General features: G+C 44.8%; 13 protein-coding genes; 7 read left to right on the plus strand and 6 right to left on the minus strand.

Moving 5' to 3' along the window:
• Positions 1–16675: 16675 nt before the first annotated feature.
• Positions 16676–18106, minus strand: GSTUM_00005216001 (uncharacterized protein; the record flags this gene model as incomplete). The annotated part of the gene is made up of 2 exons (XM_002837228.1): positions 16676–16825; positions 18083–18106. 2 exons carry the CDS (start codon positions 18104–18106, stop codon positions 16676–16678), a joined length of 174 nt encoding a protein of 57 aa, XP_002837274.1.
• Positions 18107–44354: 26248 nt separating this feature from the next.
• GSTUM_00005219001 (uncharacterized protein) lies at positions 44355–48362 on the plus strand (the record flags this gene model as incomplete). XM_002837229.2 has 6 exons in its annotated part: positions 44355–44369; positions 47034–47124; positions 47208–47287; positions 47398–47515; positions 47578–47700; positions 47775–48362. The coding sequence occupies 6 exons, from the start codon at positions 44355–44357 to the stop codon at positions 47966–47968; spliced, it is 621 nt and encodes a 206-aa protein (XP_002837275.1). The 3' UTR covers positions 47969–48362.
• Positions 48363–49841: 1479 nt separating this feature from the next.
• On the plus strand, positions 49842–52152 carry GSTUM_00005220001 (uncharacterized protein; the record flags this gene model as incomplete). XM_002837230.2 has 5 exons in its annotated part: positions 49842–49913; positions 49992–50033; positions 50104–50410; positions 50477–51481; positions 51543–52152. 5 exons carry the CDS (start codon positions 49842–49844, stop codon positions 52052–52054), a joined length of 1938 nt encoding a protein of 645 aa, XP_002837276.1. The 3' UTR covers positions 52055–52152.
• A 101-nt stretch (positions 52153–52253) lies between these two features.
• On the minus strand, positions 52254–53930 carry GSTUM_00005221001 (uncharacterized protein). XM_002837231.2 has 4 exons: positions 53594–53930; positions 53401–53482; positions 52817–53339; positions 52254–52759 (listed from the first exon to the last, which is right to left on the minus strand). The coding sequence occupies exons 1-4, from the start codon at positions 53760–53762 to the stop codon at positions 52610–52612; spliced, it is 924 nt and encodes a 307-aa protein (XP_002837277.1). The 5' UTR covers positions 53763–53930; the 3' UTR covers positions 52254–52609.
• A 234-nt stretch (positions 53931–54164) lies between these two features.
• GSTUM_00005222001 (uncharacterized protein) lies at positions 54165–55782 on the plus strand. XM_002837232.2 has 5 exons: positions 54165–54298; positions 54349–54472; positions 54566–55128; positions 55185–55305; positions 55366–55782. The coding sequence occupies exons 1-5, from the start codon at positions 54266–54268 to the stop codon at positions 55398–55400; spliced, it is 876 nt and encodes a 291-aa protein (XP_002837278.1). The 5' UTR covers positions 54165–54265; the 3' UTR covers positions 55401–55782.
• A 3282-nt stretch (positions 55783–59064) lies between these two features.
• On the minus strand, positions 59065–61129 carry GSTUM_00005223001 (uncharacterized protein; the record flags this gene model as incomplete). The annotated part of the gene is made up of 8 exons (XM_002837233.1): positions 59065–59274; positions 59330–59575; positions 59624–59944; positions 60000–60313; positions 60371–60606; positions 60651–60679; positions 60730–60782; positions 60847–61129. 8 exons carry the CDS (start codon positions 61127–61129, stop codon positions 59065–59067), a joined length of 1692 nt encoding a protein of 563 aa, XP_002837279.1.
• Positions 61130–74130: 13001 nt separating this feature from the next.
• Positions 74131–77440, plus strand: GSTUM_00005224001 (uncharacterized protein; the record flags this gene model as incomplete). Its single annotated transcript, XM_002837234.1, has 7 exons — positions 74131–74667; positions 74723–75753; positions 75806–76034; positions 76085–76144; positions 76200–76511; positions 76575–76797; positions 76860–77440. 7 exons carry the CDS (start codon positions 74131–74133, stop codon positions 77438–77440), a joined length of 2973 nt encoding a protein of 990 aa, XP_002837280.1.
• Positions 77441–78474: 1034 nt separating this feature from the next.
• Positions 78475–84046, minus strand: GSTUM_00005225001 (uncharacterized protein; the record flags this gene model as incomplete). XM_002837235.2 has 15 exons in its annotated part: positions 78475–79460; positions 79517–79581; positions 79651–80086; positions 80142–80497; positions 80663–80923; positions 81005–81020; positions 81147–81268; positions 81332–81382; positions 81443–81589; positions 81643–81886; positions 81944–82036; positions 82090–82886; positions 82937–83456; positions 83509–83927; positions 83984–84046. The coding sequence occupies 15 exons, from the start codon at positions 84044–84046 to the stop codon at positions 79067–79069; spliced, it is 3984 nt and encodes a 1327-aa protein (XP_002837281.1). The 3' UTR covers positions 78475–79066.
• Positions 84047–86308: 2262 nt separating this feature from the next.
• Positions 86309–87588, minus strand: GSTUM_00005226001 (uncharacterized protein; the record flags this gene model as incomplete). XM_002837236.2 has 8 exons in its annotated part: positions 86309–86612; positions 86682–86819; positions 86884–86904; positions 86979–87024; positions 87096–87176; positions 87316–87400; positions 87478–87515; positions 87567–87588. 8 exons carry the CDS (start codon positions 87586–87588, stop codon positions 86561–86563), a joined length of 483 nt encoding a protein of 160 aa, XP_002837282.1. The 3' UTR covers positions 86309–86560.
• A 193-nt stretch (positions 87589–87781) lies between these two features.
• GSTUM_00005227001 (uncharacterized protein) lies at positions 87782–89619 on the plus strand (the record flags this gene model as incomplete). Its single annotated transcript, XM_002837237.1, has 5 exons — positions 87782–88039; positions 88113–88184; positions 88249–88529; positions 88588–89288; positions 89342–89619. The coding sequence occupies 5 exons, from the start codon at positions 87782–87784 to the stop codon at positions 89617–89619; spliced, it is 1590 nt and encodes a 529-aa protein (XP_002837283.1).
• A 268-nt stretch (positions 89620–89887) lies between these two features.
• Positions 89888–91562, plus strand: GSTUM_00005228001 (60S ribosomal protein L2; the record flags this gene model as incomplete). XM_002837238.2 has 7 exons in its annotated part: positions 89888–90096; positions 90164–90204; positions 90270–90292; positions 90360–90511; positions 90577–90970; positions 91016–91061; positions 91123–91562. The coding sequence occupies 7 exons, from the start codon at positions 89888–89890 to the stop codon at positions 91176–91178; spliced, it is 921 nt and encodes a 306-aa protein (XP_002837284.1). The 3' UTR covers positions 91179–91562.
• An 18605-nt stretch (positions 91563–110167) lies between these two features.
• Positions 110168–112359, minus strand: GSTUM_00005229001 (uncharacterized protein). XM_002837239.2 has 2 exons: positions 110705–112359; positions 110168–110621 (listed from the first exon to the last, which is right to left on the minus strand). The coding sequence occupies exons 1-2, from the start codon at positions 112315–112317 to the stop codon at positions 110507–110509; spliced, it is 1728 nt and encodes a 575-aa protein (XP_002837285.1). The 5' UTR covers positions 112318–112359; the 3' UTR covers positions 110168–110506.
• A 4835-nt stretch (positions 112360–117194) lies between these two features.
• On the plus strand, positions 117195–118631 carry GSTUM_00005230001 (uncharacterized protein; the record flags this gene model as incomplete). The annotated part of the gene is made up of 4 exons (XM_002837240.1): positions 117195–117661; positions 117749–118481; positions 118521–118557; positions 118603–118631. The coding sequence occupies 4 exons, from the start codon at positions 117195–117197 to the stop codon at positions 118629–118631; spliced, it is 1266 nt and encodes a 421-aa protein (XP_002837286.1).
• Between the last annotated feature and the right edge of the window lie 25548 nt (positions 118632–144179).

Consider the following 144179-nt stretch of genomic DNA (forward strand, 5'->3'; position numbering starts at 1 on the left):
GGGTTCATATGGTATCACTTGTCCAATATTCCTTATTGCAATTACACAGATGATCAAAAAGTCAGGAGATTATAGCTTTCTTATCGCAGAAATATTATCAAGCTTCTGCACTCCACTTCACAAATGCACAAGTGTAGCAAACAAGGATTCACAAAGATAATGATTCAATAATATCTACACTTTCTCTTCCTAACAACGAGAAAAAGACCACAAACCGCATGTACATAACCAATATCAATCTACCACAAAATAGACCCTAGATCACACCCCAACTTTTACTGCATGGTACTTCACCTTCTCTCCGCTCCTCTCCCTCTTCTTCTAAGACCAACCAGCCCTACCACAAGACAAAGGTATTAAAGTCTATCATAAGCTATAGTCCATGATATAATTCCTCAAGTTGAAATATAACAACGAACTGTATGAACAAACATAAATGCAAATACAACTTGAAAATGACAATGCAATGCTCACGATGAATGGATAAAAGCAAAAAAGACAAAAAAAAAAATAATCCCTATGAAAATGTAAATAGTAAAAGACATAAGAGGAGTTAGCTGACTTAATTCCCTAGGTGCAAGTCAATGTTTTCTAGGTTGAATGCTAGTATGTCCCACTCCATCTTTACTCCCATTTGGAATTCTCTATGGTGACTGAGCCATTAGCCTGCAACTAGCATGGATCAGGAGCAACCTTCTCAGTAGACGTAAATCAAATCTGCAGGTAACATACTCTTTCTACTAGGGCGGCTGCCACCCCTATTGCTGTTCTTGCTACTTCTACTAAATGCTGGAGAAACCGGCAACAGATCAACTCGACTGTTACCATTAATATTTGCATCACACAAGGAAGCGGATTATTATGTGACATATGTGGGAGGGAGAATATCAGCTTCACTATGATGCATGTTGGAGGTGTAGAATAGAGCTAAGGTTGAGACGTTGGCAATAATTAACACAAGAATCCAGATTCCTACCATACAGGCTAATATAATTGCTTCCTCTATGAGTATCTTTTTCGACTTTGTTGTAAGGGTGAAGACCACATCAGTGATTAAGTCGGAAGCTGGGGAAGAGGTGTCAGCTAGGAAAATAAATGCTCTGGATCCTGTTAGGGCGATGGAAGTGGCTGTGCCTGTAACCGGTACTGGTACTTGGTTATTGGTTTTGTTTTATGTTTTGTTTTAAGTATCGCTTTGATACTTGGTTTGTTTTAAGTATCGCTTTGATACTTGGTTTGTTTTAAGTATCGTTTGATACTTGGTTTTGTTTTATGTTTTGTTTTAAGTATCGCTTTGATACTTGGTTTGTTTTAAGTATCGTTTGATACTTGGTTTTGTTTTATGTTTTGTTTTAAGTATCGCTTTGATACTTGGTTTGTTTTAAGTATCGTTTGATACTTGGTTTTGTTTTATGTTTTGTTTTAAGTATCGCTTTGATACTTAAAGAGTTTTATCAAAGAGTATCAATTGATACCCTTGATTAGTTTCGTTCATGCTAGACATGAACAGATTTGTGTATTTAAAGACCGCCTGTTTCTATGATAGAAAAGGCAGACTTCGACAGACAGTATTTCAATATACTTGGTTGAACGGTTACTTCTTTGTTCCTCAGTACGCCCTCGAAGCCTCCTTTAGTTATCAGCTCTCGCCTCCTCTCTGGAAGAGCAGGCCACCTGCCAACTATCGTACCTTTTACCGTAAACGTGATTAGCACCTTGCGAACACGTTACATTTTTTTAACCTCAGCAAGTGGTTAAGAACCTGTCCCCGGATTTAGGCCTGATCAACCTATCGATATCCACCTCAGAACTCTAGCGGAGAGAAGCGGCAGAATTTCAGTATATTCGGCTTCATCTCAAACCCAAGATAGAGTCTTTGATGACCAGGAGTGGGAAGCAAATCCCACGGCAAGACCTTACTAGGAAGAAACAACCCCGGCGCTCTGCTAAAGAGCCCGGCGATCCGGCAAACACGGAAGATACACAACCTCCAGGAGACTTCCCTTCTACTCCAGCAAAGAAGCCTTCCTTTGAACTCCCAAACGACCCCGAATCTAGTAGCGATTCAGATATGGCTAGCACAGGAGGAGGGCCTTCTGGAGGAGGGAAATCTCGGGCAAGACCTGAAGAAGAGGAGGTACCCGCAGCATTTGAACCCCCTAAGTTTAAACTTCACCTCCCAGCAAAATTCACAGGCGAAGGGAAAGACCTCAAACCTGAAGCTTTTGAACGATGGGCCACAGAACTCTCACACTTCCTACTCTTACAAGGAAAAGATGTGGAAGACCCTACAACTGGACTTATCATTGGATCATTCTGTGAAGGAAAGGCAACCGACGCATACCACCAATGCTATAAGGACTTCGGCGGGAATGTAAGATTAAGAGGATCTACAGTTCTCGATTACTTGAAAGGACGATTCCAATCCTCTATAACCAATGACCTCCTATACAACAAATTCAACCAGCTCCAGCAAGTTAACGGAACACATGTCAAGCGAATCACCGATGTAGCCACAGACCTAATAATGTATAAGGATCGAATGGAGAGAGGAAGTATCTCCAAATACATCCTGAAGCGACGATTCTACGACACTATGCACCCTACCCTCCGGCGAGAGGTGGAACCACTCGAGGAAGACGGCGATGATATTGCAGTAATAATTGCTAGAGCAGAACGAAAGGACGCCATTCTCCATGAGACCAAGGCCTACAAAACACAGACATCCTCTAATAGTAACAGCCAGCAACGACACAAAGCCTCCAGCAACTCTGAAGACGATACCCCTCGAGTTTTCAAGAAGAAAAAATCCTCCAAAGAATCGAGACGGCAAAAGGGAGAATGCTTTGAATGTGGAAAAACAGGACACATGGCAAAGAACTGTCCTGCGAAGAAAGGAAAAGGAAAGGCTATAAAAAAAGAGGCGTCAGCCAACAATATCGAAAGCGATTACGCTCCATCCAGTGAATATGAAGAGATCCACATTGGGTACATCGATGTGGAATGCAACAGTGTTCGACCTCCAGCTACATTCAAAACACACACTGCTCTAGAAGGCAATATCCTGATCAATGGTAAAAAGGCTCGAGTCCTATTCGACACCGGTGCAATCGGAAGAGATATGATCAGTAATGCCTTTGTCTCTGTCCCTGGACTCTCTACCCGAGACCTTAACCAACCCATACCAGTCAATATGGCAGTAAAAGGATCACGATCCACAAGCCATAAAACCTGTAGTGTGACCATTCGACTTGGTTCTGCAGTCCTACCCCCCCAGGAAATGCTGGTTGGAAATTTAGCCAAATACGATGCCCTAATAGGCATGCCCTTCCTGAATCGTCACAAAGCTATAATCAGGTGTGGGGAATCAACTATCGATTTCCCAGATCAGAAGGTCAGAGTCTCATGCAAGCCAACAAGCGGAGAATACCGAGCTGCAGTCTGTGAAACAACTGCCCTACGACTATTGGATGAGTATTCTGATGTTTTCCCTGACCAAATACCCGAAGAACTACCACCTATGAGAGAAGTGAATCACCACATCCGCCTCCGAGACCCTTCCAATCTCAAGAACCAACCCACCTACTCTATTCCTGACGCATACAAAAGCCCACTTTGTGATTGGATCAACCAACAACAAAGAAGAGGAGTCATCTACCGGGCAGAAGCCCCTGGTGCCGCTCCTATGTTTGTTCAACCCAAAGCAGATGGCAAAAGAATCCGCCCCTTGGTTGATCTCAAACTACGGAATGAAAATACAGTTATGGACAGCTCCGCTATCCCAAACCAAACCCAGATCCTAAATGCAGTTGGACAGGCTAGATTCCGAAGTAAGATAGACCTAAGCGATGCCTACTTCCAAACAAGGTTAGACCCAGAAATCGAACGATACAACAGTTTCAAAACACCCTTCGGAAGTTTCATTAGCCGAGTTATGTTACAAGGTGATATGAATGCGCCCGCCACCTTTATGCGAATTATGGAAAACCTCCTAAGCGAATACCTCCACCATTTTGTTTGGGTCTACATTGATGATATTCTCATTTTCTCGAACACCATAACAGAACACGCCTACCATATAGGTTTGGTTTGTACCAAACTTAGGGAAGCTAAATTTTATGCTAGCAGAAACAAATCAATCCTATTTGCCGATAAACTCGATATCCTAGGACATGTTATAGATAATGAAGGAATACACGCAGCCCCAGGAAAAATAGCCTGTTTAACGGAATGGTCAACACCCCAGAATCAAAAAGAACTCATGCGATTCCTAGGACTAGTCAACTACATTTCCCAGTTCCTCCCACACCACGCCACTGTGACAGCGCCGCTCACAGACCTTACTGGCAACGCAGAATTTGCCTGGACCCACACTCATGACCAAGCCTTTACCAACATCAAGGATTTGATTAAAAACGCCAACATTATTCAACCTATCGACTATAGTAAACCAGAACCGATATGGTTGATTACTGATGCATCGGATGTTGGAGTTGGAGCATGGGTTGGGCAAGGGGCCTCCCATGAAACGGCAAGGCCGGCGGCATTACACAGCAGAAAGTTCACCAACTCACAGATGAACTATGGAACAACAGACAAGGAGGCCCTTGCTGTGATTGATGCTCTCGCCGCTTTCAATCACATCCTGATGGGCAATACCTTCACTATTGTTACCAACCACTAACCGCTCACTAATCTTAAAACAGAAAAGATACCGGGAAGAAGAAGAACAAGATGGATAGGCGAGATCAGCAAATACGATGCAAAAATCATCTATACCCCTGGAAGAACGAACTATTTAGCCGATGCTCTCTCCTGCCTATACGAGAACCAAGACCTTGCAAACCCTCCCCTTTTCACCAAACTGAGATCAAGTTCGGCAACAGATACCAGCGACCGTACTATATGCTTGCTGATGATTCCAATGACACCAGCTTCGATACCGCAGAAGGAGAAGAAGAAAGGATCGATGGAAATGAGCCAACCCAACACCCTCATGTCCTTAATCCTGCTCCAACGCGATACCAAGGCCTTGAAGAACTCGAACAAGCAGCAGCCTACGTGGATGCAATGTCGTATTTACAACCCCCACAGTCAGCCCCGCCATCCTCTCCTCCCATGATCGATTCACGACCACTATATGGTGGACCCTTACGAGTATACAACAATGAAACCATTGTCTCGATCATACCCCCTACTATTCCCGAGCATCGGCGTCAACTCTACGAAACCTTGGAGGAACAGGAAGCCCCTATCGAACCAACAAGAGGATCCCTAATCGAGGATGAACGAGATGTTAGATCAACCACAGAAGAATTAACCTCCTCTTTCCGATGCCAAATGATAGCAGGATACCGCCATGACCCGATTTACTTCAAAGCCATGGATGCCTCCAGGCATGGAGACCTCGCCCCCTACAACATATCCAATGGAATGGTCTTTACCAGCACCCGCTATGGAGAACATTGCCTATACGTACCAAAAGGCCAGATGTTCAACGGAATGACGATTAGAGAATATGTCATATCCGAGATTCACAACAAAGGACACCATAGTGCAGATCGTAACCTCCAATATGCCTCAGAATATGTCTACTGGCCTGAAATGCGAAAGGACTTCCGCGATTTTGTCAGGCAATGCGAACTCTGCCAGGCAAATAAGGAGCGAACACAACTTCCTGAAGGGAAAGCTCAGACCCTCCAACTACCATGTGAAATATTTGAATCCTATGCCATCGATTTCGCAGGACCATTCAACAAGTCCGCCGGATATGACACCATATTGGTAGCTGTGGATCGATTCTCTGGATACACCTGGTTAATACCAATGAAGGTTACCGACTCCTCCAAAGACACCTGGAATAACCTACAACGACACTTATTTACCCCCCACGGGTTCCCCTTATCTATTGTCAGTGATGCTGATCCCCGCTTTACCGCCAGATTCTGGAAGCAAACCCTAACCTCTCTCGGAATAAACCACATTATGGCTGCCCCAGGACACCATGAGACTAATGGCCAAGTAGAACGAAAAATCCGCGAGGTCAAGACCGGGATTAGGAACATGATCAATGAACGACAAACCAACTGGGAACCAGCCCTATTTGAACTAGCCGCATATGTCAATGCCGGATTTTCAGATACCCTGGGAATGTCACCATATAAGGCAGTCTTTGGCCGCCAATACCCTCTCCTACCTACAACTCTATTCAAGAACTCCTCAGTCCCTGCCTCCGATGACCATCTAAACCGCCACCAAGCAATTCGGAACGATGCCTTCCAAGCTGTTAAAGCTGCCCGATTCCGAAGCACCACTACTGCCCAGAAACGACGGCGCAAACATGTTCCCATCTCACCAGGAGACATGATCATGGTACACGGTAACATGTTTATTACCAATGTCGGACGCAGCAAGAAACTACAACCCCGATGGCGAGGACCCTTCAAAGTCATATCCTTCGACGAGCATACAGAGAATTACACTGTCCAGATGGATGGACGCATGTACCGCCGCAATACTGCAGTCTTCCACGCCTCAGCTGTCAAACGATTCCATCCCAATGACGACTCCAAGTTTCCTGGAAGGACCCACTCTCCGCCTGCACCTATCATCATCGAGAAGAAGGATGAATGGGAAGTTGAAGAAATCAGAGACCATCGCCTTTGGCATGGAAATGATCAATTCCTAGTCAAATGGAAAGGATATCCGACGAGCGAAAACAGTTGGGAACCACTGGAAGGACTTGAGCACGCTATGGATATGGTGAATGGATGGTGGAAAGACAACATGCCAAATGAATCCCTCCCCCCAACAATCAATTATATCACCATGTGCTGGACACCTACAATGCCAGAAACTGAGCGATGGCACGCAGAACTCGAAACTAGAGATGGATTTTGGGCACCACACTTTGAGTCAGAGTTCGAAAGTAGCGATGAGGAGAATCAAGCTATGGAGCAGGCTCTCGACAACCTTATCTAGTCACCAATCACCATCCGAATACCATAACGATGTCAAACTATGTGGAGCTCAATGTGAGGCAGTGACAACAGGTTGTTGGACTGTTGTTGAACCGCGATGCTATCCAACTTGAAGACTACTTCGAAATCCTCTGGATTGACTACTGTCCTGATTGTGATCATGCTTGGGTTGACGTACAGCACGAATCTGGTATTCGTGACTACTGTGATTTAGATTTCTTCGAGTCTAAGTATTTCCTTAGAGTTTCCTCTTGTCCTTGGTGTGATACCTATGATGAAGAGTTTTTGGCGGAAACTGAAGCCATGAGTTTCTCGGAATCCGCCTTTGATGATTATTAGGTTTTGTTTGTTTAAACAGTTGTTTTGTTTTGGGGAATGTAACCGGTACTGGTACTTGGTTATTGGTTTTGTTTTATGTTTTGTTTTAAGTATCGCTTTGATACTTGGTTTGTTTTAAGTATCGCTTTGATACTTGGTTTGTTTTAAGTATCGTTTGATACTTGGTTTTGTTTTATGTTTTGTTTTAAGTATCGCTTTGATACTTGGTTTGTTTTAAGTATCGTTTGATACTTGGTTTTGTTTTATGTTTTGTTTTAAGTATCACTTTGATACTTGGTTTGTTTTAAGTATCGTTTGATACTTGGTTTTGTTTTATGTTTTGTTTTAAGTATCGCTTTGATACTTAAAGAGTTTTATCAAAGAGTATCAATTGATACCCTTGATTAGTTTCGTTCATGCTAGACATGAACAGATTTGTGTATTTAAAGACCGCCTGTTTCTACGATAGAAAAGGCAGACTTCGACAGACAGTATTTCAATATACTTGGTTGAACGGTTACTTCTTTGTTCCTCAGTACGCCCTCGAAGCCTCCTTTAGTTATCAGCTCTCGCCTCCTCTCTGGAAGAGCAGGCCACCTGCCAACTATCGTACCTTTTACCGTAAACGTGATTAGCACCTTGCGAACACGTTACAGTGCCCAGGAAAAAGGTATCATTCAAGAGTAGCGCGTATTGACATCCTCCATCAGTGTCTCCCAGCTCTCTGACTATCTGGACAGACAAACCATTGTGGGAAATCTTGCGACCTTCAATATTGCAAAGGCATCTGGCATTTTTGAAGATCCACTGGTCTCTTTGCCTTTCAAACCTTCAACAACATCTACGCCATGTTTATACGTCTTCCCGGCTTCAGAGACTTTATCCCCGATCGCTTTGAACTACTTTTCTAAAAGCACTCTGCGTCTACGCTCCTCTTGCTCCTATTCAAATTCCTCTTCATCTCCATATCTATACTTCCTCTTTCTATTCCCAGTTTCTTCAAATTGGATATCAGTGGCTTCGGAGTAGAACTAAACATCCGGGGTCTTCTTTTTCTGCACCAAGGTTGGATCTTTAAGATCGACTTAGATAAGGACGATGAGTTCATGGGTACAAGGTTGGCAAAAGAGATGCTTGACATTGCTGAAAAGCACATCAATGTGATAATTATTACAAACAGGTGACTAGTAGTGAAGACCGTTCTGATTAATTTCAACTTCTGCTAAAACAGGTTTGCCTTTCAGAGCAGGGTGGACATAGATATCCCTAAGTCTTGGAGGCCAGCAATTCCTAATCTCGACCAGATTGTCATAGGTCACTACATCCTCCATTTCTTTAGGCTCCTGTTCGCCTTTGATAGCATTCATCTTTATGTCTTAGATAGCACCTGAGATATTAGCGATATGACTATTATCCATGGTTCTATACCTTACACTTCATACAAAATAGACATTCCCAGCATTTAGACTGTGTGAAAGTCGCCCTTTCTTTCCATACCCTGTTGTCTTTCATATACTTTTTTACATGTTAAAGGGCTCTGAACAATACCAAATAGTTCTTTGGAAAGCCCAGATGGCATTTGCTTCAAGCTTATGCAGAGAGAAGTTGATTGAATCTTTGGGATCGTTCACTTTGTTCATTTTAGGAAGTACGATGAGAGTTGTAAGACTCCGAAACAGAATAATCGCTTGAGGAATACCAGTGACTATGATAGGTTTGTTGTGATAGGACAAGGCTCGTTCACTATTCTCTCCTTCACTATGGGTGATATCCCGGCTCTTAAATACATAGAAGATAACAGAGTTTCAGGAATGAAAGAGGTAGTAACATGAATACAACTATGACACGTATTACCAGTAAAAGACAGCTGTCCTTCGGGAGTGAGCGACAAGAGTAACTAGAGTGATGCAATTCTGACAGTAAGAGAAAAAATTGCAATAATGACAGATAAGCCTAATATAGAAAAGTACCATGCCACCCTCAATCTCCAACATCCTATCTCATATTTGTACCAAAAGTCTTGGAACATAAGTGTTCATGCTGTGGTCGAGGTAATCCTTTCGTACAAATGTCGGCAAGGTTCTCAGAAGAGGGTATATGAAGGAAGGAAAGACATCCATCTTCCCAGTGTTCACAGGTAAAGTGGTATGCGATGTCGATATGCTTCAATGCCTCCTTTAGCTTCACGTTGTTCGCAAGATCAATGGCTACACGTGTTGGATTCTTGGTTCTCGTCACATGAGTTTTTTCTTTCTTTCCTTCAAACACTTGGTAGTCTCCTTACTTGTTTCATTATTGCGAAGTTAGGAGATCAGGATATCTTCAAGCTATTTGTTTCATTCATTCCTTTGAAACTCTTTACCCCTTACTGGTAGAAATCCTTTTTTCTTTAGCGGGAGAAAATATTTCACTCCCTTGCTTGGGAATGAAAGTTTTCACCCACACGGACTTGATATTGGAGGAAACAGATCCTATTAAGAAGGACCTGGTCATGTAGTTAGAAAAAGCAGCGAACTCTTCTGCTATTGCGAATATCCCAAGAACTTGAATCTCACTCTATCTATCACCTTATACAATTCCTCCATTCTTATCAGTCTCTTATTTTCACAGTGCGATTATTGGTAGGCAGTGCTGCAGGGACTGTATTGCCTAATAGCTCGTGCAGCGCACTTCGTGTCCATATGTATTGCTTGGTTGCATGGACCAAAGCCATATATTCTGCCTCACAGGTAGAATGGGCTCCGGAGTGCTGCTTCCAGCAGCGCCAGGAAATGGTTGCATTTCCTAACTTAAACACATAATCGGAGAAACTCCGTTGAGTATCTACACAGTTTCTATAAGATGCATCTGAGTAGCCATTCAGACAAAGAGTCGAACCAAGGCTGTAGCAAAGCCTCTGGTCCTTGGTCTTCTGCAAACAGCAGAGTACTCGCTTCGCAGCTTTCAGGTAGGTTTCACGAGATTCAGGGTTGAACTGTGAAAGATATGTTATGGTAAATGCCAGGTCTGGCTGGCTACTAGTAACAAGGTACATAAGGGATCCAATCATCTGTTGATAGGTTGCCGGTAGTATGAGGGTATCACCCGGAGTATCTTTACGCAGTGATTGAGTTGGATTGATAGGAGTAGAAACAGGATTACATTTTTGCATGGAAAAGTGAGAAAGGGCTTTCTCAATAAAGGCTTTTTGTGATATCTTGATACCTTCTGGGCCGTAATCTATCTGCATTCCAAGTAGCTAATGTAGTGATCCCATATCTTTTACCTTAAACTCAGATTGGAGTAAGGAAATTGTAACCTCTTTCTGACTGTTGTCCTTGCCTAATATGGCTATATCGTCGACGTAAACCGTGACAAACAAGTTGCCACAACGGTTTATAAGGACACAGGGATCAAAGCCAGACGGACGAAACCCATATGGTTGTAGGAAGGTTAGTACACGATGATACCACTGCCTAGGTGACTGTTTAAGGCCATATATAGCGCGTTTCAGCCTCACTACCTTTCCCTCTTTTCATCGTCCTTGGGGTAGTTGTAAATATACTCCTTCCTCTAAACTGCTATAAAGGAAAGCAGTTTTTATATCTAGCTGTTGTGGCTGCCACTTCTTTGAAGCAGCGATTGCTAGAAGTAGTCTCAAGGAATCACAGCGTGCAACAGGTACAAAGATTTCCTCGTAGTCAATCCCTTGAACTTGGAAGAAGCCTTTTGCCACATATTTGGCCTTAAATTGTTCTAGCTCCCCATTTGCATTTCCTTTTACTTTAAACACCCAGCGGCCATCAACTTTTCGTCAGTTAGGAGGTCTGTCAATAACTTTCCAAACTTGGTTCTCTTTTAGTGATGTGATTTCCTCATCGATAGCGTTTTTCCAATCATTCCAGTATTCAGAAGCCTGTGTCTGAGCATAGGTATCTGGCTCTTGTATCTATAGTATACTGGGATGAGATCGGTCTTCGTGTGTTACAAGGACTTCATCATCTGAGTCGGAGTCAATAGGAGGAAGGCTTCTCTATTGATGAAAACTGTCCGTTGCTGTATCCATCCTGTCTTCAGATCTGACGAAGCTAATTGGTTCATCATGAACTTGTACTACCTGTCCGGTATGTCTTCCAGAGTGCAGAGAACAAACCCAAGCATCTGGGGATGTCGATCTGCGTAGTTCAATATCATCATATACTTGTGCTGAAGGTACTGATACATCCAGCATCGAGACATCTATGACACTCCTAACTGGTCTTAGAACCGGTGAACGATGACTGCTATCAGGTAGGAGCTTCTGAGCAGAATCATTAGATACTATAGTTCCGATATGTTCAGGAGACATTGCAGGTCCTGAATCATTATCTGGAAGTCAGTATGATAATCCAAGGAAGCCATCGCGCTTTCCGTGTGCCTTTTCTTGTTCGAAAGTTTCTAGCACTTTTGGATGGCCTTTGCCATACTATTCATTGGCAGTTTCAGGATGCTGGTCCATCCATACTAACCACATATCATCAGTAGGGAAGCTGTTGCCGTTTGCTCTGTACCTCAGAGAAATGGAAGGTATCGCAGACTGAGTCACAGGAGTTTTGCAAGCAACAGCGAGATCTACACCACCTGAAGCGATGCCTTCAACACTAGAGGCATTGGCTGCGGAGAGAGGTGGGAAGAAAATATCGGCCGAAACTATGGTAGGTTTTTTCCTCAGAATGGAATACTCTATACTGGTGGTTAACAGCAGTATATCCTACAAACAGTCCCTGCTGTGCTTTTGGTAGCAGTTTGGATCCAAGTCCACGTTTGGCTTTTGGGATATGCAAGTAGCATTCACGGCCAAATGGTTGGAGGTGGTCAATTGATGGCTTCTTGTCAAAGAAAGCCTCCAAGAGAGTTCTCATTCCCAATGCGCTATGGAGTTGGTGGTTTTTTAGGTATACAAATCTTCCAACTGCCTCTGCCCACAGTCAGCGGTCTTGTATCTCATTCACCATTACACGGAATCCTTCCCCAACAGTTCTGTTGAGTTGTTCCACTACACCATTGGACTCAGGTAAGTAAAGCGGTGTTAGCTCATGGACAATTCCTTTAGAGGTGAAAAATTTAGTGAGCTTGGCATTCACGTATTCTCCCCCATTGTCGGTTCAAAACCTGCGTATGGTACATGTTGACTGTTTTTCCACTTCAGCAACAAAGTCACCAACGATCTGAGAGACATCAGATTTGTTTTTAAGAAAGCGGACCTAGCAATAGCGAGTCGCATCGCAGGAAAAGGATATGTAATATAGTGAATTGCTGTAAGATGGGACCGGAAAGGGTCCACACTGGTCAGAATGTATAAGTTCAACTTTGTGAGTAGTACGAGGTATCACCTGAGTTGGAACTTTGTGTTTTGATTTGGCAACTATACATGCCTTACAGTGGAAACCCCGTGGGCTTGGAGGCAGAAAGCCTGAGTCTACAAACAGACTATGGGACTGATCAAGTGCAGACAGTGCTAAGTATCCCAGGGCCTCGTACCAGAACTCAAACGTCAGCAGTGCAGACTCTTGTACTTTAGGGATCCGAGGAAGAAATCCATCAAAAATCGCCTCCAATACTGTTTTTCCTTCTTTTATAACAGATATCACGGGTTCTTCTCCAATTATACGATATCCTTTATTTTGCAATTTGTGCCATGAGACCAGGGGTCTTTCAAGTTGTGGGTCAAGAAGGACATCATTAAGATAAAAAGAAGAGACATTCCAATTACACAACAAACAGTGAAACACAACACTTCCTTTTCCTTTAATCCTCATTGTGTCCATAGAGCTGGATTTTACAACTCCAGAACAAATTGTGACATCTTCAAATCGATTTGCATCTGGATACATATGAGATGTCGCACATGTATCAAAGTAGAATGAGAAGCGGCTGACCTTCTTCAAGGTGTCTGAGACAGTATGTGCTTCCTCACGAGCACCATTCCCATCTCCCTTCTTCTAGTTGTAGGATTTCAACCGAAAACAGTTGTTCCATGTATGGCCCTTATAGTGTTCAGGGTGATGCTTACTACACCAGGTACACTTTTCCAGCTTATCTGTTGAGTTTCTTACAGGTTGAGATTTTGGGCTGCGCTTCTGCTTCCAGTAGTCGACTGTTGTAAGAGCTTCTTGGGTTCTTGTTACTCCTTGTACGAGATCCAAGTCTAAGAGTCGTTGCTTCATTGCAGCAAAGGTGAGGTCATTCTTTGTGGCGAGGTTATCAACGATATTCTTTTGATAGCTTACAAGAAAGCCTAAGAGAAAATCGTGTTTTGCCTTATCTTCGGCTAAGAATTTGGCAAACATTTGGCGATATGAGTCCTTGGATGCCTTCGCCAGTTTTCCCAGTCGTAACCATTCAGTTTCAAACTGAGCAATAAAGGCGGATATGGGCTATGTAGGATCAGAGGAGGTTGATAGATAGAAGAGATTGGTTATCTGGGAAATGAGAGCGAAAGCAGTATCGCGGTAATACTTTGTCCTGAGATATTTCCACATCTCATGTGGTTGATCGAATTCAACAAGTTTCTCTAACATCTCTGTAGAAACAACTTGTATATAGATCGCGGATGCCTGATGGCAAAGTGCCATGTAAGCGGTCACTTCATCCTGGTCCGCATCTTCAGATTGCTGCTGTGCTTCAACAACCATTTCATAAGTCTTCATACCTTTCCAAACTAACTGCATGGTCGTTTCCCAAATATTATAGTTTTCCTGGCCAGTCTATTGCTTGATATTATCAAGTTTGATGGTAACAGGTTTGTCTTCCTTGATCTGAGACCAGAAGGTAGAGGATCCAAGGGTAACCATTATGTGTCTCTCAGGATCGTGCTCTGGTAGGGTAGAGAGTTTAGGATATGAATTGTTACTCATGAATAGTGAAAGTGATTGTAAGTGCTGTGAGCTCCGGGGTCATAACCTGTTCATTTTGGGAAGTACGATGAGAGCTGTAAGACTCCGAAACAGAATAATCGCTTGAGGAATACCAGTGACTAGGATAGGTTTGTTGTGATAGGACAAGGCTCGTTCACTATTCTCTCCTTCACTATGAGCGATATCCTGGCTCTTAAATACATAGAAGATAACAAAGTGTTACAAATGAAAGAGGAAGTAACATGAATACAACCATGACACGTATTACCAGTAAAAGACAGCTGTACTTTGGGAGTGAGCAACAAGAGTAACTAGAGTGATGCAATTCTGACAGTAAGAGAAAAAATTGCAATAATGACAGATAAGCCTAATGTAGAAAGGTACCACGCCACCCTCAAGCTCCAACACACTTGGAGCAGATTATTGCCGAAGATATGCACTAACAGGATCTGATATTCCCAGATTCAGGTAGAAATGCTAGTGAATACTAGGAGAACAATAGAATCTCAGGGAGGAGAAGGGAGAACAGTAAAATTGCTAGCAAGGACCAAGAGAATGGTAGGATCAGTGGGAGGTACTGAGAGGACAGTAGATTTACTGGAGGGTTCTGGAGGAACAGTAGAAGTACTGGCAGGTACTGCGGGAGTGGTAGAATCGCTAGAAGGTTCTGAGAGAATGGTAGAACCTCTAGAGAGGACTGGGAGAATGATACGAGCAGTGGGGTGTACTGAGAGCACTGTAGAAGTACTAGCAGGTATTTTCAGAATGGTAGAATTTCTCATGAGGGCTGGGAGAATGGAAGGATCATTGGGGGGTACTTCTAGTGAGTGAACAGTAGAATCACAGAAAGGTAGGTGGAAGAACTATTGAATTAAAAAATTCCTCAATATCCGTATAATCCTTTATGGCGCGGAATAAGTGGAAAGTTGCCGAAAGGTCTCCTAGCAATGGTTTGTTTAACTTGGCATGTTGATTCAGTTGTTCTAACATTTGTGCCAAATTAGTTTGGGTGGTTGATTGTTTGATACTCTCAATAACAGTCTGTTCTTCAGTGATGCTGTTTGCGTCAGTAGTGTCTTCAACTAGGTTCCCCCTTAACTGACTCTCTATAAAGGACAAAATGACAACCATTTTTGTCTCTCCTTCTGTACCCAGCAGCCAAAGACGTGCATCATCCATCAAATTATCCCAGCTTTCCGAAAATCCTGACTCACAAACGATTTCAGGAAATCGCATGGTGTTCAGTTATGCAAAGGCATCAGGCAATTTTGAAGATCCGCCACTTCACTTGCTCCCAAAACCTTCAAACACTGAACAGAGTTAGCTACATTATTCTTAAGTGGAGTTGTTTTAACACATACTAGTACCTGTACTAACGGAAAATAACTGCATCACTTTTAATGATTCGATCCTTCCATTCAGAAAGGAGGAGAAGGTTTGGTTGAAAAAATATTGTAGTGAGTCATGAGTTGGTGCTGCCATATACTTTATGATAAGATGCACAGTAAAGGAATTGTATTCATAACGAATGCGTTTGTTCTCTTCCAGTTCTGGGTTTTCAATGATCCAGCTATCAAAGTCCTTCATCGAAACGTATTTGCAGTATACGTCATTATCTGCCATTTCAGGGAGTTCCAATATCCTCGGCTGCCTTAGTTCTTGTAAAGTTATTATGGGTTTCACGGAGAGGCTGTGGACCTCGAAGTCAGAAACCCCCATAATATCGGCCGACCTGTCGCTCTTCAGAAGGATATTGGATTCACTGATGGCGCTGCGAGTGCAATTGGTAGCAGTGGGGCTGGTTGGCGTTGGTTTGTATGGGGGGGGTACAGGATCCGGATTCCAAATTGACAGTGGTGTACTCGGTTTTCTTTTTTTAAGAGAGGTAGGAGGTGCTGCTTTTGGTTTGTAGACATTGTAGACATTGTAGCCTAGATAACCTGAGCATGAAACTTGAGGCGAAGCACCACCACCTTCAGCCGGAATAAGCTCTTGGTTATCCCAACCTGAGAATTGATTAGACCACATATTATATCAATTAGAATTAATTGAAAAAAAAAAAGCAAGAGGATGATAGTAGAATGCGGAGTAAGAGATAGTTAGGGGAAGAAGAGAAAAGGGGGCGAGGAGAGAAGTATAGAGAGATGACAGAGTATGTACATACCTTGACGAATCTTATTCATTCGTCCACAAAGTGCTCAGCCACACATGAATGAAGTAAGTTTTTTCACTTCCAATAGATTCACGTGCACTCTCACACTAGAGCTGTACCGGATATTGTCATTCAAGTGAAGGTATGAATCGTTGTATTATGGATCTCGGCTCGGTATCTACCAGGTGAGACTCTTTATTTATAGCTTCTTGACTTTCTAAAGTTTCAAAGTTGCCAGTATAGAATAACATAAGTGTCATACCAATTCTGGCACCAGAATTAGCAGACAAGTAAATTCTTGTAATGCCCTATTTTTGCTCATATTCCATGCACTTGTGGAAATATTTATCTTAGACGGAGCAGAAAGATATGATTCTGACGGTGATGTCATTGGCAATAATGATGAACTTGTGTCTACAAAGGTACTTGGGGGTTTTCGCGGTTAATATCCAATCAACCATGCCATGACGGTTAGTATTAGGAATACCAGTACCCGATACCTAGGAACCACCCTAAGTAGGGTAACTCCACTCGGAATCAGAATCTCTGGTCTCCAACACTCCCCTCCAGCTCCCTTATAGGGCCCGCACGTCAGCATATATATCAATCTCAGTTGTGTCCTGTGACTATATTACCACAGAATTAAAGGTATTAGAATATCACCATATACGTCGTCGCCGTCTGTCCGACTGGGTCCTGTTCGTAGGATATATGAGAGGGGACCCTCTGCTAGGTCTGGAAAGTGGAACGGAGTAATTCCGTCAACTACTCCGAGAGTTACTTGGCTCCAAAGACATGATACCTTTGGTACAGCCCGTAAGTAACGGACGATTTCACACAAAGAAATGGTATCAAATGGTAAAGGATCTCTACTAGAGACCAATACATTTACATCCACCAGAAGAGTCTAGAACTCCAAAAGACACTACCAAAGAAGCCAACGAACTTGACGGAGTGTTGCAACTGTGTTTCGGAACATGTCGTAATCATGAGGTGATTCTCAATACTACAATGGTTACTGAAACCTACTACCCAGAGAGCAACCAAGGGTTGCCGACCGAGGGATTAATTACCAATCTGGTGGAATAGCTTCCTGCGAGTTGATAGGAAGTCATCTAGAGAAAATCTATTGGTTGGGTATGGAGTTACAAAGGATCGGAGTCAGACGGCCTACGATAGTTGTAATGACAACCACCTTTGCAGATATAGCTGTGGATAAAACTGATCATTTTACCAATGGCAAAGACAATTGGAGCCAACTCAGTTTGACTTAAGAACTAGGCCTTAAGTCTAAAGACTCTGCTAATCGAGATATTACTATTGGAGACAGCACGCTTCCTAAGAAGAAATATCGTAATTACCGAAAAGGGTGTGATGGTTTTCAGGGTCTACAGGTGTTCGCACCTTGGAAGAAAACTCGACTTTGCGAATTACGATTGAAGAAGTACATAGTTGTATGATAAATAGATGTAGTCTGCAAACACTCAGACGTGGAATATAAATATCGAAGTGCCTCCCAAGCTTTAACATCATCAAGCAACAGAGAAGAGACCTTAATAATATAATATTGTTTTTACAATTCTACCCTACTTTACAGATTCTACTTCACTCCTAGTAGTCATAAACAAAACAAGCAAAGTCCGAGCCTTCCTAGACAATTCCCATCTACAGAAATGAATCTCAATTGGCCTAGACAACTTTGAAGTCTATCAAGTTGTCTCCACCTAACAGTTACTTCCCGGTTCCCATTAAACTACAGTGAGACTACCATTATCATCCATTACCAACTCGATATACTCTAAGTACTTGGTAGGAGGCAGGATCCTCTCCTTGAATGAGGAGATCTTCTTAGCCAACTTCAGCCAGCTTTGATGGAAAGCCCGTCCCCATAGCTCAGGGAAATCATTCACTATTGCATTCCCATAAGATATGGCTGTAGATTCAGCCGTTTACCAGATCTCTCAGGCGAGGTGATGTGGTCCATTTACTAGCTGTTAAGAGAGTTTGGCTACTATCAGAGGGGTTACTGGCCATCAATAACTCAAGAACCTCTTAGCATTACAGTAGGTTACTCTTTTGGAGGGTTCGATTATCTGGTGTAAGGTAGTGCAGAGGGCATTGCACTGGAAATTTTATGAGGTGCCAGCAGGAGTAGACCTGGGGCTACAGGAGTGATATTACACTCGCAAGGCCACACACAATCAGAGCTTTCTACTTTTACCAAACTAATACTACGGCAGAGGCCCGCATTGGTCGCCTGAATTATGTGCAGGCCGAGGCCATTTCTGTCAATTTACCACACCCCCGTTTTTGCGGTCAGCTGCACCTCAGTGTGGTGTTCATAGCGACTCTCTCCTAGGTAATGACTGTATACATTTGGCACTGTGTCACGAATGTGACTTGGCACGGAAAATGGTTTTCACGTGACTCATGATTATGAGTCATAGGTATGTTATTGTTTTATGCATATGACTCATTTGGGTCATATGACTTATTATATTATGTTTCACACATGACTCGATTATGAGTCATGGGATATGCGCCTGGCAAGTATGCCTTGCGAGAGTGCCTTGCGGGTATGACTTGCACATATAATTTATGTTTTGTACATGACCTCATGATGAGGTCATGGGTTTTCTGCATATGACTCATTCGAGTAATATGACTTGTTTATTGCGTTATGATTAGTTTATGAGTTTTTGCATATGACCATGCTATGAGGTCATGGGCTTTGAGTGTGTGACCACTTTGGTTACATGATTAGTTTGTTATAATTTGGTTTCGCACATGTGACCACTTTGGGTCACATGACAATGGATGGGAAGAATACTATATAAGGAGGCGGATGCAGCCGAGGAGGAAAGGTTCTTCACACTTTGCTCTAAGTACTTTTCCTACTTATTACGTTAACAAATATAAAACACCTTTACAATCTTTAACTTTATCTCTACATTATTGTTACGCCAAAGTAAGCTCTTCACAAAGAAGAGTTAGAGAATGCTTATGATAGGCGTTCCTGATAGAAGACAGAGGTCTTGTACTATTGGCAATGTAGGCAGAGGCCTACTGCTATCATAAGAATAAGGAAAGAAACATAAGAAGAAGAGAAGTATCGTTCCCCATAGCCAAGAACTAAATATCCGAGGAGGGATCATTGTATTACAAAGCGTCACCTAGTACGACGCTACATGATACAAGACGGCATCCTTCAATCCAGATAGGGAAGGAGATATCAACACCGACAATGAAAACCTTAACCTAAGGGGATTTAGCGATGCCATAGATCATGTCTCAGCAGAGCCCTCAAGGGCAGCAAGCCCAGTAACCCCATAGAAGTGATCACCAGTCGATAGCTCTCCTGCAGGAACTCCACGACCTGAGAAAATGTCGGGATCAGCAGTACCTATGCCACCAGCCCCAGCCGCTCCGGTACCAGGTACTAGGATACTTAGAATAACTGAAAATCAGTTTCAGGCAATTCTAGCAGCAACACGAAACACAGGATAAGGAAATATCCAGCGACTGAAAGCAAAAGAACCCGACACATATGAAGGAGCAGAAGATGAGGTACAAATATTCCTGGCACAATGCGAAGGGTATTTTGCTGTCAAGGGATGTGGAAAACACCACAATGAGATCAAAATTCCATATGTGGAATCTCTAGTCAGAGAACTGGTGGGACAATAGATCATATCCTTCCAAGATGCAAGGAAACAGAGGGAATGGGTCACATACGAGGAATTCAAGGCGACACTCTTTGAACAATTCAGAGATCCCAATGCCAAGGAGACAGCAAGATGAAAGCTAGAGAAATTCCAATAAGGAAAACAGACCTTTTCGGCATATTGGAACGACTGCCCACTATTGGAATATGAGGCAGAATTTGATGATGCTACCCTCAACATCATCCTCCTAAGAAACTGCAGTAAGAGACTCCGAGAAGCATGGAGAATCTCCAACTTACACTACACAACAGTAGAACGATTTGCAAGATGGGCGATCGATAAGGAAAGCAAACTAAACATGGTTCATAACACCTCGGAGAACACCATAGCATATAAGATGGCCCAATCATCCAGAAACATGGATGGAACCTTCAAACCAGAGGCAGCTGGAGGTGAAAGCAGAGCATTACCACCAGGAGAACTAATAGAGTTGGATAAATCAAAGGCTAGACCTGCTCTGAACCTGTTAAAGGAAGAATACGCTAGAAGAATGAATGGGAAACTCTGGTTGAGGTGCGGAAAAGTAGCACATCGGATATGAGAATACAGAAGCCAACCAGACAGTAGATACCAAGGAACCAAGGCTGCTGGGAACAATTACTTGCAAGCTCAAAAGAGGAGCAACATTTGCGAAATGATCGCAGAAGATTTCCCGGCGGAAACCGATGAGGGTCCCCAGTAAATAGTGGTCTGAGAGATCCAAGATGTGGACCTGAAAGACCCATCAAGTTAGCAAACTACTACACTGTACTACATTCGCAAAGGGGAGAAGAAGGCGGAGATCATGTAATAATCAAAACAAGGATACGCAACGAAAAGCACAAAGAACTAATGATATATGCATTGCTCGACTCCGGGGCTACCAATAATTTCATCGACAAGGAAATCCACGACAAATACGACCTCCACACTAAGAAAGCAAAGAAAGTGAGACAGGTCTACCTAGCTGATAGAAAGTCAAGCGCAATGGGTCCTATAACCCATACAGTCACAGTACCTATGGACATTGACAGCTATAGCGAAATGGCAACCTTTCAGGTAGCAGATCTCAAGAACCATGAGATAGTCCTAGGGATGCCATGGTTATAAAAGTATAACCTGATAATCAATTGGAATGAGAACAAGATGACCTTCACCAGTAAACTGTGTACGACACGATGTCTTAATAGTTCACCTGTGGTCTACTCAATACTGATCCAGGAAGTGGAAGAAGAAACCTTGCATGCAAAGTTCGCCAAGATAAGACAAGACAAGAGAGTCCAGACACAAAAGCTGGACCAAAGGGCAAAAGTGCCTACTATGGGTTCCAAAGGGACAGCAGGACACAACCTGTATGCCAACAAAGAAACTAAGTTAACTGCCAACCAGCACTCGACAATAGAGACAGGAATAGCCATCGGACTACCAGAAGGCTCCTATGGGCGGGTAGCATCCCGCAGTGGTCTAGTAGTCAAATATCGACTCATGACCATGGCGGGGGTGATTGACACTGACTATCCAGGTGAAATCAAAGTGGTCTTGGCCAACCTGGCTCAAGAGGACTATGAAGTCCAGATAGGCGATCAAATCACACAGTTGATCATTGAAAAAATCAACAAGGAGGATCTGCACAAAGTAGATCAACTGGAAGAAACTACGCGAGGACACAAGGGATTTGGAAGCACAGACCAGAACCAGCCCAATACAACAAAAAGAATTGAGATCAAAGAGATTACAGCATAAACCTTTGGACGGTACAATCGAAGGGGAGATATAATGGGAATTCTCAAATGGACATATGAAGGCGAGAAAGCAGTTCTGGCAAAAATCAACATCAGCATGGAACTAGCAATCCAAGACAAGAAATACCAAAGCAAAAAAAGGATGGAAAGAATTGATTCCAAAGGAATATCATCAATTCACAAATCTATTCCAAGAATAAGAAGCTACAGGACTACCACCCCGAAGACCAGGAATCAGCCATGAAATTCAGCTGAACAAAGACAAGAAAATTGGAAAAACAAAAGAGATTACCAATAAGAAGTTATACCCACTAGGAGAAGCAGAGCTCAAAGAACTTAGAAAGTACATCCAGTGAAACCTAAAGCGAGGATGGATCAGAGACTCCCTTGCATCAGGAGGATCTCCGATACCATTGGTCAAAAAGAACGATGGAAAAATGAGACTCTGTGTAGACTACAGAGCCCTCAATTCAGTTACTAAGAAAGATCGATATCAACTATACTTAATCGGAGAGGTACTGGAGAGACTACAGTCAGTAAAATACTTCACCAAACTCAACATCAAGGACACATACCACAATATATGCATCAAAGCAGAAGACAAATGGAAAACTACATTCGCCTCGAGATACTGGATGTTCGAATACTTGGTTATGCCTTTCGGGCTAACCAATGCACTGACTTCATTCCAAAGATAAATCAACCAGGTACTCAATAAGTACCTCGACATATGTTGCATCGTATACTTAGATGATGTACTCATCTACTCGGAAAATATGCAATAACATCAGAAGGATGTCAGCAACATTATGGCCATAATACAAGGATCAGGAATGAAGATCAAACCAACAAAATGCGAATTCTATAAGGAAGAAACCGAATACCTCAGATTTATTATCAATCAGAGCAGGGTCAAAGTCGACCCAGCCAAAATAGCAGCAATATGGAATTGGGCTAAACTAAACAACAAAACAGATGTTCAGTGCTTTACGGGATTCTGCAACTTTTATTGAAGGTTCATAGAACGGTTTAGCAGGCTTGCAAAACTACTCTATAACCTAACCTAGAAAGACAAGAAATGGGAATGGGGGAAAACAGAACAAAGATCATACAATGCTATTCAGACACGTCTAAAATCAGCACCAATAATGGTACACTTCGACCCAAACTGAAGGAGAATGATTGAAAAAAATGCCTCGAAATATCTGTGTTCAGGTATACTATCGCAACAATGCGAAGACGGAAAATGGAGGCCAGTGTCTTATTGATCAAAGACAATGACCCCTGCAGAATGCAACTACGACATTGTAAACAAAAAACTATTAGCAATAGTTCAAGTATTAAAAAAATGGAGGAGATACATTCTGAATAACAACTATCCAGTCCAAGTTCTAACTGATCACAAGAACCTAGTCCTGTTCATGACTACAAAGGAATTGAACGAGCACCAGATAAGGTGGAGGGAATACCTCAGCAAATACAACTTCAAAATTGAATACTGACCAGGCAAAGAGAGCGGAAAGCCAGACGCTCTGACAAGGATTGCAAGCAACAAACTACAAACAAAAAAAGATGAAAGGATCAAACGAAAAATACGAACACTATTACCAAAAACCTACTTTGAGGCAATGGAGGTTATCCAATTCACATGAATAGAAGAAAAGGAAATCGAGAAGGTAAAAGAAGGAGACAAAACAATTCAGGCAATCAGAGAGGCATTGAAGGAAGGAAAAAAGGAGATGAAAGGAATTGCTCTGGATTTATGCGAATCGGAGGATGGAAATATATGGTACGATGGAAAACAATGGATTTCGGAAAAAGAAAAGATAAGAACAGACATTATACGATAACACTACGATATCCGAATGGCGGAATACGGAGGGACCATGAAAGCCACAGAATTCATCACGACGTCATTCTATTGGCCAGGACTGCGTGAAGATGTCAAAAGATATGTCAAGAATTAGAACAGATGCCGAAGGACGAAAATGGCCAAACACGCACCATACGGATTACTGAAATCAATCGAAGTTCCCGAATGACCATGGGAAACAATTACTATGGATTTCATCATGGACCTACCGTTATCAGAGAAATGTGATAGCATCCTGGTCGTGGTGGATCGTCTGACCAAAATGTGTCATTTCATTCTGGTCAGAAATGATATGGACACGAGGGATTTTATACAAACATTCTTCCAAGATGTCTTCCGACTCCACAGCCTCCCAAAGAATATCATTATTGACAGAGGAATATTGTTCACATCAGGACTGTGGAAAATAGTAAGCAGAGAAATGAGGATACAAAGTAGGCTGAGCACAGCATTTCACCCCCAATGGACGGACAAATAGAATGGGTAAACACAATACTTGAACAATATTTATGGGCTTACGTCAATTACCAACAAGATGATTGGTACAAACTGCAATCAATGGCTGAATTCGCATTCAACAATGGAAAACAAGAAACAAATGGCACAACACCCTTCTTCGTGAAATACGGACAACATCCGCAAAGTCAGGCCACATATCATACAATTAACAGTATAATACCGGACAAAACAGATACGGGAAAACTACGTGAAATATTACAATACGAAATGAGTCAAGCACAACAATGGCAAAAAGAACAATGTGATAAACACAGAAGACCGGATCCAAACATACAACCGGTAGATATGGTATGGCTAATACCACGCAATATCCATACAATGTGACCATCAAAGAAATTGGACTACAAGAAAATCGGGCCATTCAAAATACTGGAGAGAGTGGGCAACCGAGCTTATAAACTCGATCTTCTCCCTTCAATGCAAATACACAAAACATTCCACATCTCACTCCTCGAATTATACAACGACAATAAGTTTCCCTCATAAATGATTATTCCTCTCCTTCTGATTGAACTCAATAGAGAACCAGAATATGAACACGATGAGATAGTCGATTCTCACTTCGCCAATGGAAATCTACAATACTGAGCTAAGTGTACCGGTTATTCACTAGAACACGATAAAACTTGGTACTCTGCACACAACTTCGAACACGCACAAGATGGCATCTCAACATTCCACTAGCGATACCTAGGCAAGCCCAGCCCAGGTGATGATCACATTCAACGAAGACAAAGGTGAGGGAAAGGCTCCTGTGCCATTACAACCACACGAGGGCTGGGGCGATAGCCCTCGCCAAACCACACCAACCAGTCCTGAATACTCATTCATGGGGCCGACCAATGAAGAACTTAGGGAAAGGGAAAAACAAGCATAGCATAACACCATGTCATGGACAGCATGCTATGACCATGGATGTCCCACACACTATGGAGACAAGGAAAGCTCGAGATGGTTCCAGAGAGAATACACAAAGTATGGTCTGCACCGGGACCATGCCCTAAAGCACTAGAAATAGTGCTTCAACAACACGTGCAAGATGGACAGGATGAAGAAAATCACTGCAGGATACTACCCACAGAAGGATGGAACAAAGAAAAAGTTAGATGGAAAGAATGCCACGATATGGCAGAGGGCTAGGGCCTCAAAGATGAGGCCCAGGAAGGGGGGAGCCCAAAATTCATCTACAGAAACGGAACTGGATACCAGAAGCCTGCACAGGCAAATCTGAGGACTCCAAGAACAACTGGGACAAGTCGAGGCTACAATTTCGGCAAGTGATAAAACGATCGTAGAGCTGAGGCAGCTGAACAATGCCCAGCTGCGCAGGATTGAGATGGCAAACCTCACCTTAGAAATAGTGAGGATAAGATGGCAAGAAGCAGACGACAAGCTCAGTAGGTTCCGGAAGTCCATGCATTCGGAAGGACGGGAACTATTGAAACTTGGGGATAAAGCCTGATGGGACTCAGGCTTAGGGGGAGAGGAGCTAATGTCACAAATATGGCATGGCACGGAAACGGTTTTCACATGACTCATGATTATGAGTCATAGGTATGTTATTGTTTCATGCATATGACTCATTTGGATCATATGACTTATTATGTTATGTTTCACATATGACTCGATTATGAGTCATGGAATGAGTCATGGGACATGCACCTGGCAAGTATGCCTTGCGAGTGTGCCTTACTGGTATGCACTGCATATATGATTTATGTTTTACACATGACCTCGTTATGAGGTCATGGGTTTTGTACATATAACTCATTCGAGTCATATGACTTGTTTATTGCGTTATGATTGGTTTATGAGTTTTTGCATATGACCTTGCTATAAGGTCATGGGTTTTGAGCGTGTGACCACTTTGGTCATATGATTAGTTTATTATGATTTGGTTTCGCACATATGACCACTTTGGGTCACATGACTATGGACGAGAAGAACACTATATAAAGAGACTGATGCAGCCGATGAGGATAGGTTCTTCACACTTTGTTCTAAGTTCTTTTCCTCGTCCTTACTGTTGCTTCGTCCCAAGCGTTTCTTTCGCACCTATGATGGGCTTTAATGCCTTCGATTCTGGGGGAAATATCTGAGTTTGCTCAGTAGTTCCTGGGATCTTTGGTGTTGAGGTCTGTTAGGTGTTGCATGGTGGATTACTTGTTTGCTTCTCGTTTTGTCACCTGCTGGTTATCTCATGATACTGGCACTTCAAGCTATTCATCACAGTCGCTTACAAGCTCCTTTCGGTAAAATATCTTTGGCTTCCTGTCTATCATCTACTAGCAGGTTTCACATTCAATTGGGGAGAATGAACATTGTGTTTGGGGGGATCACCCATGTTGTTCTCTGGGCCAGCTCATGTTTCTTGTTATGTTTTAATAGAGTCCTTAGTTCTCACGATACAAAACCCCCTTGGGTTAGACTGATGATCTTTCCAAGCTTCAACTCATTGGACCAGCCGCATCATTCCTCAGGTGGCAGGGTGGTGCCCGTCCAGCCCCTCCTCATTATGTTTTCGTTTTTATGGTCAGAATCTTACATTATTGTTTATTACCGTTTCCTTGGAGTTTCTGTCCTTGCGGCATTTACAGTGATTCAGTCAGGTGTCTCCTCCTCGCCTCGGCAGGGATGGCTTTGACCCTGAAAAACTTTACCCCCTAGTGTGGTTTTTCATTGCTACCTGGAGAGGTGTCGGATGATTGACTGCCAGACACTCGCGTTGTCTGTACATTTGTGTGGTTCGGTTGTGGACTGTGGTTGGCGGCTTTACCCATTGCAAGTGAGGCCTACCGTCTGTTTGTCTACTCCTGTTCACTCACCCTCCCCCTTCTTGTCGCATCAGTTGGGGTTGCCTTTTGCCTGTCGTTCGGTCTGTGCTTGTTGCTGGACCTGTGGAGCTGGCTTTGGCTGGCTCTGCCTACTCTTTCCCAGCTTGGTTGGACTTCGGTTCGGTTCGGCTTGGATAGATGGTGTGGCTGGTGCTGTTGCCTTTGGGTATTGGTGCTGCCTCCCTTGTGACTCCTAGCTGTGGCTGGTGGGCCTCCTCGGCTGTGAAATAACGGGGGTCGGGGCTCTGTTGGTGTCGCTAAGACCAGTCGCTGTCTGATAGGGCTAGGTATGAGCTGTCCTGTGGCTATCAGATGATTGATCTGTCTGAGGAGCTGGGGGTGCTGGATGGGCTCTGTGGCATCTGGTGTGTGGGGCTTGGAGGCGGCTGATTGGGGGGAAAGAGGCACCTGCAAGCACCAGTCAGGCCTGCGTCAGATTGGGTGAGGTCTAATTAAGTGTTTCCAGTCTGACTTGGGCTGTTGGGTGAACTTGCTGAGTGCTGTAAGCTCCCTGATGGACCGGCTAGCTGATGGCCACCTGTACGGATAGTAGATTACGACAACCTAGTTGGACTTATTTGGGTCTTTCATGCTAGATTTTATGGAGTTTGTTTGATTTCTTTGGTTTGGCTACGGGGTTGGCAGGAGGAGGCATGGCACCACGGGTGGGAGATAGGCCCCACTGACCTTTTTTGGTCTGTTACTACCTCTATGTATTTCCTTTATTTATAGTGTTTTGTTTAGGGGACAGGGAGCAGGTACAGGTCCTCCTCACCGGTACGCTCCTTGGAGGAAACCGGCAAAGTGGGTTCATAGAGTCCACGGCCTGGCATGCGGGTGTGAGAGGTTGACATGTTAGTTGCCTCCTTCCTGCTATTGTGTCTCCTGTAGGTTTAGTTTGTGTATTTTGTTTAGTTTTCTACTGTGGTGGAGGTATTGCGAGACAGTATTTAGACCGGGTAGTAGTCTTTTATGTTTGTTGGACGAGGAACCTAGTCGGGTTGGTCTTTTGCTCAGCTTTGGCTACACTTAGTGCTGGTTGGCTTCATACCAGAGGGACTGCAGACTTGGACCAGGGTAGGCGCTGGGTTGTTTGATGGTCTTGTAATTAGTTTCCGTGCAGGCATGACTTGGAGATGGTAGGTAGGGGGCTGTAGACTTAGTTAGCTTAGAATTAGTGGTATACCGGTTAGTGGTATCCCTGTGCTGGCAGGAGCTTGTCGTATGCCAGTGTTAGCGGTACGAGTTTAAATAAAATTAGATTGAATTCTAAGTACTTTTCCTACTTATTACTGTAATGAATATAAAACAACTTTACAATCTTTATTGCAACATTATGGTTATGCCAAGGAAAGTTCTTCACAAAGAAGAATTAGAGAAAGCTTACAATAGGCATTCCCGATAGAAGACAGAAGTGTTGTACTATTGGCAATGTAGGCAGAGGCCTAGTGCTATCGTAAGACTAAGGAAAGAAACATAAGAAGAAGAGAAGTATCATTCCCCGTCGCCAACAACTAACTATCCAAGAAGGGATCCTTACAATAGGCCAAAACATACACATGACGGCAACGCCATTGACCTCCTAGTTGCTCATGAACTTTAACAGCTTTTAACTTTAATCATCATTGTAACTGAGCAATTCGTTCCTGAATCTTGCTCAGTTCTCTCTCTTCTGGTGTAGGGACTTGCCCCTCCTCTCTTCAGATCTTGCTCACTGGTAGACTTGGAGACTTATTTCACATCTATTAATCCAAAGTCAGCTTTTTTCTTTCCTGATAGCGCTATGTTCTCCTAAGCCCAAGGCAAAGTAATACCAGCTAACGCTCGAACAGTGTTTTTATTCCTAAGCACCCAGCATACTCCTCTCCCTTCTTTCTTTCCTCCTCCCTCTTCCGGCTCAAATTTCTCTCATAATCACCTAATCCAGCACATCTTCACAGGCTCGTCCCAGCTCGTTTTTGCTCCGTGATACTTGTGTTGAAATCTGAAAGTTCAATAACTTTCAACTTTATATCACTTCTCTCCCCCACTCCTAATTTGAATACACTCTATTTGACATTTAGTAATGATATTCCTTTTCTCTATACTAGCTTCAGTTGACTTACCATTGCCTGTACCACTTCCTCTTCCTCTTCCTCTGTTCCTTCATCGTCAGTTCAGATTTCCCCCTCGGAATCTGACTCCTCTAGTGGTACCTGTCCAGAGGCCTCCAACCTGGCACCTAAGGCCAAAGACCCCGTGCCCACCTCCACCCCTTCCTGTATTCTCTGGCCTACTGGCTTGTTCTGCTTCTGCCACTCTGCTGCAAGCTGAAGAATCTGCTTCCTTCTTCGATTATGCGCCATCTAGTCAAATTGAGCCCATTCCATAAAGGTTTGTTGATCGCATCTGAATCTCTATCCTGTGATTTCTTATTTATTTACACTAACTTTTTGTCTCAGTACTCCTGATTCATACCTCAAGTGATCGCCCATGATGCCAAGACCACTCTCTTGGCATGTTTCACACAGTAGATTACCAGCCAATCTGGCCTCCCCTCATACAAAATCACTCACTTTCAAACTGCATTTTTGGCCTCTTCGCCTTTAATTATTTCACTTTTGAAATTGTAATATTATTCCGCTTGTGATTCTCTACATTTCTACAGTGTTATTTCTTACCTCTTTTCTTGTTTTGAGTACTAACATTCATGGTAAAAGTTTCACCTTTCTTCGGGTTGCCATTAATAGGTTTATCATGACTGGAACCATAGCATGTTCTACTGAAATACCTAACTAACAGTACCTCTACTCGGTAGACTCTGGTCTACCACCATTCCTACTGCAGTAGTCAATTGACACCGATATGGGTATAGGTTTAACTCATTGTAATTGTACTCCGTAGAGTCTCATTACAATATTAGACTTCAATTTCTTAAAAACATTCAAGATTGAAGCACTTACTTCGGTTAGGGTATACCTGTATAGCTGCTGGACCTTACAATAAGTTTCAGGAGTGGGAGTCCAACAGTTGAGTCTTTAAGTTTCAGGCGATTACGGGGACTTGCATGTGCTGAACAAGGTTGTAGTATATGGTTGTCGTCATTTCTATTCTATATACTTGTTTACCTTCTTAAAAAAAAGTTGGTATCCCCCCACCCAGATAACATAATCCTCATTTCCCGCTATCACTAGCTGTCACTTAGATGCAACATAAACCCTAACTTGTGACTTATTTCTATGGCAACAAGCTAAAACAGCCTGAATTCTTGATTGTAAAATGCCCCTAATGAGCAGTGTTCTCACTGGAATCCCAGTTGCCAGCATCACAACCTAGCACCCGATAAATCATTATTGCGAATACAGAGTGAGAAAACCCGAATGAAGCGAGTCTAATGATAATAGGGAAAGAAAGGGAAACTACCCATACCTGTACAGTCATGTCCGGAAAGTAATAATACCCCTTCATGGCAACCAAGTCCTCCAAGGCCACAGTAATTATCCACTCCTGGTGAGCAAAATATATAGTAAATAAAATCAAAAAAATTACTTTGGAAAAGTATACCTGCTAAAGTAAAACAATATCTATAAAAGAATAGCACATTTTGTTACTTACGTATGTTCTTAATAATAAGATATATACTGGTAATATTGGACTCAAATTTTCTCAAAAAGCATATATTTTACAATTCTAATCCACCTCTCTACACTATAACTAGAACATATTTTCCTTTATTTTAGTAACTTAAAATCCTAGAGATCATTTTGAATCTAATACTTTGAGATAAACATAACAAAGTAGTAAATATATAATATAAGTATCAATAGAATTAGCAATGATCCAAGTATGTGATTATTATTTCTAAAACACTATACCTAATCTCAAAACTACTATTGGGAGAAAGTATATCTTATAAATAATATGTAAAATAAAATTAGCCTTAATTAGAGGTTGTGTTATACTAAAAGGTCATGGTTGAAACCATGTTATCTGATAACAGTATAAATTACTCAAAAAGCTATTTTTGAAGTTTAACTATTAACTTAAATATTTAATCCAAAAACTGTCTATAATATAGAATTGAATAAGAGAAAGAGAGTTATTATTCTGATATTATAAATAAAGATTAATTTTTTTTTTGAAAGTATGATAGTATGTCATCTTGTATTAAAGGCAATAAAATTTACATAAATTTAACTAATTTCTTGCACTGAGAACTGAAAGTATCTTCTGTTAAGATAAAATTTATATTATATACTTTTATATATCTTCTATATATTATAATAAACTTTCATGTTAAATAATTAGCTATTAATAGTCAGAAATCAGAAATAAATCAAACCTGTTTTTAAACAAAATTATCAACTTTATGAAATTATGGTTTGATATTGCATTTGCAATGTCACGAATGTGGCTTGGCATGGAAAAGGTTTTCAGGTGATAAATGGTTATGAGTCACAGGTATGTTGTTGTTTTGCGCATATAACTCATTCAGGTTATATGATTTGTTATGTGTGGGATTTGTAATGCTTTCGCACATGGCTCAAGTATGAGTCATGGGACGTGCGCTTGGCGAGTATGCCTTGCGAGTGTGCCTTGCGGGTAAGCCTTGCGCATATGATTGATGTTTCGCACATGACCTCATTATGAGGTCATTGGTTTCACGCATATGACTCAGTCGAGTCATATGACTTGTTTATTGCGTTATGATTAGTTTATGAGTTTTTGTACATGACCTCGCTATGAGGTCATGGGTTTTGAGCATGTGATCACTTTGGTCACATGACTAGTTTGCTATGATTTGGTTTCGCACATGTGACCACATTAGGTCACATGACTACGAGTGGGAAGAATACTATATAAGGAGGCCGAGACGGTCAAGGAAGATAGATTCTTCACACTTTGTTATAAGTACTTTTCCTACTTATTACTTTAAACGAATATAAAACATCTTTACGATCTTTATCTTTATTGCACCGTTATTGTTACGCCAAGAAGAGTCCTTCATGAAGACGAGCTAGAGAAAGCTTATGATAGGCGTTCCCGATAGAAGACAAAGGTCTTGTACTATCGGTAACGTAGGCAGAGGCCTAGATCTATCATAAGACAAAGAAAGAAGAAGACAGAAAGAGAAGTATCATTCCCCGTTGCCAAGAACTAACTATCCAGAGAGGGATTGTTACATTACAAAGCGTCACCTAAGTGCGACGCCAAACGATACAAGATGGCATCCTTCAATCCAGACAGGGAAGGAGATATCGACATCAAGGATCAAAACCTTAACCTAGGAGGATTCAGCGACGCCTTAGATCACGTCTCAGCAGAACCCTCGAGAGCAGCAAGCCCAGTAACCCGAGAGAAAGGATCACCAGTTGATAGCACTCCTGCAGGAACTCCACGACCCAAGAGAATGTCTGGATCCGCAGTACCTGGGCCACCGGCCCCAGCCGCTCCAGCACCAGGAACCAGCATACTTGGAATAACTGAAAATCAGTTTCAGGTATTTCTCGCAGCCACACGAAATACAGGGCATGGAAATGTCGAAAGACCGAAAGCAAAGGAGCCCGACACATACGAAGGAGCTGAAGACAAGCTACTAATATTCTTAGCGCAATGTGAAGGATATTTTGCCATCAAGGGATATGGAGATCACCATGACGAGATCAAGATTCCATACATGGAATCTCTACTCAGAGGACTTGCGGAACAATGGATCTGTAACGATCCCTCTTTGGATAGTTAATGCTTGGCGATGGGGAACGATACTTCTCTTCCTGTCTTTCTGCTTCTCTTTGTCTTACGATAGCTCTAGGCTTCTGCCTACGTTACCGATAGTACAAGACCCTTGTCTTCTACCGTGAACGCCAATCTTAAGCTTTCTCTAACTCTTTTTTGTAAAGCTCCTTCCTTGGCGTAACGATAATGTTGCAATAAAGGTAAAGATCAGAAGGGTGATTTATATTCGTTAAAGTAATAAGTAGGAAAAGTACTTAGAAGTCAATCTAATTTTATTTAAGCTCGTACCGCCAACACTGGCATACAACGAGGCCCAGGGCCGGGCCCCCAGGTTGTCGCATCCCGGATACCACTAACTACAAACTAACTAAACCTCCAGCCCCACACCTCCAACATGCCCGCGCCATGCCCAAACACGAACACTAAGTACAAAACCATCATCGGTAAAGAAAGTCCTCCTCAGCCCAGCCTGCCCGCCAGCCAAGTCACCCGTACAAAATACAAAAATTACACTACCGCCACCTAAATGTAACCCCGCGATAACCCCCTCCACAGTAGAAACCCTCCAGAATGCCCCCACTCAATGCTCTCGGGATATCCCCACCAACCACCAGGCACCCTCCCCAATCTCAAACAAAAGAAACACCCAAAAGGTCCAAGCGTGTAAACCCAAAAGGAAAGCTGACTTACAGGGCGAGGGCTCCCTAGCCGAGGGGGTACGAACCGTCGTAGAGAATCCGGTGTGCACCACACCAGCAGCGCAGTCCAAAAACCTCGAAAGAAGCAGCCAGAATGAGAGAGTCCTCAAGCCACCGGCACTTGACAGAACACACCCAAGTATTCAACTCATCCTCTAACTCCCCAGCCCACTCCGCGGGCGGCGAACCCACCGTGGACTCTGTAGCAGCCGGTTTGCGATAGCGAACCGGCGAAGGCGATGACCCTTCCAAGTTGGGAACAAGTGGCACACGGGAGGTCTGCTTTTGCTTGACCCGGCGCTTCTTGTTTCTCTTCCTCTTCCCACCCCCAGGCGCAGGTCTAGCAACAGGAGTGGACGGGCCACCCTCATCACCACCCACTACCACAGGAGGGACACCATTAGAGGCGCTTCCCCGACCAGCCATGGGCTCAGCCACAGAGGACTCAGGTACCCGCCCCCCCGTAGGGGGTGAGACCACCGTAGCTGGTGTCACCACACTAGGATCCACCCTACCCACACCAGGAGCAAGCGCCTCCTCCAATCCTGACGAATCAGGAACAGGACCACCCACACCACCATTCACGACCGTAGCTGCAGGGGGGGCAGGGATAACCGCCGGCGCAACATTCTCCTGAGGGAGCTCCTCCGCTTGACCCTGAGAACTCTCAGGGTCTAGCCCACCCCCCTCAACCGAGACTACCGTAGTAGCCGAAGCGACCGAGGGGACAGGTGAAGAGGGGATAACCGTAGAAGCTTCAGCCGCCAAAATCGTGACCAAACCGCAAACAGTATCACGTTCAGAGGCCAGAGCAACCGACAAGGTAGATATCTCCTTCTCAGTGCAATGAAATCGCCGAGAAAGGACGGAGATGTGATGCTGAAGGCTAGAGACTTCCGCCTCCAGGGCGAAGTTCTTCTCGACGGCACGAGACAGAACCACCGACGAACATAAAGCGGACATGGCAGAAGGGAGAGAGGCTCGCTTAGCCATTACGACCATGAGGAGACGACGTAAATGAACAAGCGTAAAGATAGGTAGAAGGAAGAAAGAACTTCCAGCAATTGTAGGGGAGGGATTAACAACGATGCCCCCAAAAGGTGATTGAAGTTAAAGACTTGAAGCCTATCGTGAGATAGAAATCAAGGGCTCTGATTGGATCGGCACCAAACCTACACGTTCCGACACGGGATGAAAGGACGAGGAAAAGTACTTAGAACAAAGCGTGAAGAACCTATCTTCCTTGGCGGCATTGGCCTCCTTATATAGTGTTCTTCCCGCCTTTAGTCATGTGACCTAAAGTGGTCACATGTGTGAAACTAAATCATAACAAACTAATCATATGACCAAAGTGATCACATGCTCAAAACCCATGACCTCATAGCGAGGTCATGTGCGAAACTCATAAACCAATCATAACACAATAAACAACTCATATGACTCAACTGAATCATATGCACGAAACCCATGACATCATAATGAGGTCATGTGCGAAAAATAAATCATATGCGCAAGGCTTGCCCGTAAGGCACACTCGTAAGGCATACTCATCAGGCGCATGTCCCATGACTCATACTTGAGCCATGTGCGAAAGCATCACAAATCCCACACATAACTAATCATATAATCCAAATAGGTCATATGCGTGAAACAATAATATACCTGTGACTCATACCCATGTGCCACCTGGAAAACCCTTTCTTCGCTAAGCCACGTTCGTGACAGGATCATGCCTTTCCAAGATGGAAGGAATTAGAGGGAATGGGTCATATACGAAGAGCTCAAGGCGACACTCTTCGAACAATTCGGAGATCCCAACGCCAAAGAAACAGCAAGACGAAAGCTAGAAAAACTCCAACAAGGAAAACAAACATTCTCAGCATACTGGAATGAATGCCGACTATTGGAATACAAGGCCGAGTATGATGATGCGACTCTCTACATCATCCTCCTGAGAAACTGCAGCGAGAGACTCCGAGAGGCATGGGGAATCTCCAACCTGCGCTATACGACAGCCAAACGATTTGCAAGATGGACAATCGATAAAGAAAGCAAATTAAACATGGTTCGAAGCAACTCTGAAAACACTATAGCTCACAGGGTGGTCAAATTATCCAGCAATGTGGACGGGACCTTCAAACCACAAGCAACTCAAGGAGAAAGTCGAGCATTACCACCCGGTGAGCCAATGGAGTTAGACACATCAAGAGCAGGACCTGCTCTGAACCTGTCTAAGGAAGAATACGCCAGAAGAATCAACGGGAAACTCTGCCTGAGGTGCGGAAAAGTAGGACATCAGATACAAGAATGCAGAAGCTGACCCGACAACGGATACAACGAAAACAGAGCTGCTGGAAATAATCATATCCAAAATCAAAAAAGAAGCAACATCGGCGAAATGATAGCAGAGGATTCACCGGCGGAAAACGATGAGGGTCTCCAGTAAACAGTGGTCTGGAAGATGCAAGATGTGGACCTTGAAAACCCATCAAGTTAGCGAACTACTACACAGTACTACATATGCAAAGGGGAGAAGAAGATGGAGATCATATAATAATCAAAACGAAGATATACAATGAAGAAAACAAAGAAACGACAATATATACATCGCTCGACTCCGGGGCCACCGAAGACTTCATTGACAAAGAAATATGCGACAAATAAGGCCTCCACACCAAACATGCGAAGAAAGCGAGACAAGTCTACTTAGCAGATGGAAAGCCAAGTGGTATGGGTCGTATAACCCATACGGCGACAGGAACTATGGACATTGACAGCCATAGGGAAACAGCAATCTTTCAAGTAGCAGATCTAAAAAACCATGAGATAGTCCTAGGGATGCCATGGTTATGAAAGGATAATCCGACGAGCGATTGGAACGAGAACAAGATGACCTTTACAAGCAAACTTTGTGCGACACAATATCTCAACAGTTCGCCTATAGTCTACTCAACACCGATACGAGAAGCAGAAGAAGAAACTTTGCATGCAAAGTTCGACAAGAGGCGGCAAGATAAGAGAGTCCGGATACAAAGGCTGGACCAAGAGACAAGAATGCCTGCCACGGGTTCCAAAGGGGCAGCAGGACACGACCTATATGCAAACGAAGGAATGGAGATACCTGCCAATGGGTAGGCAATGATAGCGACGGGAATAGCCATTGGACTTCCAGAAGGCACCTATGGACGAATAGCACCCCACAGTGGTCTAGCAATCAAACATCGGCTCGTGACCATGGCAGGGGTAATCAACGTCGACTATACAGGTGAAATCAAAATGGTCCTGGCCAACCTAGCTCAAGAGAACTACCAAGTCCAGAAAGGCAATCGAATCGCACAGTTGATAATTGAAAAAATCAACAAAAAAGATCTGCATGAAGTAGGTCAACTGGAAGAAACCACAAGAGGAAGCAAGGGATTTGGAAGTATGGACCAAAACCAGCTCGATACAACAAAAAGAATTAAGATCAAAGAGATCACAGCACAAGCCTTTAGACGGTACTATCGAAGAGGAGATACAACAGGAATTCTCAAATGGACATACGAAGACGAAAAAGCAGTTCTAGCAAAAATCAACATCAGCACAGAACTAGCAATCAAGGACAAGAAATACCAAAGCAAAAAGGGATGGAAAGAATTCATTCCAAAAGAATATTACCAATTCCCAAATCTATTCCAAGAGGAAGCTACAGAGCTACCACCTCGAAGACCAGGAATCGATCACGAAATTCAGTTGGACAAAGATGAAAAAACGGGAAAGACAAAAGAGATTCCCTGCAAAAGGTTATACTCACTAGCAGAAGCAGAGCTCAAAGAACTTAGGAAGTACATCGAGCAAAACTTAAAGCGAGGATGGATCAGGGACTCTTTCGCGTCATGAGGATCCCCAATACTATTCGTCAAAAAGAAAGACGGAAAAGTGAGACTCTGCATGGACTACAGAGCCCTCAATTCGGTTGCCAAGAAAGACCAATATCCACTACCCTTGATTGGAGAAGCACCGGACAGACTGTGGTCAGCAAAATACTTCACCAAACTGGACATCAAGGACATATACCACAATATACGCATCAAGGCAGGAGACGAATAGAAGACTACATTCGCCTCAAGATACGGAATGTTCAAATACTTGATTATGCCCTTCGGGCTAACCAACACACCGGCTTCATTACAGAGATGGATCAACAAAGTACTTAATAAGTACCTCGACATATGTTGCATCGTATACTTAGACGATGTACTCATATACTCGGAAAACATACAACAATACTAAATGGATATCAGCAATATCATGGCCGCAATACAAGGATCAGGAATGAAGATCAAACCAACAAAATGCGAATTCCAGAAGGAAGAAGCAGAATACCTCAGATTTATTATCAATCGAAGTGGGGTCAAGGTCGACCCTGTGAAAACAACAGCCATATGGGATTGAGCCAAACCTAACAACAAGATGGATGTTCAATGCTTCATGGGATTCTGCAACTTTTATTGAAGATTCATAGAGGGATTTAGCAGGCTTGCAAAACCACTCTATAACCTAACAAAGAAAGACGAGAAATGGGAATACGGAGAAACCAAACAAAAAGCAGATGATGCAATACGGACGCATCTAACATCGGCACCCATACTGGTTCATTTCAACCCAAACCGAAGGACAATGATAGAAACGGATGCCTCAAAATATGTATGCACGGGCATACTATCGCAACAATGCGATGATGGGAAATGGAGGCCAGTGTCTTACCGATCCAAGACAATGACCCCCACAGAGTGCAACTATGATGTTGCAAACAAAGAACTATTAGCAATAGTTCAAGCATTAAAAGAATGGAGGAGATACGCTTTGAACTGCAACTCTCCAGTCCGAGTTCTAACCGACCACAAGAACCTGGTCCCGTTCATGACTACAAAAGAACTGAACGACCGCCAGATAAGATAGATGAACACCTCAGCAAATACCACTTCAAAATCAAATACCGACCAGGCAAAGAGAGTGGAAAGCCAGATGCTCTGACAAGGATTGCAAGTGACAAACCACAAACGAAAGAAGACGAAAGAATCAAACAAAAAACACAAATACTATTACCAAAAACCTACTGCGAGGAAATGGAGGTTATCCAATTCACATCAACAGAGGAAAGAGGAATTGAGAATGCAAACGAGAAAGACAAAACAATTCAGGCAATAAGAGAAGCCTTAGGGGAAGGGAAAAAGGAGATGAAAGGAATTGCTCTGGGTTTATGCCAATGGAAGGACAGAAATATGTGATACGACGGAAAACAATAGATCCTGGAAGAAGAGGGGATAAGGACAGACATCATACGACAATACCATGATATCCGAATGGCAGGACACTGAGGAACGGCTAAAACCACGGAATTCATCACAAGGTCATTCCCTTGGCCAGGACTGCGCGAAGATGTCAAACGATATGTCAAGAACTGCGACATATGCCAAAGGACGAAAAGAGCTAAACACTCACTATATGGGTTACTAAAATCAAGCGAAGTTCCCGAACAACTATGGGAAACAATTGCTATGGATTTCATCACGGACCTACCGGCATCAGGAAATTGCGATAGCATCCTGGTCGTGGTGGATCGTCTAACCAAAATGAGGAATTTCATTCCCGTTAGAAAAGATATCAAGACAAGGGATTTTATACAAACAATCTTCAGAGAGGTCTTTCGACTTGACGGCCTCCCAAAGAATATTATTATCGATAGAGGAATACTATTCACATCGGGACTATGGAAGAAAGTAACCGGAGAAATGGGAATACAAAACAGAATGAGCACAACATTCCACCCACAAACGGATGGAAAAACGGAATGGGTAAATGCCATACTGGAACAATATTTAAGCGCTTATGTCAATTATCAACAAGATGATTGGTACAAGCTGCTATCTATGGCCGAATTGGCATACAACAATGGAAAGCAAGAAACAATCGGCACAACACCCTTCTTCGCAAATTACGGACAACATCCACAAAGTCTGACCACATATCATACGATTAATGATGTGATACCGGACAAAACCGATATGGGGAAACTACATGAAACATTACAATACGAATTGAGTCAAGCACAACAATGACAGAAGGAACAATACGATAAGCACCGAAGACCAGATCCAAACATACAACTAGGAGATATAGTATGGCTAATACCACGCAATATCCATACAACGCAACCATCAAAGAAATTGGACTACAAGAAAATATGACCATTCCAGATACTGGAAAAAGTGGATAGTCGAGCTTATAAACTCGACCTTCCCCCCTCAATGCGAATACACAACACATTCCACATCTCACTCCTCGAATTACACAAGGACAATAAGTTTCCTTCACCAACACTTATTCCTCCGCTTCTGATCGAACTCGACGGAGAGCCAGAATACAAGCTCGACGAAATAGTCGACTCCCGCTTCTTCCACGGTCACCTCCAATACCGAGCCATGTGGACAGGATATTCTCCCGAACATGATAAAACTTGGTACTTCGCACACAACTTTGAAAATGCACAAGATGCCATCTCAACCTTCCACCAGCAATATCCAGGCACGCCCAGCCCAGGTGACGATCACGTTCAACCAAGACATAGACGAGGAAAAGACTCCCGCTCCATTGCAACAACACGAAGGTTGGGGTGATAGCCCCCGCCAAACCACACCCGCTAGCTCCGAATACTCATTCATGGGGCCAACTGACGAAGAACTTAAGGAGAGGGAACAACAAGCACAGCATGACGCCATGTCATGGACGGTATGCTACAATGACGGTTGCCAAACACACTTTGGCGTCAAAGAAGGCTCGGGATGGTTCCCGAGGGAATGTCGAAAGCGTGGCCCATGCTCGGACCACGTTCTGAAGCATTGACAACAATGCTTCAGAAATGGGTACAGGATACACAGGGCACAAAAAATATCTGTGCGATTCTACCCGCAGAAGAATGGAAGCAGGAAAGAGTTAGAAGGGGAGGATGCCAGAAAGGCATGGGCCGTGAGGACGCAGTCCAGGGAGGGAGGGGCCCAAAACTCCTCAGCAGATATGGAACCAGACATCAGGAGCCTACACAGGCAGATATGTGGACTCCGAGAACAACTTAGCCAAGCCAAGGCCACAATTTCGGCAAACGACAAAACAATCGTAGAGCTAAGACAGCTGAACAATAATCAGGGGCACACGATCGAGATAGCGAATGTGACTCTAGAATCAGTAAGGGTCAAATGGAGGACAGCAGATGAAAAATTCCACAAGCTGAGAAGGACCATGGGCTCTGCAGGACGGGAACTATTGAAACTGGGATCAAAAGCCTGATGGGACTCAGGCTTAGGAGGAGGAGAGCTAATGTCACGAACGTGGCTTGGCATGGAAAAGGATTTCAGGTGACACATAGTTATGAGTCACAGGTATGTTGTTGTTTTACGCATATAACTCATTCAGGTTATATGATTTATTATGTGTGGGATTTGTGATGCTTTCGTACATGGCTCAAGTATGAGTCATGGGACTTGCGCTTGGCGAGTATGTCTTGCGAGTATGCCTTGCGGGTAAGCCTTGCGCATATGATTGATGTTTCGCACATGACCTCATTATGAGGTCATTGGTTTCACGCATATGACTCTGTCGAGTCATATGACTTGTTTATTGCGTTATGATTGGTTTATGAGTTTTTGTGCATGACCTCACTATGAGGCCATGGGTTTTGTGCATGTGATCACTTTGGTCACATAACTAGTTTGCTATGATTTGGTTTCGCCAATGTGACCACGTTAGGTCACATGACTACGAGTGGGAAGAATACTATATAAGGAGGCCGAGGCGGCCGAGGAAGATAGATTCTTCATGCTTTGTTCTAAGTACTTTTTCTCGTCCTTGCCATCGCTTCGCTCCGAGCACTTCTTTCACCATCATGGTGGGCCTTGATGCCTTGGATTCTGGGGGAGATATCTGAGTTTGCTCAGTAGTTCCAGAGGTCTTTGGTGTTGAGGTCTGGTAGGTGTTGCGTGGCGGATAATTTGTTTGCGTCTCATTTCGTTGGGTTGGTTATCTCACGATGCTAGCACTTCAAGCACTCATCACGGTCGCTTCTGAGCCCTTTACGGTAAAATGTCGACGGCTTCCTGTCTATCGTCTACTCGCAGGTTTCGCCTTCGTTTGGGGGGATTGAACACTGTGTTTGTGGGGATCACCGTGTCATTCTTTGGACCAGCTCACGTCTCTTGTTGGGTTTTAATGGAGTTCTTAGTTCTCGTGATACAAAACGGCCTTGGGTTAGACTGATGACCTTCCCAAGTATCAACACGTCGTACTGGCCGCATCACTTCCTCCAGGGAGGGGGCCTTGCCGGCCCCTCCCTGCCTTGTTACTTTACGTTTCTACGGTCAGAGTCCTACCATGTTGTTTATCGCCGTTCCCTTAGAGTTTTGTCCTTGTGGCATTTACGGCGATTCAGTCAGGCGTCTCCTCCTCGCACCCGCGGGGATGGCTTTGACCCTGAAAAATCTTACATCCTGGTGTAGTTATTGTTGCTACCTGGTGTGGTGTGGGACGATTTACTGCCAGACACTCGCGTTGTCTGTACGTTTGGGTGGTTCGGTTGTGGTCTGTGGTTGGCAGCTTCACCCATTGCAAGTAGGGCCTACCTTCTGTTTGTCTGCTTCTGTTCGTTCGCCCTCCCCCTTCTTGTCGCGTCGGTTGGGGGTACCTCTTGCCCGTTGTTCGGTCTGACTTCACGCTGGACCTGTGGGGCTGCCTTTTGCTGGCTCTGCCGACTCTTTCCTGGCTTGGTTGGACTTCGGTTTGGCTGGGTCAGACGGTGTGGCTGGTGCCAGCGCCTTCGGGTGTTGGTGCTGCCTCCTTTGTGGCTCCCGGCTGTGGCTGGTGGGCCCCACTTGGCTATATGGTGTTGGGGGTTGGGGCTCTGTTGGGCGGCCACAACCAGTGGCTGCTTGGTGGAGCTGAGTATATGCTGTCCTGTGGCTGTCGGATGGTTGATCTGTCTGAGGAGCTTGGAGGCTGGATGGGCTCTGTGATGCCTGGTGTGTGGAGCTTGGGGGGGGCTGATTGGGAGGGGAGAGGCACCTGCGAGCACCAGTCGGGCATGCGTCAAGTTGGGTGATGTCTACTTAAGTGTTTCCAGTTTAGCTTGGGCTGTTGGGCGAAGCTGCTAATGCTGCAAAGCTCCTCAATGGACCAGTTGACTGATGGCCACCTGTGCGGATAGTGGGCTGTAACCACCTGGTTGGACTTGTTTGAGTCTTGCGTGCTGGGCTTTGTGGGGTTTGTTTGGTTTCTTTGGTTTGGCAATGGGCATGGCTGGCAGGGACATGGCATTATGGGTGGGAGATAGGCCCCACTGACTGTTTTAGGTCTGTCACCACCTCTACGTATTTCTTTTGTTTATGGGTTTGTTTTGGGGGACAGGCAGCTGGTACAGGTCCTCCTCACCATTACGCTCCTCGGAGGCACTTGGCAAAGTGGATTTATAGGGTCAACGGCCTGGCATGCGGATGCGAGAGGTGGACATGTTGGTCACCTCCTCTCTGCCATTGTGTCGCCTGTACGATATGTGAGTTTGTTTGTTGGATTTCTATTGTGGTGGGGGTTTCGCGAGACGGTATTCAGACCAAGTGGTAGTGGTTTTAATTTTTGTTGGACGAGAAACCTGGTTGGGTTGGTCTCTTGCTCGGCTTCGGCTACACTTGGTGCTGGTTGGCTTCATACCAGAGGGGCTACGGACTTGGACTGGAGAGGGCGCTGGGTTGTTTGATGGTTTTGTAATTAGTTTCCGTGCGGGCATGTCTCAGAGATGGCAGGTGCGGGACCGTAGACTTAGTTAGCCTAGGATTAGTGGTATACCGGTTAGCGGTATCCCTGTGCCGGCGGGGGCTCGTCATATGCCAGTGTTGGCGGTATAAGTTTAAATAAAATTAGATTAAATTCTAAGTACTTTTCCTACTTATTACATTAAACGAATATAAAACATCTTTATGATCTTTATCTTTATTGCACCGTTATTGTTACGCCAAGAAGAGTCCTTCACGAAGATGAGCTAGAGAAAGCTTACGATAGGCATTCCCGATAGAAGACAAAGGTCTTGTACTATCGGTAACCTAGGCAGAGGCCTAGAGCTATCATAAGACAAAGAAAGAAGAAAACAGAAAGAGAAGTATCGTTCCCCGTCGCCAAGAACCAACTATCCTGAGAGGGATCGTTACATGCAAATTAAATTTTGACTTATATCATAAATCCTGATTCCTGATTACCTAAATATAGTGTAGACATATTGCTATATTATTACTGCGATAGATTGTAAAGAAAAAAAATAACAAATCAAGTATAATTTTTTTAGTCCATTTTTACAGGTTATTTAAACTTTGTACTTCATTGAACTATTTTACTGATAGAAACTTCAAATATTTCATAAAAACAAAACTTATCATCTATATTTTACAATATCTTTTAATTGAATTTATTTCCCAACTATTTTTGTGGCATTAGGTTTGAAGTGGTATACATGGCTGAATTTTACAGGGGTATCATTACTTTCCGGACAGGACTGTACTTGAGTACTGCTATGCATGACAGGATAAACTATTGAGGTCTAGAGAGGTGGCTTCTCCCACTTTTCCAGCTAGAGTGTGTTATCAATACAGTATTATTATTCCTATTATCGTTTATTTTTGCTCCCTGTTCCCATGACACTGGTATGGACACCATGCTCCTAGATTCACATGAACCATCGCCAGAGCCCCCCTGTAATTCCCGCAAAACCTCACAAGACTTGCCCTGATCTTCATTCATGCCCGCATTCTGCCAAGCAAAAATGCTCTGTGGCCCCGCGCCATTCTGCGAAAGATTTCCGTCCCTGATCCATTGAGCCCATGAGCACAACCTGGCTTCTATAGAAATTATCGTGATGAGAGTATTATCATGTCACGGGAGGGGGTAAGTTAATATCTAGGTTGTTTTATCCAGTTGTTATCACTACACCTTCATTCCTCTACCTCCGCTTAGTCATGGATGCTTTTATTGCAAGTGGGTACCAGTATAAACTATGCTCTACTCATGCCAAGGTTGTAACTAGCCACTACAACGCCTGATTGCTCGCTGGCTCACAACCTAGGCACTCCTCCTGAGTGCCTGACAGCTTAACGTCACTTTTCAGCTCAATGTTACTTTGTGGCTCAACACAACTTTGTGGCTCAACATCACTTTGTGGCTTAAGATTACGTCTAATTTTATAGTATACTTAACTTGATTATATAGTATGATATCAAAGTAGCTTGTTTATATTCAACCATTTCATCATCAGAATCAACTCATCATCAATCATGGCTCCCTCATCATCCATTGTACTTCCCAGCCAGTGTGTTGAACCATATGCTCATATTGAATCACGAATCCAGGCAGTACTTACAAACTTACAAAATTCTGAACAACATTCACTAAATATTGCTGCAACTGCACGAGCGTATAAAATTCCTGTTTCACATCTCCGTGGTCTGTAGAAAGATCATTAATCAAGGCAAGATCAGCCAGGTACAAACTGTGTACTTTCAGAGGACCAAGAATTGGCAGTATGCCAGTACCTGTACCGCCTTGATACTGTTGGAACCAGTGCATGACTCCAAATAGTTTCTGGCTGTGCAAATTTGGTTCTTCAAAAGTCTCATTCTGGCACTCTTCCAGCACTAATTGTTAGTAAGCAATGTACCTGACGCTTTCTTAAACGCTACTCCGAGTATTTTATCTGCAAGCAACGTACCATTGATGCCGACCACAAAAATGCGCACCAGCCTGATGAGATAAAAGCATGGTTTGAAAAGTATCAGACAGTTTGTGAGCAGTATATTATTCAGCATTCAGATACATACAATTTTGATGAAACTGGCTTCCAAATTGGAATTGGCAAAGACCAGTGGATTATTACACTGGATCCTACACAACAATCCTACCTTGGCAGCTCTACAAATTGAGAGCTCATTTTAGTTTGTGAAACAATTTCTGGTGATGGCTATGTTATTCCACCTCTGATAATTGTCCCAGGGGTAATTCATCAAGAGCTATGGTATATGGCCACATCCATCCCTGATGATTACCTAGTTGGCACATCTGATACAGGCTACAGTAATGATGAACTGTCAATGAAGTGGTTGGTTCACTTTGAGAGATATTCATCACTAAGACTTTCTGGCACCTATAGACTCCTCCTCCTCGATGGCTTTGGATCGCACTGTACAAAGCAGTTTATCGACTACTGTGATGAGCACAGGATTATTCCCTTCTGCCTTCTCCCACATACTAGTCACCTCCTTCAACCACTAGATGTCGTAGTATTTCAACCCTACAAACATTACCACGCTGAGGCAGTTGAAGCTGCAACACATACTCGATATGGCGAGTTTGATAAAGTTGAGTTTCTGGATATGATTGACTCCATCCGCAAGCAAACATTCAAGCAATCGACTGTGTAATCTGCCTTTCGCACCACTGGACTTATTCTATACAATCTAGATATAGTAATCTTAAAACTATGAGAGTCTGTTGTTTCTCTACCATTACCTACAACACAACCACCACCTTCCTCACCACATACAATTCCTCTTACTATTGCAAGTTTGAAGAGGAAGGGGGAGGAATTGCAGCACGAGGCTACTAATCTTTCTCCTTTTTTTCAGAATCGTCTTAAACTGGTCATATAAGGTGGATTAGCTTAGGCACAGTCAGGAACCCTTGCAATGGAGCACTTAGAACATACTCAGGCAGCTGAACATGCCAGGGGAGCAAGGTTTAGGGCACGGAACAGAAGACAGATTCAAAAAGGTGGAGTAATTTATGTTGGAAATGCATGCCAGATAGCTAAAAGAAAAGAGGATATTGAAGTTGAAAAAGCTGAAAAGCAGTTACGAAAAGCTAAAAATGCAAGAGAATGAGTAGAGCGAGCAGAGCGAAAGCCATTACTAGATGGAATGAAGGCATATGTTAAAGAGCGCCGGGCTATTCAAGCCTACAAAAAGAAAGTAGCTAAGCTGATAATTACAAGTATTAAACAACAATCAAGGTTGAGAAAATAGATGTATGATAAATAATATAAATTAAAAGTTTCTAACATTATATTGAGTATTCAAGTAAGGTTTTGAAAAAAGGAAAAAAAAATCTTAAGCCACAAAGTGACATTGAGCTGAAAAGTGACGTTGAGCTGTCGGGCACTCAGGAGGAGTGCCCAGGTTGTGAGCCAGCGAGCAATCAGGGGTTGTGGCGGCTAGCCACAACCTTGGCACGAGTACCCCTCAGAGGCACGAAACCGGCTGTTCGCTGCCCCTCCTTTTTTTTTTTTTCGTCATTGCCCTTCTCTTCCCCCCTCCCATCTCGTGTCCACACAAAGGGCCATACATAACGGTCAAGTCACGGCCAAAAAGAAGGGGAAATAAAATCTGCACTTGCTTCGAGCTAGCCTTTCGAAAAAGGCGACGGCAACCGCCGGCATCCAGACATCCACACGACCTTTGTTATCCTGTTTTTTCTTTATTATACCCTTTCCCTTAGAGGGGCATATAACCCCCAGGACACGCTCCTGCCCTCCAGGGCTGATTTCCTTCCAAACTTGAGTTCCCACTCCAAGACGATGGGATGGAACGGCCGCCCGTCTTCTCACTGGATGTCCTCGCCGATCGCTCTTTGGTGAAGGATATTGTCAAAGGTATCAGTTGCTTTTGCAATACCGCAGTTTATTTTGTGTGGCTTTTGCGAAAATTTCAAACTAACCTTAAGTCCTTTGGATAGGTGTCATCTCAACCGTCTTCTTTCACAGATTTTTCCCTACTGTCAGACCGAAAACCAGAGACCTACTCGATCTCACTTTGGTATGCGAAAATCTTCAATTACGGGTTTCTGCTGTGTTTGTTTTGAGATCTTGCTGGGATATGAGACGCCATGCTGCGCGACTTGGAAATAGTGCTGATCATTCAAATAGCCTGCAGTAGACGATCCTGAGCTCGATGAGCTTATCAACCAACGCACAAATATTTTGATAGGATCGATAGAAGCCTCAGCAGGCGTTGGAACAAAGCCCCAACGCGGGGAAGTAGTAGGTACTGATTCTACGATTTCCTTCCAACATTACACTCCCCCAGTGAAGTTAACCGAATTCGAGTGTACACAGTGGAGTTCTACGAGAGGCGCCCAAAGAAGAATTGGTTCTCGAAAGCTGAGGAGAAAGTGTGCTGGGAGCAGTGGGTGCTGAGTGTTACGGTTGTCTCTCCAAGGACCGATGCTGGTGCGTAATGTTATATTACCAGCGTGGGGGGGCTTTTTCAGACCGTTTAGCTGACCTGTATGCACTATATATAGAGCGTATCAAACTCCGAATGTCTATGGAGGCACAGCTACAGGCCGCTGTTCTCAATATCATTACCATAGCCAGCATGAAGAAGGACCACATTCCGCCGATCACCACCAATGAGGCCAATCCGTTTCCCTATTCGATTACCGTCTCACCCAAGGGCGAGACCTGGGGTGCCCGAATGGGGATATTCTCAAATTAGGGGTTGGGTATCGGTCTGGCTGACATTGCAGATTGGTTAGGGCGATAGAATTGTTATTGGAGACGATGATGGGAGAGAAACAAAAATAAATAAATCGGAGGCTCGTTGATTAGGCTTTACTGTACATGTGCAGTAGTATGCCTCGATGCTGAATGGGAATTTTTATACATAGAGAGAACAGGGTTGTTTCGGTGTTTAGGCGTACTGACAGGTCATGAATTAGTTCTACTTTTATTCTCCTCGTAACATTTTTTTGTTGTTCTATCAGCTTATCAGCTCACCCATATCTTCGTTCCTCCCCCCAGTTCTTCGCAATTAGTGCGGTCCTGTTTCCGCAAAATACATAATAATATGTAGTTTTACATGATGATTCTTATGGTGGTTGGAGGTGTACAGTACTGTACTATGGTCATCCACGCACCTAGAGAGGAAGGGAAGGATATAATATTATAAATTTATAACAAAGACGTCTCATAAAGTCCAGCATGCAAGGAAGTTGTAAAGCTGTGTGTGGTGCGCTCATTCGCCCATTTTACTGGATCACTGATGGAAAGTCAGAGGTATTGTGCGGTGACTGCATATCATATCATACGAGTAATGTGATTTTAGGTACGTATGCAAGTTAGATACGAGCATCAGCAGGCAGGTGCGAAGGTTACAGTAATTTACGGTAGAGCAGATGATTAATTTGCGGTGTGGTGCCGGTATCAGATGCAGTGCGATGCAGCACAGTGTAACTTATCGCAAAGGCAATCAGGCAGCAGGAAAGGGACAACAAATGAAACAAAGCAAGGATGGTCTGGTGAGCAAAACCATTCCTTCCATCCTCCCTCCGCACCGCTTTGCGCGGGGTGTGATAAGATGTGGGACGCCCGCCCACCCTGGCGGAGCTGTAAGGAGCAAATACCGGTACCGTCTGATACAAGGGTCGGGGATAAAACACTCGTAGTGACATCGTATTACTGTATATTAACACAGTAGTGTATCACTAAAACCCCAGCGTCATAACCCATTTCCCCTTGCCTCGGCCAACCCCAAGGGAAGGGAACACAACTGATGGATGAGGCTCTCCAGCCCAATACATCTATCATAATATCAAAATTTAACAACAACGACAACAACAACAAACCCCCCCAGGCTCCCGTCGAGCGGTGGTGGGTGGAAGGGGTCGCACCCCGAGACGAGCCCCAGCGGCTCGTAGCGCACAGTATGATACCACTTTTCTTCTTTTGTGCCTGACCCCCCCGTACGAGTGCGGGGTACGGTACCGTCCTGCCATGACTCCTCTACGATATATAACCTACTCGTACAGTATCGTAGCGGGGACTGTGGGGTGGGGTGTACCTCAGCATCATGGGTAATCACTCACTCCAACAGCCCACAGGGTCTCGCAGTCCCTGGTTATCATAGCCGCAGCGGCAAGCCGGACGTTTAGGTTGTTTGGTGTGATACTGGTACTCTGATTGGTTTGAGCAGAACTAGTGTACGGTAGAGCTGACCGGGTGAGTATGACCCATGCCAAGAAACTTGTACCGGTGACCGTAGCAGTGACTCAGTTCGGCTCGAGTGCAGGATTTTTTTCTTCTTCTTTCTTCCTCTTTCGTAGTGGAGGTGGGGTGGTTCGCCTTTTACCTTATCTCACCTTACCGAGCTTGGGGGGTTTTAGCTTTTCCGGGATGGAAAGTGGCTACGGCGTCGTATCATATCGTATCCCGTACCCTTGGCCACCCATTCCCACCTGCACGATAGCTTTGTCACCTGGTGTCCTGACAACAACGCGTCTTCCCCCCCGCAACGTTTAGGGGACGTGCAAACTCAACAAACATCTTTTTCTTCGCTCGCAATCAAACAAGGATATCGGAATTGTGAGAAGATGGCGGAAACCAGGAAATGGACGCCGAAGGATGATGACGTGAATGAGGATGAGGAGGAGGAGGATTCTCAGGTTTGATCTTGTTTGATTTTATTTACTCCCCGGGTTGGGTGTGTGGCTAATGAGGGGTAATGGTGGTGGGTGGAATAGCAATACTCGAACCAGAAGGATGCTATCCTCTTTGCTATCGATGTATGTATGGATCTAGTCTACCCTCTAACGATCCCCCCCCCGGTGGAGAGCTAATAAGCTCATGAAATAGGTCTCGACTACAATGTTGGCACCCCAAGAGCTCGACGACGGAGATGAAGGAAAGAGGAAGGGTTCCACGCCTGCTTCGGCGGTGCTCACAGCATTACGGTGCGCCTATGGAGTGCTGCAGTCTAGGATTATTTCGAACCCGAATGACATGATGGGGATATTGCTGTTTGGAACCGAAGCTACGAAGTTTGATACTGGTGGTGGTGGAGGTGGAGGGGTAGGGGGAGGGTATGAGCATTGCTATTTGCTGCTGGATCTGGATATTCCCGATGCGGAGGGGATTAAAGGGTTGAAGAACCTTATTGAGGGTTTGTATCATCAGCTCTCGCTCGGTTCCTGGAGTCAGTGTTAACAGTGGCGGCGGTACGTGCTAGACCCCGAAGAGTTCGAACCCCTCCTTAAACCCGCCAAGGAGCAAGTCTCCATGGCCAATGTTTTCTTCGCTGTGAACCAAATATTCACGACTAAAGCTGCGAACTTCCAATCCCGTCGGCTGTTCATAGTAACCGACGAAGACGACCCGCACAGCACCGACAAAGCGCTCAAGAACAGCTCTGTAACTCGTGCTCGGGACCTCTACGACCTCGGCGTCCGGATTGATCCGTTCTTCATTTACAACCCAGCGAAAGGCGGCTTCGACTCCTCAAAGTTCTACGATGATATCGTGTACCGCTCCCCCACAGACGAGGAGGATGATTATCATGCTGCTGTGAGCGGTAAAATGCGCTTGAGGCAGATGGTTTCGAGCATAAAGTCGAAATCAACACCTAAGCGCGCTCTCTTCACCAACAAACTCGAATTGGGCCCTGGTCTAATAATCGGTGTGAAAGGCTACCTCCTGTTCAAACGCCAGGAGAAGGCCAGGAGTCACTATGTCTACACCGGTGGCGAAAAGGCGCAGATAGTGAAAGGTGTGACGACCTGGCTCGCCGAAGAGACTGCGAAGGTGGCCGACAAGACGGAGATCCGGAAGGCTTACAAGTTCGGTGGTGAGCAGATATTGTTCACCCCCGAGGAAATGAAGGCCATGAGGGACTTTGGCGAGCCGGTTATCAGGATTATCGGCTTCAAGCCTGCATCCGCCGTGAGGTTCGACATGAACGTTAAGCCGGCGAACTTCATATACCCCGACGAAACCGGATACATCGGCTCGACGAGGGTCTTCGCAGCGCTACACGCGAAGCTGGTGAAGGACGGGAAAGTGGGCATCGCCTGGTGCATCTCTCGTAAGAACGCCGCGCCACAGATCGTAGCTATTCTTCCCAGCGTCGAAGAACTCGGGGACGACGGTGTGCAGATTATTCCTCCGGGGTTCTTTCTCGTACACTTGCCTTTTGCGGACGACGTTAGGCAGAACCCAGAGACTAAGCTTGTTCGCGGTATGCACGTTACTCCCCCGAAGAGTGAGTGAGTCGAGTAATTGCTGATAAAAAATGCCAGCCCCCGCTTCCCTGATCGACCGCATGCGCGCTGTTGTGAAACAGCTGCACATGCCGAAGGGCTACATACCGGATAAATACTCCAACCCCTCCCTCCAATGGCACTACCGTATCCTACAAGCCATTGCCCTGGACGAAGATATGCCCGCCCAACCAGTCGACACCACACTGCCGAAATACAAACTTATAGACAGGCACGCAGGAACTTATTGCCGGGAGTGGGGCTCGGAGTTGGAAAAGCTCGCGGGCAATCTCGCCATCCCGGCCGCGAGGACTTCGGCTTCGGCTGCGAAGCGGAGCACGCTGGTCAAGGGGGAGGGCATGCCGAGGAAGAGGGTTAAGGCTGAAGATGGAGGAGGGGAGGGGGATGAAGTCATGGCCGCCTGGAGGGGTGGTGGAGTTGGGAGGCTTACGGTTGCGAAGTTGAAGGCGTGGCTGGGGGGGAAGGGATTGGATACTGATGGGAAAAAGGTGGATTTGGTGGCGAGAGTTGAGGGGGCTTTGGGTGGGTAGTGTTTTACCAAAACTCTAGAGACATGTCTGATTGGTGGATGCCCTGTATGCTTGAATGATATGGTTTGGGTGGGCGAATGATTTGTCGTGAACATTGATCCCTGAGTATTATTCTGCATTCGTGTTTGCAGTTCACCCGCTGGAGAATGATTACGGAGCGTAGATGGGTCACCGAACACCCCCCAAGCAGGCTTTGACATGTGAATCTTGCCCTTGCGGGTACCGTATATATGTGATACACAAATCGGCTCAGAAAAGAAAAAAAAAAAAGCTCCCATCTCATTGGGACCCATTGGGCCCTACCGGTAGTAATTAAAACGTTAAAAGCAACAAGTTAGACTATCTATGCCTTCCATCTCCCCCGCCCTAACTTTGCGCAGGGGCGGTAATCATCGGCCAGTCAGCAAAATTGACAAACTGCCCAGCAATCCAATAAACTGCCAAACTAAATCGCTAATAAATCTATCAGTATACTCTGTATTTTCCTGTTCAGAAGCTCTTCAAAAAAAGGTTCAACTCCGTCTGCCAAGCTGGTCATAAAGCATGTCTTCATTTTTAAAAACAGAACACCTGGTGATCTAATTTTGATACTGGCTTGGCAGGTTCGTATCCAAGAGCACTAGTAGCCTTTTTCATGGCGCTGACCATGGGCGGGGGGCCACAAATGAGCATTTTGACGTCCGCGGCAGCCGGGGGGCATTTGTCCTTTGCCATTATGTTAGCCCCACCTCTTGTGAAAGTGCGAAGAAGGGGAGGACAAACCTTAATCATGTCAGCTGTAACAAATCCTACACCGCCGGCCCAGTTCTCCGGTGGGTTGTTGAGAACGTAGTGAACCCTGAAATTGTCGTGAATCGCCGCCAGCTCGTCCAGGTCCTCCTGCAAGAGAATATCCTCGACATTGACGTTGGCAAATATAAGGTCGACTTGAGTTTTGTCCTCGGGGTTTCTTAAAATGGCCTTGATAATCTGCAGCATTGGTGTGATACCAGTGCCACCAGCAATCATACCGAACGCACGCACCATGTTGGGAGCGTAGACAAAGTGCCCCTTTGGTCCCCTCGCGCGGATGGTCTGTCCGATCTTGAGGCTCGCGATGTACTTCGAGATGTTACCGGTTGGGTAAGACTTGATGAGGAGGGAGAAGTGGCCCCGGTCAAGGTCGGAAGAGATTGGGGTATAGGAACGGATGATTTCTTTGCCGTCAATGGTAGCGGTGATGGAGACATGCTGACCGATTGGGAGACCGAGGATGTCGTTTGCTCGAGGGAGGGCGAAACGATAACTGGGGGCTCCTGTCAGCGACCAGAAAGACTGGGAGTTTATGGATCAGGAAATTGACTTACATTCCGACATTGTGCGAGATCGCGGTCCTCTCGACGAGCTCAAAGTCCTGGAATTGATCGGGCTTGAGGATTGTTCTTGCATCTGGGGGTTCAAGGAATCAGCTGATTTTGCCTTTCAACGAACGAGCGAATTGGAAACGAGCTCCGAATTTCCAAATTGACAGGGTGAACGGGGGTGAAAAGGGAAACCTACTGCCTCGCCAGACCTTTAGCCCACCAAGAAGCAAAGCCAATCCCGCAGCATGGGGAATATAGTTATAGTCGATAATAGCTGTACCCGCGAGGATCAGTCCCACCGGAATGTACAATCCGTGCAGAGGTGTGCTCAATAACACCTGATTATTCTTCTGTTTCTGTGCCATGGGGTCGGAAATTGTAACGAAGTTTGAAGACCAAAGGAGTGCTTGGTTCGGCAAAGGATTGCTGGTGAGGAGATCCAGAAGTGAGGAAGGGAACTTCTCTGGAAGGTGGATGAGGTAAAAATGAACGGGAGAGGGTTTCCTTTTTGAGGACAGTCGGGGAGTGTTGGGGTTGGAAGGGAAGGGGAAAGGGGAATGCCGAGTCTTTCTTTGTTTTTACGTTGGGAACAGACCTGTTGGAAAAAAATATAGTATGATACGGTATCATAATAGACCGAACACTACTCGGGTACCGTACCAATACCATACAGTAGATTAATTTACCTGTAGATCTTGGGACCTGGGCGAGGCTCTTAATATTAGATAAGCACTTGCAGAAAGGTGTTCACTCGCCCAGAGTTTGGTAACCCCACCCTACCATCGACATCGGCAACATCGTAGGACACAGCCATAACTATCTCACCTCGAGCTTCACATTTATCTATCTTAGAACTCGCCAATAAAACATGGCCCAAGATCCTAGAGCTCTTCTGGCAAAGGTTGATATCTTATTCCCCCTTCATTACGGGAGTTACTAACGTGAGCACAGGCTGATAAACAAGCATCATCTGCTCGTGGCGGATTTAGCTTATTCGGTGGAAAACAAGATAAGCTTGAGATAGCAGCAGACCTATACACCCAAGCAGCCAACGCCTTCCGTATACAAAAACTAGGTTCGGGCTTCACTGTTGTTCCCCTCCTATGATACCCCTACGTGTCAGCAACACAATGCTAACCCACCCCTCTCCCACCATTAAACTAAATAGGCAGAGAAGCCGGACAAACTCTCGAAAAAGCCGCCGCTATCCGGCAAGAAATCAATGAACCCGATGACGCAGCAAGTAACTTGGTCGAAGCCTACAAAGCTTACAAAAAGGATGATCCGAGCAGCGCAGCCCGTGTCCTGGAGAAGGCAATCCAACACTTCACGCTAAGAGGCAATTTCCGGAGAGCCGCGACGTACCAGCAGAACCTCGCGGAGTTGCTGGACGAGATCGGCGACGTGCCGAGGGCCGTCGCAGCGTACGAGCTTGCTGGCGACTGGTTCCAGAGCGATAACGCCGAGTCCCTGGCCAACGGGGCGTTCTTGAAGATGGCGGACTTGGCGGCACTAGAGGGGATGTATCCCAAGGCTGTTGAGAAGTATGAGGGGGTTGCGAGGAGTAGTGCTGAGAGTAACTTGATGAAGTGGTCTATGAAGGATTACTTCCTCAAGGCTGGGATCTGTCACCTTGCTAGTCGTGATAAGATTGCTTTGACGAAGGCGTTGGATAATTATGTTGATCTGGATCCTACCTTCCGGAGTACGAGGGAATTCCAGCTTTTGAATGTTTGTGCTGTATAGTGCTTCTACTAGTTACACATCTTACTGATAGGGGTATCCAGGATATGCTCGAAGCCGACAACAGCAGCGACGCAGAAGTCTTCGCCGACAAGATCTTCCAATACGATCAAATGAGCAAGCTGGACAAGTGGAAGACAACAATGTTGTTAAGAGTCAAGAAGAGTATGGCAACTCCTCCCCAACCGCCTCTACTCAGGTATCGATGGCTGACGAATCAACCAGGCATTGAAGAAGAAGACGACGACGGCTTGGCCTAATCGCAATATCACTCATTCCCCTTTCTTCCATCTTTGCTCGAGTTACTAAAAGCTCCGTTGTCTGGCCTTTTTTTTACACTTTTCATTTCTGCCCCCGTCTCCATGGCCTTTGCTACTTCGGACTCTGAAGATGTTTTTTGATCGACCTTACTTTGCTTGTTTCGTTTTCTTTTTTTCCCATTAAATGTGTATTTTGCAGGAATGATTGCTGTCTTTCCTGTGGATAGGTTATATTTCATTTGAGACTGTACTGCGCAAACCTGACCCTCAGAAGTTTTTGTTGAGAGCGGGAAAACATGTTTGAAGGGCGTCAACCAAAAAAATAATAATTGTGGAGATAATAATATTATTGAGAATTTTAATTTTTCTCCCCAATAAAAAATAACAATACGGTGGGAAATTTCCTCTTTTTGAAAAAATAAAGTAACTTGGCTAAGATTGAAGCTAATATGTAACACATATATCTATCAATTTAAATAAATCTGTGAAAAAGTAATTATCTACAAGAGTTCCCTGCGGTGCTGTAAGGCTCAAAATCTGGTTTGTGGATTTATGAAGTCCTGTTAGGGCCTGTTCGCGGATACGATGGTTCTGCTCCGTTCGCTCATACAAATGACCGTTTCCTTCTGTTCTGAAAATTGGAAATGGAACGGCCGTTTGGCATCACTTGTATCAACCTTCCTGTTTCAATGCTATGGCAACAAGATGGTTGTCATGTGAATATAAATTTTTTTTTTTCAATAATCTCAAAGTGAAAATTTTTATCTAGTAAAATAATTTCCTCATCTATCCAATGGCTGACAATAGTGATATTAATGCAAATAATGTAAAGTGAGTAGGAGGAGTGAAAGTTTCTAGTGGAGCATACGGGCAGTGAAGATTTACAAAGAGAAATTTTGTCATAAAATGGTTGACAATTCAAGCAACCATTTCACCAAGTCAAACTGTTTCACAATGGAATGGTAGCCACTTCTTCCATTTTTGCTGAAAGGGCCCTTAGTTGGTTTAGTTTGATTTAGAAAGAGATGTAGTTTCTTGAAGGTTTTGATTGGCTGGGAACTAAAGTAATGGGGTATGTTTGAGGAAGGAAGAGAAAAGTTTTCTTTCTGTATATAGGGAGGTTTTCTCTACCTATCTTCTGAAAGAAGTAGATAAAAACCACAATGAATGAACATTGAATTCCACAAAATGCAAATTGAACTGAATAAGTCTTAGTGTATAAGTGAAGTATATTGAGTAATAATATTAGGAATACTGGGAGCTGATACCTAGGAACCACCCTAAGTAGGGTAACCCCACTCGGAATCGGAAGCTCTGGTCTCCAAGACTGCCCTCTGGTCCCCTTACTAGCCCGCATATCATTATACATATCGATCTCAGTTGTGTCCTGTGACTATAATGCCACAGAATTGAAGGTGTAAGGATAATACCGTATACGTCACTGCTGTCCATCCGACCAGATCCTGTTCACAGGATATATAAGAGGGGACCTTCGGCTAGATTTGAAAAGTAGAACAGAGTAAATTACTCAACTACTCAGAGGGTTACTAGGCTTCAAGAATGTGACATCTTTGGTATGGGCTGTAAGTAACAGGACAGTTTTTCACAATGACATAGTATCGAATAACAAAGGATCTCAATAAGAAACCAATATATTCACACCCACCCTATGATAACTAGAAGAGTTTAGAACTTTGAGGAATACTAACAGCGAAGCCAATGGTCTTCATGGAGTATTACAACTGGGCTTGGGAATGCATTATAGTTGTGGGAATAGTTCTCAATACTAACAACAATTAAAATCCTATTACCCAGAGTAGCCAAGGATTGCCAACAAAGGGATTATCTGCCAATCCGGTACAATGGCTTCCAGCAAACTAGTAGGAAGTTATCTAGAAGATATCTGTTAGTTGAATTCAGAGTTATGGAGGTTTAAAGCCAGGCAACCTAGGAAGGTTGAAATTATGACTACCTCCGCAAGTACAACGTGCAGATGAAACTGATCATTTCATCAATAAGGGAGACGATTGGGGCCAACTCAGTTCAACTTGAGAACCAGGCCATAAGTCTAATATCTCTGAAGATGGGATAATTACTATTGGGAACACTGTAGTTCCGAGTTAGCAAAATCATAATTACCAAAGAGAGTATGGTGATTTTTAGGGTCTCCAGGTGCTCACACCTTAGAAAAATACCTGGCGTTGTAAGTTATAACCAGAGAGGTACATGGTTGTATAATAGACAGATGTAGTCCATAAATACTCAGATGTAGAATATAAATATTGAAGTGCCTCCCAAGATTTCAGACATAATCAAGCAACGGAGAAGTGACCTTAACAATATAATACTATTTTACAATTCTATTCTACTTTACCTACTTCACTTTACTCTTAGTAGTAATAAATAAAATGAGTATACATTTCAAGCCTTCCTAGACAATTTCCATCTATAGAAACAAATCTTGATTGGCCTAGACAACTCTGAGCCTTTACAGGTTGTCTCTGCCTAACAGACTATATTATATCTCAGTATTGTGTCATTACCTGGTATTTGACGTTAGGCTCTACAACTACCTGCATTATTGTAAAGAAAAAACAACCTGTTCATTATTCTCTATCACCTCCTCTTTCATAAACATATTTTTTTTTTTTACAATAATACTTGCAGTTGTAAAGTCTATAGAGTTTGAAAATTTGAAGTCTGGTATAGGTTTTGATATGCTTGAACCATACAAGCTTTGATTTTGAAATTGTACCGGTATTTGGATATCATATTTAGGCAACATTAACTTAGATTATTACTTATAACCTCATGCGAGTAGCAGATTAAGAGTAGTAATAATGTACAGTACATAAAATTTGCCAAGGTGGTATTTCAAATTGTGTTTTCAAAATCAAATCGTGACAGTCGAACACCCGAGTTACAGAAATCCAATCCTAAGGACCAAATCTTATTTTATTATTTTTCCTATGATATCACGCTAAACTATTAGTTTCTCCATTTATATATTGGGAGATTTATGACTGATACACAAACTACTACCAATTCACAAAAAAAATCAAAATCAGAAACCTATCCTGTTTAGTATCATATGTCCAATTTTCAGTGTTTGGCTGGTACCCAGGACCTCCGAGCATGAAAAACCTTCACTAAAACTCAGCAAATCCTTCCAGCGGGGCAGAGTTATATAGTTCATAGCTAGCTCATCCGTGTTGCGCTTACTTGCTTCGCTGCAGTCGAAAGCTCACGAGTGATACTTCGTGAAGAAATCATTGTTGGGGTCTCTTGGAATTTTGTCGGGGGGGGGGTCTGTTTTGTGCGTGTGTGGAGTTATGGTTTAGGGCATAGTACGGGCGATGCTCGTGCAGCGGGCATGGTTTGGGCGGGTGACCCTGCACTTGCGCTGGGACAAACTGATGAACTTAGATCCGGTTTACTAAAAGGGGACAATATTGGGGTGCTTTGCTACTTGTGCGCAAATTAAGCTCTCGTGCGATCAACGAAAAAACACATGAGGACCCAGGGCCTGTTGTACCCGTAACTCAGTTTGCTCGCGAGCCCGGAGTTATATATATACATTCCATGCTCTAACATATACAGAAGCGAGAACGCAAGGATAGAACTAGTAACTGAGCGTGTGATTGGAAAGGGCCAGTAACAGGAGCTATACCGTCTTTATTGAATCTCTCCTTACTGCCTCGTCCTTCCGCCGTAGCCCCCGCTCCCATAACCAAAAAGACGTTACTGTTACCGCCGTAAGTACCACGACTATCACGCTGAATATCCAGATCTGCGTCGCAACGGAGAACGAGTAAATCTTCTTTCCATGCTCTATTTCAATGTCCGAGTGGAAAAAATCCATTCCAAAGACAGTCTGAAGGAGTGGGTCAGCGTGTGCTGTGAAACCCTCTGGGAATTGGAGCACTTACTGCGACAAATGTCCCGGGGAGGTAGAGTGTGGCCAGCATGGTTGCGACTCTCATTGTCACAGAGTCACGTTTTGTTCGCCCGGCAAACTGTACCATGAGTTGGGCGTCACCCTGGCTATCTCGTGCCATCTGAACTAGGCTTGCGGTGGCTTTACAGTTGTCCGCTGCCATGTCGACGAGCTTGCTGGTTGCTAGGGTGTAGCTCCGGATGAGTGTATCATTCCGAATTTCAAACAGTGCTTGAATCTTGGGTGTGTCAGTCATAATTTTGCGAGGTGGGAGGAGCCAACTCACTAACTGCGCTGCGCTTCCAGTCCTCTCGAGTATCGTCTCCGTGTCCCTCCGGAGTTCTCGTAACATGGAGGTATTATGCTCGAGCATGTCGGATGCATCGTTGCAAGCTGCATGACTAAGTAGCCCGAGAGATCGTAACCTTTGATTATGTATTTTCAAACCCTCCATCACATCCATATTTAAATCGAATATCGATAACGTATTCAGGAGTTTGTCACGAAAGTATCGTTGCAGCTTCCGGAAGTCTGAATAACCTGCTCGGATGTCCCCGTCTTCCCTGGAAGCCTTCCAGTCTTCGTCTGTCAAGAGGACACATTCTCTCTGAAGATTGTTAGTGTACGTGCTGAGCTAGTCGGCGGGCGTCATGAGGACTAACATGCTTTACAAGCTCGGACTCCAAATATTCAACGTAAGCTTGCCAATTTTTCATAGCAGTCGTGACGAAGGCAAGATGCAGCGACATAGGGCTTAAGTTATCCGATCCTTTACTAAATCTTCCTTTGACTAAGGCTTCAACGAGGCGGGAATTTACATCCTTCGGAGGCCGTATGTGAATACAAACGGAGGAGGAGTCCTCGTAGTCAAATCTTTGATAATACCCGATTTGGCGGACCGACCAAGGGTCATCGTTCGGGATATCTGGGTCCACTCTACCATGCTTTTCAACATGGACCATTCTAACGCAGATCTCTGGTGGTAGAGGTGTTAGAGTGGGAGATTTATATGCTGGTTTGGGGGAGAGAATACCAGAGACATGGGCTGCAGGATCTGTCTCCTTCTCTGTGAACAAGCATCTGAACGCAGCTGAGGATGATATCCGTTCCCGGGTTTGCCTCCCAAAAAAATGAACAACCCGCAGGAAGTGTGGGGAAACCTTATAGAAGGTCAAGAGCTTCCGGAGCATTTCCTCTGTTATCGGTAGCTTGGCCCATGAATTCCCTGGGGTGATGGCGCTGGCAAGTGTCAATTTCCACGCAGATAGACTCAGGTTTTGTGACTGCTGCTTTTCTCTGTCTGGCAGACCTACAAGCATCTGAAATGGAATCTTCTATCGTCCTGTAGGGGAGAATCAGCGGGTGATGGTGAAATCTGATGGGTCAACTTACCATCAATATGTTCTCGAACGTAGCACTGTTGGCTTTCCGCTGGATCACTGGCGCTACCCCCAGTATTCTCTATTAGCTGGATGTAAGGGTTCTGGGGAGGCGTAACTCGTGGCATACAATCCGGGTCAGGGGTTTCAAGAACTTGCAATATTTCTAATGAAGCATCCGTAGGGCCACGAAATAGTCTCTCAGAATCGCTACTGAGCCTTTCCGAAAGCACTCTCCCATTCTGACTCAGGGTGTTGTAATTCGTTAACATCAGTGGATAGGTCTCCCATCCCTGGAAAGGCGAAGCCTGGGCTCCGGAGGTGTTGCTCTCTTGGCCAGCAGTTGAGGGGCCGGGCTGGGCCTGAGTCAATTGAGGGTGGATATTCCCGTCAGAGGGCGAAATAATAGGCATGGCGGAAGGAGTGGTGGAGAAAGTTGATGATCCGATGGGTGAGGAGGCGAAGTTTGGCGGATCTTATCGATATATCATTGTCGGGGGATATACACCATTTGTTGGGGGGAGAAGGGAGAAAAACATTATCCTAACAAACACTGGATGACACAACATACCATATCATTGGCGGTTCCCCTCTGGCCCGCTAATTTCTCCGCCTGTGGGTTGCAGGATACCCGTATTGTATGATAGGCTTGTTGGGGGGGGGGCTCCGCCACACCGCATGAAGCGGCATCCCTTGAGTTATTGTCTCAAGAGCACACATGTTATCAAAGAGAATATTCTTTGCGAGAACCTGTACTCGAGTATGTGGGTTACGGCACAATACCGTACCCTTCACAGACCTTCGTTCTCACGACCCTGTGGATCTCTTGGGGGATGGGTTTCGGCGGTTATTAGAGCTCAACACACGCGATACCTCGGGTACAGTATTGTCATGGTATCATAATGAATTGAGTAAAATATACAGTTCGTTAGGAAGGCTAACTGAACGGTAGTACCGGTACCGTAATCTGCTTTGGGAAGGGCTAGGGTTGAGAATTTAAAGGTGGTTTCGTTCTTTTCTACAGTATGATACTGTGCTAGCGGTTGTCTGCCTAAAGCGCCAGCTGAGTGACACCGCACAGTACTGTACCCGCTTTAGACAGAACTCTCCAGAAGCAAACAGGGCTCTAGAGTTGGCCGCCTAACGAGAAAATGCTATTCAGGGCTGTGTAGTTGGGACGTTTCAAAAATTCTCGTGCTTTGATGTGGATGCCACGATCTCAAACCATCCCTCCCTCCCTCCTCGGTGTGTGGTACAAGTCCCTAGGATGTGCGGAGCGAACACAGGGGGTATCCTAGAGGGCTGAGTTCCGTTGCCAAGAACACTAGATCACCCATGTAAATAGCAAAATTAGTTAGTGTCAAAGTCCCGAAAAGGGATGTTGGAGTAGATAAAAGACTTCTCTTCGCTCAAAATATAGAAGTATTAAAGAAAATGGATATTAAAAATTAGAATTTATTAAAAAATATACACAAAAAATAGAATTAAAAGAAATTTACCAGCGAGTATGACCCCCAGAGGCCGTAATAATAGCTTCTATTCGTTTGGGCATGGAATCAATGAAAGTTCAAAGCTCTACCTCCGAAATCTTTTTCCATTCCTCCTTAATAGCCTCTGCCATACCCTCCCGGCCCTCTGGCCTTACCTGTTGCTTGGTTAGCATATCTTTTAAGATAGGCCAAACATTATTGATCGGGTTGAGGTCGGGAGAGAATGGGGGCTGGTTGAATTTGGGAATCCTGTACCCCTCCCTGACCTGGTGGGTATGAGCTGCTCAAAGAGTAGAACTGCTATCCTCCATAAGCCAGAGAGGATGGCCTGCCAGCTTACTCTCCCAATTCCAAAAGGGCTGGAGAACTGGGGTGAGGACTGTTAGGTGGAGACAACTTGATAGACTTCAAGGTTGTCTATGCCAATCGATATTCGTTTTTGTAGACGGAGATTGTCTAGGAAGGCTCGGACTTTACTGGTTTCGTTTATGACTACTAGGAGTGAAGTAAAATAGGTAAAGTAGGATAGAATCATAAAAACAATATTATATTGTTAAGGTCTCTTCTCCGTTGCTTGATGATTTCTAAAGCTTGGGAGGCACTTCGATATTTATATTCCACGTCTGAGTGTTTGCGGACTACATCTATTTATCATACAACTATGTACTTCTTCAATCGTAATTCGCGACATCAAGTTTTCTTCCAAGGTGCGAACACCTGTGGAACCTGAAAACCATCACACCCTCTTCGGTAATTACGATATTTCTTTTTAGGAAATGTGCTGTCCCCAATAGTAATATCCTGATTAGCAGAGTCTTTAGACTTAAGGCCTAGTTCTTAAGTCAAACTGAGTTGGCTCCAATTGTCTTCGCCATTGATAAAATAATCAGTTTTATCCACGGCTATATCTGCAAACGTGGTCGTCATTACAACCATCATATGTCGTCTGACTTCGATCCTTTGTAACTCCATACCCAACTCATAGATTTTCTCTGGATAACTTCCTATTAACTCACAGGAAGCTATTCCACCAGATTGGTAATTAATCCCTGGGTCGGCAACCCTTGGTTGCTCTCTGGGTAGTAGGTTTCAGTAACCATTGTAGTATTGGGAATCACCCCATGGCTACGACGTGTTCCGAAACCCAGTTGCAACACTTTGTGAAGTTCATTGGCTTCTTTGGTAGTGTCTTTTGGAGTTCTATACTCTTCTGGTGGATGTAAATGTATTGGTCTCTAGTAGAGATCCTTTACCATTTGATACCATCTCTTTGTGCGAAATCATCCCGTTACCTACGGCCCATGCCAAAGGTGTCATATCCTTGAAGCCAAGTAACTCTCTGAGTAGTTGACAGAATTACTCTGTTCCACTTCCCAGACCTAGCCGAAGGTCCCCTCTCATATATCCTGCAAACAGGATCCGGTCGGATGGGCGGCGATGACGTATATGATGTTATCCTAACACTTTCAATTCTGTAATAATATAGTCACAGGACGCAACTGAGATTAATATATATGATGATGCGTGGGCCCCGTAAGGGAGTCGGAGTGGGGTGTTGGAGACCAGAGATTCCGATTCGAGTGGAGTTACCCTACTTAGGGTGGTTCCTAGGTATCGGGTTCTGGTATTCTTAACAAGGACATTGTCGACATAACTTCTAGAAGTTATTGTCCTCCAATTGTCCCTATCCCAGAGAACTAGCTCACATTGTTTTTCCCGAAGAATTCCAGCCCATACCATGATGGAATTCTTCTTGAGAAATTTGGAAATGAGGCAATTATCATGATACTCCACCCCAGGGTGCTGGGTGATCGAAACTCAACTAGTATTACCAGAAAGCCAGATATAACACTCATCAGTCCAAATCACCTGGCGCTAATCCTCTCTGCTCCAATCCTGGTGGGCTTGGGCGAATGCAAGTTGTAGACCTTTCTTCTCTTCATCAAGAGAGGGCTTTTTCTGAGCCACCTGGCATGCATAACTCTCTATATGGAATGCTTTCTGGAGGGTTTATTCGCAGGCTTACACACCGCAAGCCGCTGCAACTTCAGTAAGTCACATTCTTCTGTTGGCAGCGCTCATTGTAGCAGTTGCCACTAGCCACTGCCGAGTTGGGGTATCAATAGAGAAGGTACGTCCTTTGGACTTCTTCGGAATTGATGGACCTTGGCAGATCTTGTATATGGTACAAACACTGAGGCTTTGGTCTTTGGCAATTCTTCGATAGATCTAGTGGGCTGAGAATCGTAGCTTTTGCACAGCGCATGGCTGCTTATAGGATGTAACTTCACATCTGGGGGCATCTATTATGTTCTAAATTTATGTGAGTGATGGTTCATGATTCTATATTATTTGGAATAAGATACTAACCTGAGTTCTTTTTTTTTTTTTTGTTAATACTTTACAATATTTGATAATGGAAATACTTTGGAGAATATGCAAAGGAAACTATATTCACTTTTTGATTAACCCACCCCTTTTTGCTTACTTTGATGCTAACGTATTTCACCCAGTAATGGGTCACCTATCTGCATTTTTGTACTCCACTAAAAACTGAGATTCTACAACCACATTTCAATTTAAGATTCTGTAATTTAACATAGGTAAAGAATTATAATATGTCATGACAATTACAAAATATGAAAGGTTTTAGAAAAGAAATGCCTTTAGAATCCAGTAGAGTGATATTATATGAGAATATTCTAGTTCTCAGCCAATGGTGACATTGCCAGTCCCCTATTTATGGAATAATTGATTGAACACCTGGTAGATCTGTAGGGATGACTGCCACTAGAGCTGGAAGTTGCAGAATTCAATTTGGGTAACTATTGAGTGTACGCAAGAGTTTTCAAAATACCAAGTATAATGAGACAATATACTTACAGCTTCATCTTCTTCTTCAGCACTAGATTCATCATCTGAACTTTCAGAAACCTCTGAGGTAACTACCTTGGGTATTGAAGCTTTAATTCTTTTCTTTGGAACCTCCTTTCTCTTACCCTTGGCTCTTCTCTTAATTCTTCCTACATCAGCTTTGACCTACTTTTGGAGATCATCCCTTTCAGACTTCTTATACAACTCACCAAGCACCTTTGTATGAAGAAGAAGTCCACCTTTCATTTGCCGGCGGTTGGGCTTACTTGACTGTATGGACTCCAGTTGTTTAATTGTTGCTTTATTGAGAATTGACTGAGTTTGAACCTTTTCTGCAAGCTCAATTGCCTGGTGGAGTAAAACACTTGCCTCACCAAAATCCTCAAGCTCAACTGCCTTTTTTCTGATCTGATCAACTTCCTGAGCTCTATCATCCCTCCCTGTCAAGGGACGAAGACCAGAATATCTTTCTGAAAGAGGAATAGCTGGAGTGGTACTCAATTGTAGATTTGGATTTCGAAGTACATGTTGTCGATTGAATGGGATCATTCCACTAGCACGCCAAGCAGACACCACATTTGTAGATGTCATAGCCTTCTCTCTTAACCTCTGAAGCATTGGATAGATGTCTCCCTTGCGCATCTTCCAAAAGGGCCCATGGTTGCGTTGAAAGTCCTCAAGCTCTTGCCTGTAATAGTTGCCTAATAGTGAAAACAATCCAATATCCAAGGGCTGTAAGATATGCGTTGTATGAGCAGGAAGACAGATGAGATGAACATTGTTTGTAAGAGCATGTTCAATAAATTCGATGTTGTTTACATGGGAGCTGTGGCCATCAAGGACCAGCATTCTGTGTTCTGTAATTCCATTTGCTAGATGTAAATGAGGTTCAAAGATTTGATCAAACTAATCAATAGCAATCTCACACAAGGAATATCCAGCTTTGGAGTAGGTAAAGAAGGCATCATTGTCAATCTCGTAGTTGATATTTGAATGGTGGCCCATGAGATGTACTGTAGAAGAGTGAATCACAAGAGGAGCCAATACTCTCCTATCACCAGCAACTCCTTCAATGACTGTAACCCAGTCTCTCTTACCATCCTGCATTATCTTTAGATTGCGTTTTTCAGTGCGGCAGAGAACAGTACCACCCGCACCTAATCTCATTGCAAACCCTTTCTCATTGGTATTCCAAATATTTTCTGGAAGGATATGATATCTGCTCTTCAATACATAAAATCTTTCAAGATGCCCCTTTAGAAAAACACATCTATAGCTAGTACCCTCTACTTGTCGATACTCTTGCCAACCTTAGTTTGAATACCTGGGTGTCTGTGATCAAACCGGTCAACCCACCCCTTTCTAATCTCAGCAACCTTCCCTTTGACTTTTAATATTTCATACACTATCTGTAGAATGTGTTTTTGGTGGAGGGGAATATCATGATCATCATAATCTTCAATCCTGTGGACAATGACCTTCTCCTCCAAGTGAGTAAGAAGTTGCTAGCTTTCATGAGCTGCTTTCCGAGGGGTTGTGTGACCTTTGAGATGATTCCAAAGTATGGTATTAGAAACTCCATATAATTCAGCCAAGTAACGTATGGAGAGAGCTGTATCATTCTCTTTGGCATCGATAGCTGCCTAAAGGTGATGCTCCAGGTTAGGCTTATTGTTTGGCATTGGTATTATGAAATCTTTTTGTGAAATTTGATGTTGAAAGTGGTTGGTGGTATGTTAAGATTCACGGAGTCTAAAGAGAAAAAGATACCAAATCTTTAAAACTCTTAATTAGTCTCAGATCTTACCCTACCATTTTATAAATTATAGGCCTCAGGGTCTATCACCTATATTATAACCTGGAGAAATATTGGATATTTTACAGCAGCTATTCTTTTTCTTTATCACAATTTGTTACAAAATTATGATATCTCACTTACTCTATTTACAGATAATACAATGAAGCAAACACTTCAATATTTAGAATGCTAGTTTGATACTGTGAAGTCAATCTGGAAATTAAATTAGAAGAAGATCTGATCATTTTTACATATACAAATCAAATATTTGTCAAAAGAAACTGTTATGATAGTTTGACCCATTGCTGGGGGGTGACCCATTACTGGGTAAAATACATTAACTACTTTTTCTATTTACATGGGTGATCTAGTATTCTTGGCAACGGAACTTAGTCCTCTAGGATACTACCTGTATTCACTTCGTACATCCTAGGTACTTGTACTATAATAATTATTATCATATTTCCCCACAAACTTTAATGCTTTCTTTTTCATTCCAGTGCCTATTGTATTATCTTGAGTATAAGAGAATCACGCTACGCGGTAATCTTAAGACTAAGACATCTAGTTACATAATTTTATGAAACTAGGATGATTGGCAATATTATTCTTCAGTCCTTAGGAGACCAACAACATAATCAATTGCTTCATTATTGTCTTCTGCTTCAGGCATGATTTTCTCATCATACCCATCTCCAGTATTCTCAATTCCACCTACTTGCCAATTTTGTATATCCTCTGTAAATATCTTCATATCTACACCTTTCAAGAAGAAATAACTACAGTCATCGCTGCCATTGATTGGGAAAGAAAGTTCCACTGCAGCAAAAGAACAGATAATAATCTCCTGCTATTAAGTACAAATTTCTTCCCAAGCCTCCCTGAATATTTGGCTGAGACAACCTGATAGACTTCAGAGTTGTCTAGGCCAACCAAGATTCATTTCTGTAGACAGAGATTGTCTAAGAAGGTTCGAACTTTACTCATTTCATTTATTTCTACTAAGAGTGAAGTAAAGTAGGTAAAGTGGAGTAGAATCATAAAGACAATATTATATTATTAAGGTCTTTTCTCTATTGCTTGATGGTGTCTAAAAGCTTGGGAGGTACTTGGATATTTATATTCCATGTCTCAGTACTCACGGACTACATCATATCTATTATACTACTATATACCTCTCTGATTATAACTCGCAATGTCAGGTATTCTTCAAAGATGCAAACATCTAGAGACCCTGAAAATCATCACACTCTCTTTGGTAATTGCAATATATTTAACTGGGAATCATGCTGTTCCCAATTGTAATTATCTGATTGTTAGAGTCTTTAGACTTCTGGCCTAGTTTTCAAGTTGAACTGAGTTGGCCCCAATTGTCTCTGTCGTTGATGAAATGATCAGTTTCATCTATGGGTTGTATCTATGAAGGTAGTCATAATTGCAACTTTCCTAGGTCACCTGACTTCAAACCTTCATAACTCTCTACCCAACTGACAGATATCTTCCAAAGGACTTTCTACTAATTTGCTGGAAGCTATTTTACTGGATTGATAGATAATCCTACTGTCAGCAACCCTTGGTTGCTCTGGGTAGCAGGGATTCAATTAGTGATCTAGTATTAGGATTATTCCTGCAGCGACAACGTATTCCGAAACCTAGTTGTAATACTACATGAAGTCCATCGGCTTCTGTGGTAGTGTTCCTGGGAGTTCTAGACTCTTATGGTTATCATAGGATGAGTGCGAACGTATTGGTCTTTCGTTGAGATCCTTTACTATTCGATACCATTATTTTGTGCGAAAACGTCCCATTACCTATGGCCCATGCCAAAGATATTACATCTTTGAAGCCTAGTAACTCTCTGAGTAGTTGACGGATCTACTCTGTTCCACTTCCCAGACCTAGCTGAAGGTCTCCTCTCATATATCTCACGAACAGGAACCAGTCAGACAGACAGCAGCGACCTATACGGTGTTATTCTAATACCTTCAATTCTGTAGCATTATAGTCACAGGACGCAAGTGAGATTGATATGTATGATGACGTGTGGGCCCCGTAAAGGGGTCAGAGGGGGGTGTTGGAGACCTGGGATTCCAATTCTGAGTGGGGTTACCCTATTTAGGGTGATTCCTAGGTATTAGATTCCGGTATTCCTAACAACTGTGTTGGACTTTCTTGCTGATGAAACAGGAGGACAAAATATAGTCTTTGGCCAGGAGTTGCTTGAAATTGGCACACATTTAGGTCTGGGGTATTTCTTAGTTGCTGGTAACTGACTCACAATACACTTATAAATGACATTAACATCTACAGTATTAAGAATACTGGCATGGACTTGAGTAGCACAAGAAGATTCTGCCATTTTTCAGGTTACAGATGTGTCTGGTATTGTGATACCAGTATGGTGCACGAGACTGATTTTATTGACCTTCTTGTTTCCTGCCATCTTATTTTACTTGGAATGAGGTTCAGCTTCTCTCCTAATTTTCTGTCTCAGCCACTAATCAGCAACCTCCCTTACCCAATACTGATATGCAATAATGTCTTACCCCTAAGATCACCTCTTAGCGCGATTCTCTTATATTCAAGTTACTGCGGTAGATTGCCACCTGCGATAGACTGGATAGGTGTTGTAGCCTCCGACGGATAATCTTCCGCAAGCCTTTGATTGGGGGCAGAGGGCACGGGCAGAGGGCCGTCATAGCTTGAGCATTTCAATCGGATTCTGTGGAAATGTCGAATTTGGTGCCTGATTTCCTCCGATGTAACACGGTTAGTATTCGTAGTGGTAGGCTATAGGATATGGGGAATTTTTGCACTTTGAGCCGTTTAAACAGAAAATAAAAATCGACCCCAAGTTCTATGTAGTGGAAGGGTACAGTACCCTGCCCCCATTAATTGCTACCAGCGCTGGTTAATTCTCTCATTGGGGATTATATGTTCTAACATTTCAATTTCACTTGCGGAATGTGCAGTTATGGTAGGCCTGATTTTATCCTTATAAATTCACCACCTCTCTGCTGCCCCGATGCGTTTCTCAATTCCCATGCGTGAGATGGGAGTTGAGAATAGCAACATAATGTAATTGGAATGAGTACAATTCAAATAATCCCCCAGAAACTGGAAAAACCGTAGGAAGGGTCTAATAAGCTGACAGATACATAGGCTCGCTCCTACAGTTCCTCGTGCTGTGCAGGAGGTAGAGAAAGAAAGACCAAAAATCGTGGAATCACCTGGTCTCTGCCACAAAAACTTCACCGTTCACTCAGTTACCGTTTGACCATGAAGACAGCGGAAGTAAATACGCTTGCACGGGTGTCAGAAACCACTGGTTTGTTTCTCTAAAACGATATTTGCTCAATCTCTTCCTAGATGAGATGAATATGGGGTTTTTCCCGTATATATGGTCGGCCGGGTACTCACATCTGTTAAGGGTCGTGGGATAGTGAGACGATAGTTCTCGTCGATGACCTTGAGAGGAGTTAGTCGCTCTGACTACACTTCATTCCGGATATTCCAAGGGACGATATCTCACCTGGAGATCGAAATCCCCCCCGAACAGCCGGGTCAAAAGTTCCAGGAGTCTATTCTTGCGAATATAGCGTCTCTCGATGTGTTGGGTTTGGGTTGTATTGCTCATTTTGATAGCCTTGATCCAGTTGGGGAAGACCTGGTCTCTGTTTTTATTTGTATTTTTTACCACGAAACTACGATATTTAAACCTCCTCTCGGAAGCTGGAAGGAAAGAGGGAAAGCTACAGAGAAGAAGGGTTTTTTCTCCACGCTATCTGACCCCGCTCCCTGCACTCCGCCGAATTTCGCACGGTATACCAGTCAACCTTGCGCCTGAATGCATTTTCCTCCACGCACGAATGGTTGTCATGACTGGGACAGTGGATTGTGAATGGACAGGACAATTCGGAGCTGCGAAAGAGTTTTCCCGGCATATGATACGTGTTCGAGAGTTATGCATCTACAGAATATGTTTGGGGCTAAGTTTGCCCTATCGTATGAATGAGGAAGATGCGGAGAAACCGCTTCTTTGTCCACTTGCAGTTTTTTATATACCGGTAAGTTACTGAACCTATCGGCTATGGAATCCAGTGGAATCACTAATCTGTGCTGTGAGAGTGGTGTTTGTTTTTTTGTTTGTTTTTTTTGACTCCGGTTGGCCACTAGGGTCCCGATCTGGCCAGTTTTGAGGAGTGGATCAGGTTCTTCAAGGAGATGTCCTACATGTCTTAAGGCTGTCATGCCGGTCCCAATGAAAATGCCGATATAATACGCCTTTCGCGGCCTCAGTGAGGAAGTGGTTTGGGATATAAGTTCCGTGCGGGGGGGGAGGGCGTGTCTTACTTCGTGACAGCACGGTAGTATTTTGTGTTCCAATATTTTATATATGGGGGGTGAGTCGCCTCCTATTAAATATCAGTGATATGTAACACAAAACAAAAGTTTCTAATAAGTTTTTGGGTTTGCACCATGCCGGTACTCGCTCGAGCAGTGCTCTTTACAAACTAAAAGGAAGTATCATACTAGACGATAGGCAACCTCAACCTAGCTTTCAAGCAAAAAGGTTATGATCCCCGCGTGACGATGAGAGGGGAAACAGCGCCTGTCAATTTGTCAACCTTTATCGAAATTTTGAATAGGACCACAGGGCCGGGGATATCGTAGTTGGTTTTCAGGTTTTCAGGTTTTTTTTTTTTTTTTTTTTTGACCCTGAAGAGCGCTTGTTACGGTCCGATCCGCCCTTCCACTTGGTATCATCCTGCACGTACTTTACTTGCCGTAAGTTACGCTTGGGAATATGTGGAGTAGTCCACTATGCGATTGTGATGGTGGGGCACTGTGGGTGAAGTTTGCACCCTCTTCTCGGCGAGACAGGGTCCCACTGCCTCCGCAAACTATGGCCTTTCGTCTGGAGATCCGAACTCTGTGCCATGTCATTCGCAGGTGAGAGGTTGTGTTTTGTAGTTTTTGCTACGGCAAGCTTTTCACAGTGTTTCGCATATAGCCATCTATATTGCTACAGTAAACCCTCTCATAGTCTAATTCTAGGAGGCTAGTGAACGGGGAAAGCTGGAACTAGTAGTGTTAGAAACAAGGGAGGTGTCTTGGCAAATTAAGTGATAGAATACGGTGCGGTCGGTTTATAGGTATCATAATAGCCACAAGTAACTATGATATACACATATTTATATATGAACTGTGGAAAAGAAGACGAAAAAGAAAAAAAAAAAATCACCCCTATTAAACATCCTACACTACATCTTCCTGCTCTGCAATCTGAAAATAGGACAAGACAGAGAGAGGTTTGAACTATACACTCCTCCACATTTTTGGTCCTACTTTTTGGAGCTATGGGGAATCAATTCCCTAGAAATATGAATTACTGGAGGGTTAGAAGTTGCAGAAGGAATCCTCATAGTACTAAACCCGTTCTCACACAAGACTGAAAATATAGGAGGGTTGGGAGTTCGAGAGGTTGGAATTATGGGGGGGGTTTACTGTATTATGAGTATAGGTTATTAAAGCCTCCACATTGGCCTCCAAATCATACCGGTAGCATACTGGGACGTTCCTTGTTGTAGAAGATAGTCTATCATGTGGACATTGTGGTTCGCGTTTGCTAGGCTGCTGCGCAGGTAAAAACTGGAATAATTGAAACTCACGCTAGTATATGCGTTGGAGTTGCCTCTTCAAGTAAGCCTAGTTGCACTTTACTTTCCCTTCCACTTGTCTCAGCAGAGGTCTGAAAGTTTGTATTTTTCGGCGTGATTCCTTCCCCCATCTAGGGGAGCTTTTAGACGCCCTAAAGTCATATTCAGTTTTTTTCGCTTCTTGCGGTATCCCCCTGCTGCTTTCTAGTGGCTAAGATGTAATGGGATATATTTTGCTGCCTACGGATTTGTATGATGGCGGTTTGGAAACTCGCGCCAGAGCATAGTAAGGCATGGTACTGTTAAGGTGCTAACTTAGACTGCTAGCACTCTGACACTATCACCTTTGGTTTAGCAATACACAGGTCAATTATAAGCTCGGGCGAGTACAGTACAGTATTCCGTTATCTGACGGCGAGAAACGATCAAAGGCCCGGATTTTTTGAGGTGCAGTGCCAAGTAAAGCAGCATACTGAATAGTCCTGTACAGTACAGCACCGTTCAGTAGTTATTTTAGAGCATGATAAACCCGGCGCTGAGTGTAACAGGAAGCATTGCATACTACCGTTATTAAGCACTTTCATAGGCTAGGCTCTAGAGATCTAGCATTCATGTATCTTTGCCTGGTTTATTTGACCACTATTGGTGAGAAGGATCGACAACTTGGAATATCTGCCGTACTGTCCCAGTATTCACGTAGATGTGGAAGAATGGAAACCACCGCCAGAGCACCGCTCCGGTATCACCGTAAAAACTCTCGAAATCCACTACAAGTATCCCCGCCACCCCTGCGATCTCTGGGTTCGAGACAAGGCCCCTGAGGAGGATTAACGTTTTCCTGGCACAATAAGATCAGCGAACGGGGCATGTTGGTTCTCGTTAATAACTGGTATTCGCATTTCTAGTAACCTATCAAACCGATCCCACCGTAGGCCGATGAGCGGATTCTTCTGATGATCTGATTGATAGTGGGTTTAAAGAGCTTTGACGGCACCCAGTTCAAAGCTTGTTACACAGTTTATCATAGGAGGCCTAGCTTGGGGCAACCTCGTAGGGTAATGCGGTTATGTATGGGGCCATCACAGGGATCGGCTGAGAAAAATCTATCGTACTAACGCACAAGTAAAATTACCATGCTTGGATTTAAAGGTATACAGTAGTACCATATTTCTTATTTTACAGCCCCGAAGCTATCATATTTCGTGCGAGAAGACGAGCTCCCATACGGTGAAAGTATCCAACAGAATTTAGTGGAATACATGCATATACATATGAACGAATATAGCGTCGACACAGTGGTGATACAAGGCTGTTCAAATGTTTGCTGTATGCATCACTTTTAGTTTTGTTCGTTCATCTAGACGCATGCCAAAGCCTCCTAATTATGGTTTCCCCCCGCCTTCCCCCCCAAGCATAACCCCGCGTCGATATTAGACTCAAAGTCCCCCTAAGGCCCAACAGGCTTATAACCCCTTGACTGACCCCGCCGTGGAAATTGGCCAGGCGTCTAAGCCAAGTCATACATCTGCCATCACCATCGCACCCCTTTGCCCTGCCCTCATCGGAGGCCATAGTACAAACGATACCCCGTCATGTCAACGAGCACGAAAGAATCTGAGCTCCGGAAGCGAATATTGAACCAACGGCTGCCCACCTCAGTCGAGAGAGTACGCTTCTTTCCGGATTGCGACTTGAAACAGATGCTTACTTATGACGTGGTTGCCGAAGTGATTGGGGAGTCGAACATCCCTTTTCATGATCGAAGAGGTGTTATTAAGGACATCCTCGACGGCGCTCAGAAGATATTTTGCATCCTGGTGTGCATTCGACACGTAAATTATATGCACTTACTTCTTCAGTCTGGGGTCGTGGACGCTAAACTCGCTTTATCTAAGGAGGGTTTGGTATCTTTTGGTCTTCCCATTCCTGCAGTCGAGGAGTTTTGGCATCAGCAATGGGATTTCATAGCTCCTATTTTCAAGAGTCGCATCCAGAAACTGGACCCGTCTTGCATCTTACCCTTTAAAGAGGAGCAAGACTTGGGGGAAGGTGGCTATGGGGCAGTCTCGAAGGTGGTTCTCTACCGTTCTCATCAAGACCTAGTGTCTATTAGTGGCCCTGGAGATACAGTAGGTTCCGGTATCCAGGAATCACTACCCGCAGTTAGTGCTAATATTTACCTAGGTGGTTGTTGCACGCAAGCGGATCAAGCACGTTTCTGCGAAAACTGAGGCATATTTTGAAAGTGAGCGAGGGCCCCTTGAGCTTCTCAAAACTCGGGGTCACCCCCACATCATCAAGTTGCTCGGGTCATACTATCAAAACGATGACTATAACTTGTTCTTTCCGCTGGCCGAGGGAAGCCTTAAAGACCTTTTTGACGGAGGGCGACCGGGTTTCGATGTGGATACTGAAAGTTTTTATTCATCAATCGTTGGCTTATCCTCAGCGATAAACCACATACACAATTTTACATACGAGATGGGCGGAAAGAACATGAACTTCAAGGGTTACCACCACGATCTTAAACCTGCTAACATTCTTATCCAACAGGGGAAATTTGTCATCGCCGACTTTGGACTCTCGAAGTTCAAGGCCGATGCCAACACTTCCTCCACCATTCACAAGACGGGCACGGAAGCATATCTACCTCCGGAGACGTGTTCCATAGACCCGGAAACAAACTTTGATGACCGAATGGTTGGCCGAAGTGTCGATATCTGGGCCTTTGGTTGTATCCTTGCCGAGATAGCAACATACTTACTCCGTGGGTCTGGTGGTGTTGGCGAATTTAGCAGAAGAAGACTGACAAGGGTCTCTGCGAACATGAAAGATAACTCATTTCATGCTTATAACGAAGTAAAAGAGGAAGTCAGGGAATGGCTAAAATCCCTAGAGATCATGGCAGAAAGAGATCCTCAAATCTCGCGCTTGATACAGGTTGTTTGGAAGACACTCATACCCGACCGCAAAAAACGGCCAACTGCACAGGCTGTCCTGGAGGAAGTCTCGGTACTCGATCCAGAGACAGCTACAAATATGGAATTGTTTGTCTCACAAGGAAGGACAGCACTACCACTATCTCCGCCGATATCTCCAGCAGGCTCACCTCAATCCCGGTCCCAAACGACATCACCTGGCAGTGGGACATTAAGTGATCGCTGCGGTATAGCCGTCCTGAGCGAGGGCACCCGCGACCTAGGATTACGGATAGAGTATGTAGCATACCCGGTTGTTTTAGGTTTGGCTAACATCTCTGGAAACCAGTGTGGTAGCCCTTCACGGACTTAATGGAGACCTGTATACTTGTTGGCAGGTAGGTGATGGGCCTATATGGTTGAGGGATTTCCTACCATCAGACGGAATGCATCTTCCTCACATTGTATCCTATGGCTACGATTCTGAGCGCCTGTTCACCCACCTTTCCAAGGACAATTTGGAGAAAGAAGCGCATAACTTCCTACGTCAAATTCAGAAGAGGAGAGAAATCCAGGGGGTATGAACACTCAGTTATGCTGAACTAGTCAAGTAGGTTAACAAATAAAGGCATCTACTAGACCCATAATATTCCTTGCGCATAGTGTAGGCGGATTTCCTTTGAAGCAGGTATGAGCTTTCCATCATCTGGTACCCTCAGCAATGGCTAACCGCCCCTCAACAGGCGATTTTACTAGCAAAAGGAAGTGACGAATACCGGGACCTTTTCAAATCTATATGCGGTGTTACCTTCTTTGGAACTCCCCACCGAGAGCACGGGATTTTCCATAGCATGGGAGCATGTCTGCGTAAGATTTCCAGAACAGCTTCGGTCTCAGAACAGAGTCGAGAACTTCTTAGGCAGAACATGTGTGATAATGACCAGCTCCTTAAAGCAGTGAATCACTCGTTCGAGACCAGGATTTGCACGCCCGGGAGCAATCTTCGGGTAGTCAACTTTTACGAAACTAAGCCAACACCGCCAGGATTAGGGGTGGTATGTCTCAATTATTTTGCATGTTGCTATATAACCCAGAGGCTGATTATGAAATGAATAAAGGTTGTTGATAAAGATGCTGGCACTATGGGACTAAATGGCGTGGACGAGAAAATCTACGGCCTCGAACTGAGTCACCCAGATCTTTGCAGATATTCTTCTGAAACTGAGCCTTCATACAAGGTGGCCTTACGCGGAGTCCGTCTCTTGACCAGGATTTCTGCCGATGAATACGGCTCGAAGCAAGCAAAAGAGCTAGAGCAGGAGGTTCCATATATTAACAATTGTAACTCTTCACTTCAGGAATATTCCCGGCCTGCCCTTGCTAACATAGGAACTCATATACAGATCAACAATTCAGCCCAGAAATACACGTCAACAACATTTTACCTCATCTACCAATTATCCCGTCTTTACAGCGGCCGTCAACGGGATCACGACTGACACAAAATTTCAACACGACACCACCACACCAGCCCACCACGACACCAAAAACCGCGCCCCGCACCCAAACCAAACCTCCCCCTCCACCTTTTCACACTCCGCTGAAAAAGAAACAACCCCCACCCCCACCGCAACCACAACCACAACCCCAGGCCCGAGCGCACACAGCCCCACCTCAACAGTCCCAAAAGAAATCCCAAACCCAAAACAAGAACAGCATAAACGCCATCGAGAAGAGGCTAGCGAATGTCGGCGGGAGGAAAAGCAACATAGCAGCGGAAATAGTCGCCCGCCAAAAAGAGCGCAAGGGCTTGAGACTGCGGCGCCAAGAGCGCGGCGAGCAGTGGTTCTCTGACGAAACCAGGAAACTGGAGAAACGCATTACGGAGCTGGAAGCGCGTCGGACTGAGGCGCATAATGAGCAGGAAAGGCTCAAACTAGAGTTGATTGGCGCGCGTACGGTGCACGGTCACCGGACTGCGTGATCGGCAGGAGGGGATATGGTGGTAGCTTGTAGAGTTTACGGTCAATGGGTGTAGAGTTCGGTGTACTCGAGTACTGTACAGATTGCCCGCTGAGGGCTCCGTTGAGGAGGGGCGGACGGAAGAAGGATGTAAATTGCAAATTTAAATTGACCGATTCGCACTGCCAGAGCATGCACCCTCCAACAAGTCACCCCTTCCCACTCCTCTCCAGACAATTATTGATACTGAGTCACAGCTTTCTAAAAACATTGGTTGAAACTCACGAGTGAGGTTCTGTAAGCCCTGGCCGAGCGCAAAACACCCCCCAAGCGCGGAGGAAGAGCTGTACAGTACATACACAATAGGAGAAGTGCAGCACTTGTAACAGTATTGTACATAGAAACCACTCATCGGAAGCTCACGAAGTCCGGTACATCATCCCGCAAAAAGGAAAAGGGAAAGGAAAGGAAAAAGGAAAGAGAGAGAAAGAGAGGATGGAGAGAAAGCATACCGGTACCTCTGTATTGTATTGTACATTACTTGAACACCGCACCAACCTATACTAAGCCTATAAATCCTGACCAACCCGAACCGACTAATCGCGAGTGACAAAGCATGACTACACGAACCGACAGAAATGGACCGCGGGAGTACTATGATATATCGTTAGCCGAGGGGGATAGATCCTGCGAGGGAAGAGAGGAAGGAAGGTGGAAGCGAAGAGGAGCATATGCCCTCGCCCCTCCCCCCCCACCTTTCCCCACCATGCCGCCTCGTGAGTACATACTATGATCTCTAGGTTTTTAATCGCAGTATAATATTATTCTGTATGATAGGTGCTGTATCTTCAATGCATGAGTAGGCGCAGCCGCTAGTGCTAGTTTCAATAATTTGTTGTTATCCTGGTGGGGTAGTAGTAGTGGTAGGGTGCTAAGTTAGAACGCATAAACTATCATATGAATTTACAGTATCATACATATATGATACTTTCACCATATCTCACCCAAGCAGTAAAACTCGGCAGTCAAATTTTGCTCACAATCATGCAAACCCATAGGGATAAGACTTGGTAATTCTATCTATGATAACTAGTAGTAAGACTAAACCTACAGAAAGAACTCCGGCAGAAGTCACAAAGTCAATCAGCACCCTAGCAGAGCATGCATCGCACGACACTTACATATCGTATGATATCATACACACAAAAAAACAAAAACAACCTCTATCTTGCACCCATCCATCAATCAACCAATCGATCAATCGATCAACAAAACAAGCAAGCAAACAGGCGGTATAATATCAACGCAGGAACTTAGATAAAAACACGAGCGATTTAAAAACTACATATACCACCCACTAAGCAATGTTTTTCGCCCCCCTGGCCGCAAGCTTCTCCCTAAAGAAACGATTTATTCATCTAACCTTGAGTGGATCATGCCAACAGAGAGAGAGAAAAATAAAACTAAGAACAGGAGACCAAGAAAAATAATATAAAAGGAAATAACGAAAGAAAAGCCACTTTTGATCACGCCGATGAACATTCACAATTTAACGGGAGAGGGGGGGGAATGCAACCAGAGACGTGCTAATGATGATAGTATTGGTGGTGTTGAAGAGGTTTTTTGCTGCCTTTTCTGCTTAATTCTCCTACATTACCACGTCGTTGGGATTAGTGTCGTTACTATCGTCTTGTGCTATTTCGATAAGAGTTCCAGTTCCCATGAAGGCTCTCTTGGCCATCTCTTCTAGAGCACCCAGTTCCCCGCTCGACTCACACATCTCGCGGAAGAGGCTGTCTTTTTTCTGCAGGAGGTTGTGTGGGCAGTCGAATTCCTTGACCCCTCCTTGATCGAGAACGAGAACTTTGTCGTAGAATATGATCGAATTGAGACGATGGGCGATGGTGATAGTTGTGGACTTTAGCTCACGGATTGTTGCCTGGATTTTGGTGTCGGTTGAGTAGTCGATTGAGGCCGTGGCTTCGTCCATTAGTAACACTACTGGATCCTTAAGGAGCGCTCTCGCGAGACATAATAATTGCCTAAATCATACAGTTAGTTCAGCTTCGCAGTGTAAAGTTTGGAGAGGATATCCTACTTTTGGCCTTGGGAAAGGTTGTTCCCGGATTCAGAAATAGGGCTATGTAAATCAAGGAATACATTCTTATTAAGGGTAGAATCGTCTCCAGCGACCGGAGCAGCTACCTCTGGCACCTCATTGATCAACTGCACACGTTTCAAAGCATTGAAAACCTCTCCATCGGTATGGACACCGAAAGGATCCAGATTACTCCTGATTGTCCCAGTGAAAAGAGTAGGATCCTGAGGCACCATGGTGATGGACCGTCTAAGATCCTGCAGCCCAATCGTAGATATATCCATACCATCAATCACGATCTTACCGGTTTCCGCCTCCAAACTCCTGAATAATGCAAGTGCCAATGAACTCTTTCCAGCTCCAGTCCTTCCCACAATACCTACCTTTTCAAGTGGCTTGATGTTGAAAGTGACATTCTTCAGGACCAAATCCAAACCAGGGCGATAGCGGGTTGAATAGTTTTCGAAAGCTACACCACCCTTCTCAGGCCAAGTGCTTACTGGCCTGTTGTCAGGGATGATATCAGCAGCTTCTTGACCAACCTCAAGATACTCGCGGATTCGCTCGACTCTGGGGAGAAATAGTAGTTAGCATTGCTGAATGAGGTAGTCTTTAAAATACGTACGAATTCATATTTTGCTCATTCATAGCATAAAGTCGCACAAGCCATAGTATGTTATCGGTAAACGTGATGGCGTATGTTAGTGAAAGACCAGCCAACCCTGCGTCAATTTTGCCAACACTGAGAACCACAAAGGCTCCAGCAAAAAATGAGACCAATGCTCCGGCGATATCAACTCTAAAACCAAGCCAACGATTGCAAGCCCATAGGTAGAAGAAAGGGCGATGGTGGTTGTCTATCTTTGAGAGGTTATCCCTAACAAACCGCCTCTCATCACCATAAGCCCGGATGGTGGAAATTCCACTTAAAGTTTCACCAAAGTGTTGATACAGAGGGCTTCTCTGGATTGATTCCAATCGCTTCAAATCTCTTGAAGCTCTCAGGTAGAACGCACCAATCAACCAGTATAGCAAAGCGATGACCACCGCGGGGCCAAGGAACCCGGGTGTGATGAACGAGATCAGGATAGCAATACCGATCACTGATGCTAAAGAGTGAATCATGCCTAAAGCCACAGGTGCAACCTCTTGATCAACGGCTTCCATATCTTTAGAGAACCTATTGATAATCCGCCCAAGTGGTGTCGAATCAAAGAATCGAAACTTGGCCCTCATTACGTTATATAACAGTTGATTGTGAATATTCTTTGAGGCAATCAAGCTACCATAAAAAACGATAGCCTCTCGAAGGAACGAAACAAACGTATATGCGAAACCTATAAGCGCGTAGACCCCCAGATAATATACCAGGTTTATGTCATCGGTATTTTCGGCGATCGTGATAGACTCCGGTGAGGAGTTGTAGGAGAGTGGCCAAATGCAAGACCCAGAAGAGAAACAGCTTCCAAAATATCCGATAGAAGAAACAGGCGCATTGCGGGCACTGATGATCAACTCAGGAGACTCAACAGACTCATATCTGAGAGCCCATTCTCGAATCCAGACCGCTGTCCCAATAGAGCCAACCTGTTGCGCCAAAAAGGTAATTACGACGATGATCCAGTACCACCACGGGCCCATGGATCTAAGGTACAAATAATAAACTCTCCAATCAACACTACCAAGAGCTTTTGTCTCTTCTCCTGAAATCTTGTCTTTCTTGGCAGCAGACTCCTCCCCATTGGTGCTTGGCTTTGTAGGACTGGGTAATTGGATTCCTCCATTCATTGGAGCTTCACCAATAAAAGAGGGCACGCGGGAAGGCATTTGTGAATGCGGTTTGGATCTAATCCCCGACCTGAGAAGCTCGTCATTTCCAAGAGCTCCGGATGCGACAACGATATCCGGGCTGCCTTGCATTATTACTCGACCATTATCGAGCACTACTACGTGCTTGGCCTCCGGGACACAGAGGGCAACATTATGGGTAACCAAGATGCAAGTTCTGCCTGCCATTAGAGGACCCATGATACAATAGTCATAGATCCATTTCGACGTGTGAGAGTCAACCGCCTAAACTTTTGTTTAGCAAATATCCGAAGGGTTGGGGGTCTTGATGAACCTACGCTCAGACAATCGTCAAGTAGAATATGACTAGAGTTTGAGTATAATGCTCTAGCAAGCGATATTCTCTGCTTCTGGCCTCCTGATAGTGTTATACCTTTCTCACCAACCTCGGTCTCATCGCCATGATCCAAGATCTGCAGATCACGCTCCAAAGAACACGCTATTAGAACAGAATGGTATCTCTCTTCGTCATATGGGCTAGCGAACAGAATATTGTTCTTGATCGTGTCGTTGACCAACCACCTACCGAATTGTTAGCAACTTAATAGCTGCCGATCCATCCCAATATTCGAAACTTACGCTTGTTGTGCACAATATGCTACGGATTCTGTCAATCCCGTAACCGGATCTGGAATCAAATCTTCTCTACTGTGAGCTCCCGGGAGGTGTACACTAACCAAGTAAGCAAGTGATATTGCCAAGTCGCCAGATCAGAAAACACCTACCTTCCCTTGATATATGTCATTTCACCAAGCAACGCCATCAGCAAGGACGTTTTCCCAGATCCTGTCGGCCCAGCGATAACGTTCAGGTACCCCGGAGAAAATTCAATATTCAAATCTTGCAATTGAAAAGCCGATCCCATTCCCTTGTTTTTAATCTGTTTTCTATTGCCCCAGGAGAAAGTAGCATCCTTGAACCCGATCAAAGGAGCGTTAGGATCCACCTCGTCCGGCTGCTTCAGTTGATGATACTTTTCCGTCTCCTCCTCTGACAAATATTCCTCAACACGGTCGATGGAGACCTTAGTCTGCAAAACGTTGGTGACCATATCCGCAAGTTGGTCCAGTGGGACCCGAAGGACGTTGAATAACGACAACGCCGTAAACGCAATTGGAGAATCGAGTGTCTTCCCCTCGACTACTGTGTAACAGAGGAAACTAAGAAAAGTGATAACGATGGGAGACCCGTACCAGGAAGTAGCAGCCACAGCCCACAAGATATACCTGTTCCTTAGCTGTAAGAGCTCGGCGGACCTAGATTGACCTACGACTTGAGCAAACCGGGCTTCCCAAGCGAAAAATTTGATAACCCTAATATTCTGAAGCGCTTCGTTTGTGGTATGAATCCTCTCATCGGTAGCCGCCATGATCTTTTTCTGAATTTGACTGAATCGACTAGAGATGAAATAGTTGATGGGAAGGAGGAAAAACATAACAACAATTCCCGCAATTGAACTCCAGCCAAGGATCTGGTATAGAAGAACTACGGCTATCGCCACTTGTACCGGAACACCCGCAACCTAACTTGGTTAGTATACACTCCAGTCTCACGGGATCTGTAGCCACATACCAGGAAGTGTAGGTAAGCACAAACTTCTGCCACTTTGAACGAATCAACAGACATCAGATTGATGATTGCACCAGCATTTGCCTGCTCTCCATTGTCTTCAGTCGCAATAGCCTTGCCTTCACTATCCTTCTTTCCATCGTGTTTGCCTTTTGGTCCTAATGCGCGATCTGCCCCGGCCGCTGCTCTCCTTCTGAGAGTTTTTGCGTAAATCTCGCCAACAATCACAGAATGAAGACGGATACAGATCCTCCGACCGATGTAGAGAGCTTGGCCGCTACCAATTGCCTGGACAGTCGCAGTGACGAAAAGCAATACCACAAACAGCCATGCAACATTCTTAGGCGTATCCTCCGGCGACTTAACATACTGCAGGATGATTCGTAGCAGTAACGTAGGCGCAAAAGTAAACATCGAATAGAAAACCGCCCAAGCAGCCTGCACCGCAAGTTCGCGCTTAAAATGTTTTGCCAATGTCCAAGCCAGTGTATGCGCTTTTCTATTCAAACAATTAGTATCCAAACTCGTACTGCTTCACAGGTAATGTAACTTGCCTGGTTTGGCGATAAGTTGACAAAACTGTAACAGCGATATCATCATTTCGGAGATTCCAGACGTCGTGAAGCTCAAATGACTTCCAATAGCCCTTCCAAATCAGAGGGTCTACCCAACTAAAGCTTGCCAGAGAGAAGAGGGAGGCCAGCGGTTCTCGGGAAGGTTCAAGCCCATCCACAATCTCTTGAGTAACCACTTTATTCCCCGCACGGCTGGTCACAGCTATGACACACAGAACAGAGACCAAGACAAACCGAGTAACGATTAATGCTTGTGAAACAGCAGATTCCGGGTGAATCAAGGCAGAGCGGAAAGATACAGCGATCAGGAGGAAGTTAAGCATATACAGAAACGATGTATGATACCATAAGGGAGGCAAGTCGTAAGATGAGGAACCCGAGAAAACGAGTCGGAGAGTGGCAAGAACGAATATGTAAGACTATTTCCATTAGCCTTTATATTTCCGCAGTATTTAAAAAAAAATTCCAGACCAACCCAAGTAATCAGACTTGCCATGAAAGGCAATCTTTCAATATGCCTGATAGCTTCTGTGTTCATTGCGGCATCAGCAATGGAAATCCCCAACAACCCCAAAATCGCCAATTCCTCACAAACAACGAGCGCAATTTCCCCATGAGGTCTATCAATCTTCAACTCATGTACAGTAGTTCTGCTAATTGTATGTCGCAAACTCAGGTGCTCAGCAAATTCGTCATCATCTTCATCCGTATCTTCACCGTCGTCGCTATCATGCGTAGGCACTCCAACGGCATTCTCATAAATCGGAAGCTGGCGATACTTTTTTGAACGCCAGGATTTGATTTTCTTAGGCACCACAGAGGACAGGAGCCATAAGAGAGAAATTCCGACCAATGTTAAGGGTAATATGAATTGGACGAAACTGTTGCCCGGGCCCAAAATTAGCGCCGGTTAGCCACCCTCGAAAGCAATAATTTCATTGCAATAAAGAAAACAAAAATGAAAGATTAGGATTCTGCTTACACCCTCCTAACACAGAGCGTAAAATCGTCACCCCTCCAATAAGGTGGCTTGCATTGCAGGAAATGCATTCCGAGATAGATTCTCGGAGGATTGGTCGTGTTTGCTCAGATGAGGTGGATTAATCGATGTGAAATAACGGGCCGTCAACGCCAGGTTTATCAAAGACAGAGGGGGTTGAGGTTCCTGACCCACAAGTCTACCGAATTGAGAACCGGCGGTAACAAGGCGCAGGTGTTTGGGGGACGACAACGTAAGGTCCTTTGTTGTAAAGTGGTGAAGGGGGGAGGAAGTCTAAAAGCTTGTTGTTTTCGTCGTCCGAGAGAAGCGAAAGGAAAGAAAATCTTGCCCTTCTCTTCTGGTACTCCTCCCTCAGCTGTTTTTATAGCTTATTCTTCTTCTTCTTCTTCTTCTTCTTCACCAGTCCCAAAGAAGGTGCAGGGAGTCAGACAACGGAAGCCAGCCGCGAGTACAGTACTTGAAGTAGATTGCCGGTACAGGAGAGTAAGCCAAAGCGGAAAGGAAGAAAAGGTTATGAGTCTCTTTCCTTTTTAAAAAAAAGGTTGAGTCAGAAAAACGACAGGCGAACGAGGTAGGAGAAGGATCTTGAAGGGGTTTGAAGGAGGAAGACGTGAAAAAATAAATTATCATAGGATAAAGTCTATCATAGGATGGGGGTTTTCTAGAGTTACGACAGGACCAGCTACGATAGAGTTAACTCCAGACTTGAGACTTCAGCCCCCCACAATACTTCTCTGCCTTCACACCCATCCTCCTCATAGTGCTTGTACTGGTGATACTACGAGTATACTGATAATTTACAAAGCTCTTCTCGGTTCCCAGAAAAATGCCAACCTGCGCGCCGTAAAGCCGAGAGCGTGTTGAGGTTAATCCTAGGAATGCCGCCCACGTTCATCCATTCCCCCGCAGCGACAAATTTTCTTGTCACCAATGCCGTTGGCAGCTGGGGAAGACAGGAGAGAGTGAGGCACAGGGCGGAAGCGGATACCGTACCGGTATTTCTCTCATCCAGTGACTCGAGTACTCGAGTACTGTACTCGTATCATACCGGTAGCAGACACCCCTCCAAGACGTCATATCTCGGGTATGCGATCGCCATGCACTGCCTCACCAAATGAAAATGTCCCTTTCGTCTCTGTTCTCACCAACTTATTGTAGCCGAGACATGGTTTCACGCAAACTTAAACCATAGTTCAGCCTACGGTACTGTACAAGTACCGGCAGTTGGTTGCTGGTACAAGTACTCGTAGCAGGTAGGTCCCTTTCTTCCGACAGGTCAAAACAAGAGCCAGCTTTAGATTAGACCACAGTACCGGCACTCGGGTACTCGGGCAGCTTATCCTATATACACCGATAGGTTGGCTCTACAGTTTCTGGGCACCGTACTCAAGTACTCGTACCAGCACTGTAGAAATTGAGTGTCTGGCAGAGCATGAGTATCCAAGTACCGCGGTACCATACTCGAGTACAACTAGGGTCTCAGAGACCACCATATCCCGAGATGCGCCTCAGGCCTCCACTCAGGAATACCAAAGTGTATGTATAATACGTCGCTATCGCGCTCTGTGCCCCCCATTTTATGCTTATCGTGTCGGCTACGATAGAGCAGCATTTACGGGTACGGTACGGTACAAGTACTACACTCGCTTCCCTCAAATCTTTCCGAGTCTCTCTCCCTGGTGTTACCGTGACTCAAATCTTCATAAATTGTAGGTCCCACGTGATAGATGGCCGGAAAACCCCTCCACAAATGAGTTCTTACTGTAGAAACTCAATGGTTGGATAGCAACCACAGACTCGTTCTCGCCTTAAAACAGTTGAATTGAATGCCATAGCACACGGTAGCCTATGACATATCACTCTGATATCCCAGTCATTCTTATTGAAACCCTGAGCAAAAATACGGTATGCCAAACTAAATAAGGCCCTCCTCGCAACTTCGTATGTAAGAGTTTGATATCTCAAAACGGAACTCTATTCAGACAGGAGAGAAAAAGAAAAAAGTCTGTTAACGCAAGGAACTATCACCAGAACGCAGAAATCCCTCATAAATTATGTTCTAGGTCTAGCTACAGGTTCCCAAGAACCAAGTTTCGGCTTTGTCCTATTGCCTCAGTCAATGCCATCAATCTCTCTCGGTTTAAAAATCACTTAAAGGCACTCTGATACGCACGTGGAGTAAGGCTTATATGCACCCCGACTGAAAGTTAGATTGCCGAGGTGCTCTGATTTCTCCCAAGATCTAACTTCGTGCTTCAGAACAGGTTCGGCCCCAGGCGGTTTGTCGACCATATAAGCGAGCCAAGCATGCCTGATCTCTTTGTCAATTCTGGATACTAGGAAACGCAGCACAACTACCGGCATATATAGCCTACCATCCAGGTTCAACGTGCGAACTAAATTTTCGAAGACCTTGTCAGCAAATCTCCAACTCAAGAATGCACAAAACCCGCCGGTGAGAATGGCTCACGCATCGTATTCCTTCCACTCCTTGTAATCAACCCATTTTGTCCTCACTACAAATTATGGGTCATCAAATATCAGCTTCCAATCCTACCAACAAAAGTTTCCAAAATCTCCCACTCACACGGCAACTCTTCTTCGTTATTCTCATAGAATTTGTTTCCGGAACGATCTGTGCCAACGAGAGTTCCGGCCTTGGTATCACCTATAATATTGTTAATGGGATCTCGTTACCCCTACCCAGGTTGAGGGTTTTGTTATACCAATGCGCTATGGGGAAAAAATCAGTTAGTAAACGAGATGTCGCGAGATGAGAATCAGGGAATAGTAGAGGAGCATCGCACGTTCATCTGGTACACATATTGGCGGGGTCCGATTCGTAAGAGATACTTCAGGGTCCTTGTAAGTGTCGACATCCTTGCGGGTAGGCTAATAAAAGCCTTAAGCCTCTGGCGCCACTTGAGAATAGGAGAGGAAGAGAAGATATCATGGAGAGGGCGAAATACCTTATATGACGTGGGGTATCGGTCCGGGGCGGTTGGTGCTGGGAAGCGTGGTCATAATCCGGTGCGGCTTGCGGAAGTTACCCTCCCACAAGTGATCAGCACACGGACCATACTGGTACTGGAGGAAATTTATGCACTCGCTAGTTAGGTTTTCAATTGAGCCTCCAATTGAATTCTTGATTTTGAACCCTTTTGACAGCTACTACCGGTATGATACGGTATTCGTACTTGTACAGTACATCGAAGCTTCCTAACCAACCACCAAGAAAGTTTGTCTAATACCGCTACACGCTGGAAGCTATTCATGATAGTCACAACTCTTCGAAACTCCCTCCCGCGACCAGCAGTCCGCTTGACGCGCTGCCGTCTTTGCGCTCGTTCTCGAAGGTCTTTTTCATCCTCTAATTCAGCTTTGCATCCCACTGCTCCCATCTCCGCTCTCACCCCCCCGATCCTAGGATCTCTCACTGGGGAGCTAGATAAACTCGCTCCTAGATTTGAGATTCGGGCAAACCAAATATGCGTTATAAAAACCCCCAGCGAATTCTATTCAGCTCTTAAGGTAATTGGTTAGTCCCGAATACTTGTATGTAATCATCATGGTATAAGAGCACCCAATTGACCTTATGAGGTAGGATCGGATATTGAAAGCTGAAAGACGGATCTTTTTATCCACATTATATATTGGGAAAACGGAGCATGAGCTTGTACGCCTTCAAGACCCCCAAGCCCGCCTGCCTACAAACATTCTCTGACGACCGATACTTCAAGATTGATATACTGAGAGAAGCGCTTCGCCGTCAGCCTAAGCTGAAAGTTTCAATATTGTCTGATGCATTAAGAGGGACCCGTGAAACCCCAAATCCATCTTGTGCATCACTCCTGGTACCTTTAATCTCTGAGTTTGGTGCAGACCGGGTGGAAATTCGGATGTATCACACGCCAAATTTGAAGGGATTAAAAAAGAAGATAGTACCCCAGAGGCTCAATGAGGGATGGGGTTTGCAGCACATGAAATTATATGGTATCGATGATGAGATTATCATGTCTGGGTATGTCGTCTTAGCTAATTTCCATATTCCGTATAGCTTCAGCTCATCTAAATGGTAGGGCGAATCTCTCAACAGACTACTTCACCAACCGCCAGGACAGATACCATATATTCTCCTGCCCAAACCTGACAGGTTACTTTGCTGGAATACACCACGCTATGTCTTCAATTAGCTACAATGTTCTCCCAGGTCCCAAAGAGCAAGGAGGATACGCACTCGAATGGCCAGAATCCAATCCAGCTCCGATACCTACGGAAGAGCCCAAGGAATTTCAGATCGCAGCAACTTCCCTACTCGCACCTTTGATAAGGCCGAAACTTACCCCTACCAAATCACCTTCGTCCACCCCTAAAACCGTTGTATACCCACTTGCCCAATTTACTCCCCTTCTCTACCCGCAAGATACTTCGACGGAGCACCCAGCACTATCTTCAGTTCTGCGGCTCTTATCCAGTGATGCTTTTGCCGATTCAAGGTGGGTCTTCACCGCCGGATACTTCAATATCCATACGCAACTTAAGAAGTTGTTATTAGCCTCCAAGTCAGTAGAGGGGATAGTTGTGACAGCTGCGCCGGAGGCGAACGGTTTTTACGGTAGCAAAGGCGTATCCGGGATGTTACCAGCCGCATACACTTTAATGGCAAGGCGATTCCTGGACGATGTAATAAAAGTGGGAAAGGGTGACAAAATTCTATTGAAGGAATGGAGGAGAGGTACGATTGGGAAGGATCCGGATGCTTGGACCTATCATGCGAAAGGTATTATTATGACCCGACGTGATATGTGGATAGGCATCTAATCAGACAACTAGGCGTTTGGATATCATTGCCCAATGAAGACGACCCGAGTATCACACTTATCGGTTCGTCAAATTATACAAAAAGATCTTATTCTTTGGATTTGGAAATCGATGCACTAGTGGTAACGGAAGACGAAGGGTTAAAAAAGGCATTGGGTGAGGAAGTCGCTTGGTTGCAAGATAATGCTCGTACTGTCACGATGCAAGATTTTGAGAGGACGGAAAGAAGAGTTTCCTTGAAAGTGAAGTTAGCGTTGTGGATCGTGAAGGCTATCGGAGGGCAGTTGTAATGGTATTGTACCACAAAAGTTTATTTTTCCAATAACCCGTGATAACCGCTTGTCTGTTGAAGTTAACGTTTCTTAGAACTGTGTCTCTACACCTGTTATATCATACCCGAAAACTGTAGATCATTGACCCTTGATTTTAATATTTCTAGGCGCGCTATATCGCTGTAATACCTCACTGAGGCTAAGCCTCTTATCCGGCAATCTCAAGATACCCCAAACCCTTATGAGGGCTTCGGGCTTCCATTTTTCGTCCAGTGCTCTTCGGACAATGATCGAGATTGATGTTAAGTTGGGACTGTTTTTCCGTTTAGGGCTTACCCTCCCCACCACACTCAAAGTGGCTTGGCATACCGCACACAAGCAAACCTTCCGCTGCAAATCTTTAACATCTCGCGGCCGCGACGATAATACACCAACACCAGCAACAGCAACACTTTTCCCAAATTCAACGAACCAGAACTCGCGATGGGAAGGCAAGTCGATACCTCCACCGCTACCGCCGACGACAATTTCGAATTTTGGGCTAATAAACCTGGGTATCTAGAGTCATCCGTAATCAGAGAAAGGGTGCCGGGTCTATCTTCAGTACGTTTCCTAGAATCCTTAGGTTTGTTGAAGTATAGGAAAATCAGCGCTAACCCATCGAACAGCTGCCCACACCAGGCTGCGAAAGGTACAATACACTCGGCCGATCAAAGACCGGCCGGAACCATTGATGCTGACTGCAACATTCGGTATAGAACCCTGCCAAATTCAGAACCCTCGACTACAGTGAGCGCCATGGCTACATCCGCGGTGTTGTGAAGGATATAATCCACGACCCCGGTAGAGGAGCCCCCCTTGCCAAGGTTGTCTTCCGTGACCCTTATCGTTACAAGCTTCGCCATGAGACGTACAGCCCCCATATACTACTACCATAAGCTCTTAGGCTGGTCGCTGATTTTGATTGGGGAATAGTTTTATTGCCAACGAGGGAATGTACACCGGGCAATTCATCTACGCCGGAAAGAAGGCCTCTCTTAGCATTGGAAACGTCCTTCCTCTTGGATCCATGCCTGAAGGTACCGTCGTCACCAACGTTGAGGAAAAGACTGGTGATCGTGGTGCGCTCGGAAGGACCTCTGGTAACTACCTCACCATCATCGGACACTCACCCGATGAAGGAAAGACCCGTATCAGGCTCCCCTCTGGTGCAAAGAAGGTCGTTCCCTCTGCTGCCCGTGGCATGATTGGTATTGTCGCTGGTGGTGGAAGAACCGACAAACCTCTCCTTAAGGCTTCTCGTGCTATGCACAAGTACAAGGTTAAGAGGAACAGCTGGCCCAAGACTCGTGGTGTTGCAATGAATCCCGTCGACCATCCTCACGGAGGAGGTAACCATCAACATATCGGAAAGGCCTCTACCATCTCTCGTTACGCTTCGCAAGGTCAAAAGGCTGGTCGTAAGTGCTTCTTAGGAAGGAGACCTCCTGGAAAGAGATGTCAGCTAATTGGCCTATCTAGTTATTGCCGCTCGTCGTACTGGTCTCCTTCGTGGCACGCAAAAGACCAAGGATTAAACGTAATTGGGGTTTGTTACGGTCTTCTGTTTTTTTGTTGGTTGGGTTCTTTTTCTTTTTCTTTTTCTTTCCTTCTATACAAAAGGGGATGCCTAGGGATTGGGAACAAAAAAAAAAAAAGGTTCAAAACAAATCCATGGTTACATATCCCTCGGGGAAATGCGTTTTTGCATCGTCATATGAGGACGCCACGATTTTCACAACCCAAAAGTTCGGGCTTGTTACACCCGCGGATGCTGTTGGATTGGTTTCTTCTGATTTTCTGGTGGGCTAGCGTAGATGATGGTATGGAGATGGGAAGGTGGGGCGTTGGTTGTTTGTGGATAAACTCGAGTACAGGCATGATGAGAGTCGCACACCTAGACGAGAGAATTCGATATGAACAAGCACCCGGCACCAAGAAACCGGAATCACCCTCCCAAATGCGAAAAAAATGTACCCAAGTCTAATGCCGGTAGCAGGGTATTATCGTCGTAGAGGAGAAATGGCGTCTTGAGCCTAGTCTATTTCGCCCCGCGAGTGCCTTGAACGGGGTGAGGGGAGGCGTATTACTCTACTCTACTCCAAGAAAAGAGGCCGAAATTATCTTATCCGATAAGCAAGATCTCATGTAATATTACGACAAAATGCCGAAGGAGCGTCGTTCAAGTGAGCTAATTCATTTCGAGGTTTTTTTTTGGCCAGACCTCCGCCATGTCTTCGTGAGGAATGTGATACCCGGCGTTTTTCTTTTCGGCCCTATTTGGCATGCCACAAAAGCGGAGCCTTTCCTACTTTTATAGCGCTTTTTTCTCAAACAGTGGGTTGTTTGGCGCGCCAGAAAAATGGAGTTTTTTATTTGGAGCCTCGTAATTTAAGTTTTTCCAGTTGTATATATTACGGGTGGGACCATAAAAGTACTCGTATCCGGCAATAAGTATCTGAAAACCGGGGGCATAAGACCAGGGGGATGGCCAGGGTATGACAGGGATTGTGGAAGGGATTAACTAGTATGTGTTTTGCTGTCCGGTAGGATATCAGAGGTCAAAGCAAAGATATTGAGTCCTATTAAACGTGACATGAGAATAGGAGGTAGAGAATTGTATGTGAAATCAAACACCTGCTTTACATCACGATACAAAAAAGTACCAAAATGCCGGTCAAGACCCATGAGACATCCTACAAGCAGAGATGCACCATCCAAGGTCTTCGATTTGAGGCAAAGTGGACCTATGAACAGATTGCTGATAATCAAAATGTCAGTATTGGAACCGCCTAGAATATTTGCCATGCTCCTGCGACTCCTAAAAAGAGAAAGGATCATCCGGAGAAGCTTGATACACCGACCAGATATCAATTAATTCAAACTGCGACCCTCAATGCTGAAAATAGACGAAAACCGATGCTCGAGATTGCCAAAATCTGTGGTATTCAAGCCTCCGAACGCACACTACGGAAAGCCTGGAAGAAGGAGGATTATGGGCGACGTGTTGCTCAAAGAAAGGTTTTTCTTACAGTTCCAGTGAAGCAAAAGAGACTAGAGTTTGCTTCCGATCACCAGAATTGGGCTCGAGAAATTTGGAGAAATGTACTGTGGACTGACGAGGGTTACGTTTAGTTGGGAGGAGTTAAGGGTCATGTTTTCATCACAAGGAAGCCTGGCGAAGAATACATAGAGGACTGTATTGTGCCGAAGTTTAAGCAAGAAACCTCGGTCATGATTTGGGGAGGGGTTTTAGGAGGAAAGAAAATACCACTAGTCCTGTGGGAGAAAGAAAACTGGGGTACAATCATAGCACAAGCTTATATTAATCATGTACTTACACCAGTCTTGTATCCATTTTGGTATTGGGAAAATCATGCTCGACATTAGCAGACAAAGATTTGGGTCATGGAGGATGGAGTCTCAGCACATCGAGCAAAACTTACCAAAGCTACCCGGGAATATTACCAGATATCCTCTCTTGTTTGGTCCCCTTCATCACCAGACTTGAACACGATTGAGAATATTTGGTATATTCTTAAAGATTGTTTAAACAAGCGCTCTGTTCGTCGTAAAGGCATTCAAGAGTTAAAAACCGCTATTTTGGAGGAGTGGGAAAGTCTTACAGTGGAGGAGATACTAGGCTATGTTTATTGTATGCCAGAGCATATAGAAGCTGTGATAAATGCTTTAGGAGGACATACACGGTAGTGAATGTACATAGATAGAAAGTCATCAAAATACCCTCCAATTCACAAAGTGTATACCGATTAATCCCATTCACAATCCCTGTCATATCCTGGCCATCCCTCCAGTCTTATGCTCCCGGTTTTCAGATACTTATTGCCGGATACGAGTAATGACATGCTCTGTCTCTGCGATTTTCCTGTAGATTGAAATGAAATTAGCGCCTCCAAAATAGAAATAGACCTAAAATCAATACCAATGACCTCACATCACCATAGCTGAAATGGCATCTCAGCTTGGTGGAAACCGCTCAAAAATATCAGGGTCCCCTACCCCCTGGTGGTCTCTCTCAAAGCCCCTAGTTCACTGAATTTTATAGTGGAATTAGAGCAGTTATCCTCCATCTAAGCCTACCAGAAGGTTCAGCACTAGTAGAAAAGCTACATGATCAGGATTAAGAAGACTTCTTAAATGATAACCTCCTAGCGGCAACACTCCAAATCGAGATTCAGGATGGTGGTGGGTCTTCAGGACCACATCACATCCCTTAACGGAAAAATCGAAGAACTGGCGAGCACAGTCAAAACACTCTCAAATAATGCCAGGGACCTGTCCACCAATGTTGCGGTGAATATGACCAAGACACATGCTTAGGCCCAAACTCAACAACAGCAACAGCCCCACATATACGCTAGTGCAGCTGCCACACTACCACAAACCCACAACCCAAAGACCTTGGCTAAAGGGAAAAAGTGCTTAGGGACAGTGGGGCCAACTCCTCCACAAAAACCACAATAAAAATGCACAAAGGATGTACACTCTGAGGAACTGCCAGAACCCGAGAGTACAAAGGAGTTTAACTCCACTAAGATAACCCAACCCAAGATGCTAAATACAGCCCAAAGGAGGATCTATGCTACCTACAAAGACCCTGCCCTACTGGCTGACTTGGCTAAACTTGAGGCTAAGATAAGTGTGGCTATTGCCAAGGAACTTCAGAAATGCAGTTACATGGCCCCTACTAACCTTCAAATTTAAATCAATTCAAACTCTGGAACAGTGACGCTTACAACACTCCCAATGGTGGATTCTAAAGCAGATGAAAGCTACCTCACCCTGATGTCAACTGCACTATCGAGTACAATACTGGAGGAGTATAGGAATTATGACGAATTCAGAAGCGCCCCCACAGAATGCCAGTTAGTGATCTATGGGGTTAATCTGAAAGCAATGACCAATAACGAAGATACTATGTCCTCAATTGTTAAGGAAGATATCTTCATCGGAAACAATGTCAATACGTCCATGGCAAGGTTTTTGCAAAAAGACCTGGATATCAGGGCCGATAAGAAGTTTACCTCTATCGTTGTCACTATTCCCGCCAAAGATGCAGAACACCTCACGCCATAAGTCCTACTCCATGGAAGATGGAAAACAGCTGCTGTTATGTGGCGAAAGAACCCATCCAAATAGTATAGGAAGTGCTACAAATATGGACACCCAGAGGAAGGCTATAAGGACAGCAAACCTACTTGCCCCATCTGTGCTGGTGAACACAGACTCCAGGACTACAAATGTACCTCCCCAACCTGCCCAAAGAAGAGAGACTAGAAGATCATTACTAGCAGTGGTCCAAGAACCCCTGCCAAATGCACTGCATGCTGTGAAGACCACCTCGCATATGTTGCTTATTGCCCGAAAAAAATACAGGATAAAGCAGATACGAAGGCACACTATAAACTCCGCAGAGGATCCCGCTCTGCTGAGGAGATGGAAACAGAATATTAACAATGGTTGAGTTATTGAGTAACCATTACGATACTCATTTGTATGAATTTTCAATAGTACAGCATAATCCCAGGGGAAGCAATATAGGGTTTTTAACTTTATTTTCACTCATTAGAAATAGAAATATTTCCTTTATGTGCTTGCAAGATCCGCCTTTGTTTCAGGGACAACCCCTTCGGGCCCCTAGTTTTCAATGTTTTTCAGCAAATGTTCTGAGTAGTAAAGTAAGAGTTGCGACTTATATTAACCTAGCACTTTTGAAGGATTTTACTTAGATGTGTTTTTCTCCTGTTGCAGATGATTTTCATATGTTAGTGTCTAGAATTAATAGGAGAAGTATGATAGGAGGATTTGAAATTTTTTCTTTGTTTAATATTTACAACAGGAATATTGAGGATGCTCATACTATATCAACACAAGACCTGTTTAGAACAATACAACATCCTACTCTAATCATCAGAGACTTGAACGTACATAATCTTTACTTGAATCCTGAGAGAAATATGGCCCACAGTGAAAGGAGATGAGGGAAATACTACTTCCAAGTGGCTGGTCTACATGGATACTCGATACTGTTAGGCGGAGACAACCTGATAGACTTCCAGGTTGTTTAGGCCAATCGAGATTCATTTTTGTAGACAGAGATTGTCTAGGAAGGCTCGGACTTTACTCATTTCGTTTATGACTACAAGGAGAGAAGTAAAATAGGTAAAGTAGGGTAGAATCTTAAAAACAATATTATATTGTTAAGGTCTCTTCTCTGTTGCTTGATGATGTCTAAAGCTTGAGAGGCACTTCGATATTTATATTCCACGTCTGAGTGTTCGTGGACTACATCTATTTATCATACAACTATGTACTTCTTCAATCGTAATTCGCGACGTCGAGTTTTCTTCCAAGGTGCGAACACCTGTGGACCCTGAAAACCATCACACCCTTTTCGGTAATTACGATATTTCTTCTTAGGAAGCGTGCTGTTCCCAATAGTAATATCCCGATTAGCAGAGTCTTTAGACTTAAGGCCTAGTTCTTAAGTCAAACTGAGTTGGCTCCAATTGTCTTCACCATTGATAAAATAATCAGTTTTATCCACGGCTATATCTGCAAAGGTAGTCATCATTACAACCATCGTAGGTCATCTGACTCCGATTCTTTGTAACTCCATACCCAACTGATAGATTTTCTTTGGATGACTTCCTATTAACTTGCAAGAAGCCACTCCACTAGGCTGGTAATTAATTCCTCGGTCGGTAACCCTTGGTTACTCTCTGGGTAGTAGGTTTCAGTAACTATTGTAGTATTGAGAATCACCCCATGATTACAATGTGTTCCGAAACCTAGTTGCAACACTCCATGAAGTTTGTGCGCTTCTTTGATAGTGTCTTTTTGGAGTTCTAGACTCTTCTGGTAGATGTAAATGTATTGGTCTCTAGTAGAGATCCTTTACCATTTGATACCATCTCTTTGTGCGAAACCGTCCTGTTACTTACGGCCAATACCCATGGTGTTATGTCTTTGAAGCCTAGTAACCCTCTGAGTAGTTAACGGAATTACTCCGTTCCACTTCTCAGGCCTAGCCGGGGGTCCCCTCACATATAACCTGCGAATAGGATCCAGTCGGATGGACAGTGACGACATATATGGTGTTGTTCTAATACCTTCAATTCTGTGGTAATATAGTCACAGGACGCAACTGAGATTAATATATATGATGACGCGCGGGCCCTGTAAGGGAGCTGGAGGGGGCTGTTGGAGATCAGAGATTCCGATTCCGAGTGAGTCTACCCTACTTAGGGTGGTTCCTAGGTATCGGGTTCTGGTATTCCTAACAGATACTCAATCAACTAGGTGTATGTACAACGACACCAGATATTCGCACACAGAGACCATTGGTAATTGACTATACACTTGTTAATAGTCAAGCTGCAAATTTTGTTAAAAGCTGGAGGACAAACATTCGTCATATGGGATCTGATCATATCGCTATCATCATCCAAATATCTGCTAAGATATTCAAGAATGCGAAGCCGGCACCAGCGTAGGAAAAAGTCATCTGGCAAACAGATGGCAAACCCAACAAAGTAATTGAAAAAGACCTTGAAGATTTGGTAAGTGACGACATGGTCAGAAGGATTGGAGTAAAATTCAAATGGACTGGACCTGGAGACAATACGGAGGCTGTAGGTAACTTCGAATACAACTTGCAGATCTTAGTCCACACTATACAAAAACATGCACCCATGAAGAGACCATGCCAATGGTCGAAACTATGGTGGAACGAAGACCTAACCCAGCTTAGAAAAAGCAGCAGTGCTTGGGAAAGGAGAGCACAACCTGATTACCAGGTAAGGGAGAAAGCAGTTAGGGTGATGAGAGGGAGTTTTCGGCAGTGTAGCCCAGACAGAAAGGAGATGGTGAGATGGAAGAAGAATTTCCAAAATGCAGTCAAAAAGGCGAAAGCAGAGCATTGGAGAAACTTCCTCGAAAATGGAAAGAAGAAGGATGTCTGGATGGTACACCAATTCACAAATAAAAATCTCAGGACACAGGTTCCAAGGAGAAACAATTACAGGGATGCAGCATCACTTAATGAGGCGATAATGCTCCATTTCTGCATACCAAATCCGGAACCTGTGAGGTTACAGGATCCGTCCTTTGTCAAATTGTGCGAAGATGAGGAGGTGGACACTTTCTTGATAACCAAAATGCTTCTAAAATGCAGCAACACATCAGCTCCCAGACCTGACTAAGTACCACATGGGATGTAGAAGAGGATTCACACCTTGAACCCAGCCATAATCCCAACTTTGGTTACCGATCTGCTATACTGGTCTATACATCTACCATGCCTGAAAGACTTGTTAGGCATCTTACTACCAAAACCTGTAAAGAATGACCATGATGAGTTTGCAAGTTACCGAGTCATTGCACTCATGCTGTCACGAATATGGCTTGGCGAGGAAAAGGTTTTCATGTGACACATAGTTATGAGTCACAGGTATGTTATTATTTCACACATATGACTCATTCGAATCATATGATTTGTTATGTGTGGGATTTGTGATGCTTTTGCACATTGCTCAAATATGAGTCATGGGACGTGCGCCTGACGAGTATGCCTTGTGAGTGTGCCTTGCGGGTATGCCTTGCGCATATGATTTATGTTTTACATATGACCTTATTATGAGGTCATGGGTTTCACCCATATGACTCAGTCGAGTCATATGATTTGTTTATTGTATTATGATTGGTTTATGAGTTTTTGCACATGATCTTGCTATGAGGTCATGGGTTTTAAGCATGTGACCATCTTGGTCACATGACTAGTTTATTATGATTTGGTTTCACACATGTGACCACTTTAGATCACATGACTACAAGCAGGAAGAACACTATATAAGGAGGCCGATGCGGCTGAGGGAGATAGGTTCTTTACACTTTGTTCTAAGTACTTTTCCTCCTTTTTTCACCCCGTGTCAGACGTGGAGATTGGGTGTCAGTCCAATCAGAGCCCTTGATTTCTATCTCACAATAGGCTTCAAGTCTTTAACTTCGATCACCTTTTGGGGGCATCGTAGTTAACCCCTCCCCTACGATTGCTGGAAGTTCTTTCTTCCTTCTACCCATCTTTACGTTCGTTCATTTATGTCACCTCCTTATGGTCGCAATGGCTAAGCAAGCCTCCATCCCTTCCGCCACGTCCGCTCTATGTTCGTCGGTGGTTTTGTCTCGTGCCGTCGAGATGAACTTCACCCTGGAGGCCGAAGTCTCTCACCTTCGGCATCACGTCTCTGTCCTTTCTCGGCGATTTCGTCGCGCTGAGAAAGAGATATCTACCTTGTCGGCTGCCTTGGCCTCTGAACGTGATACTGTTCGCGGTTTGATCACAATTTTGGCGGCTGAAGCTCCTACGGTTATCCCCTCTTTGCCTGTCCCCTTCGTCGCTTCGGTTACTACAGTGGTCTTGGTTAGGGGGGGGTGAGCTCGACCCTGAGAATTCTCAGGATCAAGCGGAGGTGCTCCCTCGGGAGATTGTTGCACCGGTGGTTATCCCTGCCCTCTCTGCAGCTACGGTTATGGATGGTGGTGTGGGTGGTCCGGTTCCTGATTCGTCAGGATTGGAGGACGCGCTTGCTCCTAGTGTGGGTAGGGTGGATCCTAGTGTGGTGACACCAGTTGTGGTGGTATCACCCCCTTCCGGGGAGGTGGGTGCCTGAATCCCCTGTGGCTGAGGCTGTGGGTAGTCGGGGAAACGCCTCCAGTAGCGTCCCTCCTTTAATGGGGGGGGGGAATGTGGGGGGGCCGCCGGCCCCGGTTGGCAAAACTGGGCCCCAGGGGTGGGAAGAGGAAGAGAAACAAGAAGTGCTGGGTCAAGCAAGACCAGACCTCACCTGTGCCACTTGTTCCCGACTCGGAACAGTCATTGCCTTCGCCTGATCGCCACCTGCAGAGCGAGCTGAGGAGTTAGAGGAGGAGTTGAATACCTGAGCATGTTTGGTCAAGTGCCAGCGGCTTGGGGACTATATCGTCCTGGCTGCTTCCATCGAGGTTTTTGGGCTGCGTTGCCAGTGTGGTGCCCCCTTGATTCTCTACGACGGTTCGTACCTCCTTGGCTAGGGAGCCCTCACCCTGTAAGTCGGCTTTCCTTTTGGGTTTACGCGCTTGAGTTTTGGGTGTTTCTTTTGTTTGGGATTGGGGGAGGGTGCCTGGTGGTTGGCGGGAATGTCCCGAGATCATTGAGTGGGGGTATTAGGGTGGGTTTCTACTGTGGAGGGGGTTGTCGCGGGGTCACATTTAGGTGGCAGTAGTGGAATTTTTGTATTTTGTACTGGTAACTTGGCTGGCGGGTAGGCTGGGCTGAGGAGGATTTTCTTTACTGATAATAGTTTTGTACTTAGTGTTCGTGTTAGGGCATGGCGCGGGCATGTTTGAGGTGTGGGGCTGGAGGTTTTGTTAGTTCGTAGTTAGTAGTATCCGGGATGCGACAACCTGGGGGCCTGGCCCTGGGGCTCGTCATATGCCAGTATTGGCGGTACGAGTTTAAATAAAATTAGATTGATTTCTAAGTACTTTTCCTACTTATTACTTTAACAAATATAAAACTCCTTACAATCTTTAACTTTATTGCAATGTTATGATTACACCAAGGAAAGTTCGTCACGAAGAAGAGTTAGAGAAAGCTTACAATAGGTGTTCTTGATAGAAGATAGAGGTCTTGTACTATCAGTAACGTAGGCACAGGCCTAGCGCTATCATATGACAAAGAAAGACAAAGAAGGGGAAGAGAAGTATTGTTTTCCATTGCCAAGAACTAACTATCCAAGGAGGGATTGTTACACATGAAGACATTTTCCAAAACAGCTGAAAGAATAATCAATAAGCACCTGATCAACCTCGCCAAAGAATACCACCTGTATTTGATACATCAAACATGTAGTCTACCGCAAAGAGCAACCTTTGACACAGGTATTTCACTCAAGCACTGGGTACAGGAAGCACAGTTCATAGACTGTAAAGTCAGTATGATGATCCTGGAATTCAAAGAAAGTTTTGATAATGTAGACTACCACAAGCTACTAGACCAACTTAGGATAGGCAGAGCATCCCAATACATGTTGTGATGGGTCTTGAATTTTATTTCTTATAATCAGTGTACAGTAGTTTTCCCTGGCTCCAACAGGAAGATGACGGCAATCAACACCGGTATTCCACAAGGATCACCCCTTTCCTCAATTTCATTTATTATATATGTATCACCACTACACTAATGTCACGATTACAAGAGAGAATTTATTACCTCCTACGTTGGCGACATACAAAGAATAGCAGCATCTGAGTCATGGGAGCACAACTCAAGGATGCTTGAAAACTTATTTCAGAAAATCCACTGAATAGCAAGCAACCTAGAGTTTGGACTCTCCACACATAAGACCGAACTGATCCATTGGAGGACACTAAAAGATAGATCAGTTAGAAGAGATGACACGATGATGGTAGGAGAGAGGACCATTAGGCCAGTCCTGAAGAGCATTAAATGGCTTGGCTTTCACCTTGATGAAAATTTTGGCACTTGGATGCACTACACAAAAAGACTTTCACTAGCACAAGTGGCCTTCGATAGGATCAAACAGCTATCTACACCAGGAGGAAGACTAATCCCTTATAGCGTACAGAGAATGGCAAAGGGTATTGTAATCTCCACACTCCTTTACGGCACAGAATTCTTGGAACCCAACATTACGATGTGCACTAAAATGGAAGTTTTCCTGAATCAAGTTAGGCGATAGATAACCAACTGCTTTTATTCCACCAATACGGCAGTATTGTCTGGGGACAAAATTAACTAGCTGTTAATGGCTGGAAAATCTTCAGTGATGACAACTACACTCCTCCACCAACCCACTATCATGAAAACCCAAAAGAAAATTAAAAAATATAAATATATAGTAGAAATTAATATTTAGTATACCATCCATCAGCCTTAATAATTGCTTCCACCCTATCCACTATTGATCCTGTCAAAGTATCAAAAACCTTTGGGTTCAGAAGTTCCCAACAATGAGTGATAGCCTCCTCTGTAATTTTTTTGATCTCATTGACAGGGCCCTTTAGGAGAAACAGCTCAGGATAGTGCTTATGAAGCTTGTCTTTCACCAGAAACTAAACATTTTCAATTGGATTGAGGTCTGGTAAATAGGGAGGAATTTCTATCAGAGAAATTCTATTTCTCCTGAGCCATCTCCTGAAAGGCAAGTGAGTCTTAGCATTGTCAATGATCAAAAATACCTCTTCCTCTCCAACATACTCCATGATATCCTCCCATATCCCTGGAAAGTCATATTGATCATAAACATCAATAATTGACTTTCCAGTCACTCCACCTCCAGCAGAAGTAGGATCAGGAAAAACGGGTAAAAAAAGACCATGAGTTTGACAATAGAAACAACCAGTCATCATCTGACTAATCTTTCTCTCTCCTTTCCTAGCAGTAGGTTCAATACAATCCTTATTCCACTCTTCTTTTGGACATCTAAATACCCATTTTCTTCTCTTTAGTTTGGTGGTAGGGTTCAATGATGGTAAATACCGTCTGGAAGAAGTGCTATGGATGGAATAGGGGGCGAAGCCCCCTCCTCCGTCACATTCCCCTAGAGAGTATCATTTAACTGCAATACAATCTATCGATTACATTAAAGAACACGCAATTCCCATCCATCCATTCCGTATCGGCCCAGTTCGCTAAGTGAGGGTCATGGTTAAAGCAACCTATAACCGGACGACCGTGAACTATCTGAGTTTTCTGACAGTACTTGTCCGTACTGGTGAACTCAGCCTGTGAACCAAACCAACATTTAAATACATCCATACGCGTAAATTCCACATCATCGAAAACCACATACTTGTAAGTCTCGCGATATAAGGAAAGATTAAAGAAACCCAAAAAGAAAATATGAGACCCTAAACTCCACGCCCATTCAGTCTTACCAGTCCTTGTAGGACTGTATAAGATCAAGGCCAAAGGTCGTAAACCAAGGATACCCCTACACGAATCATTGCGATACAATGAAAGGAAACGATTACACCAAACCACCAAATCCGAAGGCAAATCCCAACTCTCAACAGGATAAGGAGATTTATATACATTTTCTACGGTCGGATAATGTTTCTCCGCTACCAGGTAAATGTTATTATAGCTACCGAGATAAAGTCTCGTAGTCACGCTATGGACGTTCTCGTGAAACTTTTTTTTTTTTCCCTCCCTGTCAGCCTTCGATTCCCGAGACATGTATATCCTTCCCTAATGATTCTAATCCAAATGAACGACAACGAGGAATATACAAGGTCTTTCTGTATCGACCGCCTGTTCGGGGGGCTGGTGAGGGGGTTTACTCACTTGATCTTTAGTTTCTACAGTGAAACATCCAAGCAACGCATCTCTTTCCTTAGATTTTCCTGTACTGGGTCCCCCACAATCTTCCCTCTCGAAATCCTGTACAAGCACCCATCCTTCCTTCCGGCAATAATCCCATGCTTTTTCAGGAGTTCGGTAAACCATTTGGAGGTTTGGATGATAAACGCGGCCCCCGAATTCCACGTCGAGACATCGCATGTTTGTGGTTTTGAACCATTTTCCGTCTATTCGACGGACAAGAGCGTGGTAATGAATTCCTCCATCTGCGTGACGTTCCTGTCCAAGTACGAGGTGAAGATCACGTTGTCTGCAAGCGTCGATAATCGGTTCAGGCAGGAGATTGTCACAACGGGGGTACGTGACTAGCAGGTATTTTGTACAGATTCTTCCACGAGGAACAGGTCGGACAATAGTTCCGAGGTCAGGTGTTGCCACCAGCCGGGAACTCGGTTCGGGTTGCGGGGTGGATGACCAATCGATTGGAGTCGAGGTAGTGACGATGGTATCGGGGTCCTGTCCATCATGTTGAGTAGTACTTTCACGGCTTCACCTTCCGCCCTCCATTTCTTCCATTGGGTCGGTGTCGGTATTGGCGATGGTTTGTGTTCGAGGAGAGGTAGTTCACTCATCTCGCTCGGTGTGTCAGGATCGGTCGAAGAGCATACAGAACATTCGCTATTATTCGCAACAACTGGAGGAGGAGTCTCAGGAAGTATCGGGGAAGCATGAAGAGAGAGGCTTTGTGTTTTATCAATGGGAGACATGGTGGTGGTGGTGGTTCGATTGTTGGACTAAATCCTTCTTAACGGCGGAAACGTATCCCATTATATCCTAAGCGAGGTACGTACCACTCCCAATGGTTGTCACGTGCTCCCACTCTGACTATTTAATATTATAGTCGGAGTGGGAGTGGTGGGACTCTACCCCAAGGTTTCCTCTTTTGGTTGTTTGGTTGTTGTGACAGGGGTCTGTGTGCGCGTTTGCATCATAAATATTCACCACTCCCACTTTTCCCTGTTTTTTTCTTCTTCTTTCGCACATACACACATACACACACACCTATGAGTCAACAAGACGAGTCATACCAAACGTCACAGAGTGAATCGGCCCCATCTGTCAGTGAGTCATACTTACATCAACATCATCCGGAGGTCTATCATACGCTCAAGGACATTCCATCAGATTCCGAATCGGAGGAGGAGAGTATGAGGTATTATCGATGTTGTTATTATGGTGTTCATCGTCATCATTACCCTTTTCGCTGTCAGTATTATCATCGCTATTAGAAAAAAAGATGCCGTCCGGGCATTTCCGCCGTAAGGTGCGAGCTGCCATAGCGCACCGCAAGCACGTCAGTTGGCATAGTACCATCCCGAGAGGTCCCCTACCGTCCACAGAGGATCAGAGTCACTATATTATCACAGCCCCCACTGTGGGCGACGATCGCAATTTTGTTCTTCCTACTTGGCAAATCATCTGTGCTGGTCATCATCATTTAGGCAATTCCGGGGCCCCGGTGGATGTTATGACATCAGAGTTCGAGGAGCGCAAGCATCTACATTATCATCCTATTATCAAGGTTCAGAAACCTTCCATCAATTTCCGTCTCACTTGGCATTGTCCGATATACATTGTCCGATATACATGCCTGTGATATGTTTTAGTCAACAGTCATTGACAGCGCCTAGTTGGACATTGTTCCATCGTCTTCTCGTCCCCCCCAACATACTCCGCCCCCCGCTCCCAATTTGGTGGGGGTTGTGCCCATCGGTTATGCTGGCGCTGTCAACGCCCTGAAGCAGGTCGACGGTCCCCTATTGTACGACCAACAGGAATGCAACGGGGAATGGATCGGATTCTCGGCCAAGAACAAACGTCACTATCGCCAGATACTGTACGATACGGATCACAAGCTCTTAAGGTGCTCGCCCGGCATGTCCGTCAAGGAGAAGTCATTCAGTTTCAAGTGCCGACCTAGACGTTACATCGTGTTTGATCAATGCCCCACTCTTGAGCAGAACCTCGCAAAGTCCATGTATCAGGAGGCGCCTGTCTGGTGGGTAGGATTCCATAGTCCTTCTCTCAGTACCACGGATAGGACCACGTTCTCCGCAGTTGAGACCGAGGCCGATGGCAACATTTACGATCAGGATTCTGATGAGGATGACGGTGTGGATGCACCTAAGGGAGCTCTCGCCAAGATTCATAGATTTCATGGTTTCGTTGGTTGGACGGAAATGCCTTTTTAGATAGATGAATAGAATCTCTCCTGAGCCATCTCCTGAAAGGCAAGTGAGTCTTAGCATTGTCAATGATCAAAAATACCTCTTTCTCTCCAACATGCTCCTTGATATCCTCCCATATCCCTGGAAAGTCATATTCATCATAAACATCAATAATTGACTTTCCAGTCACTCCACCTCCAGCAGAAGTAGGATCAGGAAAAACGGGTAAAAAAAGACCATGAGTTTGACCATAGAAACAACCAGTCATCATCTGACTAATCTTTCTCTCTCCTTTCCTAGCAGTAGGTTCAACACAATCCTTATTCCACTTTTCTTTTGGCTATCTAAATACCCATTTTCTTCTCTTTCCTCCTCCCCTCTCCAAAGCTACCTCATCCCCCTACATTGCCTTCCTTCTCCACATCTGCCTTGTCCAATTCCTATGGGCTAATGCCCATTCCAATCTCTTTTAAGCTAGATCTTCATTCAAATGATCCCTCTCTTATGCCATCCACTTTTTAAGAAGCTTTTGTGCAAGTCTTCTCTTCACAGTCTTAGCAGAAACATTTGGAGCCACTCTCTCAGCAATCTCAGAGTAGCTGGTATGGCGATTTTTGAGAGCTTCGTCTACCATAGCATCATCCTGCAACTTGGTAGTTTTAGGATATCTTTCTCTACCTTCATTCTCCTTGCCGTCTTGATCTCTCTTTGCAAATGTGCTTTTAACAGTACTGAGAGGAATGTCAAGGTAGTGGGAAATTTGGTGATTTGTCATCTGAGGCTCATGTAATCCAAGAATTCGTCCCCTTGTAAACTCAGAAAGGTGCTTGGAGGAAATAGGCTGTTTAGCATGACTGCAAAGAATAGGAGACATAGTTTATTGTTAAGTAAATTGGTTTGGTTTTGGTTGGTGTAGAGCAATTTCTTTAGGAAGTGTTGAGGGAGCGGGGTGATGAGGAGGGGAGCGTTGCCATTGCCGTTGAGAGCTAGTTAATTTTGTCCCCCGACAATACTATCGACTGAAGCTTGTCTAATGCCAGTGGACCTATACATAGAACAGATAAGGGATATAGTGACTATACCGCTAGTAACTGCACTCCCTGAAAACAATATCTCCACAGTACTACTGCCTCCGGGCTTTCCCATACTACACCAATATCTCTTTCTATCTAATCGAAGTGCAGCCTTTGCTAGAGCTGCAGGACTAAAACCAAAAACCTGGGATTCTACATCAGTCATGTCTGTACAATGCCTACTCCCGATAGATAAAATGGCGCGCAGAGCCCACCTTCTCTTCAAAGAATGGCTAACTCCTAGAAAACCTAACCAATGGTCTCCACTAGAACCTGACAAGTGCAAGTGTTACAACAATGCAATCAAGGCAGTACAAAAGGCTATACACCATAAATGGACATTGAGGGAGTGCTCAGCATCGTATGGATTTAGACCACTATTCAGGATATGTTGGCACTTCATGATACTACACAAATTTACAGCCGCCCAGCTCTACTAGATAAGGACAAGCAAAAGCTACCTGAAAGCGTACCGAGACTGGAGGGATCCGGATGCCAACCCAATATGTCCCAGATGTGAAGAGGGAGAAGAGAACTTTATACATTCAGAAGGAGTTTTTGATATTTTGCCTATATCAGAGATATGGAGTAGAAAGAAGAAAGAATGGGCACTTATGGGAGAGTTGGTTTTGTTTGTGTCCTTAAATCATGTTAATTTTCCTTTATCTATGGATTTGATTCCATTTATCGGGGGGCTACAAGTTCAGTCATAATTTCTGAAAAGGAAGATGAATGGTTTCGTGAGGGCCTTGATCAGAGGCGGTTATTAACTTTGATTTTTACCTTTTGACAGTATTAGTTTTGGTTTTGATTTATTTCTTTTGTTTATCTTTTTGCTTTGGGTTTTTATCTGCCATGAGATACTTCCTGCATGTAACGGTTATACCCTAGGACTTGTACCTAAAATCATACCACAGATTTAACAAAAAAAAAAAAAAAAACATAAAAGTAAAGGGAGACGAGCGATTTTACACCAAAAATGGCAGATTTCACACCAAGATCTGACTACAGAGAAAATTCACAAAAATACAAACTCTCCATAGAACAATTGAAAACAGTAATAAGATCATTTTCTATATACAAATATCCACTCATTCCCCAGATCCTCAAGAGTGGTATGCTATTAAACTTTCAAATTTCGCCAAGACACAGTTTTTCCACCAAAATTTATGGTCTTGGCGTGATTCTGAAGAAAGTTTTGTTACCTTTTGCTACTACTCTTCAGAGAATTTAAATTTCCTGAAAGTTACAATAGAGGCCAAGTAGTCTACATCTTTTCTGAACACTCTATGAAGTTATCCTATTTTTAATTCAAGTATTCATGGCTGAATAAGCATGTGAAATTGGCCATTTTCGGTGTAAAATCGCTTGTGCCCCGTTACTTTCATGGTCCCCACTTGTATGATAAGTTCAAAGGGATCGTTGCAGAAGACAGTCAAATGAGATCAAAAACAGTCCTATCGATTAGGGTTACATGTTTGATAATATTATGATATTTATGTAGCTTTTCGTTCTTATTGAACCCCGAAATATCAAACTTGCCAAACACCAATGTTTTCTGGAAAAAACGGGTGCTTTTATTCCAGCATGATATACCACGTTTTTTATACGTATTATGGCATGCCTGGAAATACTGGTACGGCAGTTGATTGTCACTGCGGTCGTTGAAAAACTCGCCTAATGGGCTTTCAAAGCATGGGCGCAACTAATGATATTCTGATAGCTATGAAATATGCCCTCTCCCCGTGTAACTTTTAACTCTCGCTTTACCAGATTACTCCGGTCAGCTCATCTGCCTATTTCGATACTTTCCATTTTCCACCTTACCTCATCTTCGTTTGTTCCTAGTTTCTCACACGCAAGTGTTGTACACTAGCTAATCGAGATTAATGTGCTCCATTTCATCACTCGTCAAGAAATTCACTGAGAGACGTGAGTGATCTGATGTGATTGCTCCGATCCAAGGGTTTCAAAACGTGCGCACGCATATCGTACTGTAGGAGAGATTGAATAGAATATTAGGATATGTATAGGTAGTCTCTGCGCTCGCATGACTGTACTGGTGTGATATGATATCTTCACCACCATTGCTTATGGCCCCAGGGGGGCTGAGAGACCACGGGGTGTAGAACCTATTGCTGATCGAGAGTGTGTATATTTACATTCTCGCCCGGAAGGTTGTCTCTCACCTAATAATCTGGATCAGGAAAGAAGAAGAAAAGAAAAAAAGGTGAAATAGTTTACTATCCGGAATCATCTGGACGAGGAGTGCTTAGAGAACAGCGCAGTGTGGCAGGAGCCGTAAGGAAGGTTGTTTGTTGGAGATCTGAGACCCGTAATGGAACCAAAGTGGTGCGAAATACTATAGCTTGATAATGAAATAGTCATTTATGAATGCGCACGTAATTCATCTACATTTTAGGAATATATCGAGTGATAGGAAATTTCTCCCCCCCCAAGCTACTCTTGATGTTTTGGACCTCTCGGTAAGTTTTCTTATTCCTTTTCGCGTGTCCTAGGCCTAGAGGTGGGGTGGGGATAGCTTCAGATATGGCATCTTATAGGGAAATTTTGGCAAATACCCCCAGATATCTGTGGACATCTAAAGATATATATAGCTGTTTGGAGATATTTACGAGCACCTGGAGGTACCGGTACTCATCTAAGGGTATCCGCCGCCCACCGGCAGAATACTTGCAAGCCACATAGCTTACGCCCAAAGAGTATGATACTACTTCCCACACCGCCACGGATATATGAAGCCTACACAGGTTTTTGGAAGAGCTAGGCTTACAATCCCCCCTCCCCCCCCAGGCCACTCACTTTCACCTCACCTAGCCACACTTTATATCTACAGTCTATCATCATACATGCGTCCGGCCGGGCCTAGTCAGATAAGCCCCAGAGGCCAAACTTTAACCCCTGAAAAAGCCGGCTTTCGGCCTGGCTGGACTGCCAGTACCGTAGCAGCTCGCGGGCACTGATGCCTTGGTTGAAGTAGACAACTTCACCAATTCTACCCGGATATCCTAACGGTCAGTAGAGAGCTCGGGCTGCCCCAGTCACTAGGTAGAATTTTATATTATATCTTCCTTCCATTAAATTACCCAGAGCTATATCGTACATAAATCCCCCTTCACGAACGAGAGAAGATGCTAGCCAGCATATATAGATACCGAACATTGTCTAGGGGTCTGCTAGGCATGCCCGGCGGTACCATCATACTTCCTAACATTGATCCCTCGGATGACTATCGATTTAGTATGGGGGATCATCTTACCGGGGGATCGGAGCTAGCGAGTGACTAGTTCAAGTACCGGTATTGCAATACCGGTGCGGTACCGGCACACTCCTCTAGATAGTTAACTATCCCGGTTTTCCCGCATTGCAGTTGGGTTCTATCCGGCGCCGCATTCCCATTGTCGGGAGAAACGAGACCGCAATCGGACCCCTAAGTACTTAGTTATTTTGGATAGGTAAAGTGTGCTTGCCACTGGGGTGTCCTGCTGAGGGAATGTCCTACATAGCCAATGGTATATCCCCTTGGTCAGCCGAGCTGCTTGGTGAATGAGATGGAACATACCGTGTGTCGCTTAACATACCGTGTCACTTCAAGGGAGTCTTTTTTTTCCTTTTTTGACATTGATTACCACTTACAATTGCCTAACTGGGATTGCCGGTTGTGGCGTTCAGGGCACTGGGTCCGACAGTTTCATGTCGGAAGTTGCGAATCCACAATACGGTAACTGACTACAGGTACGACAATACCGTAGGTTCACCTCAGACCAACATGAGTTACATGACCGAGTGATAATCCATGCACCCGCTAACTCCTACAAACATTGCTTCTGAAGAAAATAACCTATTCTCATACGGAATTACATCTATCGAAAAAAACTTTTTTTGGAAGGGATAAAGAGATGAAAAGGGTGGAAAGAGAAAAACAGGACATGATGCAAGCCAGCAAACAAACGCAAATCTTTATACACAACTGGTAGCATGCGCACTGCCGCCGGTATCATATCCTCATCTTGCTTCATCCAGGGAACTGAACCGTAAAAAATACAACTGTGAAGAAGAGGAGGAGAGGGAAAGGAAGAAAATAATGATAAATAAGAATAGAGCGTCCTAGTAAACCCGCCCCTCCGGAACCTTTTGCTTGTATAAAGGAGAAAATAAGCCTAAGCCACTAGATCCTCCAATATAGCCTGCAACTCCTCCTTCTTGAAGGGTGCCCAGAGTACGTCTGTGCCTTGAGCATCTTTTTTCAAAGATACCATTTGGTGGTCTTGGAACCTACCACAGCATTAGCGCATCACCATCCCCAAGAGCATAGAAGGAAATAAAAATAGAAAGAGCGCGGAGAGGGGGAAGCATACTCCTTCAATAGTGTCCGGAATGCCATATCATTACTACAGATAAACTCCTCGACAGCCTTCTGATAAAGCACCTTATACTCCACGCCGACTTCATCTTCGCCCACGGCGCCAGCCGTTCCGTCTTCGATTCCTTGTAATTGATGACTGACAAGTACGCGGTACAAAGACTTTGCGTTCATCGGTAGCGATGCGAGGACGAATTTCACGCCCTTCGTGCCGCCAGCACGTCCGCTTCCGCTGATGAGTGCTAGTGAGTCGTCGATCGAGGACTCGATCGAGTACGGGGCGAAGGTGGTTGCGTCGTGCCAGAGAAAATTGAATTGCGAGACCCTGGCGGCGTCCCAGAGTAGCGGGGCATGGATGTGGTCTATCGAGGCAACGAGGGAGATTTTTGGATGGGAGCTTAAGCGCGAGAGAAGGACTTGCGCGCGGGTTGTGCGGAGGGGTTCGCCGTCGAGGTTGTGGATGAGGATGGTTAGGTGGTTTATGGGGGCATATTCTTCCTCCACCTCTTCGGCTTTTCGCTCTTCTTCTGCGGTATGGGTGTCGAGGATTGAGAGGATGGTGTCTAGGGTGTCGTTTGGGTTGGAGCCTAAGCGGATGGTGTGGTTTGGGCCGATTGTGGCTTTTGCGACGGTTGTAAGCACGTCTTTTATGGTCAGAGTGGGGACGTAGCCGTTTATTACCACGAGGCCGCGAGGCGAGCGGTAGATGCGCTTCGCGAACTGCATTAACAGATTCCGCTTCGAACCGTATCCGTACAATAAAAGGTTGAAACCCTGGCTTAGCTCGAATTCCCACTGCGGAAAGTTCTGCCTGTGTAGGCCTTCCAGGTAGGCCCTATCTTCCACATGGTCAGGCCCATGCTCGCGAATGAGCCGGAAGTAAGAGCTGTGATCTAGCACAGGGAGGGATGCGAGGGTGCTATTCGACGTAATAAGTCTCGCTTTTCGATTCTGGAAAAAGTAAGAATCGGGGCCGTCTATGGGCGCGGTAATCTCCTCTTCCACGAGCTGCTTCTTTTTCTTCCTCGACGCCGTCGTTGTGCTGCTCCCACCGCGTTTCTTCTGGACACCACTGGCTTCCTCATCGGCGAGTAGTCCATCTATATCATCACTATCGTCATCCCCAAAGATCTTGCGCGCAAGCACGTCCTCCTCCTCCTCGTCCTCGTCGTCACTGTCCTCGCCGCCGCCGACGGCCTTGGAAACGATCCTGCGAACGCTCTTTCTTCGCGCCGATCGGTCGGCATTGGTCACCGGCCCCCCGATTGCATCCCCGAGTGGAACCACACTCTCCGCGAACCGGACACTGGTACTATTCCCGTGACGTGTCATTGGCGTGCGTAGCCTTTTCTGAGGTGACGGGGAGTGCACACTTTCAGTGCCCGCGCCTGGACCGGTGCCGTTGAGCTGTTCGGGCTGAAGGAGGGTCGTTCTTCGCTGCTTGCCTGGGGTCTCGGGTAGAGGGAGTGGACGGGTGGGTGTATTTGACGAGGCGGCTTCTGCTGGGAGGTTGAGGGGGATGGAGGACAGGGTCGGTGCGGCGGTGGTAGAGGGAGGTTTTGTTGACGTGTCTCGGGGAGAAGTGGAAACTGTTCGTTTTCTTTTCATTGTATTACCGGTATATGTAGGTGCAGGATTGTTGGTACGGTTGGAGGGAGGGAGGTCTTAGAGGGGGAAGCTTTACTAAAGGGTGGCGGTCGGGTGGTTGGTTATGAGATGTTGTGCTGCTCATGCACGCCGAGCAAGGGAAAGGCCCGTTCAGGGAGTTGAGGCTTACTCTTCCAGAAGAGCACTCAATGGCCCCGAATGCCGTCAGAAGTTAGGGTGCTAACTTACCCTGAGCACTGTACAGTACTGTACTCGTACTCGTCTATGGTTCCAAACCTGAAAATCCGAGTCGTTGTCACATGATTTATCATGATACAGCTTGCTTCATGGATCACCGGTATTGCGAAAAGGCAGTACAGTACTGTACAGCACCAGGGTCTATAAATTTATATGATATGATGAGGAAACACAACATGCATAGTTCATCACTCATACAAGTAACAAGTGAGCCATTCGCTTTGTTCAATTATGATACTTCTGCGACTTCCCCCTCTCGTGATATCATACCGCATTATCTGGCGATACTGGAAATGGGACTATCACCAAACTAGATAGAAAAGTGAGTTGCCACGTTGGTTGTACTACCCCAATTCAATCATAATGTCGTAGCTAACAACATACTGATGACCACAGTATGTTTATATTGATATCGGTAAACACGGGAAATGAGTAGCATACCAGTATTGTATATGTACCTGTGCTGTATTAATAGTGTAAATAGGTTTGATTTCTATCTCTAGGATATGAAGCTGATTTCCTCTTTATCATGAATATTGAACTTTTATTAAATCCATTAATGCCTTCCGAGCATGTTGCACGCTATGGAGGATTTCAACAAGCAGAGTGCTCCAACCGGACGATCAAGCCCAGAAGACTACCGAAAGCTATACGAGAAAGCCCACCCTCGACAAAGCAGTTTGGGCTAGAGCGTTATTGTATTCAGAGATCCTACTCCCGCGAGTTCAAGATAATGGTCCTAAAGTGGTGGTATAACCACCAAGTTCCACAAGGACCAACCAAGAAGGAGCCAGGTTCCCTTCGAGTACCCCTAATGAAGGAAGTGGCAGTGAGATACCATGTTCCTATTACAACTCTCCATAATTGTCATGTGAAAGAGGATCAAATTGTAGCCAGTAAGAAGGGTCAGAGGAAAGTACCTGCAACAGAACAAGTACTAGCACAGTGGCCAGAACTTGAAGAGCATTTATGTAACGATCCCTCTCTAGGTAGTTAGTTCTTAGCGACGGGGAACGATACTTTTCGTTTCTATCTCTTTCTTCTTTTGTCTTACGATAGCTCTAGGACTCTGCCTACGTTACCAATAGTACAAGACCTTTACCTTCTATCGGGAATGCCTATCGTAAGCTTTCTCTAACTCGTCTTCGTGAAGAACCTTCCTTGGCGTAACAATAACGTCGCAGTAAAGATAAAGATCGTAAAGGTGTTTTATATTTAAAGTAATAAGTAGGAAAAGTACTTAGAACAAAGCGTGAAGAACTTATCCTCCTCGGCCGCATCGGCCTCCTTATATAGTGTTCTTCCGCCCCTAGTCATGTGAACTAAAGTGGTCACATGTGCGAAACAAAATCATAACAAACTAATCATGTGACCAACATGGTCACATGTTCAAACCCCATGACCTCATAGCGAGGTCATGTGCGAAAAACTCATAAACCAATCATAACGCAATAAACCAATCATATGACTCGACCGAGTCATATGTGCGAAACATAAATCATATGCATAAGGCTTACCCGCAAGGCATACTCACAAGGTACACTCGCAAGGCACACTCGCCCTATGTACGTCCCATGACTCATATTTGAGCAATGTGCGAAAGCATCACAAATCCCACACATAACAAATCATATGACCCGAATGAGTCATATGTGTGAAACAATAACATACCAGTGACTCATAACTATGTGTCACATGAAAACCCTTTCCTCGCTAAGCCATGTTCGTGACAATTTATATCATGAGTACTGAAAAAACTGTGAAGATCGAAAAGCTGTATGGAGAAGCTGGTTTTTTCGCCAGGCCCAAGACTCCTTTCACCATTGCTATCTTGATTCATCTTTATTAAAATTTTGTTTTTCTGATGGTTGGTTTAATGGTTTTTTAAGCTGACATGCTATCACACTTCGGTTTACTATGAACAAGTCCCAGAAAATACCTGACGATTACCTCCAGGTTATCCTCTCATGGATGCGTTTCAATCGCCATAACTTACAACTTCATCCTTCCCATCCTGATGCAAACTGAGTAGTGGGCCGCTACTTACTCGATAGCATTTGCAATATGGATGAGACTCCACTTTCCTTTGAATATCTTGATAGTCAAACCAACACAGATAAAGGAAGTAAGTCAGTCCAGGTTAAGGCATTCTAGAGTTGTTGGGACAAGCGTCAAGCGACGCTTGTTCTTGCTATTTTTGGAAATGGGCAGAATAAAGTATGTCCTCTTATAATTTTTAAAGAAAAAGAGCAATATGAAGGGAAGGGAAGTTGCTTTTACCAGCAGAAAAGAGATGAAGAGATGGAAAGATATGATACACGTGTGGCGGTATGCTGGAATGAGAATGCTTATGCAAACTCAAAGATATTAATCAATTGGATTGATCAAATGCTTGTTCTGGCCCTACCTCCAGGACCCAAACTCCTTGCCCTCGATGTCGCCAAATTCCACTGCACTAAAGAAGTACTTTCAACAATCCAATCTCACGATATTATCCCTTCCTTAATCCCAGTTGGTTGTACAGGATTGGTACAACCACTCGACGTTTCAGTAAATAAATCCTTTAAGAGCCTACTGTGCGATATCCTTGATAATCTTTTAGACGACTATGAGAAGGTCAACCAACTGAACCTTCGTGAAATACCTATTTCAAACACCTTCGTGATTGCTGAACTGTTAGGCGGAGACAACCCGATAGACTTCAGAGTTGTCTAGGCCGATCAAGATTCGTTTTTATAGACAGAGATTGTCTAGGAAGGCTCGGACTTCACTCGTTTCGTTTATGACTACTAAGAGCGAAGTAAAGTAGGGTAAAGTAAAGTAAAGTAAAATCGTAAGAACAATATTATATTGTTAAGGTCTCTTCTCCGTTGCTTGATGATGTCTAAAGCTTGGAAGGCACTTCGATATTTATATTCTGCGTCTGAGTGTTCGCGGACTACATCTAACTAACATACAACCATGTACCTTTTTCCAATATAACTCGCAACGTCGGGCTTTCTTCCAAGGTGCGAACACCTGGAGACCCTGAAAATCATCACACCCTCTTTGATAATTATAATATGACTATTTGGAAGTCATGCTGTTTCCAATAGTAATTATCCGATGGTGAGAGTCTTTTTAGACAAACGGCCCAATTCTCAAGTCGAACTGTGTTGGCTCCAATCGTCTCCCTTGTCGATGAAATGATCAGTTTCGTCTGCGGGTTGCATCTGTGAAGATAGTTGTTATTACCGACTTTCTAGGTCATCTAACTTCAACTCTTCATAACTCCATACCCAACCGATAGATCTTTTCTGGAGGACTTCCTACTTACCTGCAGGAAGCCTTTCCATAGGGTTGGTAGATAATCCCTCGGTTGGTAACCCTTGGTTGCCATGGGTAACAGGATTTTGGTTACTGTCACCGGTTTGGGAGTCACCCCCTCGGTTGCAGTATGTACCGGAAGCTAGTTGTAACACTCCTCGAACTCCATTGGGTTCGATGGTAGTATTCTCAGGAGTTCCAGACTCTTCTGGTTATCGTAGGGTGGATGTGAATGTATTGGTCTTTCATTAAGATCCTTTACTATTCATCATCATCTCTTTGCGCGAAAACGTCCCATTACTTGTGGCCTATGCCAAAGATATCTCGTTCTTGAAGCCTAGTAACTTTCTGGATAGTTGACGGATTCACTCCGTTATACTTCCCAGACCTAGCCGAAGGTCCCCTCTTATATATCCTGCGAACAGGATCCAGTCGGACGGACGGCGGCGACGTATACGGTGTTATTTTAACACCTTCGATTTTTGTGGTATAATACTCACAGGACGCAACTTAGATCGATATGTATGATGCCACGCGGGCCCCGTAAGGGGGCCCGAGGGGGGTGTTGGAGACCTGAGATTTCGATTTCGGGAGAGGTTACCCTACCTAGGGTGGTTCCTAGGTATCGGATCTCGGTATTCCTATCATGAACGCCGGATTCCGGTTACGAGAGCAGTTGGCGAGGCTTGGGATGAGTTTGGAAGAAAGCATCAGCAGTTGGTAGTTGAAACCTTCCAGAAATTGAGTCTTACATTGCCAATAGATGGTTCTTGCGATACAGAGTTATCTGTTAAGAACATTAACTCCTCGCATCTCCAAATTGGTGATTGGAGGGATGTGTTAAATAGTTCCCCGGGTGGAATAATTGGGACAAATGGGTACGATCAGGAAGTTGAATATGTTGATAGAGAATAAATCTGTAGACGTCTAGTAATGGAACACTAAGAAAACTGTATTATCTCACAGTCTCCAATTTTTATATTGGCTAAGCTCACCACACCCTCACAATATATCCACATGGCCCCGCTAAGTACTAGTTTCATTTCCAGTATCGCCAGATAATGCGGTATCATACTTGACTCTAGTCTACCACATGGGGCTTCTGTTTGCATTGTGCTCGCTTTAGGTCTAGGTCCTGTTTCTCGAACGATGGCAGATCTTCAATTGAACCGCAGCATAGGGAAAAAAAGAAAGAAAAGAAAAGAAAAGAGGCATCCCTTCCTCTACCTCCATCTTCCCCCATTGACTCACCCTTTCCACCGTCTTCACAACGTTATTGCATCTGCTCCCCCTTCTAAACCCCGCCCTCCATAGATACGGCCCTCACATCCAAAATGTCACTCCGCCTAAAGCGCCCACTCATCAAACGTCTTCCAAACGCACGCAACTACACCACCGCAAACCCCACCAGCGCCTCAACCCCCAACGCAAAATGGAAATATGTACCCCAATTCGGCACATACCCTAAAGGTTTCAATGTGGGCGGGATCCATTGTGGTGTAAAGAAGGACGGCAAGTCTCTCGATCTCGCACTGGTGACATCCGAACTGCCATGTTCCGCGGCGGCAGTGTTCACAAAGAACGTGTTCAAGGCGGCGCCTGTGCTGGTGAGTCGGGAGATGTTGAATGCTAGGAGGGGAAGCGGGGTTCGGGGTTTGGTCGTGAACAGTGGCTGCGCGAACGCGGTTACCGGGAAGGGGGGGTTGGAGGATGCGATTGCTATGGGGAAAGCCGTGGATGGCTTGGTGGGAGAGGGGGAGGCAAGCACTGTTGTTATGTCCACAGGGGTTATTGGCCAGAGGTATTTTAGACACCCTTTGACATTCGATGTGGGGTGAATATCATCAATTGAAGGAGATGTTGACTTTGGGGATGCGAATTTATCTAGACTGCCGATACAGAGGATTCTCGATGGGATACCCAATGCTTACAAGACCGTGGGAACTTCGCATGAGGCTTGGTTGAACACTGCGAAGGCTATCTGTACAACTGATACCTTTCCCAAACTCTGTTCCAAAAGCTTCAAATTCCCAGGATCTCCTACGGAGTACTCAATCGCTGGTATGGCTAAGGGGGCTGGCATGATTCATCCTAATATGGCCACGCTGCTCGGATTCATGGCCACTGATGCACCTGTTTCTCCGGATGCGTTACAGAGTATCCTTGGGCACGCTATTGAGCGTTCCTTCAACGCAATCTCTGTAGATGGGGATATGAGCACGAACGACACAGTAGCTCTTCTCGCAAACGGTGCTGCCGGTGGGGAAACAATCGAGATCGGCACCGAGGGGGAAAAAGTCCTCAGAGCAGTGGTGACGAGATTTGCGGAAGAGTTGGGTAAACTTGTGGTCAGGGACGGAGAGGGAGCGACGAAATTCGTGACTGTTAGTGTGAAAGATGCAAATAGCTTCGAAGATGCCAAACAAGTTGCTTCAACAATTGCTAGATCACCGCTTGTTAAGACGGCGCTCTACGGAAGAGATGCTAACTGGGGTCGTATCCTTTGCGCAACGGGGTACTCCGGAGTTGAAGGGGTTGTACCGGAGAAGACAAACGTTTCTTTTGTTCCTACCGATGGATCTCCGGAGCTGAAGTTGCTTGTTAATGGAGAGCCGGAAAATGTCGATGAGGAGCGAGCAAGCGAGATCCTGGCTATGGAGGATCTAGAAATCCTAGTGTCGTTAGGAACTGGTAAGGGTGGCGAATCCGCCTACTACACTTGTGATTTTTCGCACGAGTAAGCTTCCCACTGTCCATTTCGTTTCTCATAGACTGAAAGGTTTTGTTTGCTAACATTTTTCCTATGTAGATATATCACGATTGTAGGTTCCCCGCTTTGAATTCCGTCGAGATCTGCAAAAGGATAAGAGACTAACGGACATAAAGAATGGAGATTATAGAACCTAGAAATGAATAGAGATGCAACATTATAGAGATCAGGGCAGGCTAGATGAAAGTTGGATATTAGCAGTTAAAGCTATTACTTGGGGTTTTTTATCCTCCAACGCAAAAATTCGCAGGGTGTCTTGCTACCCTCAACTACCATACTGTACGAGTACTGTACCTGGAGTGATATTTCATCACGGCGGTCCAAGAGCGGTGCCTTAGGTGCCTCTTTCGGGTGTTTTGGGATCCTTTTATTGATCCTCTTGAGCAAATGACCACCTCCCCCAGACCCTGCAATATCACACCATACTGGCAATTGCTGACGACCAAATGATCCATCCCTGGGCGCTAACTTGTAAAACCTATTTTTGTCCCTCAACGCCAAGGACTCATGGCACTGGGGCTGAGGACTGGTGTGGGCGACAAGATACAAGTACGAGTGCGGCCGATAGATATATTCATCACGTGAGTCTGATAAGAAAAAATTGGTGAGAAAGCCTCACCAAAAATCTCTTATCAGACCCACGTGACAAATAAATCTATCGGCCGCACTCGTGAAACCTCAATCACACCTTCAGCATCGGTTTAGATCACGACGACACATATTTAAATTGGGTTTAGCTTCACCCCCTTTTGTTCTTCTCTTGTCTGTTACATTTTACCTGATCGGGAACAATTCATTTTGCTTTCTCTTTTCTCCGGTTTATCGAGTCAGTCACAGAACAATATTTTCATCGTCAGGTTACCGTAGCCCGGACGACCATCCACACAAGGGAAGCGGCCCGTTACTCCCACACAGTGTTGCGAGGACCCGTCAGTAGGGGTTTTGCTAAGAGAATTCGAGTGCCAAGACCCCCATTTTCTGTTGTTGCTGTGACAACCCGCCACATGTTGATGTGTTGATAACAAAAATTCTGTTATCCGGGATTGGTACCCGAGTTAACTTATCCCGAACAACGGTGGGTCTAAAATAAAAATAACACTAGTGACTTCTGCGTGTATCTCAGCATAACCCAAGTAATTGTGGTACCTAAGAAAGAGCTGTCTCATGACAGACTGCGGCTGGGGTCAGATTTCAACTACTCACCAAGCAGCTATCTATTTTTTATTCCCCAAGCTTCTTCCATTAGCAAAACCTCCTTTCGTTGTTCGGAATTAGAGAACTACCAGCCCCAGCCTCGGCGCCAAGGCTCGGTCGTTGTCGTTATCTTATACTGCGTGCAAAACCTCCCTAGTACCAAGTGTCTAGTCAGAGAACTGACCATAGTCAGTGACGGGTGGTCAGGAAGAAGGGGTGACGAGGGGTAATGGGGGGTGACGGGAAATAAGAGGCTTGGCATAATACCGAGAGACTACGGGACTACTAGTACTTGGTGTTTACACCACCGTAAATTTGACATCACCTTTTATGGGTGGTGACCGGTCAGGTTGAGTTTTGGGGGTGACCACCCCGTCACCGCCAACCCTGCTCCCATACCGGTATCCCTTGCATATCGTAGGGACTGGGTCAAAGGTCGGGTAACCTCAACAGTCGCTACCTTGTTGCGTGTCCTTTGGCGAAGTCCTCTATCAAAAACACGCAAGCTCTACCAACACCCCCACCAGTTCAAACACCCCACCTCACCATGGCAGAGGAAATAATCAAACGAATTTATCGGGAACTGGGGACTCGTGACTGCCAGTTTATTGTGTTCCCAAAACTTGATCCCGCTGTTTCCTCCCGGGTTCTAAAAAAACTTTACCCTCCCGATGTTAACACTCTTGGATTCCAGTGAGTACAAATGCCAGGGATAAAGTTTTCCTACAGAACAGGGTTCATTTTGCAGGTTAACCAAAATTAACTGTTCAGATACTTTATCCCTATACCTTGTATATGCCCAGTGTGAGAAGATACTAACTACTAGTATTACTAGAGTCCATTTCATAGCCCCCGACGGATACCTTCGTGTTGTAATGGCAGGCCGCCTTCACGAAACATCAGTTACCTGGATGCGAAGGGAGTTCTCTTCTTGGATCTATAATGGTCTTCTTACACATAGGGGATACAGGCAAATGACTAATTCGTTAATTTGTATGTCTCTTGGCTCTACCCTATAGAACTCCCTAGTTTATACTAATGATTTAATAGTTTATAATAACTTTGTTGGTGCATGTACTGGTTCTGGAAAAACTGCTGATCTTGCATAGACTCCAATCATCAATGGAATTCGAAGGCAGTTTCCAACAGTAGTACTCGAATCAGGAATGTCGGAGAGTCGGTGTAACAATCCCTCGTTGGATAGTTAGTTCTTGGCGATGGGGAACGATAGTTCTCTTTCTTTCTTCTTGTTTATTTGTCTTACGATAGCTCTGGGCCTCTGCCTACGTTACTGATAGTACAAGACCTTATGTTTCCTATCGGGAACGCCTATCGTAAGCTTTCTCTAACTCGTTTTCGTAAAGGACTTTTCTTGGCGTAACAATAACGTTGCAATAATGATAAAAATCGTAAAGATGTTTTATATTCGTTAAAGTAATAAGTAGGAAAAGTACTTAGAAGTCAATCTAATTTTATTTAAACTTGTACCGCCAACACTAGCATACGATGAGCCCCAGGGCCGGGCCTCCAGGTTGTCACATCCCGGATACCACTAACTACAAACTAACTAAACCTCCAGCCCCATACCTCAAACATGCCCACGCCATACCCTAACACGAACACTAAGTACAAAAACCATCATCGGTAAAGAAAATCCTCCTCAGCCCAGCCTGCCCACCAGCCAAGTTACCCATACAAAATACAAAAATCCCACTACCGCCACCTAAATGTGACCCCGCGATAACCCCCTCCACAGTAGAAACCCTCCCGAATGCCCCTACTCAATGATCTCGGGACATTCCCGCCAACCGCCAGGCACACACCCCCAATCCCAAACAAAAGAAACACCCAAAACCCAAGCGCGGAAACCCAACAGGAAAGCCAACTTACAGGGCGAGGGCTCCCTAGACGAGGGGGTGCGAACCATCGTAGAGAATCAGGGGGGCACCACACCCGCAGCGCAGCCCAAAAACCTCGATAGAAGCAGCCGGGACGATATAGTCTCCAAGCCACCGGCACTTGCCCGAACATGCCCAGGTATTCAACTCATCCTCCAACTCCCCGGCCCGCTCCACAGGCGGCGAACCCACCGCGGACTCTGTAGCAGCCGGTTAGTGATAGTGAACCGGCGAAGGCGATGACCCTTCTGAGTCGGGAACAAGTGGCACAGGTGAGGTCTGATCTTGCTTGACCCGGCGCTTCTTGTTTCTCTTCCTCTTGCCACCCCAGGGCACAGGTCTAGTAACAGGAGTGGACGGACCACCCTCATCACCACCCACCACCACAGGAGGGATGCCACTAGAAGTGCTTCCCCGACCAGCCACAGGCTCAGCCACAGAGGACTCAGGCACCTGCCCCCCCAAAGGGGGTGATACCACCTGTAACGATCCCCTTTCAGATAGTTAGTTCTTGGCGACGGGGAACGATACTTATCTTTTCCCTTTCTTTCTTTGTCTTACGATAGCTCTAGCCTTCTGCCTATGTTACCGATAGTACAAGACCTTTGTCTTCTATCGGAAACACCTATTGTAAGCTTTCTCTAACTCGTCTTCGTAACGAGCGCTTCTTGGCGTAATGATAACGTTGCAATAAGGATAAAGATCGTAAAGGTGTTTTATATTCGTTAAAGTAATATGTAGGAAAAGTACTTAGAACAAAGCGTGAAGAACCTATCTTCCTCAGCCGCAGCGGCCTCCTTATATAGTGTTCTTCCCGCCTTTAATCATGTGACCTAAAGTGGTCACATGTGTGAAACCAAATCAAAACAAACTAGTCATGTGACCAAAGTGATCACATGCTCAAATCCCATGACCTTATAGCGAGGTCATGTGCAAAACTCATAAACCAATCATAACGCAATAAATAAGTCATATGACTCGACTGAGTCATATGCACGAAACCTATGACATCATAATGAGGTCATGTGCGAAACATAAATCATATGCGCAAGGCTTGCCCGTAAGGCACACTCGTAAGGCATACTCATCAAGCGCATGTCCCATGACTCATACTTGAGCCATGTGCGAAAGCATCACAAATCCCACACATAACTAATCATACAACCCGAATAGGTTATATGTGTGAAACAATAACATACCTGTGACTCATAACCACGTGTCACGTGAAAACCCTTTCCTCGCTAAGCCACGTTCGTGACATTAGCTCCCCTCCTCTTAAGCCTGAGTCCCATCAGGCTTTTTCTCCCAGTTTCAATAGTTCCTGTCCTGCCGAGCGCATGGTCCTTCTCAGCTTGTGGAACTTTTCGTCTGCCATCCTCCATCTGACCCTTACTGATTCCAGAGTCAGATTCGCCATCTCGATCGTTTGCCGCCGGTTGTCGTTCAGCTGTCTAAGCACTGCGATTGTTTTGTAGTTTGCCGAAATTGTGGCCTCGGCTTGCCCCAGTTGTTCTCGGAGTCCCCGCATCTGCCTGTGTAGGCTCCTGACATCCGGTTCCGTGTCTCCTGAGGAATTTTGGGCCCCTCCCTCCTTGGACCGCGTCCTCGCGGCCCATGCCTTTCTGGTATCGTCCCCTTCCAATTCTTTTCGGCTTCCATCCTTCTGCGGGTAAAATCCCGCAGATATTTTTTCTGCCCTGTACATCCTGCACCCATTTCTGAAGCATTGTGGCCAATGCTTTAGAACATGGTCTGGACGTGGACCACGCTTCCGACATTCCCTTGGGAACTATCCTGAGACTTCTTTATCGCCAAAGTGTGTTTGGCAACCGTCATTGTAGCATACCATCCATGACATGGCGTTATGCTGTGCTTGTCTTTCCCTTTCCTTGAGTTCTTCGTCCGTTGGCCCTATGAATGAGTATTCGGGGCTGGTGGGTGTGATTTGGCGGGGGCTATCGCCCCAGCCCGCGTGTTGCCTTAATGGCGCGGGAGTCTTTTCCTCTCTTTTGTCTTGGTTGAACGTGATCGTCACCTGGGCCGGGCTTGCCTGGGCCGAGCTTGCCAGGGTATCGTTGGTGGAAGGTTGAGATGGCATCTTGTACGTTTTCGAAGTTGTGTGCGAAATACCAAGTTTTATCGTGTTCAGGAGAGTATCCTGTCCACTTGGCTCGGTATTGGAGAGGACCGTGGAAGAAGCAGGAATCGACTATTTCGTCGAGCTCGTATTCTGGTTCTCCGTCGAGTTCGATCGGAGGGGGAGGAATAAGTATTTGTGAAGGAAACTTATTGTCGTTGTGTAATTCGAGGAGTGAGTTGTGGAATGTATTATGCATACTCATTGAGGGGGGAAGGTCGAGTTTATAAGCTCGGCTGCCCACTTTTTCCAATATCCTGAAGGGTCCAATTTTCTTGTAGTCCAGTTTCTTTGATGGTCGTGTCGTATGGATATTGCGTGGTATTAGCCATACCATGTCTCCTGGTTGTATGTGTGGATCCGGTCTTCGGTGCTTATCGTATTGTTCTTTTTGCCGTTGTTGTGCTTGACTCATCTCATATTGTAAGGTTTCGTGTAGGTTTCCCATATCCGCTTTCTCCGGTATCACATCATTAATCGTATGATATGTGGTCAGACTTCGTGGATGTTGTCCGTAATTCGCGAAGAAGGGTGTCGTGCCAATTGTTTCTTGTTTTCCATTGTTGTATGCGAATTTGGCCATTGATAACAGCTTGTACCAATCATCTTGCTGATAGTTGACATAGGCCCTCAAATATTGTTCGAGTATCGCATTTACCTGTTCCGTTTGTCCATCTGTTTGTGGGTGGAATGCTGTGCTCATTCTGTTTTGTATTTCCATTTCTCCAGTTACTTTCTTCCATAGTCCCAATGTGAATAGTGTTCCTCGATCGGTAATTATATTTTTTGGAAGGCCGTGAAGTCAAAAGACCTCTTGGAAGAATGTTTGTATAAAATCCCTCGTGTTGATGTCTTTTCTAACCGGAATGAAAAGACTCATTTTGGTCAGGCAATCCACCACGACCAGGATGCTATCGCAATTTTCCGATGTTGGTAGGTCCGTAATGAAATCTATAGTAATTGTTTCCCATGTTTGTTTGGGGACTTCGTTTGATTTTAGTAATCCATATGGTGCGTGTTTAGCCGTTTTCGTTCTCTGGCATATATCGCAGTTTTTGACATATCGTTTGACATCTTCGCGCATTCTCGGCCAATAGAATGATCACGTGATGAATTCGTTGGTTTTAGCCGTTCCTCCGGATCCTGCCGTTCGGATATCATGGTGTTGTCGTATGATGTCTGTCCTTATCTCCTCTTCTTCCGGGATCCCTTGTTTTCCATCGTACCACATATTTCCGTCCTTCCATTGCCATAACCCTAGTGCAATTCCTTTCATCTTCTTCTTTCCTTCTTCCAATGCTTCTCTTATTGCCTGGATTGTTTTGTCTTTCTCGTTTGCATTCTCAATTCCTCTTTCCTCCTTTGACGTGAATTGGATAACCTCCATGGCCTCGAAGTACGTTTTTGGTAATAGGGTCCGTGTTTTTTGTTTGATTTTTTCGTCTTCTTTCGTTTGTAGTTTGTCGCTTGCAATCCTTGTGAGAGCATCTGGCTTTCCACTCTCTTTTCCTGGTCGGTATTCGATTTTGAAGTTGTATTTGCTAAGGTGCTCCATCCATCTTATCTGGCGGTCGTTCAATTCTTTCGTGGTCATGAATGGGATGAGGTTCTTCTGGTCGGTTAGAACTCGGACTGGATGGTGGTTGTTTGAAACATATCTCCTCCATTCTTTTAATGCTTGAAGCTATCTCTAATAGTTCTTTGTTTGCAACATCGTAGTTGCACTCTGCAGGGGTCATTGTCTTGGATCGGTAAGACACTGGCCTCCATTTTCCATCATTGCATAGTTGCGATCGTATGCCTGGGCATATGTATTTTGAGGCATCCGTTTCGGTCATTGTTTTTCGGTTTGGGTCGAAATGAACCAGTATGGGTGCTGATGTTAGATGCGTTCGTATTGCATCATATGGTTTTTGTTCGTTTTCTCCCCATTCCCATTTCTTGTCTTTCTTCGTAAGGTTATAGAGTGGTTTTGCAAGCCTGCTAAATCCCTCTATGAACCTTCGATAAAAGTTGCAGAATCCCATAAAGCACTGAACATCTGTCTTGTTGTTTGGTTTGGTCCAATCCCAAATGGCTGCTGTTTTAACTGGGTCAACCTTGACCCCACTTCGATTGATGATAAATCCAAGGTATTCTGTTTCTTCCTTATGGAATTCGCATTTTGTTGGTTTGATCTTCATTCCTGATCCTTGTATTGCCGCCATGATGTTGCTGATATCGTTTTAGTGTTGTTGTATGTTTTCCGAGTATATGAGTACATCGTCCAGGTATACGATGCAACATATGTCAAGGTACTTATTAAGTACCCTGCTGATCCATCTCTGGAATGAAGCCGGTGCGTTGGTTAGCCCGAAAGGCATAACCAAGTATTCGAACATTCCGTATTTGGAGGCGAATGTAGTCTTCCATTCGTCTCCTACCTTGATGCGTATATTGTGGTATGCATCTTTGATGTCGAGTTTGGTGAAATATTTTGCTGATCGTAGTCTGTCTAGTGCTTCCCCAATCAAGGGTAGCGGATATCGGTCTTTCTTGGTGACCGAATTGAGGTCCCTGTAGTCCACGCAGAGTCTCATTTTTCCATCTTTCTTTTTGACGAATAGTATTGGAGATCCTCCTGACACGAAAGAGTCTCGGATCCATCCTCTCTTTAGGCTTTGCTCGATATACTTGCTAAGTTCTTCGAGCTCTGCTTCCCCTAGGGGGTATAACTTCTTATAGGGAATTTCTTCTGTTTTTCCCGTTTTTTCGTCTTTGTCCAGCTGAATTCCGTGGTCGATTCCTGGTCTTCGAGGTGGTAGCTCCATAGCTTCCTCTTCTTGGAATAGATTTGTGAATTGATGATATTCTTTTAGAACCAATTCTTTCCATCCCTTTTTGCTTTGGTATTTCTTGTCCTGGATTGCTAGTTCTGTACTGATGTTGATTTTTGCTAGAACTGCTTTCTCGTCTTCGTATGTCCATTTGAGAATTCCTGTGGTATCTCCTCTTTGGTAATATCGTCCAAAGGCTTGTGCTGTGATCTCTTTGATCTCAATTCTTTTTGTTGTATCGAGCTGGTTTTGGTCCATACTTCCAAATCCCTTGTTTCCTCTCATGGTTTCTTCCAGTTGATCTACTTCATACAGATCCTCTTTGTTGATTTTTTCGATTATCAACTGTACAATTCGATCGCCTTTCTGGACTTGGTAGTCCTCTTGAGCCAAGTTGGCCAGGACCACTTTGATTTCACCGGTATAGTCGACGTCGATCACTCCTGCCATGGTCATGAGTCGGTGTTTAACTGCTAGACCACTGCGGGGTGCTATTCATTCATAGGTGCCTTCTGGGAGTCCAATGGCTATTCCCGTCGCTATCATTGCCTGCCCGTTGGCCGGTATCTTGATTTCTTCGTTGGCATATTGGTCATATCCTGCTGCTCCTCTGGAACCCTTGGTAGGCACTTTTGCCTCTTGGTCCAGTCTTTGTATCCTGACCATCTTGTCTTGCCGCATCTCGGCAAACTTTGCATGCAAGGTTTCTTCTTCCGCTTCTTGTATTGGTGTGGAGTAGACTACAGGTGAACTGTTGAGAAATTGTGTCGCACATAGTTCACCTGTAAACGTCATCTTGTTCTCATTCCAATCGATCGTTGGATTATGTTTCCGTAACTATGGCATCCCTAGGACTATCTCATGGTTCTTTAGATCTGCCACTTGAAAGGTTGCCATTTCCCTATGGCTGTCAATGTCCATAGGTACTGTCGCCGTATTGGTTATAGGGCCCATAGCGCTTGGCTTTCCATCTGCTAGGTAGACTTGTCTTGCTTTCTTCGCTTGTCTGGTATGGAGGCCGTATTTGTCGCATATTTCTTTGTCGATGAAGTCTTCAGAGGCCCCTGAGTCGAGTATTGCATATATTGTTGTTTCTTCTCTTTCTCTGTTGTATATCTTCGTTTTGATCATCACATGATCTCCATCTCCTTCTCCTCTTTGCATGTGTAGTGCTGTGTAGTAGTTTGCTAATTTGATGGGTTTTCCAGGTCCACATCTTGGGTCTTCCAGACCACCGTTTACTGGGGACCCTCTTCGTTTTCCGCTGGTGAATCCCCTGCTATCATTTCGCGGATGGCGCTTCTTTTCTGATTTTGGAAACGATTATTTCCAGTAGCTCTGTTTCCCTGGTACCCGTTGTCCAGTCGGCTTCTGCATTCTCGTATCCGATGCCCTGCTTTTCCACACCTTAGGCATAGTTTCCCATTCATCCTTCTGGCGTATTCTTCCTTAGACAGATTCAGAGCAGGCCCTGCTCTTGATTTGTCCAATTCCATTGGTTCGCCTGGTGGTAATACTCGACTTTCTCCTTGAGGTGCTTGCGGTTTGAAGGTCCCGTCCACATTCCTGGATGATTGGACCACCCTATGTGCTATAGTATTTTCCGAGTTGCTTCGAACCATGTTTAATTTGCTTTCCTTGTTGATTGCCCATCTTGCAAATCGTTTGGCTGTCGTATAGTGCAGGTCAGAGATTCCCCATGCCTCTCGGAGTCTCTCACTGCAGTTTCTCAGGAGGATGATGTAGAGAGTCGCGTCATCAAACTCAGCCTCGTATTCCAACAGTCGACATTCGTTCCAGTATGCTGAGAACGTTTGTTTTCCTTGCTGGAGTTTTTCTAGCTTTCATCTTGCTGTTTCTTTGGCGTTGGGGTCTCCAAATTGTTCAAAGAGTGTCGCCTTGAACTCTTCGTACGTGACCCATTCCCTCTGTTTCCTTCCATCTTGGAAGGGCATGATCCATTGGCCCGCAAGTCCTCTGAGTAGAGATTGCACATATGGAATCTTAATTTCATCATCGTGATCTCCATATCCCTTAACTGCAAAATATCCCTCGCATTGCGCTAAGAATATTCGTAGCTTATCTTCGGCTCCTTCGTAGGTGTCGGGCTCTTTCGCTTTTGGTCGTTGGACATTTCCTTGCCCTGTATTTCGCGTGGCTTCAAGAAATGCCTGAAAGTCATTTTCAGTCATTCCAAGTATGCTGGTTCCTGGCGTTGGAGCGGCTGGGGCCAGTGGCCCAGGTACTGCGGATCCCGATATTCTCTCGGGTCGTGGCATTCCAGCAGGAGAGCTATCGACTAGTGATCCTTTCTCTGGGGTTACTGGGCTTGCTGCTCTCGAGGGTTCTGCTGAGACGTGATCTAGGGCGTCGCTGAATCCTCCTAGATTAAGATTTTGATCGTGGATGTCAATATCTCCTTCCCGATCTGGGTTGAAGGATGCCGTCTTGTATCGTTTGGCGTCGCACTAGGTGCCGCTTTGTAATGTAACGATCCCCTTTCAGATAGTTAGTTCTTGGCGACGGGGAACGATACTTATCTTTTCCCTTTCTTTCTTTGTCTTACGATAGCTCTAGCCTTCTGCCTATGTTACTGATAGTACAAGACCTTTGTCTTCTATCGGAAATACCTATTGTAAGCTTTCTCTAACTCGTCTTCGTAACGAGCGCTTCTTGGCGTAATGATAACGTTGCAATAAGGATAAAGATCGTAAAGGTGTTTTATATTCGTTAAAGTAATATGTAGGAAAAGTACTTAGAACAAAGCGTGAAGAACCTATCTTCCTCGGCCACATCGGCCTCCTTATATATTGTTCTTCCCACCTTTAATCATGTGACCTAAAGTGGTCACATGTGCGAAACCAAATCAAAACAAACTAGTCATGTGACCAAAGTGATCACATGCTCAAATCCCATGACCTTATAGCGAGGTCATATGCAAAACTCATAAACCAATCATAACGCAATAAACAAGTCATATGACTCGACTGAGTCATATGCACGAAACCCATGACATCATAATGAGGTCATGTGCGAAACATAAATCATATGTACAAGGCTTGCCCGTAAGGCACACTCGTAAGGCATACTCGTCAGGCGCATGTCCCATGACTCATACTTGAGCCATGTGCGAAAGCATCACAAATCCCACACATAACTAATTATACAACTCGAATAGGTTATATGCGTGAAACAATAACATACCTGTGACTCATAACCATGTGTCATGTGAAAATGCTTTCCTCACTAAGCCACCTTTGTGACACCACCGCAGCTGTTGTCACCACACCAGGATCCACCCTACCCACACTAGGAGCAAGCACCTCCTCCTATCCTGACAAATCAGGAACAGGACCACCCACACCACCATCCACAACCATAGCTGCAGGGGGGGCAGGGATAACTGCTGGTACAACATTCTCCTGTGGGAGCTCCTCCACTTGACCCTGAGAACTCTCAGAGTCTAGCCCACCCCCCCCAACCGAGACCACCATAGTAACCAAAGCGACCGAGGGGACAGGTGAAGAGGGAATAACCGTAGGAGCTTCAGCCGCCAAAATCGTGACCAAACTGCGAACAGTAACGCATTCAGAGGCCAGGGCAGTCGACAAGCTAGATATCTCCTTTTCAGCGCAATGAAATCGCTGAGAAAGGACATAGATGTGATGCTGAAGGCGAGAGACTACGGCTTCCAGGGCGAAGTTCTTCTCAACACCACAAGACAGAACCACTGACGAATGTAAAGCGGACGTGGCAGAAGGGACAGAGGCTCACTTAGCCATTGCGACTACGAGGAGGCGACGTAAATGAACAAACGTAAAGATAGGTAGAAGGAATAAAGAACTTCTAGCAATTGTAGGGGAGCGATTAACAACGATGCCCCCAAGAGGTGATCGAAGTTAAAGACTTGAAGCCTATTGTGAGATAGAAATCAAGGGCTCTGATTGGACTGACACCCAACCTTCACGTTCCGACACGGGGTGAAACAAGGAGGAAAGGTACTTAGAACAAAGCGTGAAGAACCTATCTTCCTCGGCCGCATCGACCTCCTTATATAGTATTCTTCCCGCCCTTAGTCATGTGACCTAAAGTGGTCACATGTACGAAACCAAATCATAACAAACAAGTCATGTGACCACAGTGATCACATGCTCAAAACCTATGACCTCATAGTGAGGTCATGTACAAAACTCATAAACCAATCATAACGCAATAAACAAGTCATATGACTCAACTGAGTCATATGCGCGAAACCCATGACCTCATAATGAGGTCCTGTGCGAAACATAAATCATATGTGCAAGGCATACCCGCAAGGCACACTCACAAGGCATACTCATCAGGCGCATATCCCATGACTCATACTTGAGCCATGTGTGAAAGCATTTCAAATCCCACACATAACAAATCATATAACCCGAATGAATTATATGCACAAAACAACAACATACCTGTGACTCATAACCATATATCATGTGAAAACCTTTTCCATGCCAAGCCACATTCATGACAGTCGGGCCCAATTGGTTAGAGATACTCAGGTCTGGCTTGAGGGCAGTGCCAGGGCCGTTAAAGTGGTTTTTTTATTTAAATTGTTTCCCATAAACATCTATGATGAAATCAAAGCCAAACTATATGTCTGTCGTCTTTCAGCGGGTAAATTAGATATTACTAGATATGCATGCTCTTCCCTTCCCTGTTATTATCTTTCTTACATTCTACTATCTGACCTACTCACCTTGCAGAAAATCTTCCCCGGTTCCACTTCCCCTGTCACCACCCACACATTACAGCTGAAGAACTCTTTGACGGTAGACCTCCAGAAGACATGGAGGACGGGACCAAACTTCCGTTATCCCTGGAAGAACTCTGTCTTGCGGCCCGTGAAGAGATCTTGTAGCAAGGTTATATCCCAAAGCTCTGTTGATGGCCGGGAGAGGAGGTTGCCTGGTAACCGCTGTTGAGAACCCTCTTGCCACTGGAAGGATTTATATATATTATTATTCCCCATCTTTAATCCTTTCGACCTACAGTCAGAGCTGACCCTAAACCCCAAAGAAAGTCCACAGCACATCAAAGCATGTAGTGAGAAGAAACAAGTGGCCGTAGTGCCTTTTTTTCACTACAACCTAGTTTAATTGGTTCAATGTGACTATCTCCTGGACTGGCAAGACATTGAAAATTTTGTGCCACCCTTTCCAGCATTAACCTTTCTCCCCTTCCCCCTTCCGCAACACAGTTCCATCCAAACCCTTCCGAGCCTGCGGTTTGACCAACGCCACGCTGTAGAAATAATAGTAGTTGCCCACAAGAGCCGTGTCCGGACAGATTTACTTGAACTACTGGGATTGACATCCTGCCGCCCCAACAGCTGCTCTACTACTCGTTCACACCCATTCCCTGCAGCCCACGAGAGCAGCGTCCGGCCTGATTTACTCGAGCAGTCCGGACTAACATCTTCCCGTCGTAACAATTGCTTTACTGTTCCCTTATGGCCATTCTCAGCAGCCCACGAGAGCGGTGTTCGACTGGATTTAACCAACTGTCCAGGTTGCCATCCCCCCGCTCCAACTGTACCTCAAGTTAACTGTGCCAAGTCTGTGGCACACACTAACGTGGCTTACAAGTTCTTGTATTTTTTTTTTTTTGTTAAATCCTCGGTTTATTTGTATGGTGCCGCACCTTAGAACCGACCCTGAGTCTCATGTCAAATCAAAAATGCTAGTCCTAATGTGGTAGTATACCATACCTAATTAGGAATTTTCTTGGCTAATTATTCAGCAAATCTTTGTTTCCTCATACAAGTCTCATTGTCCTCCACCCATACAAACTTTGAAGGACTCTGCTGCTGCAACCAGAAGACTAAAAAGAAAATCCCTCTGTAAATGTGTTTCTTAGATGATCTAGGAACTACTCGCAATTCTCTGACATTTGTAAAAACGACTGGGTCCGCATATGCCTACATATGCAGCCAAGAAATAATGCATGAGACCTGCATTTACAGAGAGGTAAGTACCTTTTTATAAACACAAAATCGCTTTTTGGGAGTTCATGAGATAGGTGTACTAGGGGGGAGATGGGCAGGGGGGGAGGTAAATTAGAAAAGAGTTTTGGGAAAATAGAATCATAGAACAGTCACTCGGTAGTAAGTGAAAAGTTAATTACTGTACAATAATAATTACTAGTATATACTAAATAATAAGAATAAAATTAAGAGAGCTAATGGTTAAAGGAATTTCCTCCTTCATCAGCAGTACAGTCTTCTATATGACTCTGCATTGACATAATATGCTGATTTATCCTCTCAACTGGGTACCATATCCATTTATCCTCTACAACTATATGAATTTGAGCTGCAGTAAGCTGAATACCCAGATACTCCCGAATCTGGTCCTTCATCTCACACCAGATCATTTCAATTAGATTCAGATCTGGTCAGTTGGCTGGCCACTCCACCTTCTGCATCCCGAGCTGCTGCCGTGGGTAGTCATGATAATGGTGGATATGTGCAGGTCTATTATCCTCCATTATCACCACACCAGGGTAAGCAGCTTGGACAGAAGCTACGAAGGGATACAGGAGGGGGGTTAAGATACGTTCACGATAAATAAACCAATCTATACCTCTCCTCCAATCCTTTCCTCTCTCCTTCAGTATGGGAGGAGGTATTGGATCCTCAATACCCAGGTTCTCGAGATTATACCTCTTGACGGCAGCCTTCTCCTCCCACTCATGGCGAAGTTGGACCAGAGCTTTGCTCTTCTGTTTTTTGGATTCATAGGGAGTCACGTAAAGATGGTAGGAAAGCTCTGCCCCTAGATATTTTGTAGATTAGCACTTGTAGAATATGTTTAAATAATAGGAAGTAATTTACCGGTCTTTTCATTTAGTATAGCCTTCTAGAACATTATAGTAGTCCCCTATGAAAACTTTCTGTTTCTATTTTAGACAAGATATGCCTCACCATGCCTCCACAAAACACTACAAGCACGCTACCGATGTAAGACTCCTGTTTCAAAGTACAATTCATCCATGAAGATAACCTCCTTCCAGTCCTGATGCCTATATGGTAAGCAAAAAGCTAACTGGGTGGCTTTGTGCTTTGGAGAAATGGTAGGCTTTTCAGCTAGCTTTCATCTATGAATATTGTTCTCTACAAGAACCCTTTGAACAGTTTGTCTACCAATATCTAAACTCACTTTTTATTAATTTATATACATTAGCTTTTTGTACAAACTCATATTGATTTAACTAACAATTAAAAGATTAAAAATTAGAAAGAAAAAAAGTGGTCTTGTAGCATCTGCCTGAGCAAGTGATGTATATGTCATATGATAGTGCTCACTATTGGACAGTATAACATCTACCAAGTGCTTCTTTTGCTCTACTGTGAGTATTGAAGCAGATCCTTTCTCACAATTTGTCTTTGGAGTCAAATTAACTGGAGTACAGATATCAGAATTTCCTCCGGGTTGACCTGCTCGGCGTTTTGCCTCCCTGATAATATTGGAGCAAGTACTAACTAAAATACCAGTTTTTGCTGAGATTTGCTCAAGGGTAACCTTACAGTGGCCGTTCTTGGCTGCATAGGCAACAATCTAAGATCTCTTTGCTACTGAGGTTGTTGGTCCTCGTAGAACAAAGGCATATTGGTAAGTATTTTGAAAATAAAAGTTGTTATACTGAATAATTGAATTTGAGCACAGAATCTATTACGGGGGAGGAGTACTTGTAGGTACCGTAAATTTGGATCACTCTTCTCAGGCTATTTTTATGTGCTGTTACTTTAAATACTATTAGACTACCTAGCATAGCTTAGCTCATGTGAGCATATGCGGACCCAGTCATGTTTACAAACGTCAGAGAATTGTGAGTATATATAGAAGGAATAAGTAAAATAGTAGCATGTGATAATGTTGTTGTTGATTGAAAAGTTAGGAAATTTGGTTGTTATGAGGATTGATTCTAAGGTACTGGCATTAAAGTTAACTATGGGAAAATCTTGATATTGACCCTGAAGTATAACCTGAAAACTCCCAACAAAAGAAAGTTCATATACACTGTTAACAATTTAATGATAACAGTTATCAAAACATTTCTAGCACTAATTGAAAGCAATTTCTAAAAGCATAAAGCTAAATTGGCATCTCTGGTAAAAGGAAAAACCCCCATCCTTGTTGGAAAGTTAATCCTGTTATTAATCATATAAGAAATTATTCCCTTAACAAGAACAATTTCCTTCTTACCCCTCTTCGACAACTTTGAGTTCAGAGCCACATTGAAATACTCGGTTGGGTACTCCATTCTGGCCTCAGCAAAGGTTGGCCATCTCATCACATATTCTAAGATTTCAGGCTCCAGCTAGTAGGATATCTGCCACATGTGAGGTCCTATTCCTGATTTGACCAATCTGTGTGTGCATTCAGGTAGCTTTTATGTACCCTCATTTGGTGGATCCTTTCAGCTTGGAACTTTGGTAAAGTCATAAAACTCCAACAGTTCCAAAAAGAAGGCCTCTATCCATAATACAGGAGGTAGTTCCAACCCACCCACTTCTTTTACATTACCTTCCATACTTGATCCCTTATTTTTATATACAACTCCACAGCGTTAGGTATAACCTGGGCTAGTTGGGATAGTTTGTATAGTTGTTAGACATATGGTAACCACCGATGCGACAAAGTTATTTAGTATTAAATTATTGCAGGATAATTAAATACTAATAACTACAAAAGCCAAGAACAGCTTAATAGTTGTCCCGATTAATGGCATTTTCCTTACACCAATAGAACCAAGTTCTCAGTCAAGTTTTTCAAACCCCTTTTATTTTGTATTGCGAAATGTCGAGTCACGATCTCTGATAGTGGATTTAACCAGTTTTTATTGTAACTTTTAAAAAGTTCAAGAAAGTGTACTTGTATAGTGTAAAGAGTACCAAACCAGGACTTTCAAATGACCAAAACCTGAAGACTAATTAGTAGATAATAACAATGAATTTTGAAGAAAGAAAAGAGTAGAGAGGTAGTTAATTCTATGAAATAAGAAATCAAAAAGTCAATTTTTGGGTAGGGGTGAAACAGGAGACAAAATGTACAGAGAGCCATACTGAAAAATCTGTGGAGAGGGGTAGACTACAGTAGGGAAGATACAAAGATGTATCATATGATAAGATAAAAATAATACAACTCAGGAATACCATACAGTGTGTACATGTTAGGCATATGGGAATACGGTACTGAATTCAGTGCTGAAACATGCGAAATTGTGTTGCCAACACCTCCCTCTGTCCCCTGTGTGGGCCCCCCACGTCGCCTGCCGCATTTTCGGAAGCAGTGTCCCTACACTAAAATAGCGAAAATTGGCAGCCTTACCATAACACCAAATGCATCGTCGCCATCTGTCCAACCGGAGTCTGTTAGCAGGATATATGTGAGGGGACTTCTGCGGAGCTCATGCAACTGGAATCTAGCAAATAGGTCGACGTCGCATAGAGTTATACTCAATTACATTTGACTGATTGAAAAGAGGATATAAAGTGACGGGACATTTTGGGTAAAGTAGAAACTATATGAGAGATATTGGCTGAATGAGTTGGAGACAACTAGAGGTCCACGTTCCCAACAATAATGAGGCTATTGGATGCCCAAGTCAGGAGAAGACGGACAAGAGCTGCGGATAGAAGTAGAAGCAAGATCTTCATCCTATGCATAGAAAGTGTTAGAGCCTAAGCCTATTATGCTCTTATAAAGGCAAATGCATTATGCCTCTGTATTGGCCACCGTTGTCTGATATTGATACTGATTACTTCAGTAACAGAGGAACGACTGGAAGATTCGCAATGAGGCAGCATAATTCAGACTAAGTTCATATAGTAAAGGAATTAGTATACTCCTACTGGAGGAGGTTGAACGCCCTCCGCAAAGTAAGGTAACCCAAGGCGTAAAGACTGAGCGGGAAAATATTCTCAGGGTGTAGAGTATTCGCACCTAGATGAATAAGGTTGATGAGTGTTGAGATTATACAGGAGGTACTTAGGTTATATGGTAGTTAGATGTAGTGGTTGTGGAAACTCACGCGGGATATACGAGTTCCTTACCAGCTTAAGACACATCCTCTGCATCCACTATTTTCCTTGTACTTGAAATTATTTCCTATTTGGGAACAACTCAACACCACAAAAACATTATCTCTTTGTCTCACCAGTACCCCCTCACTGGGGGGTACTGCCAGTGGCCATCCTCTTTTATCAAAAGCTTTTGGTTCTCAATGCTTCCATCCTCTCTGCTACTTGGGTCTACCCCTCTTGGCCTCTCTATTACCGTTTCCTGCCTTCTTGCTATGTTGGCAGCCCCTCTCTTCCCACTTTAGCTACCGCCTTGCTTAGCTTCAGCAATGTCGGGTTTTCTCTCACCTCCTTACTTCAGACAGCTGGGATTACAGTTAGCGGTAAGTGATTACGGTGATTCGCTCTGGGTTCCATCAACAGGCCACGGTCGATTTTGCCACTCTCCTCCTCTCTACTCTGCTTGCTGGTGGGATCCCTTCTACTAAGTGACACTATCTCTCAGAGAACAAGGGACTACAAGAGAGACATGGTAAGACACCTTCAGAGTAGCTGGGATCAGGAGACCACCTAGTACAAACACGAACAAGTTTCCGATAGTTGTTTGGTCTCTTGGGTCTACCCCTCCCCTCCTCCTCCACAGAGGATTGGCTGGTACCCTACTTTTACCCCCTGACTGGTATCCTACTACTCTCCCCCCATTTTGCGGCCTTTGGCCACTCACAGTCTTTAGCTGGCATCTTAGTGCTACCACCCTCGCTTTAGCTGGTACCTTACTACCACCCTCTGTCTCTTGTATTCCAAACGACCACTAGGGCCACCTTGCTGGTGCCACACATCCTCTATGGTTGCTTTTCTAGGGTGGATTCGGGTTCCTTCTGCATGTTTTTTCTCTACCCGGTAGGTGTGGCAGCAGTCACAGGGTTGAAATTTCCTTCCCATTTATGTCCGTGCCTGTCCACGACTAGGTTGGTGCTATATGCTCCTTCAATAGTGACTTTTAGGATTGGTATACTGGGCCCTTAGGGTGCCCATTGCCTTAAGTTAAGGAGTGGATTTCCTTTAGTTGGTGGTTCTTTCTTAACTGGACCTCATGCCTGTTTTGTTTTGGTTCACTGTCGCTGGAGGGTTTTTCTATATTACTTGTCTGTGGAGGCTTTTAGTTCGTTTGTATATGGAAAGGTCACCGTTTGGGGCTTGTTTTCGAACGCATTTGCCATTAGTGCTTAAGGCTTTTCAGGTTGGCTGGTAGGGTCTGGTCTGGGGTGGGGGCTTTGTTCGCGCCATAGTCTCTACTGAGTTTAACAGTTTTTGTACCGCCAAAACAACAAATGAAATGAGTCAATCATAAGAAAAAAAGTCTCCAGCTTAAGACACATCTTCCGCGTCTTCTATTTTTCTTGTGATTGAAATTATTTCCTATTTGGGAACGACTCAATCCTGGGAAAATATCGTCACTTTTTCTTACCAGCACCTGTTTGCTAGAGGGTACTGGCTATTTTTTTTATCAAAAGCCTACATCTATTGATGCTTCAACCTCTCCTGCAACTCAGGTCTACCCCTCCTGGCCATTCTATCACTATTTCCTGCCTTCTCACGATGTTGGCAGCCCCTCTTTTTCCACTTAAGTTACCATCTCACTTAGCTTGAGCACTGTCGGGTTTTCCCTCGCCTCCTTACTTCAGAAATCTGGGATTACAGTTATTAGTAAGGGATTATAGCGGAGCTTTTATGTTCTGCTGAAAGGAATTGGTTGACTTCCCTCCTCTCCTCCTCCTCCATACTCTGCTTGGAGGTGGGATCCCATCCACTAAGTAACACTGTTTCTCAGAGAATAAGGGACTACATGAGAGATATAGTAAGACACCGTCTAAGTATTGGGGACTAGGGGACCACCAAGTACAGACACGAATACGGTTCTGACAGGAGTTTTGTCTCTGGAGATTATCCTTCCGCTCCTCCTTCATAGAAGTTCGGCTGGTACTCTACTACTATCCCTTGGCTGGCACCCTACTGCTCCTCCCGTTTGTGGTCCTCAGTTGCTCACTATCTTTGGCTGGCACCTGACTGCCACCATCCTCCATTCAGCTGGTACCTTACTACCACCCTCTGTCTCTTGTATTCTGGAAGACCTCTAGGGCCACCTTTCAGGTGCCACATACTCTCTATGGTTGCTTTTCTGGGGCGGATTAGGGTTTCTCCCACGGGTTTCTTTACTTGGTGGGCATGGCAGCAGCCACAGGATTGAATTTTTCCTTCTCACTTATGCCTCCGCCTGTCCACGACTAGGTTGGTACTATATGCTCTTTTAATAGGAACTTTTAGGTTTGGTGTACTGGGCCCTTAGGGTGCTTGTCACCTTAGGTTAAGGGGCGGATTTCCTTGAGTTGGTGGTTCTTTCTTAACTGGATTTTGTGTCGGTTTTGTTTTGGTTTACTGTAGCTTGGGGGTTTTTCTATGTTGCTTGTTAGGGGAGGTTTTTAGTATGATCGTATACGGAAAGGTTGCTATTCGGGGCTTGTGTTTCCACCCATTCACTATTAGTACTTAAGGGTTTTCATGTTGGTTGGTGGGACCTGGTCCAGGGTGGGGGTTTTGTTGGTACTATAGTCTCCGCTGAGTTCGCCAGTTTTTGTACCTCTTAAAGAATGAATAATCTTTTACGATAAGGGTCTGAAAGAGGTACCCTGATTACCTCTTTGGGGCGCATTAGGATCTATTTTTTGATCCTCCTGAGCAAACAACAAGTTCTTCTGGAGGCTGCCCAACATGACCCAGCGCATTGTTGCTGCTTAGCACTTGGTGCATTGTTGCTACTTAGCACCTGCCGTATTGTTGCCGCTTAGCACCCAGCGCATTGCGGGCACCCAGCACACGGCATATTGTTACTGCCTAGCACCCGATGTATTGTTGCCACCCAGCACCTGGCGCATTGTTGCCGCCCAGTACCCAGTACATTGTTGTCGTCCAGCACACAGTGCATCGTTGTCGGCCAGCACCCAGCGTATTGTTGTCACCCAGCACCCAATGCATTGTTGTCGTCCAGCACATCATACCAGGTACCAAATTGCCCATCATTTGATCGTAAGGGCAATCCATGAGCCTGGTAACAGAAGAAACGTGCCTCCCGGTATTCCATACACACTACTACTTTTCGTACATGCCTATCAACTTGTTATGAATATAGCTTGGCAAGAAAAAGATTTTCACATACCTCATAATTCTGAGTCATAGGTATGTTATTGTTTTACACATATGACTCATTTGGGTCATATAACTTATTAAGTTTTGATTTGTTATGTTTCGTACATGATCCAATTATGAGTCATGGGATGTGTGCATAGTAAGTATGCCTTGCAAGTATGCCTTACGGGTATGTCTTGTGCATATGATTTATGTTTTGCGCTGGACCTTATTACGAGGTCATGGGTTTCACACATGTGACCACCTGGGGTATTATGACTTGGTTATTGTGTTCTGATTAGTTTATGAGTTTGCACACATGACCTTGCGACAGGGTCATGGGTTTTGGACATGTGACCACTTTGGTCACATGATTAGTTTGTTATGATTTGGTTTCGTGCATGTGACTACTTTAGGTCACATGACTATGGGTGGGAAGAACACTATATAAGGAGGCCAGTATGGTCAAAGAGGATATGTTCTTCATGCTTTGCTCTAAGTACTTTTCCTACTTCTTGCACTCCATGTTGGAAGTAAGCATAACCAATACTTTACCTTATTTTGCTCGCGATAAATACTTCATCTGCTGTTACTTGTTTGTGTATTTCGTTTCGGGTGGTCTGTTAGAAGTAGTTGTTCTCGCTTAGAAGATACTTCAGTGTGAGATATCCGTGGCCTGGTCCCCGTAATCACTGAGCATAGTTTGGGCGAGGATGGCGTCTTTGACAGCCTCCTCTTCTACAAATCCCCCCCCTTCGAGGATGTCGTCCCCTGTTCGGTTTGACTCCAACCCCTCCTCCTCGCTTGAGACAGCCCATGTGGCCTTGTCACTTGTGCCTACTACTGAGGCTGACTGTGGTCTCATCCCTACAATTACACGGTCATATGTCACACCCAAAGGAAACTTAAATTTCCTACAGTTTCATCACTGTCGTGGGTGTCAGAATGCAGTAAACCTGCAGTTTGATGATTTGGTTTGGCAAATGGTAGCTGATGTGACCGTTGCCATGATGAAAGAGGTGGAGGTTTTGGTGAAGGGTTTCCTAATGGGGAGAGGCTGTTCAGCCACATGTGGCTTGGGCAAGGACACTACCACAGGACTCTTTGTTCAGTTCAACTCCTATCATTGCTCAGAGTACTCTCCAGCCCAGGTACCCTCCCCCCCCAAAGACTCCCAAGCTGTTGTGCCTGAATCCTCTATACTACTGACCAAAAGTGCGACTATGGTTGAGGCAAGCTCATTGTCTACTACCCCTCCCCTCTCTAGGGCAATCCAAAGCAAGATGTCCAGGTTCCTCCGCCAGGCCCCTACACGTAAGGATGGCTCGTCAACTGCTTCCTTTTTGGCTGGGATGTCATCTGGAGAAAGGGCCTTGTATGAGACCCCAAAGTTCAGATTTGATGACCCTGAGGATGAGGACTACAACCCCCCTACCGCTGGAATGCGACGCCGTATGTGGTTGGCATCCCACGCTAAACGATCCACTGCTCCAGTTCTGGGGCCACAGTTTTTGAGGGCCATCAATGTTGATGAAGGCTGGAAAAAACACATCGTCCCCACCCTGCCTGGCCTGCCCCTTGACGTACATCACGGGCACCTGGCCATTCCCCCACCGGTGAGTCTTCTATCAACCATTCAGGCAACGGTACATTCCCCATCTCCGCTGGTAACTGAAGACGTTTTGCCTACCTTGGAAGTGCTAGTGTGGGACACTCCCATAGATTTGGAAGCAGGATGTAACTCTGAAGCAACTGGACTAGGTGATAGCATCCATGCCCCCTCTTCAGCGATGGTGTCCTTGCCGCTGGCCTTTGATAGAGAATGGACATTGCAGGAAGGACAGCTATTGAGCTCCCGGAAGGTCTCACACAACGCCCTGACACTGTTAGAGGTTCACCTTCCGGATACCCAGCCTGAGGAAGCCGATGCCGCTCTGGCCCAGGTAGACTCAATTATGGCAGGAGTATGCAAGATGCTAGATGCAGGTAGGACTCCCTCTCCGGGGCCCCGCTTGGGTAGTATAATTGGATCTATGTTGGAAGGACTGGAGGATATCCACTCCGGCAATACTCAGCTCCTCCTCTCCTCAGAATCTGGGGCGATTGAGGACGACACAGTGTATGATGTCCAGACCTGGATGAACAATGGCATCACGTTTGGTAATGAAGAACCAGAAGGCGGAGTGAATTACTGGAGCTGTATACACCTGTTGGAACGGGCGGTAAAGGCGCTGATGGATATTGTTAGTAAGCAAGGGGAAGAAATAGAAACCTTGCAGGATAAGTTGTCCCCCTGTCACCGATCCCCTTTAGTAGCGTCCTACAGTGGTTCGTTGAGAACAACATCACCCCCTGCCCCTGTTGAGGGAAAGGAGACTGCTATGGTGGCTCCTACTGCTAAAGCCTCCTTCATGGAGATAGTGAAACAGATGGCATACATGCCCAAGCCTCCCACCGCTCAGGGGAAACAGGCACCCTCCGCCCACCCCACATCGGCAGCTTCCTGCAACCAGTCTGGTAGTGGGAGCTCCTCCAGTGGAAGGAGGGTAACTCTACGGGTGGCTCATAGGGAAAAAGGCAAATCAGTGCACTGGGAACGAGAGGATGGGGAGGAAGAAGGAAAGAAAAGGGAAAGGAAATGTGGTAGATGCCTGAGCGGTGCTGCCAGAAGGAGAAGAAAGGCTACCAGGTAAGCTAGTGACGAGAAGGAAATGGCGACCCCGGCCAAGACCCAGGGGAAGAACACTGATAGATAGAAACCGACTACAGTGGCAGCGGTGCCTGCTGCCTTGCCTATTCAATCAGGGCCTGCGGCCATGGCCAGTGTCAAGATAACCGCAGCCCCGATATGACAAGAGTACTGACGAGTCCCGCAAGGGCCTCCTGACCTGCTCAACTCGGTACCAGCACCACCACTATTGTCACCAATCCCAAATGCCTGCGGATGGCATATTACAATGCGATTTGCTACCCGCAAGTAGGTAGCATTACCTGAGGGAGTGGGCATAGAGGCTACTAGGAATCGGATCAACACAACCATCTCGAACCAAGGAAAGATCCGAGGCAATGCCCTGTATATCTGTGCCGGGCATGTCCGGCCCGAGATTAGTTGCATCTTCCTGACCCTGGCTGGACATTCTGTCACTGAATTAGGCAACCGACTCGATAAAGCTAGGCTCGACCTGCTTAGAGAGTTATCGCTTCCGGAGTTTGAGTTCCAGAGGAATCTGGAGAAGGTAAAAATCTTTGTTTATGGTGTCCTGCTTGCTGACCCAGGACGAGGATCAATTTGGAAGGTTGAGAGAGGGACGGGAAGCACGGGATTTGATGGCCTACGCACTGATTTGGAGCAATCCAACACTGGTGTAGTTACCGTTTCCTGACCAGAGATTATGGAGTCCATTCACACCATGAGGTAGGCCAACGCTACAACGTGTGGCATCCGCTTTGTGGTTAAAAAGAATGAGGCGAGCAGGGAAAGGTTGGCTGAGGGAAAAATCTGGTTGAGAGAAGGAGCCCGCAATGTCCGGGTGTTTGAAGAACATAGGCCCCTAAAGGTTTGTGGTAAGTGCTTGGAGACTGGCCATTTTGAGGCCACATGTGGCCACCCACCCCGCTGTCGGTTCTGTTTTGGAGTGCATTTCTCCTGGGAGCATATGTGCAGCAAATTGGGATGCCCTGGAGGCGTAGGACAGGCCTGTGGACACACTAGGAGGCAATGCTGGCTGTGTGACTGAATGGACCACTTCACCAGATATGAGCAGTACCTAGGAGTCAGGTCGTTGCCCCCAGCTGCATCGTCCTCACCTCCAAGGCAGGGGATGGCTCCACAGATGGAACCTGCCAAGGAACCAGAATAGCAGGGAAGTCAGTCGGAGAGGGCCCAGAGATGACGCCGTAGTCATGGAAAGTCCTCAAGACCACGACTGGTTGAGATCAGCAGCGATGAGAAAGATGAAGGCCCTCGTCAGAAGTCAGACAAGGCCAAGGGTAAGGAACCGGAACATCCCTTCCCCTCCTCCTCCCTGGCGTGTGGGATTTTAAAAACTACGGCCACTACCAAGCCCTATCGGGAAGATACCTTTTAGACTGCTCGGGACCAGGATAGTAGTGTCCCCTATGCTTCTTGCCCTTGCGGCCCGAGTGGATCAGTTGTGACCCCCTTTTAATGCTTATTACGACAATAGCATTAAATGTGGCGAGGAGTGGTCGGAATCAGGCACTGGCATTTGATCTGTTTTTTGTTGTTGTTTTGTTT

This window comes from Tuber melanosporum, assembly GCF_000151645.1.
Source record: "Tuber melanosporum whole genome shotgun sequence assembly, scaffold_18, strain Mel28".
Lineage (NCBI taxonomy): Eukaryota > Fungi > Ascomycota > Pezizomycetes > Pezizales > Tuberaceae > Tuber > Tuber melanosporum.

Excerpts from the sequence above, each read along its gene's own strand:
- GSTUM_00005221001 (XM_002837231.2), bottom strand. The coding sequence starts at position 53,762 with ATGGCACAGAAACAGAAGAATAATCAGGTGTTATTGAGCACACCTCTG. Across the intron at positions 53,483-53,593 it reads GCTAAAGGTCTGGCGAGGCA|ATGCAAGAACAATCCTCAAG; the intron begins GTAGGTTTCCCT and ends TTGAACCCCCAG. Across the intron at positions 52,760-52,816 it reads TTACAGCTGACATGATTAAG|GACAAATGCCCCCCGGCTGC; the intron begins GTTTGTCCTCCC and ends ATAATGGCAAAG.
- GSTUM_00005229001 (XM_002837239.2), bottom strand. The coding sequence starts at position 112,317 with ATGAAAAGAAAACGAACAGTTTCCACTTCTCCCCGAGACACGTCAACA. Across the intron at positions 110,622-110,704 it reads TTCCGGACACTATTGAAGGA|GTTCCAAGACCACCAAATGG; the intron begins GTATGCTTCCCC and ends ATGCTGTGGTAG.
- GSTUM_00005222001 (XM_002837232.2), top strand. The coding sequence starts at position 54,266 with ATGGCCCAAGATCCTAGAGCTCTTCTGGCAAAG. Across the intron at positions 54,299-54,348 it reads CTAGAGCTCTTCTGGCAAAG|GCTGATAAACAAGCATCATC; the intron begins GTTGATATCTTA and ends ACGTGAGCACAG. Across the intron at positions 55,306-55,365 it reads GTTGTTAAGAGTCAAGAAGA|GCATTGAAGAAGAAGACGAC; the intron begins GTATGGCAACTC and ends CGAATCAACCAG.